Below are 144,179 nucleotides of genomic sequence, written 5' to 3'. Positions count from 1 at the left end.
CCCGTTTCTTCCAAATTATTTTTCATATTGACAGGCATAAAGTGACTGTTCTATGTAAATGATTCTAAAAATCTTAGCTCCTTGACAGGAAATTCTTTCTTTCTTTGAGGTAAGATGACTAGGAGATGAAAAAAAAAGAGTGAGAAGTTTAATTAACTAATTTAAAATACTCTCAAATCAATATAAAAATTATAGCTAAGAACACCAGAATAAACCCTTTGCCTGAAAATGTATCATGTATCCATGTGCATAAATAAGGATTATCAAAGTTGGGATAAACATGGCTAGTTATGTATAATAAAAAAAATTGGGAAAATGTAGGGTGGGGTAAAGTCTACTTAAAGACAATCAACCAAAAAGCTTAAGCTCAAAAGCTTAGACATAAAATTGTATCAGACTATATCATAGTGTAGTACAGTGTGGTATAGTGGAGTAAAATAGAGTATATATTTTACAATATAGTGTATAGTTCCTGGTCAAGGGGCTTTGATTTATTTGGGGAGATGGGATTAATATGTGAAACAATGAGCAAACCATTAATGACTAGTGTAGATGATTGCTAAACACTACAGACACACTGTAGACCTGAGGAAGTTCACAGGAAGGGGGTTCTGAGCTAGTCAGTGAAGACGCTGTGGAGGAGATGACATTATACTCTAAGTGACAGTTACATGATCTACTTAGGCACGAGGAAGAATAGGCTGCCAGGCTGAGGAGGAAAAGTATGAACATACATGGAATGAGCTCTGTGCGTTTGAGGGACATTAAGAGACTTACCTGACTAAGAGCAGAGAGTATGTGTAGAGGAAAATGGAAAAAGCTGTTGGTAATGTAGAGGGAAGTCAGGCCATGGAGGGCCTTGGAAACCTGGCAAAGGATTTATGTTTGATAGGAGGGAGTGGTAAGATGAAAGCAACGTGCAAGGAACATGCATCTGGTGTCCACGTGCAGGGTAGATTAGAGCAGGGGAAGCTGAAGTCAGGGAGGTTCCTTGGGAAGTTGATGTACTGATCCAAGAATGAGCTGGAAAGGAGCTGGGGGTGGGGGTGCAGGGCAGTTACAACAGGAAGACAGAAACAGACATAAGGAACAAGATGAAAGAAGTCATATAGCTGACTGAGGATCAGAGATATCAGAAGTGACTAAAGACAAGTTTTCAAATGTAGAAAATTAGAGGAAAATTGTGTTGATAACAGAGATATCAAAACCAGGATGGATAGATGGTTGTGGAGAAACCAGTTCATTTGTGAAGATCCCAATTGTTCATGTGGACATCCAAGAAGTATTATTAAACTGTATATAAATCAGGGTGTTAAAACACCTACCTTTGGCATTCAGAGGTCAAGGGTGAAAGTTGAGGCTATGATAGTCAAGCATGGAGGTTCTCCAATGGTTATAAGATTGGAGGAAGACAAAGAGCCATAGAATCCCGGAAATCATATTTTTGTTCTTCGCAGTCATGGTAGGTGTGAGAAGAAAAGTGAGTGGTTGCATTTGACTCTTAGTATCCCTTAAAATGCCATCAAAGAGACTGTCAGGCAACTAAGAAGATATTCATAAAACTTTAGATCCTTTTACAATCCATACAGACTAGCCATCTATTGCATAAATGGAACATGTGAGCACAAGATATTTTTTTCTTGATCTGTTCATTCATGTATCCTAAGCACTATAACAATGTCAGTACACAGTAGATCCTCAATAAATATTTATTGAGAAATGAGTAAATGAATAAATGAAGAAGTCAGGAAGATGATATATGACAGAACTGATGTTTTGTCGCTTGGACCACACAGGACCTTTGACAGAGCAAACCATGCAAATCACATTTCCACTGCACAGAAACAAGAGGTAAATCCTTCCTGCATCCGAGGCCAGTGTCCTGTGGGCAGGGGGCCAGCAGGGCTTGAGAAAGAGCTTCATTCTGCAGGGCAGGGGAAAGGCTCCCAGAGATATTTAAAATCATTGCTTTTTCTAACTCCCCTGTTATAGATAACAGGCTGTGTGAAGAAAGCCCAGCACAGCCGGGGTGATCTCATACTCAGTAAAATTCCCTAAAGCATGCATAGTCATTGTTTCATTTGAGGCCAATATCTGCAGCCAACATCGCTCCTCCCAGCACTAAGCTTCAGATTGGATCCACTGGGACGCCGCCATCCCACAAAACACGGGTTTGCAGCTTTCCGCATGTGTGATGCAGGGGTCTCCCTGAAAGGGTGAGATTTAGCTTCAAGGGGGCTTTCATTTCAAAGCCTAAAGGGGTTAAGCCCTCTTGATCTTGCTGGGTGGCTGTCTACGAGTTAAATTTAATAAGCTGATGCTGTCTTTAGTCAGACTTTGGCCTCTCTGGGTTAAGATGACTAAACTTTTGTAATTTTTCACTCCTCTCTGATTTGATGGGTGGTATTTCTGCCAGAAAGAAACAAAGTCAGTCCAAAGGATTCTCTTTTCCCATCAGAAATCCTGTCTGCTGTCTGAAGTGTAAGGGGAGAAGACTCGGGATCAGACCAGGTTAGGAGGGATCTTAGAGATCATGTGGTCCAGGGTCTTAAACGCATGAAAACAAGGGGCAGGCAGATGACAGAAAATAGTGAAGGGGAGCCACAGGGTATGTGTCAAACTGGAGATGTGATAACCCACCCCAAGGACTCACACTGAAGGACTTACAACCCCATGCTGGCCAGACCAAGCACATCTATGCACTGGTTAGGCCCCTGACCTAACTCAATTCCTTGTTTTACAGGTGAGGTTCCTAAGGCCCAGAGAGGGAGCAAGAACATTTTGTGATAGAAACACTGACCCGGGAATCATGAGATCTGAGGTTCTAGACCTGACGGCACACACCAAATGACCTTGAGTTAAGGTTGACCTCTTGGAATCTCATTTTCTTATCTGTAAAATGAAGAATTTCCCTATGATCTTGTGCTCTAAAATTCTAGAAGTCCCCAAGGGTACCCAATTAGTTAGTGCTCATTGCTTGTGCAGGTTGTGAAAACCAAGAGGGAGGGGAGACCCAGAACACCTTGGAGCCACATGCGGCTTCTCATGCCTACTGAAACATCTTTGAAAGTCCACCTGTCCTGAGCAGGCCTTCTGAAGATGGGGTGTCAGAAGATCTGAATGTATCTGTTCCTTCCCATTGATTGTGGTTCAGCAAAGACCAAAAGGATGGATCCAACTGGGAAGAGACATGAATCTCCTTTTTTTGTTTCAGTTTGAGAGAATTTCCTACCCGGTTGGGAGGTGGAGAAGCAAAGAACTATTTGTGAGCCTCTGCTAAAGCCCAAGGCAAATCCTCTCTCACTTCCACTGTCTGTTCTTATCCCTTTTATTTTTCTATGTAAGGAGGTCCTTATTAGGAGAAATTATCTTATTTATATGTCTATTTTTGTTAGCACCCTTTTAAATGTGAGTTTGATGAGAGCAGGGATTCTGTCTACCTTGTTTGCCATCATATTCTCAGTGCACCTAACAGTGCCTGGTCCATAGTGAGCTATAATAAATACGTGATGGATAAATAAATGACTGCTCCAGTTTTCATAGCTAATTAGTGGAGGAGTCAGGTTTTGTACCAAAGTCACCCAATTTTCAGTTCTTTTCTCTAAACTACTGGGCTTCAGAGAAGTAAGTTTGTCAGTGAATTATCTGAAAGGGGGACTTTCAGATCTGGGCACCAAGATAGCATGAGAGAAGGATGAGCCAGTTTACCCAAATTCTAGTCCAAGCTCTGCCACCAGTCATACAATGTTAACTTTAGGTAAGATCTTAGAGATCACCTGATCCAAAGACTTCAAACACGGTTAAGGCATCAGAAACCTTTTTTCAAACACAACCTTACACTGAATCCCAATACATAAATCAGATATATCTGGTAAAAGCAGAGGAGGGCCCAGGCCTCTACTTAACCCCTTTCAGGTCACCTCTGAAGCAACTTTGTAAAACACAATTTGAAAACCACTGAGTTAGCCCCGCCAGTGTGGCTCAGTGGTTGAACATACAGGCTGCTTGAGGAGATGGCTCAGTATCAAGTAAGATACAGTTCATCACGGTCAGTTCTATTATGGAGGTCTGCACCAAAATTTTTTTTAACTATTAGCCTATAGCATCAAGGATACTAACTCAGCAAACATAATGCCCACTTATTTTCCACTATGCCTTGAAACAGTCTCATTTTTTCCTGACTTCATTATTTGGAATCTTTCATGCCCTATAAGATCTCACCACACATCGCAGCATCAGTATCATCTGGAAACTCGTTAGACATGCTAAAGTTCAGGCTCCACTCTGAACCTATCATAGCAGAATCTCCATGTCAATGAAAGCTCCAGTTGTTTTATAGGTACATTAAAATTTGAGAGGTACCACAAGGTTCAATTTCTTCATCTGTGAGATGGAGAGACAACTATTTGCTCTGCCTACCTCACTAGGGCTCATGAGAGAACTGAATGAGATGCATAAAAACACCTTAGAACAAATCAACTGTGAATTCCTCAGAGCCTACCAGATTCCCTTACATATAGAACTTGTCCAACACTAATTGACTTATGGAAGGACTATCTCAGCAGGCCATTCTATTTGACCTCTACATCAATTATTAAATATCTGAACCTCCATACTATTTTTATCTTGTAAACTACATATGTTCTCTGTGAACCTCAGGAAATTCCATTAAAATGATTTCTGTCTCAGACTATATCCATGTTCTTGAGCCTTCTTGGTCCCTGTGTGGTCATCTTTCAGAATTCAATTTGACCTACAGTTATTACTCCCACTCTATTTTATGGAAAACTTTCAGCCAGCAACATGATTTAATGGTTTTAAACACATCATTATTGCCATTATTTCATAGCTCACATGCCTAAAATAATACATGACACATTTTTAAATGCATCTGAAGACATTTTAAAATTTTATTATCTAGGAATTAATCAAATCTACTTATTAAATTTTGCCACCCAGGATTTCTAAGTCTTGGTTCTAGCTGGCAATTGGGTGGTCAAAAAAAAATTTAAGGGGGATTTATTCTGAGGTATCATGAGAAGACTTGAAGCCAGACTCCACAGGGGAAAGCGAAAACTTAGACATCAGTATAGCCAATGCCCTCTTAGGTGGCCCAACATAAAAACAAATGATTCAACAGTGCAAAACCCCCAACTGATTTCACAGAAGTGACCAATGAAGGCATTTAGTATAAAATGTTCCTCAAATTCTCTAGAGGTCCAATTATGAGTCGTGTATTAATAGGGAAATATGAGGAAGTGGGAAGGATCCAAGGCAAAGTCTCATAAAGTCAGAGTAAGAGGCCATCCCTGCAGGCACTTAGACTGGCTCTCACCACCCCATCCAGCCTTCCCTTCATTATAAAGTGCTGCAGAAATAAAAGCAATTACATAAATACCAGAAAACCATGGGGAAATGTGCCATGTTAGGGTCACCACAAAGATCATCTTCCCATGGTCTAAGGATACTCTGATCTATTACAACATACCCCACTGCCTCTGATCACTTCCTAGTATGGATCATTCCACCTGCAGTTTCCCAGCTAGCCTTGTCCTGGGGGCCTTTGGCCACCCTATTGGAGGCATGGTGGGGTTGTTGTCAGTAGTGGATTATCTCTGTGGAGACACTGTAAATATTCTGGCTCTGTTGTGACCAGAGTGGTGCCTAGCTCTCTGTGGCCTGGTACTCAGGAGATGGAAAGCAAAACTTGGACTGAGGAGTTGCTGGCCTACAGTCTCCTTCTCTTGAGCTGTTCTATCTATTATCTTACAGTCCCCATAGTTGGACAGGATATAGCGTTCATTTAGTTCAAACTCTCATTCACATATAGCTTATTCTCTGGGGTCCACAAATGTGCCATGTCTGCAATCTTACACTTCTGAAATCTTTGTAACTTCACAGAAAGCTCAGAATTCTCGTTATCATCAGCCATTATGCATATTCTGAACAAGCAAAGTAATCCTACCTTTACATAAAAGTTTCCTTTGCCTCTGGGTTTGCTGTAACTCTAATAAGAAACTTCTACATTATTTTTAATATTATGGTGTATCAGGAAACCAATGATGTGATGGGAATATAACACAAATTATCCTGTTAGACAAGAATATGACAATGATTTTGATGCAAATTATAAATCCTATATCCCTGTGGAAACCATAATAAAGGCTCTTGTCAACAATGCCTCCCTTTCCCTCTGCCTCTTAAACGACCCTGGTGCTTCCACATGTGTCCCCCCACCCCACCCCTGCGGTGACGTGGTTCACCCCCTCCTCTTGGGAATATGAGTAATAAACTCTCTTCTCAATGGTAATCACTTTCAATGTGTTGGTCTTTTATATCCCAAATTTTTTATTAGTATGTTATATTTTTAAAAAATATTTTTATTGATTTCAGAGAGAAAGAGAGAGGGAGGGAGAGATAGAAACATCAATGATGAGAGAGAATCATTGATCAGCTGCCTCCTGCACTCCTCTCACTAGGGATCAAGCCCGCAAACCAGGCAAGCGCCCTGACCAGAAATCAAACCTTAACCTCCTGGTTCATAGGTCTATGCTCAACCACTGAGCTACACCAGCCAGGCTAGTATGCTATATTTTTAAATATCGATCAAATTCGAGCCCAAGTTTGATTGCCAATCAATGGACTTACCTAAGGAAAGGAGGTGGTTAGCCCTGCCTACAGCTTTCCTGGCAGGGTGCTGAGAAGGGTGCAGATACGAAGAAGGTCCATAATGTCCATCAGGTCACCTGCTGCTGTGCTGCCATCTCACTGGTCCCTGTATTGGGCCCAGGCTCCAGCACAGGTGTTCCCTCCTGGGCCCTGGCTGACTCATGCTCCTAAATGAAATTTCCCTCAGAGTATAAGGACCTGGGCCATGTTGGGTGGAATCTTCCAGAACCAAAAACCATTCCTAAAAGAGACGTGTGGCGGGGGTGAGGGAGACTAGGAGGAAAAGTGAGTACTGGGATTCTGGTCCAGGAGAACGAGCCTGGGCCTGTTGTGGAAAAATGGTTCAGACCACACCCCTTCCCAAACACACACACACACACACACACACACACACACACACACACACAACTATTTCTCTCTTCCCTGAAGAAATCTTCACCATGGTTTGAAGTTGGATGGCAAGGGCCCATTTGGCTTTCTCAGGCCTTTCTAGCTGTTATTACCTTCATAAAGTCAGGGTCAGGAAGCCTAGATTATATCCCCCGACTTTTGTGAAAACCAGAGATGTAGTATGGCCTTTAGGCAAGTCACCTTTCTTCTAGGTCACTGACTCCTCCTCCACATGTACGTGGTGCAGCAGCCGAGTCAGAGCTGACAGCAGGAAGTCAGGCAGCACCATCTCTTAGAGTCCTCTGTGCGCAGCATGAAATGTTTGGGAAGATTCTTACATGGAATTTGGGGCATGCTTCTTTTTATTTTTAACTTTCTATTTTGAAATAGTTTTAAACATTCAACAATGTAAGAATAGTAACAAAAATCCCATATACATTAGCTCTAACAATTATTAACATTTTGACCAATCTGCTCTATCATTTTCTCCCCATCCCCCCTCCAATATAGAAGAGTCCTATCAAAAAAGAGTCAGGAGCAAACCCAGAGATAATGAAAACTTTCTGTAAAGGTAGGATGACTATGACCACTCACAACCTGCATATCAGCCCCTCCCCTGTCCTTCCTCTCCCAGTTAAGTTAGAACGGCTCTAAACTCAGCAAACAGCCAGACAGGTAGGTTATAACCTGTTAGAAGCAAGAACATAATGGCGGAAGGTAGGGTTGTCCTCCTCTGTGTTGAGTTTAAAATATTTAACTTAGAATTTTTGAGGTTTGGCCAGACCATAAGCTATGTGTAATATCAGCTTTCAAGGAAGAAGAAAGAGGTTGCAGACTTGACTAGGACAAATATTTATATGTGTTGAGGGAAATTGTGTTTCTGCATTGTATTTTCAAGTTAATGTGCTTTAGCCACTTTTATATGGAAGGTAAATTTTGTAAGAAGGAGAGCCCTTTAGATTAGGGGTATAGTCCTTTTATACTAGTGGAGTTAATTTATACAGTAAACCAGTCAAAGCATGAAATTAGCCTCATAAGACATGGCTATCATTGTAACTGAACCATTTTCCACATATACATTTTAACAAATGTGGCTTCCTATAACAAGCATTCATAGTCATAATTCAACAGTCCTAGAGCATTACTTTTCAAACAGATTTAAATAGAAATTCGACCTTATAACAAGATGTAGATTTAAATTAAATTTTAAGGTAATTAATATATAAATATTTGCTATCTTTTCTCTTTAAAAAAATCTAATGACTAACCTAGTGCTTTGATTATTTTTTTATTACAACTTTTTAAAAGAGAAGTTTTAGGTTCACAGCGAGTTGAGGAAAAAGTAAAGAGATTTCCCAATACCCCTGCTGGCTCATGCATAGCCTCCCCACTATTAGCCGACCCCTCCGCCCCCCATGGTACATTTATTTTTATATCACAGTTCACTCTTGGTGTTGTATGTTCTGTGGGTTTGAACAAATGTATACTGAATATATAGCCATTATTATGATGTCATACAAAGTATTTTCACTGCCCTAAAAACCCTCTGTGCTCCACTTATTTGTCACCTGTCCCACTGTCAACCACCAACCTTTTAACTGTCTCCATAGTTTCCCTTTTTCCAGAATGTCATGCTTTGAGTTTTTTAAACATGTTGCTTCTTAGTCTTAAATTTTCTTCCTTGAAATAATTTATGGGCCTCGCTTTAATTTTAATCAAAGCTGAATTGAAGACATTTGGAGCTTTTAAAAATGCATTTGTGTAAGAGGTTTCTATATGCAAAATTCTAATTTAGACATCTTATATATTCTGAAGACACATCCCTGCATTCACCAGATAAACAGTCCATGAGTCCTAAGGCAGTGTGATCAGTGTGATTTGTTCCACACGAACCTACAGAAGTGTACAACAGCAACTTGGGTTACCACAGTCAGCTTGTTTTGGAGGCATACTCCAAGAGAAATGTATTCTTCTGCGGTAACCACTTGTGGGCTCTCTCTGGCCACCTCCATTCTTCTCAGCAAGGAGTCTGCATCAACTGCCAAGGATGTGTCTCTTCCTCTTGAGGCTAAGATAATAGGGTCCCATAAACTGCCAATACCTAGGAAGGCACCTTAATAGTTTGGAGCAAGAGTGGCTGCTACTGCTTCAATTCTGGATGTTCTCTTTACAGACCCAGCGTCTCTGATCTGTATACAGTGATGTCATTTATTTTCTTCCTTTCACATCCCCTTGACGGATTTCCAACTTTCAAGTTCTTCATCAAGAATCTCCATCTCCTCCTGCCCCCAGCTTCCTACTCTGAGTATTTGATCTCTCCTAAGAATCTCTTCATCTCTTCTAATAAGCCAGAATATTGGTTGTATCCTAAAACTTACCATATTATCTTCTAGTTCAATCCCTACATAATTAGTAGTTGCCTCAGGCACAAAAACAAACACAACACAAATGGATTACTAAGGAAGTGTTTTGTGTGTGTCCAGACTTCTTGAATTGTAATGTATCATCATGGTTTCCCTTGAAAATGTCTACTAAAAACTAACAAAAAAACTGCCTGTTTACTGCTAAATTAACCATGCAGGGATTTCTAGGGAGTGTCCTATTAAACACTGCCCAAGTATGTAACACACTTTCATAAATTTATTATGAATATTAGTAGTCATACTCTTTTAAAGTTATCTTAGACAACTGATTCTCACAGCCAGTTGGCCTGGAGGTCAAATCCCCCCCCCCTGTTACCTAAAACAATCAAGGCTTAACTACAACAAGACTGCACACAAAGACCATAAGGGGGTGCACCAAGAAAGCATAAAAAATGCGGAGACAAAGAAACAGGACACAACTGATAGAAATGGAGGATATAGAGTTCAAAACCACAGTTTTAAGGTCTCTCAAGAACTGTCTAGAAGCCGCCGATAAACTTAGTAAGGCCCTCGAAAAGACTGGTGAGACCGCCGATAAATATAGTGAGATCCTCAAGAAATCTAATGAGACCCTCGATGTTGTGATAAAGAACCAACTAGAAATTAAGCATACACTGACTGAAATAAAGAATATTATATAGACTCCCAACAGCAGACCAGAGGAGCGCAAGAATCAAGTCAAAGATTTGAAATGCGAAGAAACAAAAAACACCCAACCAGAAAAGCAAAATGAAAAAAGAATCCAAAAAATACAAAGCTAGTGCAAGGAGCCTCTGGGACAACTTCAAGCGTACCAACATCAGAATTATAGGGGTGCCAGAAGAAGAGAGAGAGCAAGATATTGAAAACCTATTTGAAGAAATAATGACAGAAAACTTCCCCACCTGGTGAAAGAAATGGACTTACAAGTCCAGGAAGTGCAGAGAACCCCAAACAAAAGGAATCCAAAGAGGACCACACCAAGACACATCATAATTAAAATGCCAAGAGCAAAAGACAAAGAGAAAATCTTAAAAGCAGCAAGAGAAAGAAACTCAGTTACCTACAAGGGAATACCCATACGACTGTCAGCTGATTTCTCAACAGAAACTTTGCAAGCCAGAAGAGAGTGGCAAGAAATATTCAAAGTGATGAATACCAAGAACCTACAACCAAGATTACTTTATCCAGCAAAGCTATCATTCAGAATTGAAGGTCAGATAAAGAGCTTCACAGATAAGGAAAAGCTAAAGGAGCTCATCACCACCAAACCAGTATTATATGAAATGCTGAAAGGTATCCTTTAAGAAGAGGAAGAAGAAGAAAAAGGTAAAGATACAAATTATGAACAACAAATACGCATCTATCAACAAGTGAATCTAAGAATCAAGTGAATAAATAATCTGATGAACAGGAAAAAAAATAGAGTTATCTTAATACAATTTCTCAAAAATATTTTTGTAAGAAATTTTGTGGCAAACTATTAATATCCATGGAATGTCAATTTAGGAAATGTTACTCTAATTGTATGAAAGCATCTCAGTACATTAAAATGTGGGAAATATTTTAAATGTCCTCCTGGGAATTTGAAGTTATCATATTTTACAATGATAATTTACAAGGATAAACATGTGATGGACCTTTGAAGGCAAATGAACTAACCAGTCTTTGTTGAGTGGAAAATAAAGGCACATCTTATTTTTTTGCCTAACAGGCATTCTTGGAATCCCTAGGAAAATCGGAACAGTGTAAATGGGAACTTCTGTCACTCAGGAATGTTGTAACCCTAAGCCAGTGATGGCAAACCTATGACACGTGTGTCAGAGGTGACACGCGAGCTCATTTTTTTGGTTGATTTTTCTTTGTTAAATGGAATTTAAATATATAAAATACATATCAAAAATATAAATCTTTGTTTTATTATGGTTGAATATATCAAAAAATTTCTATATGTGACATGGCACCAGAGTTAAGTTAGGATTTTTCAAAATGCTGACACGCCGAGCTCAAAAGGTTCACCATCACTGCCCTAAGCAATCATCTCTCAGTACTAGAAAGCACAGTGACTGTGATCAAGTTAAATGCTAATTCTATATAGGGCATGCACAATGGATCTAATTTGGTGACAAATAAATCTGAGAGTGCATCACGTGCATATTTCTAATGTGACAAAATAAGCATATGTTAATTTTACAGTAAAAGTTGATTGAGAATTTTAATAGAGAAAGATGGGGTGAAAAGGCATCAGAGGAGCGTATGCCTGATGAGAAAAAGCATGGAGATCTTTCTGAAGGTGAGAGTCCCTTTACTTCTTCTATATGAATCCCATTACATCAATTGACTGTGTTTATCCAATGACTACTTATTAGATCGATATCAGCCCTTAAAGCTTTATGGTATGTGCCTTATAGCAAACTTAGATTTGATCAATGCACCTGGAAATTAGACTATTCCAGTGAGGAAGGCAGGGAGCCAGAAGTCGCTTATTATTCTCATGAGTTAATGGTGTCATGGAATTCCAGAATATAAATCATTTCCCCAAGGGCCTATTGTCATTGCTACATATATTAGCTTCTCAGATAATTGAGTGAGACATCTTTCCTGAGGGCTCTGTGAGGAAAAGGCAGGAGCAGAAGAGTCAGCACAGGCTTCTTCTGGCAGAAAAAACTCTTCCCCAAAAGTGGTCCAAGGTTTTCCTCTAGTCTAACATGCCATGGCTTCCTTTCAAGTCATTTGCACAAAGAAGGCAATGGAGAAAGAGGCCCATGAATAGGCAAAAGAACCCAAACTGAGGGCACTATCTCTTCACATGTCCTACAAATGCAGCAGGTGCCCTCACACCTGACCTGTTTGCTTTGAGAGCTGGATGATAATAAAAAATTCCATTAAAACACGCAATGGCGAGTCCTAAACATTTTACTTTAAACAAAGATATAGAATATAAACTTAGCATGTTTAAACTGTTTTCTATTTATTGTATTTGTTCTTTGTTTCTTCTTTCTCCTTTTTCCTGTCTTCTCTGGTATTCATTGAACATTTTGTGTAATTCCATTTTATCTCTTCTCTTTATATATCAACTAGGGGCCCAATGCATGAATTCATGCACCTTGAAAGGAACTGTGAGCCGTGATGCTGCGGTGGGCACAGGGGCAGGTCTCGGCCCATCCTCCGCGCCCCTGCCTGCTGTGGCCCCTGGTTCCCTGTCTGCTGGAAGCCCTGCTCCCGCCGCCACTGCTTCCACATCCTGATGGCCCCACTCGCACCTGCTTACAGCACAGAGCAATTGGGGCTGGCAACAGCAGTGGGTACAAGTGGGGCCAGTGCCATCAGTGGGTGCGAGCAGCTGCGGCGGCTGCCCCAATCACCCATCAGGAGCAGTGGGAGGTGGAGAAGACCTCAGGGGCGATCGGGGCTGGCAGCCAGTGCTCACACGCATTGACAGCACTGAGTGATCAGGACCAGCACCAGGCGCTGGCAGCAGGTGCAAGCGAGACCGGCGCCTGCAGCAGGTATGAGTGCCGGGTGGGACTGTGGTGCGTGATAGCAAAGAATTTTCAGTAACCACCAGAGGCTCGCCCTGATGACAGCGACTGGCGCCCCGCCTTGGTCTGGCACCCCCACTCACCTGCTCCACCATCCCACCACAACTGATGCCACCATGTTCCACGCTCTGCCGCTTGCTGCCGATGCCCGCCATGTTCCATGCACGCCCCATGGTGGTCAGCACACATCATAGCGACTGGTTGTTCAGTTGTTCAGTTGTTTCGTCGTTCAGTCTATTTGCATATTAGGATTTTATATATATAGATTATATTTCTTTCAAAAGAAATTTATTCCTTCTCTGATGCTTTTCCTTTCTTTATATAGATCTAAGTTTCTGACAATATCAATTTTCTCTCCCTAAAGAACTTCCTTTGGCCCTAACTGTTTGGCCCAGTGAATAGAGCATTGGCCTGCAGACTGAAGGGTCCTGCGTTCGATTCCAGTCAAGGGCACATGCCTGGGTTGCAGGCTCGATCCCCAGTAGTGGGCATTCAGGAGGCAGCCAATCAATGATCCTCTGTCATTATTGATGTTTCTATCTCTCTCTCTCTCTCCCTCTCCCTTCCTCTCTGAAATCAATAAAAAAAATATTTTTTAAAAAAAGAACTTCCTTTGCATTTTTTACAGGTCAGATCTTTTGGCAATGAATTCCATCAGTTTTGTATTCTTGATAAAGCCTTATTTCTCCTTCACTTTATAAGGATAATTTCACTGGATATAGAATCTAGATTGGTGGGTATTTTTTTCTTTCTATCATCTTGCATGTTTGCTATAGCTATAGGTGCCAAGGGCTTCAAATTTGTTTAGTGTCTTTGCTTATGTCTTCTCTGGGTTTGCCAAAGAACTTCCATTCAGATAGACTGAATCTTAAAGCTCTCTCAGCTATAATCCATGGAGCCCCATGGGTGTGGTGGCCTGGGGATTAAATCTGTCATTTACCAGGCCCATGTCTTTGGACTAGAACCTTCTCCTTCTCCAGGTTCTATCTCCCCCATCTTGCTTAGGTGATACAGGGAGGATAGCAGGGGCTATCCTTGAAGAAATGCCCTTCCTCCAGAAGTGTTAGGACTCTGGTAGTATTTCCTCCCCTGGAGACTAGGCTTTTGAGATGGATATTGCTTGGTTGTATTTCTCAATAGCTGCTCTTTCCTTTTCCCTGTCAGAACTATAAGGGGATCTTTCTTGGCTCTTCACCATGGGAAATGGTAAGGTTCCATGAAATGTAGAGACTCCCCTCTTAAGATTACACCCCTAGGAGGTTTTAACTCTCAAGCTAGACCACATCAGCCTCCATCTAATAAATCAAAATAACCACTTAAGTGTGTTATATCCATCTATCATCCCAGGAGTTCCCCCAAGTAAGCAGATCTCAGCTATGACTCTCTGGATTTGCCTCTCCTAAGATTTTAAGGTGGTGATTTGTCTTACAACCTCAGTTTTCTGAGGGGCGGGGGGAGTCCAAAAAATGATGCTAATTTTCAGTTTCTTCAGCTTTTCTTTGTTGTAAAGGCAGGAGTGACAACTTCTAAGCCCTTTACATTCACAGCTAAAACTGGAAGTGGAAGCTGCATTTTGACAGGTACATCAGACAGCCAACAGATACCATCTGAAGAAATACCAGACTTTTTCAAGAATCTTCCTCACTTTGAGACCAATTAACAAACACTTCAGAAGTTGATTATAAATAACTTACCTTGGTTAGTCTGTAAAACAAAATCCCTGAAGAGCATTTCTAAGCAGGCTTGATTCAATGTCTCTGAAACAAGTTTGGGTTTTTTTATCCTCACATTTTTAGAGAGGAAGAGAGAGAGAGAGAGAGAGAGAGAGAGAGAGAGAGAGAGAGAGAGAAGAAGAAGAAGAAGAAGAAGAAGAAGAAGAAGAAGAAGAAGAAGAAGAAGAAGAAGAAGAAGAAGGAGGAGGAGGAGGAGGAGGAGGAGGAGGAGGAGGAGGAGGAGGAGGAGGAGGAGGAGGAGAAGAAGAAGAAGAAGGAGAAGGAGAAGGAGAAGGAGAAGGAGAAGGAGAAGGAGAAGGAGAAGGAGAAGGAGAAGGAGAAGGAGAAGGGGAAGGGGAAGGGGAAGGGGAAGGGGAAGGGGAAGGGGAAGGGGAAGGGGAAGGGGAAGGGGAAGGGGAAGGGGAAGGGGAAGGGGAAGGGGAAGGGGAAGGGGAAGGGGAAGGGGAAGGGGAAGGGGAAGAAGAGAGAAGAGAGAGAAACATGAAAAACATCAATGTGTGAGAGAAACATCGATCTCTTGCCCCTGCCCATGCCTGACCTGGGATTGAACCCACACCTTTTGGTGTATGGGATGACACTCCAACCAACTGAGCCACACTGGACAGGACACAAGTTTCTTAAATGTTTTGCAATTTAAACATTTTACTCTTTCAGAATTGTCTTTTCCACCATTTGTTTTCACTTAGTGATGACAGTGCAGATTTAATTGGAAAGATGTATGTGTCTGCTAACATTTGCCTGGACAAATATTCGAAGGGAATTCAGAGAAATGAAACATTTAGTGCTTTAGTTATTCTTTTTATAGTTCAAAAAAATGTGTACAGATGGTAGTAGAAATCACACACACACAAAAAAAATCAAGAGTTAGATGGTCAAGCCAAATGAAAGAATTATTAATTTAACACTATCTTCATAAAACATTCAGTTCTAACTATAGATAGCCCTGAGGTGGTGTTATGCAAACCTGATTTCATTATTTGTCCACTAAGCTATTGATGGAAAGAAAAATCTGCCATTTCAACCTTGCTTATATTAGGAAAAACATCAAACCAAACCACAAAGACAGTAAAAATTTTTACATCATATTTAAACCTAGAAGTGTACAAGGGTAAGAGGAAGTTCAGTTTGGAAACCCCAATATTAGAATAAGGGGGGGTACTCAGAAGAACTACTCAAGGAAGTATCTGCCTTAAATTGTACAAGAAAGTAGCATTCTCACACTGGAAAATGAAAGTAGATGTTCAAATGAAGAAGACTCAATGCGGGGGCGGGCACAGTCTTTCAGTGGACTGGACACACATTTCACATTTCCTGGGTGTAGAGAATGCAGCTGAATCTTGAAAACCTGTACTTGGCTCTATGCCCCAGTAGATTAAGCAACAGCTAAATCAGAAACAAACCATGCCATTAACAAAAACCAGTGGATCCTATGCCGACCCAATGAGGTTGTTGAAAAATTGCTAGATTTCTAGACAACTTCATTGGTTTTCAATTAAATATGGTTTTTAAATGCTTTGTTTAAAAAAAAAAAAAAGACAATGTGAAGGATCTCCTAAAGAAGCCCTGTTTGAAATGATCTGGAAGCTTGCAATCAGTGTAGTCAAGAATGCCAGTAGTCACATTTAGGAAATCAGTAAGTAAACACTGACCAGCTAAATATCTGATTCTAGAAATAAGAAGGCTTTTCTTTTATAAAGAAAAACACCTTTTTATGACCAGAAAAGGAGCAAGGGGATTTCTTTCTTTAGATATATCTTTAAATTTTACTTGAAATCTATATTGCCTCATTATTTGTTCAGACTACATGAGAAGTGATAGCTGGAAATAGATATGATTAGAAGAGTGGAAAAGTTTATGGCCATGAAAAATCTCTCAGGTGAAACACAAGTTGAATAACTGACCTAAGAATGTAAAGTTTAGCTACCGATGAGCCTAGGAACCCTAATCTAACTAAGGATAATTGGGGGGGGGGGCGGATTTCTGTTCAAGCTTAAGGAAAGAACCAAATTATAAATGGACCATAATTGTTAACAGATATAGGTACTACAAAGGTAGAGTTTTTAAAATAGCAACTATTGTTTGTTTTAGCTTCTACTTTCAAGAGTAGTACATGCTCAATTTAAAACCTTGAAAATCAGAGACAGCCTCTTTCACAAAGAGGAAAAATATATCTTCTATAATGCCATCAATCACTGCTATATTTCTGTCCAGTATTTTTTATGCAACTAGACCTATGTTGTTTACCAAAATTCTCATAATATACCTACTGATTTTCTCTTAGTAATGTGTGGTAAATATATCCTACACCAAAAATATATTTTTCCATATAGTATTTTAATGTCTGTAAAATATTCCATTGTATAAATATTCCATCATACTGTATACAAATATTTTTTTTACAGTTTTTTATTGATTTGAGAAAGAGAGAGGAAGAGAGAGTGAAACATCGATGTGAGAGAGAAACATCAATCAGTTGCCTCCTGAACGTACCCCAATCTGGAACTGAACTCACAACCTAGGCATGAGCCCTCACAGGGAATCAAACCTGCGACTCTTTGGTTCATGAGATGAAGCTCAACTAACTGAGCCACACCAGCCAGGGCCATAATACTGTATAGGTAATCAATATATGGGATTAGTTATTTTTATTTATTTTTATATTTTTTGGAGTATTCTGTAGATGTCAGTTAATTTATGTTGGTTGATATTGTTTCTCTGAACTATATAATTGCTGATTTTCTGTCTTCGTTTTAGCAATTATTGAGACAACTCTAACTAATGTTGAGTTGTCTGTTTCTCCCTTTATTTCTGTCCATTTTTGCTTCATCTGTTTTAGAACACTTATTAGATACATGCATATTTATAACATATCTTCTTACTTACATTAACTTTTTAACAATATAAAATGTCTATTTTTTCCATAGTAACTTTATTTCTCTTGAAATCTGTTTTGATGGATATTGATATAGCTATTCTACTTCTCTTTTCTTTTAATTCTTTATTGTTGAAGTATTACATATGTCCCCTTTTCCCTTCATTGACCTCTCCCAGCCCTATCCCACCCCTGAGCACAGGCCTTCACCCCACCCCACCCCCCGCCATTGTCTGTGTCCATTGGTTATGCTTACATGCATGCATACAAGTCCTTTGGTTGACCTCTTATCCACCCGTCCTCCCACTCTACTGCCTTCCCTCTGAGGTTTGACAGTCTGTTTGATGGGGATTAGCTATTCTTAAAGTCCAATAGGCTTTCCCAAATTTTCTTATTATAATTAATTATGTGATAAGCAGTATGAACATACATCTTAGTATACATCTCTAATTATCTTAAATATAGAATTCTTGGGCCCAAAGGAAGTCCTCATGTTTTTAAATTATTTTAATAAAAATTCTTTTTGAAAAAAAGACTCAGTAATACAATCATATTATATTCATGCTCTTTTAACATATTATTTTTACTAATATAATATTTTATAAAATAACAGTTTTAATAATCAAATAGTAGGTTATCTTCAGCCAAGGAATGCCTGACTACTTCCCACATTATGGGCCATTGTTCAAGAACCACCAGATTGCAATTTAGACAAGTATGAACCATTACCAATAATTGGGTCATTTTATAATCTAAGTCTCCAGCATTCTATACTCTGACCACCACATTCCCATATCTATGCTGCCTCTCTTTAGAACCTCAATTCTGCTAGTTCTTTGACACCACCAGGACATCCAACTTACTAACCACGTCACCAATTTACTGTCCATCACTCCTGTTGACTTATTTCCTTCTTACCCAGCTTAGACACCATGAAAAATTACTATTCTACACTCTCACATTCACCCAATTCCCTTCCCCTTTGGTCCCTCTGTAAGTTCTCTGCCTAGAAAACTTTTCTGTGCTTACCTGACTAACCACAATCCTGGCAAATCCAACTCTTCATCTATTCTCCCAGGCCAGCACCCAAGCAGCTGAGTATAAGTGGAGAAAATCAAACCACTATATTGACTTGTCTTAGTTTGAGTTCATGGGCCCTCTATACTGCCTGGAACTCCTACATTTTCCCGTTCAGTTCAATTCCCGCACTGTCTCCTCTCTTTTCAAACCTGCTATGCTTTCCCTCCTCCTTAAGTCTTTTTTGCTAACCTTGGTCATTATTTTACTAAGAAAATAAAAGCTATCCAAAGGGTAAATCCACATGCCCCCTCCACTATCAGTTACCTGCATTTATGACCATGGACATTGCCTTCCCTCCCATTTCAAAGGTGGACAAACCAACTCTTATATCTAAGGCTAACTTCTCTCTGCTGGGTCATTCCTATTAACAAACAGGCATGCTGTCATTTTTTCTATCATTAAAAAACAAATTTAAACATTTCTTTATCAATATCCTTCTCCAGCCCACTTTTCTGCAAAACTTCAAGAAAGAGCTACCTCTACCTGCTATTTCCAGGACTTCTTTTTTCATTTATTAAATGCCACCACTCCCCTAAACAGCTCTTACCAAAAGTGTCAACATTTTCAACAGCGTCAAATCTATTGGTTAATCCTCAGTCATCCAGCCCATCCTGTTCAGTCTCTAGCAGTATTTGATGTAGTTGACCTCTCACTCCTTTCTGAAACACTTTCTTCACTCGGCTCTGGCCAAGACGCCACACTTTTTGGTTTTCCTGGTCCATCACCGTTCACTCCTTCTCAGCTGTTTTGGCTGGCTCCACTTCACCTCTACAAACTGTAATCGTTGTGGTGTCCCAGTGTTCAACTCTAGGACCTCTGCTACCCTCTATCTACATTCCCCCTTCAGACGTCTCATTCAGTCCCAGCTCTATGTGACAACTGCCCTTAAATATCTCCAGTTCTGTCTACTCACCTGAGCTCTACAGCCGTTAGACTTATCTTCACACTATATCCAGGATCCCACCTCTTTTCTCCAGATCCACCATCACCATGCTAATCTAATCCATATCACACCGAGTGGGCTGCCATAGCCTCCTCTTTGGTCTGGCTTCCATGTTTGTTCCCTTTATTATAGCCTTCATCCAGCAACTGGAGTCATCCTTCTAAAAAGTAAAGCAGCCCTAGCCAGTTTGGCTCAGTGGATAGAGCATTGGCCTGCAGACCGAAGGGTCCCAGGTTCAATTCAGGTTAAGGGCGTGTATCTCAGTTGCAGGCTCCTCCCTGTCCTGGGCCCTGGATGGGTCACATGCAGGAGGCAACCAATCCATGTGTTTCTCTCATATCGGTATTTCTCTGTCTTTCCCTCTCTCTTCCACTCTCTCTAAAAATCAATAAGAAAATATCCTCAGATGGGGATTTAAAATAATAAATAAACTTTATAAAAAGTAAATCAGATCATATAACTCCTTTGATAAGTGCTCTATAATGTCTCACTTTGAATAAAGTCCTTAACAGAGCCTATAAGGCCCTGTAGCTTCTTGCCCTTCTCTTTACCATTTTCCCCTCACTCACTTTATTTCACATACATGGAACTCCTTACTGTTTCTCAAAGAAGCCAAGTGCACTTCTACTTCAGAGCCTTTACACCTGCTGGTCGTCAATCTGAAAACTGCTACCCCGCATTCCCACAAGACTCTCTCTCTTATTTTTATGTCCTTGCTCAAATGTCATCCTATCATAAAAGTTTTTCCTGACCACCCTAGAGAAAATAAGTTACACACTCACATACATATGCAGCTGTCACTATCTCCCATTATCATTTTATTATTGTACTTATTGTACTTACTTCCAGTTTTCATATTTCATGTTACTTCCAGTTGACATATTATATATGTCAAATATAAATTGAATTGTTTATCTCCTCTAATGAGAAGGGACTTGGTTAATATTCCCAATGTCTAGAATTCTGTGTGATACATAGCAAGTACTAAACAATTTTTAAAATAAATGAACAAGCAGGAATACTTATGCATTCCAGCCATAAATGAGAGCTTAGGGAATAAGGCAAATGTTTCCAAGCAATTGCAATCTGAAGGGGAAGTTTTTCTTGGCCATCCACATAGGTTTTTTGCAATTATGGTATATGAACATAGACCATCAACCACAGGAAAAACTGAAATAAAGCTCAGGCCACAAAGAAGCAGAAAGCAATAATTAAGGGCAAGGGGAAGGATTAGACAATTAGTCACCACTTGCCTTGCCAGGGTGGTTAAGAGCCTGGGCTTAGGAGTGAGACAGATCTGGGTTTGATTCCACACTTGCTCTACCACCTTGAGCAAGATAGTTACTCTCTCTGAGTCTGACTTTTCTGATCTATAAAATGCAGTTAAAACTTTGCAGAGTTGTTGTAAGAATTATATGACATAATGTTCTTAGCCCAGTCCCTGCTACATAAGAACCATTTAATATATGCCAGTTTTATTCATTTATTTTATTTTTTAATCTATCTTTATTGGTGAAAGTATTACAAATGTCCCCATTTCTCTCCATTGACTACCCTCTACCCCATACCTGCCACCACCTTACTATTGTCTGTTCCCATGGATTATGCATATATGCATATAAGTTCATTGGTTAATCTCTTCCCAGCAATCCCCACCCACCTTCCCTCAGAGATTCGTCAGCCTATTCCATGCATCTATGTCTCTGGATCTATTATGTTCATCAGTTTACGTTGTTCACTAGATTCCACATCGTGATGCTTGTCTTTCTCTGACTGGTTCATTCCTCTTAGCCTAATATTCTCCAGGTCGCTCCATGCTGTTTCAAAGGGTAAGAGAGCCTTCTTTTTTACAGCTGCATAGTTATTTCATGGTATAAATGTACCAACTGCCCTCCTCTGCAGGGCTATTTGCCCCCAACTGCCCTCCCTTGCCGGCCATCTTGTGGTGGCCATCTTGTGACCACATGGGAGTGGACATCTTGTGACCACATGGGGGCGGCCATCTTTGTGCGAGGGCATGATGATCAATTTGCATATTCCTTCTTTATTATATAGGATTGCTGGATCAAATTTGCTAATATTTTGTAGAGGATTTTAGCATCTACTTCATCAGAGATACTGGCCTGTAATTCTTTTTCTTTGTAATGTCTTTATCTGATTTTGGATTTAGGATAATGCTGGTCTTGTAAACAAATCTTGGATGTGTTCCTTCCTCTTGGGTTTTTGGAAAAGTTTGAGAAAGAGAGGTGTTAGTTCTTCTTTAAATGTTTGATAAAACTCCCCTGTGAAGCCATCCAGATCAGGGTTTTTGTTTGCTGGGAGTTTTTTTTATTACTGCTTCAATTTCATCATTGTTGTTGGCTTATTCAGGTTTTCTAATTCCTCCTGATTCAGTTTTGGATGATTGTATGCTTCTAGGAATTTATCCATTTTGTCCAGATTGTCCAATTTGTCGGCATATAGTTGTTTGTTATATTTTCTTAAAATTCTATGTACTTTTTGGTGTCAATTGTTACTTCTCCTCATTCATTTCTGATTTTATTTATTTGGGACCTCTGTCTTTTTTCTTCATGAGTCTGGTTAAAGGTTTGTCAGTCTTTTTATGTTTCCAAAGAATCGGCTGTTAGTTTCATTGATCTTTTGTATTCTTTTAAACTCTATCTTGTTTATTTCTGCTCTGATCTTTATTACTTCCTTTCTTCTACCCACTTTGGGCTTTGTTTGTTTTTCTTCTCCAAGTCCCTCTAAGTGGAAAGTTAGATTGTTTATTTGAGATTTTTCTTGTTTCTTGAGGTAGCCTGTAATGAATTTCCCTCTTAGGACTGTGTTCGCTGTGTCACTTAGGTTTTAGATTGTTGTGCTCTCATTTTCACTTGTTTCAAGGTAACTTTTGATTTCTTCCTTGATCTCATTGTTAACTTATTTGTTTCGTAACATGTTATTTAGCCACTATGTCTTTGTGTGTTTTTTAGGTTTTTTCCTTGTGACTGACTGATTTCTAGTTTTATACCATCATGGTCAGAAAAGATGCTTGATATGATTTCAATCTTCTTAAATTTATTGAGACTTGTTCTGTGTCCTAACATACAGTCCTAGAAAATGTTCCATGTGTACTTGAAAAGAATGTATATTTTTTCACTTTGGGGCAAATGCTCTGAAGAGATCAATGAAATTTATCTGATCCAGTGTGTCATTTAAAGCCACTGTTTCTGTCTGGAAGATCATCCATTGATATAAATGGGGTGTTAAAATCCCCTACAATTCCAACTTTCTAATGATGATACTGCAGCTAACTTGCATAACCTATTTCAAATGTAAAAGCTCAGCTATAAGGAAGTTTGGGAAATGTAGTTTTTACTTTCTGATCTTGGCAAAACAGGAAGGCACCCAAAAGGTATTTGCAAATAGATCATAAGCACAACAGAAGGGTGAGAACAATGAATTAACATGCATTCATTCCAGGACTTTGTGCATTGTGCTTTGGAATATGTGCCTGTTACTCTTAGTTCCTACTCTAGTAGGCATTTACCAGCAAAGAAAACAACGTATAAAAAAATAAATGTTGTTTTATTAAATATATGTTTTGATTTTGTATGTGTACGTATGATGTATTGTACTCTAAATTGTATTTCTTAGTGTAGGTTATAGTAAAAATGGTTGGAAAATGTTTCCTTACATGTAACTCCCTCAATTCCCTGGTATTTTAAGTCTGGCTATGGTACATCTGTGTATTGCAGAGAACTCTGTAATTCACTCCCTATAGTTCCATTTGCATACATGTGCCCACGCGCACACATACACATGCGCACACGCACGTCCAATATCTGTGCTCCTCATTAGACTCTGGCTCCCAGAGAAGAGCTTAGATACTGTGTTGGTCTTGCTTTCTGTTACCTTGTCATGAGGTCTGTCACGTAGTGGCTTTTTTTTCACATTTGCTGAATGAATAAAGGAGAAAGGGTTGTTATGAACTTTTGTGTCACTGAGCTATTCCTAGGACTAATGAGTAGACTAGAGACTTTGAAAAAGTGCATAAACTCAAAATAATATTTGCAGCAGGAGAAACTGAAGCAAAGAAAAGATATCCTAGCACAATCAACCATAAGAGAACAAGAGCATCATGGAACCTGAAGAGAAACTTTGACTAGATCAGCATAGAGACTCCTTCCTTGGCCTTTGTGCAAAGACTTGTCACCAGCTCCTTAGTGCAGCAGAATAGGAAGCATATAAGAAACACATTCCAAGTAAACATGCGTAGTTCATTGAAATGAGATATCTTCTAAGTGTAGGTTCAATTATTTTACATGCTCCTCAGTAAGTGTGAATTAAGAACCTCTTAATGGCATTGTATGTAGATTTCTGTGCTGGGTGTACCTACATAATCATAGAGTGACAAATCTTGTGAGTAAAGCTAAACTGTCCCTTATTTCTAGGAATAAATTTAACCAAAGATATAAAAGACCTGTACTCAGAAAATCATAAGACACTGCAGGAAGAAATTGAAGAAGATGCAAATAAATGGAAGCATATACCATGTTCATAGATAGAAAGAATTAACATCATTAAAATGTCCATATTACCCAAAGCAATTTATAGATTTAATGCAAGTCCTATCAAGATACCAATGGCATATTTCACATAACTAGAGCGAATATTTCAAAAATGTATATAGGATCACAAAAAAAACCCAAATAGCCACAACAATCTTGAGAAAGAAGAACAAAGTTGGAGAAGTCATACTAACTCATATTAAACTATATTATAAGGCCATAGTAATCCAAACTGCATAGTACTGGCATAAAACCTGACATTTAGATTAGTGGAACAGAATAGAGAGGCCAGAAATAAACTCATGCCTTTATGGTCAATTAATATTTGACAAAATGAGACAAAAACATACAATAAGGTAAAGATAGTCTATTCAATAAATGGTATCTGGAAAGTTGGACAGATACATTCAAAAAAATGAAACTAGACCACCTTTTATACTATATACAAGAATAAACTCAAAATGGATTAAAGGTTTAGATTGTTATACTTGAAACCATAAAAATACTAGAAGAAAACATAGGCAGTAAAATATTGGACATTTCTTATAGCAATATTTATTTCTGACATATCTCCTCAGGCAAGGGAAACAAAAGAAAAAATAAACAAATGGGACTACATCAAACTAAAAATGCTTTTGCACAGCCAAAGAAACCATCAACAAAATGAAAAGACAACCCTTTGAATGGGAGAACATATTCACCAATGCTACATCTGATAAGGGGTTAACATGTAAAATTTATAAAGAATTTACAAAACTCAACACCAAAAAAACCCACAAAACAATCTAATTAAAAAGTGGGCAAAGGATCTGAACAGATACTTCTCCAAAGAAGGTATACAGATGCCTATATACATATGAAAAGATGCTCAATACCACTAATCATCAGAGAAATGCAAATTAAAACCACAATGAGATATTGCCTCACACCTGTCAGAATGGTTACCATCAATAAATCAACAAACAACAAGTGCTGGGGTAGATGTGAAGAAAAGGGAACCCTCCTGCACTGTTGGTGGGAATGCAGATTAGTGCAGCCACCTTGGGAAGCAGTTGGAGGTTCCTCAAAAAGTTAAAAATGAAGCTCCCGTTTGATCCAGCAATTCTAGTTATGGAAATATATCCAAAGAAACCCAAAACATTAGTTCAAAATAATATATGCACCCCTATGCTCATTGCACTGTTATTTACAATAACCAAGATTTGGAAGCGGCCCAAATGTCCATCAGTAGACATTTGGAAGCAGCCCAAATGTCTATCAGTAGACAAAAAAGAAGTGGTACATTTACACAACGGAATAATACTTGGTCTTTAAAAAGAAGAAAATCTTACTTTCTCTGACATGGATGGACCTGGAGAGCATTATGCTAAATGAAATAAGCCAGTCAGAGAAAGACGATTACCATATGATTTCACTCATATGTGGAATCTAATGAACAAAATAAGCTAACAAACAAAATAGACATAGACTCATATGTACAGAGAACAGACTGACAGCTGTCAGAGGGTAGAAGTGATGGGGAACTGGGTGGAAAAGGTGAAGGGATTAAGGAAAAAAAATCATAGACACGGACAACAGTGTGTGATTACCACGGGGAAAGGGGAGCTGTGGGAGGTAGAAGAGAGCAAAGGGGGGATAAATGGTTTTGGAAGGAGACTTGATTTGGGTGGTGAACACACACAATACAATATACAGATGATGTATTACAGAACTATACACCTGAATCAATATACTTTTATTAACCAATATCACCCCAATAAATTTAATAAAAATTATAATAAAGAAATTGGAATTGAGTCAGATACCACTTGCTCTAGATTTTGGAAGGGCCCAGCTAGAAGCAAGGTCTTAAACACACATGTCTCCCTGATATTGGCCAGGCAGGGTGTGCTGCTGTCTGGCCACCAGCTTTGACTGTGGCGAGGCAGTTGTGCTCCCTGGGATTGTGACTGTGGCAGTACATCCTTAAACTCAATTATGGCCTCTGATTCCTGCTTCCTTTCAGTAATTCTGAAAGCACCTGGTTCCCTGTGTTAAATCTATTTCTTCTTAAAATACTCAGCAATGCCTTGAGTCATATTTACCTGAAGCAGACACTAATATGAGGATTTACGTGCAAGTGACTTATTAAGGCCGTGGTTCCCAGAGAAACCATGAAGGGGGTGATGGAAGTGGAACTGGGAAAAGGAAGAAGTCAAGTGAGGGTACAATTTTAGTCATAGTTCCAGCCCCATCCAGATCCCACAGAAGTGCTTACCCCAGGAAATATTAAATTACCCCAGGAAGCTAGTTACACCACAGAGGTTGACCTAGGTTGAGACAAGAGAGCTGGGCCTTCAAAACCTCACACCATCTTCCACTAGCTATAGGCCACACCTTCAGGGAATGGGGATCTGCTGTGCTCACAGACAAAGTGGCTCAAAAATCCCAGGGCGGTTTTCTGGAGAGAAGCAGGTGATTAAAAGCAAAAGCCTATACAAACTTGGGGGAGGGCACACCGAAATATTAAAAGAGATCCTCAGAGGAACAAGGAGGACTGGGTCCTCTACAGGGTGATGTAACTTATGCCGAATCCTGACAGATATGACCAGCAACAAAGTTCACAATGTGCTAGTTGCTCGCTGGCAGGTAGTTGTAATTATCCACACTAACAATGCTATTCAAGTTGAACCTGCAACTAAAATGGGTTTCCAGAATTGCCATCCTATATGTAACTGTTATTAACCGTAGGCCTAGATTCAGCCCTTTAGACTTCAGGTTTTCTACCTCAGATATAGAATTTTTTTTGAAGTGGATTGGATTTTTTCCCCTCTCATTTTCATAGACATGTAGCAAGGAAAAAAAAGAAAGAAAGAAAGTGGCATCTGCAGTTGAACAGGATCTTGGCATCCCACCAAGTGGTAGAAGGGATGCAGCCATATTAACCTCAACTCCAATTACCTAGCCTGCACACCACGAGGCCCCCTGGTGGCTTCCTCTATGAATGTGCAAAGAACTAATTCTCAGAGAGAGGTGGAAGGGGGAGGAATAAGGAGAGGGAGAGGGAGAAGGAGAGGAGGAGGGAGAGGGAGAGGAGAAGAGGGGGAGGGAGGGAGAGAGGGAGAGAGGGAGAGAGAGAGATCTGAATAATTTTACTTTCTGTTCATCTATTTCAGGGTCTAGTGAAGATTTATTTACTGTTCCACAATACTTATTTCTCTCAAAGCACTTTTCCTTCTTAAAATCATCAATTTGAAAAGCATGGTTTGCCACAGGCCATTACTAAGCCATTACTAATTCCCTTTCCTTCTCCAAACCTTTCATTTTAAAATCCAGAAATATTGGATAAAGTGTGTTTTGAAATATCAGTGGTAACAAAAAGAAAGTGATTGTATTATTGATAGTGAGAAGGACTGAAGTTCTTTTTTATTTTCTGATAAAAATTTCACATCCGGTCTTTAGCTGACAAAGATGTGACTGGCAGCAAAAATATCAACTGGGACCATAACAGCATACATCAAGAATGTAACTTGAGTGCTAGCTTCGGCAGCACATATACTAAAACTGGAATGATGCAGAGAAGATAAGCATGGCCCCTGCACAAGGATGACACGCAAATTTGTGAAGCATTCCATATTTTTAAATTTACAAAGTGATGCAAAGCAAGGGACTGAATCCAAGAATACTCAATCCAGAAAGGCTATCATTCAAAATTGAAGGGGAAATAAGGAGCTTCACAGACAAAAAAAAAAAAAAAAAAAAAAGGCTAAGGGAGTTTATCACTACCAAGCCAGCAATGCAAGGAATGCTAAAGGGACTGGTATAAAAAGAAGAAATAAAAAGGGAAAAAGGAACACAGACACACAAAAATAAAAATGGCTACAAACAAGTACCTATCAATAATAACTTCAAATGTAAATGGGCTAAATGCTCCAATCAAAAGACATCGAGTGGCTGAATGGATAAAAAGACATGACCCATATATATGCTGTCTACAAGAGACCCACCTCACAACAAGGAACTCACACAGACTGAAAGTGAAGGGATGGAAAAATATTTTTCAGGCAAATGGAAATGAAAAAAAGCTGGGGTAGCAATACATATACCTGACAAAATAGATCTCAAAGTGAAGGCCATAACAAGAGATAAGGAAGGCCACTTCATAATACTAAAGGGATCAATACAACAAGAGGATATAACCCTGATAAACATATATGCACCCAATGCAGGAGCACCCAAATACATAAAAAAAAAAACTCCTGGAAGATATCAAGGGAGAGATCGACAACAATACAATCGTAGTAGGGGATTTTAATACACCACTGACATCACTGGACAAATCCTCTAGACAAAAAATCAGCAAAGAAACAGAAATCCTAAATGACTCACTAGATCAGATGGACTTAATTGACATCTTCAGAGCATTTCACCCCAAAGCCACGAAATATACGTTCTTCTCAAGTGCACATGGGACATTTTCAAAATAGACCACATATTGGCTCACAAGCAAAGTCTCTCCAAATTCAAGAAGATTGAAATCATATCAAGCATCTTCTCAAACCACAATAGCATAATATTAGAAATAAAGTACAATAAAAACAATCAAAAAAATTCAAAAACTTGGAAGCTGAATAGCATGCTATTAAACAATGATTGGGTTACCAAAGAGATCAAAGAAGAAATTAAAAACATCCTGAAAATGAATGAAAATGAAAACACAACAATCCAAAATCTATGGGACACAATGAAAGCAGTCCTGAGAGGGAAGTTTATAGCTCTATAGGCCTACCTCAAAAAAACAAGAAAAAATGGTAGTAAATCATCTAACTCTACAACTTAAAGAATTAGAAAGAGAGCAACAAGAAAAGCCCAGAGTGCACAGAAGGAAGGGGATAATAAAAATCAGAGTAGAAATAAATGACATAGAGAACAAAAAAAAATACAAAAGATCAATGAAACCAAGAGCTGGTTCTTTGAAAGTATAAACAAGATTGATGAACTTCTAGCCAGGCTCACCAAGAAGCAAAGAGAAAGGACCCAAATAAACAAAATCAGAAATGAAAGAGGTGAAATAGCAACAGACCCCATAGAAATACAAAGGAATGTTTAAAAAAAACACTATGAACAACTCTATTCCAACAAACTAGACAACCTGGAGGAAATGGACATATTCCTAGAAAAATGCAACCTTCCAAAACTCAATCAGGAAGAATCTAAAAATCTCAATAGGCTGATAACTGTGGAAGAAATTGAAGCAGTCAGCAAAAAGCTTCCAACAAACCAAAGCCCGGGGCCAGTCCACTTCACAGGAGAGTTTTACAAAACATTCAAGGAAGAACTAAAACCTATCCTCCTCAGACTATTCCAAAAAATTCAAGAGGAAGGAAATCTTCCAAGCTCATTCTATGAAGCCATCATTACCCTAATACCAAAACCAGATAAAGACAGCACAATGAAAGAGAATTACAGGCCAATATTCCTCATGAACATCGATGCCAAAATCCTCAACAGAATTCTAGCAAATCGGACCCAGCATTACACTAGAAAGAACATACACTATGACCAAGTAGAATTTATCCTGGGGATGCAAGGATGGTACAATATCCACGAATCAATAAACGTGATACATCTCATAAACAAATTGAGAGATAAAAGTCACATAGGCATATCAATTGATGCAGAAAAAGCATTTGACAAAATCCAACACCCTTTCTTGATAAAAACTCTCAACAAAGTGGGAATAGAAGGATCATACCTCAACATAATAAAAGCCTTATATGACAAACCCACAGCCAACATCTTACTCAATGGGAAAAAACTAAAACCATTTCCCCTAAGAACAGGAACAAGACAGGGATGCCCACTCTCACCACTGCTGTTCGACATAGTACTGGAAGTACTAGCCATTGCAATCAGACAAGAAGAAATGAAATGCATCTAAATTGGAAAAGAAGTAAAACTGTCCTTATTCACAGATGACATGATACTGTACATAGAATACCCTAAAGACTACATCAAAAAATTAATGACTTATGAATTTGGCAATGTAGCAGGATACAAAATTAACACCAAGAAATATATGGCATTTCTATACACCAATAGTGAACTTACAGAAAGAGAGACTAAAAAAGCAATCCCATTTACCATCACACCAAAAAAATTAAGATACCTAGGAATAAAATTAACTAAGGATGTAAAAGACCTGTACTCAGAAAACCACAGGACATTGAAAAAAGAGATAGAGGAAGACATAAACAAATGGAAGAACATACCATGTTCATGGATTGGTAGAATCAACATCATTAAAATGTCCATACTACCCAAAGCAAGCTATAGATTCAATGCACTCCCCATTAAAATACCAATGGCATATTTCACAGACCTAGAATGAACTCTCCAAAAATTCATCTGGAATAAAAAAAAAAGACCCCAAATAGCTGCAACAATCCTGAGAAAGAAGAACAAAATAGGTGGGATCTCAATACCAGATATCATGCTGTATCACAAAGCCACTGTTCTCAAAACTGCCTGGTACTGGCACAAGAACAGACATATAGATCAATGGGATAGAATAGAGAACCCAGAAATTGACCCAAACCACTAAGCTCAATTAATATTTGACAAAGGAGGCAAGAACATACAATGGAATCAAGACAGTATCTTCAATAAATGGTGTTGGGAAAATTGGACAGATACATGCAAAAAATGAAACTAGACCACCAACTTACACCATACACAAAAATAAACTCAAATTTGCAACAGCATGGATGGAATTGGAGAGCATTATGCTGAGCGAAATAAACCAGTCAGAGAAAGATAAATATCACATGATCTCACTCATTTATGGAATATAATGAACAACATAAACTGATGAACAAAAACAGATCCAGAGATAGAGAAGCATCGATTAGACCAGCCGTGGGCAAACTACGGCCCACGGGCCAGATCCGGCCCATTCGGCTGTTCTATCTGGCCCACGGAGCCGAAAGAGCGGAGGGTTCTCTTGCTCTCCCCTCAGCTCCTTCACCAGCAGCAGTGTTAACATGTATTAGTTCACACAAACACTCCATCCATGCTTTTGTTCCGGCTCTCTGGTCCAGTTTAAGAACCCATTGTGGCCCTCGAGTCAAAAAGTTTGCCCACCCCTGGATTAGACCATCAAACCTCAGAGGGAAGGTAAGGGAGGGTGGGGGTGAGGGGGAGAGATCAACCAAAGGACTTGTATGCATGCATATAAGCCTAACCAATAGACACAGACAACAGGGGGGTGAGGGCATGATTGGGGGGCAAAGGGGGCAATGGGGCGATAAGGACATATGTGTAATACCTTAATCAATAAAGAGAAAAAAATTAAAGAAAGAATGTAACTTGAATATAATGCAGTAGTTTGAATTAAGGCGTGGGTATCTTGTTTACTATTGGTTATATCATTAGAAAGGGTTTTGGGGTTTTTCGTACCCAGGCATCTCATGAGAAACCATGACTTCCCAGTTAGCCACTTAATAGGGGAACTGCTTAGCTTTCTCCCCAGCACAGCCTCGGTTTAGAACATAGGCAGGTCCACACATGACTGTTATAACTATTGATACCTGATGGTAAAATTGCTGTCTTTCCCCAAGTGATAAATATTATATTCCTTATATTCCCATGGACTAGGGATGAAGGGATGAGTAGGGGTGGGGACTGGCACAACATTCAAGGTGTCTTTTGGTTTATACAATTCTGAGTTTTTGTTCTCTGTGTAAAAGCCCATTCAGAAAGAAAAAAAAAAGAAAAGAGCCTGCTCTGCTCTCTTCTTTAACTAAACTAAAACATTAAGGCAATGTTATCAACCAAGACTGAGGCTCCCCCGGCCTTCTTTTCCCTTTCTGCTTATCCTGGCAATTCCATCAGCATTTCTTGAACTGATTTCCCATTATCCCTTTCTAGTTTTATAATTCTCTTCTATAATATTATATTAAGTACTCAAAGTATTACTGAAACCCAACCTATAAAAATTCTCACATTTTACTAATCCATAAGGTTAATATGCTTTTGATGGAAAGTCAAGGGGTTTATTTTCAGAAAGTAATACTATCCCAGGCCGCAAAAAATAAAAATCTCAAGTTCTCAAAGTTGTAAAGACCATATTCTCTAACCACAGTGCCATAAAATTGGAAGTTTACAACTAAAGGACAAGTGGAAAAAGTCAAAGACACTTAAAAACTAAGAATTCATTTTGCCCTGACCAGTGTACTCAGTGGTTAGAGGGTTGACTCAAGCACTGAAGAATCACAGATTTGATTCCCAGTCAAGGGCATGTACTGGGTTGCAGGTTCGATCCCCAGCCCTCGTCGAAGCCGGCTCCAGAGACAACCAATCGATATGTCTCTTCTCTTCTCTTCTCTTCTCTTCTCTTCTCTTCTCTTCTCTTCTCTTCTCTTCTCTTCTCTTCTCTTCTCTTCTCTTCTCTTCTCTTCTCTTCTCTTCTCTTCTCTCTCTCTCTCTCTCTCTCTCTCTCTCTCTCTCTCTCTCTTTCTCTCCCTCCCTCCCTCCCTCCCTCCCTCCTTTCCATTCTCTCTAAAAATCAATGGAAAAATCCTCAAGCGAGGATTAACCAAAAAAATTAAAAATTAAAATAAAAACTAAGAACTCATTTTTATGTAAAGTTTAATGAAAAAAAGAAGGAAAAGTGGCTAAAACTACCAAGATGCAACAAAATGACCATGTTATACCTTATAATGCGAGTCTCTGGCAAAGCTGAACCGAGGGTAAAGGTAAAATCTTAACGCATTTTTTTAAAAATATATTTTCTTGATTTTTTACAGAGAGGAAGGGAGAGGGATAGAGAGTCAGAAACATCAATGAGAGAGAAACATCGATCAGCTGCCTCCTGCACACCTCCTACTGGGGATGTGCCCGCAACCAAGGTACATGCCCTTGACCGGAATCGAACCTGGGACCCTTCAGTCTGTAGGCTGATGCTCTAACCACTGGGTCAAACCAGTTAGGGCTTAACGCATTTTTAAAAATGTTTTTATTGATTTGAGAGAGAAAGAGAGAGAGAAGAGATAGAAATATCGATGAGAGAGAAACATTGATTGGCTGCCTCCTGCACACTGCCTACTGGGGATGGAGCCAGCAACCCGGTCATGTGCTCTGACTGGGAATCGAACTGGTGACTTCTTAGTGCATGGGTCAATGCTTAACCACTAAGCCACACCAGCCAGGCTTAATACATTTTTTTATTAAATTAAAAAAAACACAAATAAAAAAGAAGGAAATATATATTTTAATATAAATTTATATATATGTAAAGTATTTAGGAGGGGATTATTTGAGAGTACCAATAAAAGAGACAAAACTAACTAAAACACACACTCATACATAAGGCAACAAGTAAACACCTTAAAATTAATAAAGGAGGTAATGCTACAGATAAGAAGAAAACAGAAAATTCATGAGAGAATATCACATAAAACTATCGCAATAAATTTTAAAATCTCCCTCTAAAGGATGATTTTCTAAAGAAATACAACTGCATTAGTTAATATTGCTATATAGCAAACCCAGAAGTTTAAAACAGTAGCACTTATTACTGTTCATGAGTCTGCATTAGTTGGGTGTTTCTTCTGGTCTTCCTGGGCTCGCTCATAAGTTGGCAGTCAGCTGCAGGTTAATGGGACAGCTCATCTTGTCTGGGCTAACCTTGTCTCAGATCTTGCACCTTTTAGGAGGTGACTGGCTATACGCTGGTCTAGGACGGTCTTGGGTGGGACGCTGTGGTTTCTTCCATGTGCTCTCTCATTCTCCAGCAGGCTAACTTTCGCTTATTCACAGGGTTCCAAGAGTAAGGGCAGAATGCACAAGGCCCTGCGAGGCACAAGCTAGGAAATGACACACTGTCACTTCAATCAGAATCTATTGGCCAAAGCAAGTTATAAGATCAGCCCAGATTCAAGATGCAAAGAAAGAGAATCCACACCTTGATGGGAAGAGTTGCAAAGCCACTGGAAAGCGCATGGATACAAGGTGGGCATTAATTGGATTCATCCATGCAATCAACCCACCGCAAAAACTAAGAGAAAAATCTGTATATACCATGTATATACCATGAATGGCACTGAAAAGGCTGTCAGAGAACTACTCCCAAAATATGTGTCAGACCCAATGTGTTCAAGCCATTACTAATTCCCAGAAAGTTCATTCAGATACTTGGGGAACAGAGAATTTCTGTGCTATAAGACTGGTCCAGGGCATAGAGAAAATAGGAAAGACTTGAATTCATTCTGTGAACCTGGTATAATGCTGATACTGACATATCAAAGAAAACTAGAGGCCAATATCATTTGTGACTATATATCTAAAATATTATATAAAATATTAGCAACTAAGATACAGAATAATATAAAAGATATAAAGCCCAATGGTCATGGAATGGTTTCTTTTAGAAATTCAAAAACAGTTTAATATATTTTTTTAAAAAACTATTAGTATTATTTATCATGTCAATCAATATAAATATATATGTATTTTATCATCTTAAATACTAAAAAAATATATTTGGCAAGATTTATCATTTAATTACTAGCAATACAGGTTTCAAAGGAACTTATGTAAAGTAGTCTTAAAAATTGTTTCAAGTCACCCAGCCGGGTGAGGCTCAGCAGTTGAGCATCGACCCAGGAACCAAGAGGTCGCCAGTTTGATTCCTGGTCAGGGCATATGCCCAGGTTGCGGGCTCGATCCCCAGTCGGGGGCATGCAGGAGGCAGCCAATCAATGATTCTCTCTCATCATTGATGTTTCTATCTCTCTTTCCCTCTCCCTTCCTCTCTGACATCAATAAAAATGTATTTTTTAAAAAAATTGTTTCAAGTCAGCATCTTACAGCATGCTTGAGTAGGTAGAGCACTGGTTGAGTAAGATTATAGTTATTGTGTTAAAAAAAAGAGAAGGGACAACGAATTATTAATTAAAAATGGTAATCATATTTAAAGAAATTTAAACAAGTGCATTTACAACAGATATTTGAAGGCCTTTAATGTATTAATATAAGGTTTCAAAACATACTTGACTACTGAACTCTTTTTAAAGGATATAAAAGGGGACTTTGAAAAACACTGCTACAAAGACACTCTCTTTTCAATCAGATATAAGGCAAAAATGAGTCTAGAATGGTTTAAGATCATTCTAGAAGTGCTAGTCAGTACAATCTGAGAAGATAACAAAACAAGGAATAAATACTGTGGAATGAAAAAGGCAAAATCATTATTACTTACTAGCTGAAATACCAAGAAAAACAACTGGAACACTACAAAACTAATAAGAAATCAATCTTTTACTGATTAAAACACAAACTCAATAGGTTCCTTATATTCCAATATTAGTCCATTAGAAATCTACACTAATAAAAGAGAAACATGGTAATTGGCGTACGACCGCTACCCTTTTCATTGGCTAATCAGCGAGATATGCAAATTAACTGTCAGCCAAGATGGCGGCCAGCAGCCAGGCAGCTTGAAACTAACATGAGGCTTGCTTGCCTCAGTGACAGAGGAAACCAACGTTCCCCGCCTGCGGCTGCAGGCCTCTGAGCGGGCAGTTTAAGAAACATTGTAACAAATAACGCCGGACTTCAGCCAGCAGATTCGCAAAATTGTAAGCAAAGGCCAGAAACCTACTTTCAGCTGCGCGGAGGCCTAAGAGCTGGAGCCAAGCCTCAAGGTAAAGCTGGCCCAGAATAAAAAAGAAAAAAGAAAAAAAAGGAGCGGTTGGGAACTTCAGTCACTCCCAGCCTAAAAACAGCCCTCAGCCCCTCACCCAGACTGGCCAGGCACCCCAGTGAGGACCCCCACCCTGATCCAGGACACCCTTCAGGACAAACCAGCCGGCCCCACCCATGCACCAGGCCCCTACCCTATATAGTAAAAGGGTAATATGCCTCCCGGCACCGGGATCAGCGTGACAGGGGTCAGCGCCCAAACCCCCTGATCGCCCTGCAGCTCTGTGTGTGACAGGGGGCAGGGCCCCAACCCCCTGAGCAGCCCTGCTCTGTGCCTGATAGGGGGGAGCTCCCCAACCCCCCACCCCCCACGGGCCCTGCTCTGTGTGTGAAGGGGTAGAGCCATAACCTCCCCATCGGCCCTGCCCTGAGTGTGAGAGTGGCGGCGCCCCAACCCCCTGATGGGCCCTGCTCTGTGTGTAACGGGGGCAGCGCCCCAACCCCCTTATCGGCCCTGCTCTGTGCGTGACAGGGGGTGGCGCCGCAACCTCCCCATCGACCCTGCCTTGAGTGTGACAGGGAACGGTGCCCCAACCCCCCAGTCGGCCCTACCCTGATCGTGACTGAGGGTGGCATCACAACCTCCCAATCTGCCCTGCTCTGTGCATGACGGGGCAGCGCCCCAACTCCCCAATCGGCCCTGCTCTGAGCCCGACCAGAGGCTGTGCCTAGGGATTGGGCCTGCCCTCTGCCACCCAGGAGCAGGCCTAAGCCAGCAGGTCGTTATCTCCCGAGGGGTCCCAGACTGCGAGAGGGCACAGGCCGGGCTGAGGGACCTCCCCCTGCCCCCCGAGTGCACAAATTTTTGTGCACCGGGCCTCTAGTTATAATATAGAACAACAAAAACTATAAAATATCTAGGAAAAACTTAAGAAATATATAGGAGCTACATAAAGAAAACAAGCAATACAAGAAATTTTTTCTGAAAAACATTAAAAATTAAAAGGGTAGAAATGGTATATCTCAAATTTAAAAATTAAACACCATAAAAATGTCAATTTTAACTAAGCTAATCATAAATACTAAAGAATTACAGTGCCATCTAAAATTTAACCAAATAATTACAATTTTTATCTGAAAAAATGTGAACTATTTCTGCGGAAACCATAAAAGAAAAGAACATGTTTATATGTCAAAACAGAAAAGCCACCATAAATATTAAAAAGGTACACAGCACATTCAGGAAAATATTTGCAATATTTATGACACAAGGATAATACCTGAGAAATTTTTTAAAAATACAAATAAAATAATTCAAACCTGCATCTTAGGTAATTTTAAGAAATCCAGTCTCCTATTTGATATTTCTTGAAATTTTTAGAAAATATTTTCTCTTTTCTACCTACCAACTCCACTCCAAACTCTCACTTGTGTTTTCTCCTAGATGACATCTTCCATTTCAGAACAACCATCTGATGTCCTCAAGTTGATAGAAAATTCTATTTTTCACATATATTATCTCCTCTCTCAGCCCCACCCCAGCCCAGGATAATAACCTCTAGGCCTCAATAATCTCCAGAAGTACTTTCCCCCTACACGGAACAGTTAGGGAAAACAGTACAACATGGGTATCATTGTTTTAAATCGCATCTCCTCCGGAGTTATACACCAGTGTGAGTTGAAGATATGCTCCTTCCTCCTCATTCTTCCTGATGCCCTCAAGTCTCAACTCTCACAGAGACATATACAATTGGCAAATCTACACGAATAAAAGAGAAACATGCAAATTGGTGTCACTCTGCTACACCCACCAGCCAATCAAAGTGGGTATGCAAATTAACCCAGCAAAGATGTCAGTTAATTTGCATATGCAGGCATGGAGCAAAGCGGTGGAGAAGGGAGGGAGCAGAGGCAGCAGACACGGGAGTGGAGCCAAGGCAGCGGAGAAGGAAGCAAAGCCCGCCTTGGACGGTTTCACTCCCTTCTCTGCTGCTTAGCTCCAGCTGCAGGAAGCCCTATTCTTGCAGGAATAGGCCCGAAGACGCCCTATTCTTGCAGGAATCTTTCCGCAACAGGCCTCAAGTATTAATATAATGCCCAGAATTAGGAAGGATGCCCTCATACAATAATAGAGGGAATGTTAAACAGTCTATTCTAGAGGGTCAGTAGGCATTAGGTGCCGGGGTCCAACCCCAGCGGGTCCAGGGGTCCCCAAAGGTGTGGACAGAGTCGGCGAAGAAGGAATGACACGGAGACAGCGTTCAGTTGATCAGCAGCCTAGCCAGTATCTCCAGCCAAGTTCTGGTCTCGATCTCCAGAGAGGTTCTGCTTAGGGTCTCCAGCCAGGTTCTGTGTCCATGTTCTCTTGCTAGGTTCTCCAGGTTCTCCAACCAGGTTCTGTAGCCATGTTCCCTCGCTAGGTTCTCCAGCCAGGTTCTGTCCAGGTTCTCCAGCCAGGTTCAGTCACCAGGTTCTAGTCAGGTTCTCTTGCCAATTTCTGTAGTCAGGTTCAGTCCAGGATCTTTTGCCATGTTCTCTCGCTAGGTTCTGTCTCTAGGTTCTGAGGCCAGTTTCTGTCCAGGATCTTTTGCCATGTTCTCTCCAGCGAAGTTCTTCTGACTCTAGAGAACGTTCTGTGTAGGTTCTGTGCCAATTTCTGTCTCTCTTGGTTCTGTCTTCTTACATCTGTATTTATACCAGTTGATTCAATCCTATCAATCTCTATTCCAAAGGTTAGGGCGTTTCTTATCTCCATTCCAGGGAGTAAAGATTATGTAGCTTAAGCATGATTGTTCATAGTTAAAGTGATTAATTACCCACCTGGCACTTAGTTAAGAGGTTTTATTCCCTCCCTAACTTCAGGGGAAAATCCCTACCTGGGGAAACAACCTTTCTCAGAGACCTTGGTTAAAACACATAGTGCCAAGAAGGTGAGCAAACATATTAAGAACAGTATGCCATATATGCCAGGTCCCTTGAAACAGCAAGGATGGACTGGCTCCCGGCAATTAGGCATCAAAATGCATAAAAATATGAATGCCCTTTGGCTCAGGAAATTTATTTTTAGAGCCTGGCCATTGTTGCTCAGTTGGTTGAGCATTGTCCCATGCACCAGGAGGTTGCCGGTTTGATTCCACATCTGGGCACATGCTCAGGTTGTGGGCTCTATCCCAAGTAGGGGGCGTGCAGGAGGCAGCCAATCAATGTTTCTTTCTCATCATTTATGTTTCTCTCTTTCTCCCTCTCCCTTCTTCTCTCTGAAATCAATAAAAACATATTTTAAATTTTTTTATTTTTAGAAATTTATTCCAAATAAATAGTTGGAAAAGTGTCTATGGATCAAGAATGTCTGTTACAATATTGTTTACTATTGGCCTGGTGCATGAAATTCATGCACGGAGGGGGGGTTCCCTCAGCCCAGCCTGCACCCTCTCCAGTCAGTGACCCCTTGGGAGATGTCCGACTCCCGGGTTAGGCCCGATCAGGCAGGCAACCCAGTGCTGGCTGCAGGACTGACTTCCGATTGATGGAGCCTTGGTAGTTACTGGTCCTTCGACCCAGGGTTTATATATATCAGGATAATAGCAATAACACGCATACACATATCATGGACTATTATACAGCCATTAAACATCAGGATGTAGCTCTATATTAACCGGCTGCACATCAGAAACATCAGGGGAGGCTTCCAAAAATATGCATCTTGGACTCATTTCTTGAGAGTCCCACTGATTCAATAAGTCTGGTGTATGCCTGGGAATCAGAACTTTTCAAAACTTTCTAGGTCATTCTGACACAGAGTTCCCCTATTAGGTACAAAAGTTTACTTTGAAGTTACCTAAAGTATAATAGTGCATGGTATTGGTACCAGAACTATAGACACTAATGGAACAGAATAAACTGTCCTGAAACACTTACATTTAAGAAATTACTCTGGGAATTGGGTAGGGTTTTATACCTTTGGAAAAATGATGGTTTATTCAATATAAACCATTATGACCACTGCCTGACTACTTGGAAATATTTCCAAGGACCAAATATTAAATGTGAAAATAAAACCTTACAAGTGCTAAAAGGACACACACACACACACACACACACACAGGAAAATAGTTACATAAACTTGGAGGAAGATCACTGCTTAGGACCTCTTCCTAATGAAAAAAATCATCCTATGCACATCTGAATTCTCAGAAAATGTATATTCATAATTTTTAAACTATAAAATAATGTATTTAAAATATTATACAATTTCTTCATCTGTTCAAAATGCATTTTTGAGTCAAAATGCGAGTGAGCAAACTTCTTGGGTTAGAGGGTTGGAAAGGCCTCCTTTTTCCAACTTAAAGTATTCAACCTAAAAGACTACCGTAGTAGATAATAATTTATAACGTACTTTCCTTGTACCTTCTGAGGGAAAGAAAGCTGATTAATTCCAGTATGCCTGTCTGTTCAACATACATTTTGCATTTCTTCACAATCATTCCAAAGAAGCAGAAGATACCTGAAATAAACACTGTTTAATAGTAAAAATGTAAAGATGGCTTTAAACCGTGCTCTGATGACAGAATACCTTCCAGGTTCCCAGAATAAAAACATCTCTTTATACTCTGAATAAATGGTCTTTTATCCAAAGAATGGAACTTTCAGATATAGGTAAAACAAAAGCAACCAGTGTAGTCGCCTCCATCCTTCTGAGGCTAGTGGTAAAGAAAAAAGGGGAAATGTTAGCCAAATGGGGGCCAGTTCCTAGCACTTCGTACAGAGGGGGGCATATGCTGGTGGGATATAGAGGTGGAGTTGGTTGATAGTCTGTGGGTCCTCAAGGAAACCAACTCCCTCCAAGTTGGTCAATGGCATGAAATGGGTTTAAAAATGTAAAGCACTTACAATGTTCCTGACACATCCATAGAAATCGCTAGGCACATGAGAGGAAGTATCATGGGCCAGATTCATGTCTTGTGGCTTCCTTTTTTTTTTAAATTATTTATTTATCTAAGATGCACCTACACTGAATTTATCTGAAAAATAATAAAGTCGATATTAAGAAAAAAATTGTAAATAGAAGATTATAGAGAGGGTTTCGCATGCCAGCAAAAGTTACTGGCACGCGTGCCAGGGGTTGCCCACCCCTGGCTTATACATTATATAGCAAATATTTTCCAAATTATTTATTCTTAAAATATATAAAGAAGTTTGTGTTTTTTGATTTTTCTTCTTCCACTTTTATTCTTTAAAAGTCTGGTGTACTTGTTAGCCATTCAAAGAAAGTATAGAAATAATCATCTTAATTTGTTTTTTAAAGAAAAATAGGATTTCTATATTTTTAGCTTACCAATCCCCTGTGATTCCAGGGGACTGACTTTATACTCATGTATAGGTTAATTATAATATAACACAAGTCATTATTGTCTTGATGTAGCCAATTACTAGAATATGAAATTTAGTTGTTCTACTACACAAAGCATCATTCTTTACTTTTGCATTTTGAGAATAAAAAAAGGTCAGCTTATGCCGGGGTCCAACCCCAGCAGGTCCAGGGGTCCCCAAAGGTGTGGACAGAGTCAGCGAAGAAGGAATGACACAGAGGCAGCGTTCAGTTGATCAGCATGATTGGGTTCTCTTGCCTGGTTCTACTGTCAGGTTCTGTAGGTTCTCTAGCCAGGTTCTGTCTCTAGGTTCTTCAGCCAGGTTCTCTCGCTAGGTTCTGTCTCCAGGTTCTGTGGCCAGTTTCTGTCCAGGATCTTTTGCCATGTTCTCTCGCTAGGTTCTGTCTCTAGGTTCTGTCTCCAGTTTCTGTCCAGGATCTTTTGCCATGTTCTCTCGCTAGGTTCTGTCTCTAGGTTCTGTCTCCAGTTTCTGTCCAGGATCTTTTGCCATGTTCTCTCCAGCAAAGTTCTTCTGTCTCTAGGTTCTGTGTAGGTTCTGTGTCTAGGTTCTGTCGCTTCCTCTATCTAATGGACCGGCTGGGTACAACCTTGACCCTTCTCAAGAGTAGCCAGGATTTTACAATATTTACAGATGAAATACTATGCTATTATGTCAGGAATTTGCTTTAAAATACTCCAGAAAGTAAAGGTGTGTGTTGGGGAGGGAAAAATAGATAAAACAGCATACTAGTATATAGTTACACACTAATCATACTTGAACATTTCAAACATACTCAAAGTCAAACTAGTGTTTTTACAATCAAGTTGCATCAGCCAGCTTTCTAGTCACAAACCAAAGGCCTTGTTTAGCGGACGGGAAGATTACTAATTCCTCCTGGTGAAACCCCAAAAGGAGTTGTCTGGGGGTCCCCACCAAAATGTAACTTAGAACTTGTAGGTTAGCTTTGTCACTTTATTCCAGCCTCAATTTAGGATTTTCCATAGAGTGGGACGTCTTTACAGATGTACAGCTAACAATCCCCCAAAACTCTGATCTTATTCCCCTTGAGCCCATTTAGAGTATCTTTCCATCCCAGTGAGTAAGCAATCCCTCTCAGAGAGGCAAATCCGATCACCACAGCCTGTTTTCTATCAGCCAAGACAACAATAAGAGTATTTTAAACTGGGGGGAGGGGGGGGGGAATCTCAGTTTTCTTCACATGGCATATTTCCCAATGTTGCTAACCAACAAGTGGTGAGCCCACCTAACGGGGTTCTCAAGATTATTAAGGCCAAGTCATTACTATTCTGAGAATTCCATGAGTTTCATTTTCTAGGACAGTGGCTACTAGGTGGAAAATATGCTAAGACCCAAATTACTATCTTTATTTCCCCTTCACTCTAATTTTAACCAGAGGTCATTCTCATTAAAAAGCCTCTGGGGTCTTTGATAAATGTAACTTGTACACTCGCTGAGAGCTCCTTGGCCCCGTCCTGAGGCTGCAGGCATGCCAGTCACCCAGCTGCTCCCAATTAACATTCCATCCGCTTCCCTGTCAGTGCGGGTTAGGCTTGATTGAGTCACAGGTACGGTCTGCTTGGCAGCATTTTTATCTCACGGCGTGCTTACCTTAGGCGCGTTAGAATCCTTATTGAAGTTGCACTCAAAAACAAAAACATTTATTGAGCACTCATTATATGAAAGGCACTATAAGTTTGACCTCATTCCAATGACATAGACTCCTTGTTCTAATCAGTGTTGGCTCAACTAATTTTTATAAAAGAGATTATTAAACAATTTTTCTAGGTGAGACCAAGAATAATCTTTTGGCCCTTCATGAACGAGAGAAAGAAAAGGGGAAGGAAAGGAACGGAGGGGAAAGAAATAAAACAAAGAAAGAAAAGAAACATAACAATAAAGAGGCAAGAATGTAAAAAGAAATAAAAAGGCCAAGGACAAGTGAGAAAAAAAATAGAATGACAAAAAATGGAATAGTGAAAATGAGTAAAAACAAGAAGGTCAACAGAGTAGACAGAGAGGGACAGAGAGGGGAAAAGTAAAAAGAAAAAAATCAATAATGAAAGGAAGCAAACTATTTCTATTTCTTTCAATATGCTGAATTAAATAGCCAGCAATTTTCTCCTAGTACAGTACACTTCAAAATATCAGATAAAAGGCATATGTTATGTATGTTTTATATACAGTAGGAGGTCTTTACAGATGTACAGCCAACTAATGACCCACAAAAACTCTGATCTTATTCCCTCAAACCCAGTTAGAGTATCTTTCAATTCCAGTGAGTAAGCAATCCCTCGAGTCATTAAATAAATAGTTTATGTGGCAAGAAAGTTAGGAAAATCCTCAGAGGCCCCAAATCACAAGAAAGCATGAATTGAGAGGGTGAGCCAGCACTGAAGTCAAAGGTTGCAGTAAAAATATTTGTCAATCCCTGGCGGCCTATGGGAAAAAGGGGCACAGGAGAAGAAGCACAGCGCCCACGCAGGGAGAGTCAGGTCAGATCCCCCACATAAAGCAAGACCCCTGCAGGGTAACGCTCTTAGTGGGCAAAATGGAAAACAAAGAAACAAAAGCCCCATTGAAAGAAATTTGCCTATCTCAGACTTGCCTCAGAGAGAGGAAATAAAATTTCTCTCCTGAAATTTCTAAAATCATAGCATGGAGTTAAATTTCTATTGGGTTCAAAAAACTTTTTTCTTTTTTGGTTAATCCTCGCCCGAGGATATTTTCCCATTGATTTTTAGAGAGAGTGAAAAAGAGAGGAAGAGACAGAGAGAAACATCCATGTGACAGAGACACATCGACTGGCTGCCTCCTGCACAGCACCCTGACCAGGTTCATGCCCTTGACCCAATTAAACCCAGAACGCTTCAATCCATGGGTTGACGCTCTATCCACTGAGCCAAATCGGCTAAGGCCAAAATCTTTTTTCTTTTTCTTTTTTTTTTTTCATTTAAAGGGTTCTCAGGTTGTAAAGGCCCTATACATGCTGCAGAAGCAAGCACAGTTCTTTGCTGGTAGCACGCTTTAATTAAACCAGGATTCAGTGAATTTCAAGAATAAAGTTTCAAAGCACTTGAGTTCCCCTTAAAAAAATGTCACCAATCTTGACAAAAGAATATACTTTAGAATTATACCTACAAAAACTGGATATGTTAGAATAATTTTTAAAAATAAATATACAGTATCTTTGCTTAAAATTCTTTAAAACTATCAAAAATATGTCAAAGAATGAGTTTATCAAAAATAGCAAGAAATCATTTCTTGAAAAGCACATAAAATGTTTAGAAATTAAAATTAGAAATTCAATGACAGATTAAACAGCAGATCAGATGCAGCTGAAAAGAGACTTTGCAAAGTGAATAATAGAGCTAAAGAAATAACTACAATGCAAGTCAACAGATACAGACATAAAAATTGTGAAATAGAACATGGATTGAGAAGTTTGAACTACAGTTAATCAGAGTCCTAGTGAAAGAGGTAATAGGGAGAGGCAATATTTTGAAGAGATTATAGCTGAGATTTCCAGAATCTATTAAACTCATGAATCTTCAGATCCAGGAACTATAGTGAACCCAAGCAAAATAGATACAAACAAATCTTCACTAGACATATTGTAATGAGACAGTAAAACATCAAGTTAAAAAGATGATGATCTTAAAAGTACACTACACTTCCCCACAAGCACCCCCCTAAAAAGAGCAGCCAAGGAATAAACCAACAGATTATTTTCAAGGAAACATCAATTAGACAAAAGCTGATTTCTCATGAACAAGAAAAGCACGACAATGGGATAATGTCTCAAAGCACTGAATGAAATTGTCAATTTATAAATCTGTACCAGCAATGTTGTCTATTAACATTGAAGTAAAAAATAAATTTTTTAAAAATTTTCAGACAAACTAAAAGAATTACTTCCAATATTTACCAAAGGAACTTCTACAGCAAAAAAGAAAATAGTCTCAAAAGGAAAGTCTGAAATATAAGAGGAAATACTAGTGAGAAAAATAGTAAGAATTTGGATAAATCTCAACAAACAATAACTGCATAAAACAAAAATGATATATAACTTGTGGGATTACTTTTTAAGTGAACTAAAATTCTGCACAACAAAAGCATAAAATATAAATGCTGAAAGTAGAAGGATAAAAATGATATACCAGTCAAATACTAATGAAAAAAAATCTGGCATTGTTATAGTAACTTTAAATGGAAGGTGAACACTTTACCAAAGATAATGAAGGCCACTAGGTAGATTTTTTTTTTTTACGTTTTAGTAAACCAAGAAGGAATATTAATTCTAAATGTATGTGAACATAAGACAGCTTCAAAAATATATAAAGAAATTTTGAGACCACCACAAGGACATATTGATGAATTCACTGTCTTTGTGAGAGATTTCACATACCTCTTAAAATAACTGACTGATTGAGTGAACAAGAAATTGTAAGGACATAGAAAATTTAAACAAACACATTTGTCAATCTTAATCAAATGACCACATATAAAACAGAGGCCTCCAAAATAGATAACATACATTATTTTAAAACACACAAGGAACATTTGAAAGGAAATGGGAAGATACTGAGTATAACTCAACGCTGACAGAAAAAGTAAAGAAATCATTGATTCCTCTTCCTGGGTCCTAATCCTTACTTAAATAGTAACCTGTAGCCATTCTCAGAAAGAATAAAACTCCTTCATAGACTCTCAGGCACTTCAGAGTTGCGTACACCAACCCTTATGCCTAATTGAAAAGTCTCAACAACCTTCTCTAAAGCCTTAACCTAGCTTCTGTTTAAATATATCCATGATGCCCGGCCAGCATGGCTCAGTGGCTGAGAGTCGACTGACCTATAACCAGGAGGTCAAGGTTTAATTCTTGGTCAGGGCACAAGCCTGGGTTGCAGGCTCAATCCTCAGTGTGGGGTGTGCAGGAGGCAGCTGATCAATGATTCTCTCTCATCATTAATGTTTCTGTCTATCTCTCCTCTCTTGCTTCCTCTCTAAAATCAATAAAAAAAAAAATATTTAAAAAATAAAATAAAATGAATAAATAAATGTATCCATGATGGGGAACTGTGGTGTGCCTGGGCAGCAATGCCATGCCCAGCCCCTCCCAGCCTTTAACCAGTTACCATGCCTGCAAGCAAGTCATTTTTTCACAGCAGCAATTCAACTATACCTCTGAGATAATTAGTAATTATCTTAGAGTCTGTCATAAGATGAGTCTGGTAATGATGTAAAAAATTCTACCCAGAATCCAAATGTTATACCTAGCGGACAGGGCTTACTGAAAGCAGTTTTATAACCAGGCAAGGCAATTATGTGGAGTGTCAGAACAATGTGGTTAGGCTTTGTAAGCCCTATTCACAGCTTCCTACAACCTGGACTAGCAAAATACATACACATCTCCCATTAAGAGTTTTAAAATTTGTAATAAAAAAATATATATAATAAAATCCTGCCCCATCTTTCCCTACTTCCAATTCTTGTCCTCCAGTGGCAATAACTTTCAATTTCTTTGTCTGTGTTTTCTAGAATTTATTTCAAAATTCTTAATAATGTGTTATGTTAATTTTTCTTAAATTTTTTAATTTTATGTTTTATTTCCACTATCTATATATAGAAAAGCCTAAGCGACTGAACGACCGGTGGACTGGTCACTACGATGTGCACTGACCACCAGGGAGCAGAAGCTGCCCCCTGGTGGTCAGTGCGCTCCCCCAGCCAACCTCCTGCAGCTGTTCAACCTCCCACGGTCCCTCCCCAGCTGGCCAGCTCCGATTGGCCCCAATCGCCAGCCTGGCCGAGGGACCCCACCCGTGCACAAATTCATGCACCTGGCCTCTAGTATAAAATAAAAATTTAACTCTTACATATCCTGCTTGGATGTATGTGTGTGTGTATAGCTATATATATAGATATAAATATAGATATAGATATAGATATAGATATAGATAGCCCTGATAATCTCAATATAGCTTTTTGCTCTTTTTGTTTAAATCAGTATAAAGTACTTACATTATTATAATAAAATTAATATTATTCAGGAATGAGCCTATAGTATACAATGATAAGGTTTCTTTCCATGTGCAACTTTTTTTTCCTAGAGGAAATACTGCCTTTTTATTTCCTCAACTTTTTATATACTTGTCTCTTATTATTTTATCCACAATTCTTCAACTGAACTAAAAATATTCTCTCAAGTTCAAACTCTATAAGGTATTCTATAAGTTTCCTTTTTCTTTAAGAACTCACTCTCTTGGGTATCTCCATCCTTCTGATTGCACTGTAGATCTGTTGTACTGTTAGGACTTCTCTTCACAGTCATCCTGGGAATTTCCTTCCTTTTCCACTGTGTTCTATTGGATCCTTGTTCCCTGGATCCTATGTTTTCCACATTTCTTTGTTTGTCACCTTGTTTTGGCAATGCACATCCCATAATTGTCTCCTAAAAAATGAGTAAATTTTAAAAGATATTGCAATGTACATCTTATTGACAGGGTGAGTTTTGAATTATGAACTGAAAATCTTTCCCATCAGAATTTTAAAGGCACTGACTTCTAATTTTGTCAATTTCCATAAAGAAGTCTCATGCTCTCTGATGATTGATTCTTACTCTGTGACCTCTTTTTCAAAAATATGTTTTTATTGTTTTTTAGATAGAGAGGAAGGGAGAGGCAGAGAGAGAGAAACTTTGATCGGCTGCCTCCTGCATACCCACCACTGGGATTGAGCCCACAACCTGGGCATGTGTCCTGACTGGGAATTAAATAGGGGACCTCTTGGTCTATGGGACAGTGCTCAATCTACTGAGCCACATGGGCCAGGTCCTATGACCTCTTTTTATGTGAGCATTTATGTGAAAATTCAAAAACAATGTATGTCAAATAATAGATGTTATTAATTTTTGTATCTTCATATAATTTAGCCATTAGAAATTATATTTTAGAAAAATATTTAATGTCTTAATAAAATAACCAAAATAGAAAAGATAGCATATTAATGTTTTAAAATACTGAAAGATAACTCCCAAAGTATTAAAAGTGGCACTGCTGGATAATACAATCTTGAGTTCCCTTTTTTAGTAACTTCTTGTTATAGGCTAATGTATGCTTGTGTCCCCTGACCCGAATACAAAATTGAAGCCCTAAGCTACAATGTGATTATATTTGTAGCTGGGGTCTCAGGAGGTAATTAGGTATAGATGAGGTTTTGGGGGTGCAGCTCCCATGACGGACTTAGTGTCCTTAGAAGAAGAGGTAAAGACACTAGAGCACTCTTTCTCTCCCAAGGCCATGAGAACATGAGAGAAGGCAGCTAGCTGTCTGCAAACCAAGAAAAGGATTCTCACCAGGATCCAAATATGCCAGCACCTTAATCTTGACTTCTCAGTCTCCAGAACTGTGAGAAATAAATGTCTCTTGTTTAAGCCACCTTGATATAGCAACTGAAGCTGACTAAGACACTTCTATACTAAATAAGTGTATGGGACCTCTTTTTTACTATGTATATATTTGGGTTTAAAAAAGTGTCCTAATGCCATGTTAAAAATCCTCTTTCAACCAGTAATAAATATCATTATTACTCTGGGAAAATCAGTAAAGGAGCATATTAACATAAATATTTACAATTATAATTTTAATCTCCTATTTCCAACATCTTATAATAAACATTTTCAACACATAGCAAAGTTAAAAAAAATTTGTCAGTAAACAACTGTATTTCTACTGCCTGGATTATAGCAATAACATTTTGCTATATGTGTTTTATCACATATCTATCCATCTATCCATTCCTCTAGCCATACATTAATCTCTCTTACTTTTTATGTATTTCAAAATGAATGTTTCAGTATGCATATTATTAACTCGAGTTCAATATTATTTGTAGTAATTTTCTTTAGAGGTAATTTTTATATAAAGTAAAATGTACAAATATGAGATATAAATTCACTGAGTTTTAGTAAATGCATATATCTGTGTAACTCAAACTGCTATCAAGATATATAACTGGCCGAAACCGGTTTGGCTCAGTGGATAGAGCGTCGGCCTGCAGATTCAAGGGTCCCAGGTTCGATTCCGGTCAAGGGCATGTACCTTGGTTGCGGGCACATCCCCAGTGGGAGGTGTGCAGGAGGCAGCTGATCGATGTTTCTAGCTCTCTATCTCTCTCCCTTCCTCTCTGTAAACAATCAATAAAATATATTTAAAAAAAAAAAAGATATATAACTGCATGACTCCATGTAAAATATAACACTCTTTCAACCATATAGGTCCACTTATCAGCCACCTCCAGCCTTTATGCTATAATTGTCATATGTATTACATCTATATACATTATAAACTCATGAGACAATGTTACAAGCGTTCCTTTAAACTGTCACATATTTTAAAGAAATTAAGAGAAAAGTAATATTTTATTTTTACTAGTTCAGATGCTCTTTCTTCCTTTTTCCCTACTTCTCTCCCTCCCTCCCTCCCTCTCTCTTCCTTCTTTCTAAAGAACCAAGTTTCCATCTGGCCTTATTTTCCATCAGCCTGAACTTCATTTAACATATCTTTAGTGTAGTTCTGTTTAAGACCAGTTCTCTGAATTTTCTTTTATCTGAAAATATCTTTATTTGCCTCCATTTCTTAAACAATATTTTTGCTGATATAAAAATTTTAATATAGTTTTGGGCAAACAGGTTTTTTTCTCTCTTTCTTATAGTTCTTTAAAGATGTTGGGTAGCTGTCTTTTCATTGTTTCTGAGAATTTTTAATACTGAAGTATTAAAAGTGGCACTGCTGTATAAAATTTGAACTCATTCAAATTACTGTACCCTTATATGTAATGCATTGCTTTTTTTTTCCTGGCTGCTATCTAGATTTACTCTTTATTCTTAATTTTAAGCAGTTGGACTATACTCTGATTTTGGTTTTGCTAAGCTTTTATAAACTGTAAACGTATAATTTACACAAAATTGGGGTATTTTGGCCATTATTTCTTAAAATGTTTCTTTGTGTTGCATTTGCTTTTTCTTCTTACTTCTGAGCCTCCAATTATACATATGTTAAGTGTTTTGATATTGTACCACAAATCCATGAGGTACTATTTCTTTATTTTTAAAGTGTTTTTGCTCATGTACTTTGGATTAGATAATTCTGTTGATTTATCTTCAAGTTCAGTGGTTCTTTCTCTGTCATCTCCTTTCGGCTCTTAAATGGTTTTTCCTCTGTCTCCTCCTTTCTGTTGTTAAATGTTATATTTCATGTAATTTAATTTTTAGTTCAAGAATTTGTTTGGTTCTTTTCATGGTTTATTTTCTTGCTGAAATTTCCTGTCTTTTCATTTATTTTAAGCATATTTTCCTTTACATAATTGTGCATAGTTATAATAACTGCTTTAAAATACTTTGACTGATAATTACAAAAGCTGGGTCATATCAGGTTTCACCTTTTTTTATTGTCATTCTTCTCAAGAATAGATCATATTTTTTTTGTTTCTATTATGTTAAATAAATTTGGATTGTATCCTTGATATTGTGAACCTTATCTAGGGAGACTCTGGAATACGTTACATTCCTCTGAAGAATATTACTTTTTGTTTTGTTTTTTGTTGTTGTTTTGGTTTGGTTTAGCAGATAACTTAGCTGAATTTAAACTGCAAGTTTTTGTCTCTTGGGCACTAGCCCAAATCTGTTATTTTATCCTGAGCTAAGCTACTTAAAATCTGACCCACCCATAAGGAGTTCAGGGATCAGTACAAGTTTTAGCAAAAATTTGTACACAGAATTTTTGGTTCCTCTCTTAGGATTTGTCATTGCCAGAATTACTCCCTCACTTCCCAGGGGCCATGATTGCCTTAAGCTCTGTTCTCTGATCCTTCAGACCAGAAAGACTATTGGTTTTCTACAGGTATTTTAGCTGCCCCATGTATTCAACTGTAAAAAAAAAAAAAAAGAAAACTCACCCTTGACCATTTCCCTCTTCCAAACCAATCCTCTCCATAATCTGTTTAACTTTGTTCAGCCTCCTTGCTTCCAGGAAGTCTTTGTTTGTTCGTTTTCCTGTTGTTTATAGTTGTTATCTCTGGGATGACCATTCTAAAAGTAATCAGAGTTACTTTTATAATTAAGAAAATTATTTTTTATTAATATCCTATATAATAAAACCTTATTATGCAAATTGACCAAATGGTGGAATGACCAGCTGAATGACCAGTCACTATGACATGCACTGACCACCAGGGGGCAGATGCTCAATGTAGGAGCTTCCCCCTGGTGGTCAGTGTGCTCCCACAGGGGGAGCACTGCTCAGCCAGAAGCCAGGCTCACAGCTGGTGAGCGCAGTGGCAGTAAGGAGCAAGGGGTCCTGGACTGAGAAAGCCCCAACTGCAAGAGGGATGTCTGACTGACGGCTTAGGCCCAATACCCCTGGAGGGATCGGGCCTAAGCCAGCAGACGGACATCCCCCAAGGGGTCTCCAACTGTGAGAGGGTGCAGGCTAGGCTGAGAGACCTCCCCAGTCCTCGATTTTCATGCACCAGGCCTCTAGTTGTATCATAAGCAAAAACTTTCCATTCCAAAAAAAGAAAAAAACTTTACATTTATATAGAGAACAATGGGAAGTAGACTTTGGAGGATGATAGTAAAAGTTTTGGAGAATGAAACAGAGCTAAAAATTACACAGCAATAATTCAGATTGTAAAATAGGAAAGTCTCTAAGACAAAGGGCACCTCTGAGCAGGTACTGCACCCATCAACATTAGCAAGGAGAAAGGCAAACCAGAGCTTACCTGGTCAGTATTTTCATCTCTAGGTATTCTTATTAACAGTTACTCTTCCCTTCCTGGCGTAAGCCCCTCTGGTCCCAGAGTACCCATAATCCATGATACACTTACTGGGTTTGATTTCCAACTTCCTCCAAAGCATAAGTCTCTCCTCAGCTGATGAGCATCTGAGTGGACATCTGTAAGCTTCCTAGTTCCATGGAAACCATAAATTTAGATGGACAATGTCATCATTTGTGGTGAGAAGATATGATTGAAACCAGCTATGTGATATTGAGTAAGTCATTTCCCCTTTCTGCCTTAATTTCTTCACTTACAAAATGAGCAGTAAACTAACAGAACTTCAAGTTCAATTTTTTTTATCTTTAAATTCAGCAGAATTAGACAGAAGTTCTGTAAAACATAAATATGCTTTAAATATATTTTAAAATTATTTTTTCCTCTAAAATCTGCTATCCTATATAAAAAGCCACTAGAGGGGAGTAAAACATTAGATGAGGACATACCACAATTCAACTTGGGTATCTTGTATAAACTGTATTTGCAACTGTTGCCTAATGTGTGTTTCAAATCAATCATATTTGATTGCTTTAAAATACAAAGATGTGAGGGCATCACCATTTCCGTGTGGAAATCTTCCACTTTGTGGAATACAGCCTTAAGCCTTATACTCTTTAAAGTCACTGGCTAATGGAACAAGACCAGTTCCTTATAACAAGCATGCCCATCCCATTTCTAGTTTTCTATTTATTTACAACTGAGTTACAGCAACCAAAAAGATTCCCTAATCCTTAGTTCAGAAGAGATGTTTCATCCTGACAACTAATTCTTACTGAAAGGCAGGAGCAACGCCAGTGTGCCCAGCCCTTGAGTAGTTCCATGTTTAAAGAGACCTCAGAACCTTGTCTGCGTTCCAAGTTCTTTGCACCCAAAGGCTGAAAGAAAGATTCCTTAGATGGGATTTCTCTCATGTTAAGATGATTAGAGACCCCTGGCCCAGTAGTTTAATACTTTTACTTCAAAGAAATACAATCTTAATATAATTTTCCCATCTTCTTCTCTTTCAAAGTTAGGTTTTAAAAGGAGGTCTGAGTCTCTGGTTCTTATTCACAGGGAACCAGCCTCAGAGGAAAGGAAGGAGGAACAGAAGCAAAAACAGCAAGATGGTGCCCTAGTGGGGCTCCACTGGAAAATCAGGCAGAGGACCAGGGATTTACATTCTTCTTCTTTGAATTCTACTTCAGGGGTGGGAGGTGTCTTAATTTCTTAGTTTCCCAGTAGTTGTAGAGAGAGCATTAATTTTGGAGTCAGTTGGACAGATCCTAGATTGATAAACTGACTTCTGTGTGACCTGGAGCTCTTTACATAACCTTTCTGCGCAATATGTGAAGCAGGACTCTTGGTTACAATGAACATTAATCAAATTCAAATTAGGCTTTCTATATAGACAATGTCATCAGGTCTCTCTCTCTCTCTCTCTCCCTCCCTCCCTCTCTCTCTCTCTCCTTTTTCTCTCCCTCTGTTTTTCTCTATATTTTGATTCTAGAGTCCCTGAATTTCATTCTAATAGCATACTGCCTACTTTATTTGGCCAATGGAAGAGGATCTAAAAAAATGACATCCACCCCTGAAAGAGTTTTTCTTTCGACAGCTATATATACAATCCTAGAGACAGGCTGATTGCCTAGCTTGAGTCTTGTGCCCATCTCTGTGCTAACTCATGTCCCTAAGATTAATCAATACATTAATCATGTAGCCACTAAGATTAATAACTAGGGTTGCCAGATAAAATAAAGGATTCCTTACTAAATCTGAATATTAGATGAACAAATAATTTTTTTAACATAAGTCCCATGTAATTTCGGACATCCTATCTAATAAAGATGAAATATGCTAATTGACCCTCACACCATTGCAAAAATGGAGGAGCCCACAGCCAATAAGGAGGGAATATGCTAATTGACTGCCCTGCCCTCAAAGATGGTAGCGCCCATAGCCAATAAGGAGGGAATAGGCTAATTGACTACCATGCCCTCAAAGATGGCGACGCCCTCAGCCACAAGATGGCCAGCAGGGGAGGGCAGTTGTGGGTGACCAGGCCAGCAGGGGAGGGCAGTTTGGGGCAACCGGGCTGGCAGGGTAGGGCAGTTGGGGGCGACCGGGCCTGCAGGGGAGGGCAGTTGTGGGTGACTGGGCTGGCAGGGGAGGGCAGTTGGGGGTGACTGGGCTGGCAGGGGAGTGGTTAGGGGGTGATCAGGCTGGCAGGCAGAAGCGGTTAGGGGCAATCAAGCAGGCAGGCAGGCAAGCGGTTGGGAGCCAGCAGTCCTGGATTGTGAGAGGGATGTCCCCCAAGGGGTCCCAGATTGGAGAGGGTGCAGGCTGGGCTGAGGGACAACCCCTCAGCAGTGCACAAATTTCATGCACTGGGCCTCTAGTACTTATACTAAAGGGGTATTTGCTGTTTACCAGAAATGCACATTTAAATTCTAAGAGTCCCATGTGTTATTTAGGGCATTCTTATCTGACCTGCATGTGAGCTAATGTAGGACTGTTTAGGAGCTCACATGCATGTCAAATAAGTTTCTACTTGACATTCTGATGCCTACATGGTTTGTACCCCATCCACAGAACACCGCCAACATCCTGGGACCTACACTCCTTTGCATATTGTTCGAGAGAGCAGTTGAGTGTGCTATCTTGTACTGCTGATGCTTGAAGAGGCTTCTGTGAACCAGTTTTCAGTGATTACATATATTTACACACTTCAGTTATAAATATCTGTAGAGGACCACCCCATGCTTGAAAGTGACTGATCTTTTTTATCCAGTTTTCACTATTTTCAGGTTCTCATTATTTTGTAGCATTAGAAAAGTATGACAATCTGTTGTTCATATGCTTGCTTTAATTTGTTTATGTAACAGTAAGGTACAGAACAGTAGCTATAACCAGCTACCACTTAGAATAGAGGCTATTTGCATACACATCCCTGTGTACATAGACTCGGAGTAATCGATTCTGCTTCAAAGATGGAGAACGAGGGGCCTGGGAATCAGAGCTGGGAAGGAGGCTTTTCACTGTACATCTTCTTGCAATGTTAAACTTAACATCTATAAGTCTAGCTTACCATTCATGTGTAACTTACCAATAGTTTTTAAAACAATATAAACTCAGTTATGAACAATTTTCACATATAGATCGATCATTCTGTCTGCTGCACCTACAACACAACTCTGCACAGAGCAAGCAGTCAGCCACTGCTGTCCTCATCTCCTTCCTAAGCCTCTCCAGAGCCCAGCCCGCTGGGACCTCAGTGAGATACTCCACTTGCCCCTATTCCTCCTCAGCAAGCACGTAACTGTGCCTGTTAACTGCATGGGCTGTAGTGACCACGCTCACCATTGGTACAACCACCTATGCATTGTGGGAAAAGAAGAAAACCCAATAAGACATAGAACCAACATTTCCCAACTAACATTAATGAAAACTCCAGAGCAAAACGAATACATTTGGACCCATTTATATGCTTAAGATGTGAATCTTGATTAAGAAAACAAAACCACACCCACCACGAGGAAGCAGTACACATGAGATACAGCATGGAGGGGGCTGTCTTTCTCTTTTTTCACCAATAGAAACTCGCATATAGGTTTGGCCTTAAACAATGATCTGTGGTCTCTAGAATTGTGGCAACAAAGGGGAACCCACATCCACATCAACTTAGTGTTTTAAAAAACCCACAGCGAAGCTTTGGGTGATGACAAAGCCACGAATACAAATGAGAGATTTGCCAGCTGGAGCCACGGGAAAGGGCTCCTCATGGTGAAGCTACAACGTGTCTTGAGAAAACAACCAGCATGTGTTGCAGGCCCAGTGGAATGTGTTTAATAAGTTGCACATTTGTCATTGTAGGTCAGTTCTTTGGATGCCAGAAGACATAACTTCTCGTTACATAATCAAATATCTGTCCCTGCCGGAAAATGAGCGCTCAAGAACGTCCATCACTTGGCTGTTCCCAAAAGCCTTTCTCTGGCCAGTTGGGTGTTCCGCGTTCTGCGCGGAGCCCATCATAGGGGAGGTTTTGAAAGCTATGTCTGGCCTTGGGCTTTGGCTCCTCTGCCACTCATTTTTGCACCTACTCGGGGAGACTGGCCTGGCCTCTCTATATAGGCTGATGGGAAGGGGGAGGAGAGCAGCAAGGTGGAAAGTCAGAGGATTCCAGATTTTCAAGTTGCAGGTTTCTATATATTTGGCCATAGATTTTGTCAGCTACGGCAACATCTTATTACTCTGAAGGACTTAGGAGACAAAACATTTCATTTTTTGAGATCTTTTTTTCATCTTATAGTGCCCATACCCATATGTGTTTGGCTCTAAAATCTGAGCCCTAGCCGGTAGCTCAGTTGGATAGAGCGTATCCCCCATATGCCAAGATTGCGAGTCCGATCTCCGGTAAGGGCACATACAAGAATCAATCAATGAATGCATAAATAAGTGGAACAACAAATTGATGTTTCTCTTACTCTTTCTAAAAATTCAATTAAAAAATAAATAGCATAAAATGTTTGAAGAATTCTTCCCAGAGCAACAAGACTTTCCATTTCTCCTAAGGAAACTTCTGGTTAATCTTACATATCTTGATTTTGAGCCAGTTCAGAATATCTTCTTTTGTCTGTTTTTGCTTCCGTTTGGGCAAATACACGTAAATAATTAGATTTGCTCCAGAGAAAAGACCTTTGTGAGTAAACTTCCTACAGTATTTATTCAGGTGACTTGAAGAAGATAATTTGCTTCCAATAGGTAAGACATCGAGGAAGTGGGTCTCACCACCAATCTAGAAGTTACAGATTTGTCATTATAGGTCAGTTCTCCCTCCCAGTGAGGAAGGACACACAGTTAGGAAGGAACATTTTCCAGAAGCCCTCCAGCCCTTTCCTTGTATCAGTGTCCCACAAAACTGAGTCCTATGCCCACCCCTAAACCAATCCTGGCAGCTGGAATTGGGGCCAGGACACTGTGATTAGCTCATGCCAACCAGGAGTCAGCTCTGGAGGCGGGACTGAGTCATGAGGGAAGGAACAGACACCCCCACCTCCTTGTTCTGCCAACAAGAAGTAGGTAATCATGTTGGGTACACAACCAACAGTGTCAGTCACAGAACCCCAACCTTTCAGTTGTGGGGTGTAGGTTCACTGGTAAGTGATGGAAGAAAAATCTGAACCTTATTTGATTCCAAAGTTCTGATCCTAGTCACTGCCTCAGTGTCTAACCAGAGAAAAGCCTGCTTTGTACTAACTGGATATGAGCTATTCAGCACACACCTAATTTAATTTTAGGAAGGTTTTTTGTTTTTGATTTTTGAGGACAGTGCAGCAACTCTTAACCGTCTTTAGTATGAAGATTAATGATACAGTAGCATCCACATATATTGTTCTTGAGGGGGAAGCAATAGCAATGCTAGAAATGTATGGCTTTGGTTTAAAGACAATGTTTGCTGAGCATATGGGCTCATCTCCACCTTCACATTTGTGGCCACTGTGGTTACCTGCTCAGCCACAGAGAGTCCCTATGCAAGCCCCTTCACCTTGTAAGCCTTCCTCATCGGTCAAATGAGGATAAGAAGACACACTTTGAAAGGCTGTTGAAAGGATTAGGACAAAGTGTATGTATGAAGCTTAATATGATGACTGCTCCATTACAGGTATCCAAAAGGCATATATAATTATTTGTGTTTATACCTAGGCCAAACCTTAAGAAACCAAACAGGTAAGAATTTTGGTTTGGGTGGTGGGCACATGGTGCAATGTACAGATCTTGTAACATAGAAAGCCACACCTGAAACCTATATGTTCATGTTGACCAATGTCATCCCAATAAATTTAATTTAAAAAAATTTTTTGGAAAATTTTTAACTAATTAAAACAGAAACCTGAATTCATGGGAAAGTCAGAAACAACTTAGAATCACAGAATCAAAGTAACTAACAATAATCTACGTCTTGTAGACTTTGCAGAGTAAATTGTGAAACTGAACCATTAACACCTACAGGGCCATTGTGATCACGCATAAAGTGGGTTCACTCTATGTCCTTATACAAATGAACTCCGACTCTAGGGCGAATGAGGTCGGGAAGCACCAGGAGGAGAATTTGGTCAGTATACTATGTACACAACATGATTAATAAAATTGTGAAATCAAACTTCTTGTGAGAAAACAGAATCTTTCCGACAAGGACTGTGCCTGAACCCAAACAAGATAATTTTAAAAACCACGTGTTTTTTGTTGGTTCTATTCAATTTACTCATCAGACATTTCTAAGAGCACAAGATTTAACTCAATCTCTGAGTTTTCATATTATTGCTGAACTTTATGAAAGAAGTCCTTCAGTTTATGTCACTTTTGTAAATAAAGTTTCTCTTTAATGCTATTACTATTTTGATTTCCAATTAATTTCCTGTTCCGGTCCTTAAGGAAAAATGTTGTCATAATAATATCAAGAAGCTTCAGAATGGCTTATTTACTGCTAGGAAATTTCTAAATGTCTTCTATTTTTTATTTTTAGATGAACTATTATTGGTTGAATTTTAAAATTACAAAAGATGACTCTATTGTGTTATAGATTTTCCAATAGTGTTGGTAAATTCTGAGTTGTAACACCACCTCCACATAATGTCATATTCCATAAATCTCCACTAAAGAGTAAGACCTTCCCCACCACCCACCCCTATATTCTACCAAGAAAGCAAGTTAAAAGGATTTCACATGTGGAAAAGCCTGCTGAACTCATTTTCCTTCTCAGGAGCACGGGGGAGAAGTGGAAGGAGAGGAAAAAGGAAAGAACTCCCCTTTTAAAGTGAATTCCAGCTCACCTATAAGCCAAGCCAAATAGACAGGATAGGGATTAAGACTATGGGCTCTGGAGGAAAAAGAAAAAAAGGCGTTGGTGAAATTGGTTCTTTATAGTAGTTGTGGCAAATACATCATAGTGATGTAAGATGCTAACAATAGGGGAGTCTGGGTGAGATACATTTGGAGACTCTCTGTAATATCTTTCTAACTTTTTTTGTAAATCTAAAACTATTTTAAGTGAAAAGTTTATTTAAAAAAAAAAAAAAGGGAGACCTGGGTGTGATTTCTGGCTCTGCCCATGTGTTAGCTGTGTCAGCTTTGAGCAAATTATTTAACCCCTCTAAGCCTCAGTTTCATTCATCTAAGAAGTGTCATATGGAGCCTACTTCAAAGGCTGTTGTGAGGATTGAAGGAGCTAATGAACTACTTGGCACAATGCTCCGCATGCAGTTAAGTGTCTGTAAATTAGTTTTAACATTAGTGTGTGGCCACCAGAGCACAGGCGTTGTAGTATTGAAGGGAAGGTACGTCCAGTTCAATTCACCGTGTCCCGTTTTCTTCCTGATTTCCCAATACCTGTTGATGAACAGCACAATAATCTTCACAATCATTCCGGCTCTAATCCTCTTTTGGTGTTTCTTTTGCTCTTGACCTTGTATTCAGTCAGGCGGCAGGTCCTGTTCGGCCCAGTGCTGGGATATTCTCCTTCTTTTCTACCATTTCTACCCTGGCTCTGGCCTCATTCCTGCCTAACTGTACCAGGACACTGTCCTCCTGGCTTCCCTGCCTGCTTCCTCTGAACAGCATGGAAAGACCCCCTACAGCATGGTCTCACTTGAAAGGAAAAATAGACACTTTAACAGTTATTGTTGGAAATGACAATATCACATTTTTTTTTTATAATTAACAAAACAAATAGGCACAAATCAGCAAGGCTATCACAGTCTTGAGCACTACTATCAACCAACGACTTGATCTGACATTTTTTTTTTTAATCCTCACCCAAGGATATTTTTCCATTGATTTTTAGAGGGTGTGGAAGAGAAAGGGAAGACAGAAACACTGATGTGAGAGAACCACATCGATTGGTTGCCTCCTGCACAGGCCAGGGCCAGGGCCTGGGCCAGGGGGGAGTTTGCAACCGAGGTACATGCCCTTGACCACAATCAAACACGGGACCCTTCAGTCTGCAGGCGGATGCTCTACCCACTGAGCCAAACCAGCTAGGACCTAACTGACAGTTTTTAATACTCCATTAAACAAGAGAATACTGTACACATTCTTTTCAGGTGTAACCATTCTCCATGATAAACTATACACCAGGCCATAAAACAAGTCTCAAGAAATCTAAAAGGAATTTAAATCATTCAAAGTATACTCTCCAATGACAAAAAATTAAAAATAAACAACAAGAAATTTGGAAAATCCTTAATACTTAGAAATGAAGTTACATAATTCTATATAACCTATGGGTAAAAAAAAAAAATCACAAGGGAAATTAGAAAATATTTTGAACTACCTGGTAAATAAAAAAAAAGCACAACATATCAACATTTACAAGATATGACTTAAATAGTACTTAGAGGTTTAAATATCTATAGAAGAAAAGGTTTCACATCAATAATCTAAGCTTCCACTTTAAGAACAGACAAATAAGAGTGAGTTAAACCTAAAGCAAGTATTAGAAAGAAAATAAAGATCAGAGGGGAGAAAAATCAATTTAATAGGGAACAGAAAAATAGGGGGGAGGGGGTCAAAGAAACCAAAATTTCACATAGTGACCTATCCAGTATTTAAATAATAATGTCAGTTCTATACAGATTCTTCCAGAAAACAGAGGGAGGGAACCACTTTCCAACCCATTCTATGAGACCTTTTTATCACAGCAAGACGAAGTTATCGCAAGAAAACTGACATCCTTTGTGAGAGAGCATACACATGAAAATCCCTAACACAATATTAGCAAACAGAACCCAGCAGCACATAAAAAAGATTAAACACCATGATGAAGTGAAATTTATGTGACTGTATCGTCCATGGAGCTCCTGCTTCCATTCTGTTCTGACATCATCCTTCACATGCAAATCGCTGTGCTGGTTTGGCTGTGCAGTCCCTTCGTTTGCACAGTTGTCTGTGTATACCTTCCTTGGTGGTGGTGTGTAAGGTGTTTGAAATAAGGTAACTTAATCCTACTGAACAGAATGAAATATGGATATCAAAAAAAATTAGGTTGAAATTATGATATCAATGGAGATCAGAGACACCATAAGAGGAGCAGAAAGCATGATCTCCAATGTCGACCTTGGTTCTGAGGATGTCAATACCTGACACGGTTTTAAAACAAACAAAAGATGAAACGGTAGGTGAGCAATGAGCTAGATTCTCAGTTCAGTTACACCCCGGGCTTCAACGGATCAATCACTAATCAGAACCATAAATTCAGCTGGTTTAGGAGTTTTCCTAGAGTCAGAAATTCCAGCTAAACTATTAGACAAGGGGCACTGATCCGTGGGAACAGAAGTGAGACTTTGAAGAGATGCCGTGTCCCTTTCCCCAACTGCATGTCAACTCAAGCACTGAAATCCGGGCTAGTTTTCAGGCTTCTCTCTCTACATCCGGTCACCAGATGAGTTGACACAGCTTTCCAAGCTCCAGAAGGTTCCGTTCCAGGTTCTCGCTTTTAGAGAGGATTCACAGCAGGAGGAGGATGCATTTGCCACCCATCCCACCAGCACCCATGTTAGCCTGGTTCTGGGTGGAAACTATATTGAATCAAACCACATATACTGTCCATACACGTTTGAGGGTGAGAGGTTTGAGAGAAGCACCTGCATACACCAACACTTTCAGACGCACCTCTAAGAATCTGCAAAAGATTCCTCTAAAAACAACAGTATTCAGGTGGTCATTCATTTCTGCGTGGTTTAAAGTTATGACCTTTGGCACACAGCATTAATAACTTAGCCAATTTCTATTCTATAAATGAACATAAAAATCTAACAGCTAAAAATTGTTTGCTACACGATAGGGCCTATCGTTTCCATTTTTTAAAAAGTGGTATTTTAACTAAAAGAAAGACTATGAAACCATAAAGGAGACAAAGAAAGTCTTTCTCTGGATGTCCCAGGAGACATGAAATAATGCAAATGCCAACTAAAAAATGTATACTATTATTCTAAACAGTACAACTAGGACACCGTTACATATTTTGTGGCAATCCTTACAAAACCTCCTTTCTACAAATTGAAAGCAAGAATAAAAATTTTGAGAAGATACTTCCAGGAAAGGTGTGTGTAGAGTGAGTATATAGCTTCATTAAATATTGCCAATTTAAAAAATTTAATTTGGCTGATCATATACACAAATCATCAAAGTTTACATTTTTTTTTCCTGGATGAATTTTAAACGTAATGTCAGTATAACATTGCTATATCATGAGTTACAAAATAATTCATAACAACTCTATAGACCATATGCAAGTTTATTTAAATAATTTAACAGGGCACAGAGAGCTAATTTGTAAGTATAAAAAATAGAGGGTTTAGCAACCAAATGTAAACACCACACGGAAACAGATTACACAGACACTATCAGGCCTTTGGGAGATTAAGGCGACATGAATATCTCAAGTAGTTTTATGGGAATACTTTACTCATAGAATAGATGTTATTAAAACATCTCAAAACATTTTTCAGTATGAAGTCTTCCCTTCCAGTTTTCTTGCCAATATATTCTTCTTAAATACTGTACAACGATTAGTCAAGATTGACAAAGGGGCTGTCGAAGCCGCTGTCCTGCTGGCTGGACAGTGGGGCCATCGGCCTTCGCGAAGGTTGCCGATGCGCTGAAGACGGCTGTGCGCTGCTCAGCTGTTTGCAATCTGCCGCCAATAGATCCGCCTTGGGACGAGCTGGGTGTCCAGGGGTCATGCTGGTCTTCCCCGGCTGGGCATACATGGCTTCTTCGGACAGGTCTGGAGTGCGACCAGCCCGGCACTGCATCGGTGGAGAATTCTTATGATTTCTCTCTTTCTCTGAAAGGCAACCGGCTGCTAAGAACTGTTTGAAATGACCAGCACCGGCGAGCGCCTCCAGGGTGCCGTGCGGCCCTGCGCGGAGAAAGGACGCCTCGGGGCTGCCGCAGGGCAAGGTGGCGCTGCTGGAAGGCCAGCCCAGCGAGGCGCCGGGGTCCCCGCCGTCCTTGACCGGAGCGTCCTCGACACCCAGACCCTCACTTCCGTCCGATTCCCTTTCAGTGAGTGGAACACACTTGTAGACTTTGAAGCCGAGTCTTTCATTAGGACTCAGACAAGTTATGTGTGCGGATCCCGATTCGGAAAGAGCGGGGCCATTTCTCGGCGAGGACTTGCTTCCGAAGGGTCCGAGGAAGGGGGGTTCGGCTGCCTGCAGACGCGAGCCCCAGCCGGCGTCACCGAGGAGGTCTTTCTTCCTGTGCAAACCATAGCCCCCTTCGCCTTCCCACGGGACACACTCGGGAGAGGCAGCCCCTGGCGACGCGTGCAGATGTTTGTGACTGCAGTCCCCGCCCTGAAAGTCTGCACGCGACCCTTTGGGACTCACGTGCTTTGGGTCCCCAAGCTCCGCCGCCTCCAGCCGCCTCCGAAGGTCGCAAGCAGCCCGCCTCTTGGGAACCTGGTCACACGTACTTTGGGGGAGAGTTTTCATACTGTTTGATTTGCTTTCACTGTGACCCGGTAGAGTCTGGTCCACGTCATTACTTTTTGATTTTTCAACACCAATTATCTCTGCAGTCAGGGGCAGTACTACAATATACAAGGGAACACAAAATTAGGGGAGCGTAAAAGTAGGAGAAAGTTAACATTGAAAGAGAAGGACAAAAACTACATTTTTATGTATTCCCAAAGAAGGCATATTTATTTGAATCACTCTCAGAAATACATCAATGTCAACATGTTAAAATCCTCTTTTACATATATCCATTAGAACAAGGTAGGTAATTTTATTACTGAAATCTGATACAGTATTATTGCTATCCACCGGGTCTATTATTTTCTGCAACAGATGTTATAGCGTTTTAAGAACCAACTGTGACATTTCCAGTCCTATTCTGATATGGAGTTTCTGATAAAGAGAGTTGACTGGAAGAACCCCAGTGCCCAACACTATGCCCACACACACAGCACAAACTAATTGGAGTTTCTCATTTAATCAGCTAAGGCAGTGGTCGGCATACTCATTAGTCAACAGAGACAAATGTCAACAGTACAACGATTGAAATTTCTTTTGAGAGCCAAATTTTTTAAACTTAAACTATATAGGTAGGTACATTGTTATTAACTTAATTAGGGTACTCCTAAGGCTTAGGAAGAGCCACACTCAAGGGGCCAAAGAGCCACATGTGGCTCACGAGCCGCAGTTTGCCAACCACGGAGCTAAGGCATTAAATCTGACCAGAGGCACAGTAGCCACACGGCACAGAATCAGAGGCAACTGCCTCAGAAGAGTACAGCTTGGTCCCCACAGTCCATGAAAAGGGCTTCGACTGGGAACATTATTTGCACATTATTGCTCCAAATCCAGAAAAACCTTTTTCTTATTATATGCGACTGCCCTTTTCTACCCAAGGTTCACATTACCATTCCAAAATTTACACAAATAATCACATTTACCAATATCAGGCTCAGTTTCCTGAACAATTTCTGCCTGAAGCTTCCCAGAGTCCAAATCCCACCCCGCCCCCCCATGTGGAATTTACCAATGCTTTCATGTATTTTCACCAACTGTTGCTTTACATATTTTAAAGCTTTTTTCTTTTCTTTTTTTAGAAAAAGAAACCATTTACATAGCTTCTTGGGAGGCAAGTCCTTTATCATGAACTTTGGTCCCTTTTAATGCTAAAACTCTGTAATTTTCCTAATATTGCATTTTTCTACTATCAGCACTGCACTTACTAGGCATGTCACCCTCCATCCTTTTATTTTGAATTTTAAATGTTCTTCCTGTGGAAGTAACATATGTCTGGATTTTTAAAAAACCGTTTGCAAGTTGTGGTCTCTTAATAAGTGAGTTTAAGCTACTCACATTTGGTGTGAATGCTGATATTTCAACCAATCATTGTTTCCTACTTACCCATGCTTTCTAGTTGTATTTTTCCTCTTTCTTGATTTTGTTAGATTAAAAACATCATCTTCCAAGTTTTTCCCCTACCAATTTGAAAGTTACATACTCTATTTCTATTTCTCTATTGGTTATCCTTAAATTTCAATACACATACTTAAACCTATATTTTTCTAGCAATGGCTAGAATTACCAGTATCTATATCCTCTCCTTGAAAATAATAAAAATCTTAGCATATTGTTAATTTCCACTACAATATTCTCTTACATTTTTCTGAGCATACTATACTTTTCTAACATTCTCAGGTCCTGCTGTTTGTTCTACGAATTCTATTTCCTTAGGTATAAGTTCTGTTTATTTGTTTTGTTTTGTTTTATTTTGAGTTTGATGCCTTTTTTCATGGTACTGGCTTTCTATAAACATGTGATGATTCTTGGTTGAATGCTTACCTTTCAGATGTCCTCAATGAGCTGTTTTGCTGTTGGTTTAAAGAAGTTGGGAATGGAATGGGAAGAAATGAGCTGCAGGGTAGAAACCTGGTACTCTGGCCCTGGCCAGGTGGCTCAGTTGGTTGGAGCATTGTTCCATACACCTAAAGGTTGCAGGTTTGATTCCTCGTCAGGGCACATACCTAGGTCATGGGTTTGATCCCCAATAGGAGTGCATTTGGGAGGCAACTGATCGATGTTTCTCTCTCACATCAATGTTTCTCTCTTTCTTTCTCAATCAAATCAATAAACATATCCGCAGGTGAGGATAAAAAACATTAAATTAAAAAAATACAAAAGCTGGTCCTCTGAGCATGTGGGCTCCCACTCCGCGCCCCCTTGGTGTGGCTGGCCACCCAGAGCACTGCCCTGCTTCCAGGCCCTTCTTCCTGTTGCTCTGACCCAGCCCAGTATTGGGGTTGGGGAAGGGAGAGGAGGAGAAATGAAGAGGTGACCCCACCTGGATCCTGCTGTTCTAGAACCCCAACTAGTTTTCCTGGTGGGATGGCCCAGGCTTACTTCTCCTGCAACATCACCACCTTCTTCTGTGGGACAGTTCTGATATTGCTCCTGCTGTGGCTGTCACCTCTGGCAGTTCTGAACGGAGGCTCCCCTCCTCAATCTTCTACTTTCTTTCTTTCAAGATTTCTCATGGCTTCTGGCCCACCAATCACACTTTTCTAAGCCCAGTTATAATTTCTTCTTTTATAGTTGTTGTTTACCATCTTTTCTACCATTTCTAGGGTTGGAAGCAGCAAAAGGAAGCTGATGGGTTTGCTGAGTCTGCCTACTTGAGCTGGAAAAAACATTGTTTTGCACATTTCCAGTTTAAGTAAAAAACACACAGAAGTTAATAAATTACTTCTCACTCCCTACATTTCCTGTGGGTTTTTTTTTTTTTCATTTGAAAAATATTAAGTATCAAAAAAAGAGAGAGAGAGAGAAAACCCCTCAAGTGACTCATGTTGACATACCTGACGCTGTGGTTTTGCTCTGGGATCTGTTTGCAATAGGTGTTTCCAGCAGCTTTGCCATTGTAGCAAGTTTGCTAGCAGCATTCATAATCTTTTTCTCAGCTCTGTGGGAATTCCAGAACATTAAATTAATATAGTTTAAGGGGAAAAATGAGTTTCCTTCACTCCAGGACTTCTGTTTTCCTATTAGCTCTGCCAACATGAGGGCAGCACAGCCTTTGAGCCTCTCTTAACCCCAATGGCTGATCATGTAGGAACAGTTAATAGCGTGATTGAGCAAAATGCTTAAAAAACAACATGCGTCATGGTACTCTAAGGACACGATGCTTGTTTAAGCTTACCCCTCCTGTTTCCCATTATCCTGCAAGATCTGTTGGAGGCAGGTCAAATAGTACGTGCGCATCTTACGGATGGTTTCTTGACGTTCTCGCAACACCTCTGCCTTGACCATTTCCGCAGCTCTCTCCTTACTCTCCCGAATGTACCGCAGCATGTCACCTGCGGGCAAGGGGATGGGGTGAGGGGGTGGGGTGCAGAGAAATCCCCACAGAGGCACGTTTGTTACCAGTTCTTTAAAAACAAGAGAAGCAGACTTCAGACCAATTTTCTAAGAGATGAACTGATTACAGGTATAATTTAGACACTGCACCTTTCCACAGTCATTAAAAGGGAATATTTCCGATCACTATTTTGGTACACTCAAAGGCAAAGGAATCTAAAAGTCTTCCCAGAATGATGACAGCCACATATGGTAAGGACACAGAGCACATTCCCCAGGGAGATTCTGTCCTCTTCTAAAACATTGAGATAAGAAAAAGACCATAAACACAGGGTGGGGCAAAAGTAGGCTTACAGTTGTTCATATGGAAAATACAATAATTCAGCCGAAACCGGTTTGGCTCAGTGGATAGAGCGTTGGCCTGCGGACTGAAAGGTCCCGGGTTCAATTCCGGTCAAGGGCATGTACCTTGGTTGCGGGCACATCCCCAGTGGGGAGTGTGCAGGAGGCAGCTGGTCGATGTTTCTCTCTCATCGATGTTTCTAACTCTCTATCTCTCTCCTTTCCTCACTGTAAAAACTCAATAAAATATATTAAAAAAAAAAAAAGAAAATACAATAATTCAGAAATAATGGCACAAGGATAAAGTTTCACATACAACTCTAAACCTACTTTTGCCCTACCCTGTATGCATTTTACTTGTCTATTAGGTCTGATTAAAAGAGAAAAAGAGAAATAAACAGGAAAGGGGAGCCAGAAAGGAGGAGATAGCAGACACAGAAGGAGGCAAAAGGAGCTGAAGAGACGCAGAGTCTCCTGTTTCCTTGTGCTCTGAAAATCCGTGTTTCATCATGTATTCAATCCTTTCAGCACCAGTGAGCATCCAACAACATGGAATCTCACCATCACGAGAGAGAGGTGCACAGTGCTACTGCAGGGAAAGGAATGGGACTCACGTTGCCTTCTGAATTCACATTTAAAATAGTCCACAAGCTTTCAAAATCTCTTTTTATCTGTAACTCGACATGCTTTGATTGGGAGTACCTTTAGCTAAGGTTGACTTTTGTTACCAAGCCCAGGCCTGCATCCTCCATCTAGAATATCAACACCCCTGTTATATTTAGGATTCCAATTCACAGAGGACAGTAAGCTTGTCCTAAAAATCACATGTTCTCTGCAAAAATACTGATAGACTACTTTTCACTACCTGAAGTGGAAAAAATGAAAACAAAGTACATGTCAACACAAAATTTCCAACCAACTTCTCAAATGTAAACACGCACACACACAAGTTATATTAGGGTGAGAAAAATACTAAAAATGTCACTTCCCAATTAATATGATTGGTAACAAAAATCGCCTTGTTTGTAGTAATAGAGCCTCTATTAATATAAGCGGCAACTGAGAAGCAAATCCTCTTAAACTGATACTAAATGGGCTCTTCAAACATCTACACATGATTCCCATGATCTACCAATTATATTCGGAACTTGAAACCTGCTCCACTCCTTTGTTAAAAATGAATGCAATATTAGGACGTAAGTATACATTTCTTCTATATAAGTGTTGGCTATTGTTCTGGGACACACACATTCTATGCAATATTTATTATAATTAAAAACCAGGAGGTATCCGTGCTACTAGGAAAACATAACTGAAGAAATGCTCTGCGGGGGGTGCTGAACCACCTAGGACTGTAAAGGACTTGGCAAACAAATACATCTACAACTTAGTCCATTGTCAAAATAATGAGAAACCAGAGAACGACTCCTAACTAGATCCATTTTCCCTGGTCCTTAAAAGTTGATGGTAGTAAAAAGTAATTTAACACTCAGGTGACAGTTTCTTTGCTATCAGTTAAAAGTTATAAGATTAGAACATTTTTAGTTTAATATCAGTGTCCAAAAAAGAAACAGGATAATCAACAATATAAAACAACTCTATCCTCTATGTCACTTCCAAAAGAAATTACTTGGGCAAAATGATCCATTACTGTTTAATTAAGAAAGGTATTGCCCTAACCGGTTTGGCTAAGTGGATAGAGCATCAGCCTGCGGACTCAAGGGTCCCAGGTTCGATTCCGGTCAAGGGCATGTACCTTGGTTGTGGGCACATCCCCAGTGGGGAGTATGCAGGAGGCAGCTGATCGATGTTTCTCTCTCATCAATGTTTCTAACTCTCTATCCCTCTCCCTTCCTCTCTGTAAAAAATCAACAAAATATATATTTTTTTAAAAAAAAGAAAGGTATCCATGTTCTCTTATGCAAGCTGGTAAGAGTCTAGGACAGGGGTGGGCAAACTTTTTGACTCGAGGGCCACAGTGGGTTCTTAAACTGGACCGGAGGGCCGGAACAAAAGCATGAATGGAGTGTTTGTGTGAACTAATATAAATTCAAAGTAAACATCATTACATAAAAGGGTACGGTCTTTTTTTTTTTTTTAGTTTTATTCATTTCAAACAGGCCAGATCCGGCCCGCGGGCCGTAGTTTGCCCACGGCTGGTCTAGGACAAAGTAGCTTGAAAAATTCCCAAAAATTACTTTTGTCAGTAACAAAAAGGCCCAAACCACTTGAAAATCATGGGACTCTCTCTAGGGACTTACGCTTGATTTTTTTCACTGCTTTAATGTACTGCTCACGAAGCTCTTCCAAGGCCCCCTGATTGCACGGCAGGCAAGCATGTTCAATGGCCCCTTCTGACAATGACCTAAACAGAAACAGCACAGATTGTAAGTGAAAAACTTCTATCTATAAATTCCAATAAGATAAACTGAAACGTGCTTAAAAGTTCACATAGGAGAATCTTTATTATATAGTTATTTAAAACAGGAGAAAAATGAAAACAATTGAAATGTTATGGTTACTTAAGTAAGTCGTGGTAAATCCACATGGTGAAAATCAATGCAGCATATTACAGAGTAGTATATAATGAGGTGGGGAAATGTTAATAAGGATTACAAAATAGCTTTTACAGTGTTCTCAACTTTTAAAACATGTGCACATGGTATGTGTATATGAAAGAGCCTAAATGATATAAAACAATAGGTTAAAAGAGGGTATCCTAGGGATAGGATTTGGGAAGATTTTCCTCTCTTTTATACTTTGTGCTACACAGTTATGCACCACGTAATGACCAGGGCATGTTCTGGAAAATGTGTCAGTAGGCAATGTTATCATTGTGCAAGCAGAGTGGCCTTCCACAAACCTGGATGGATAGCCTACTACACACCTAGCCTATATGGTGTAGCCTATTGCTCCTAGGCTACAAGCCTGTACACCTGTCACTGTACGGAGCAGCATGAGATTAAATCAAGCAGAAGAAATAATGATGCAACCAAGAAACATAATAAACGTAAACCAGTAACATAGTTATTACCATTACCAAGTATTATGCACTGTACATAATTGTATGTATTATATGTTTGTATGACTCAGCAGGTTTGTTTACACCAGCATCTCCACAAACACGTGAATAAAGTGTTGCATTTCAACAGCTATGAGGTCACTAGGAAGAGGAATTTTTCAGCTCCATTATAATCTAACTAGAGGCCCGGTGCACAAAATTCACACATGGGGGGGAGGGTCCCCTCAGCCCAGCCTGCACCCTCTCCAATCCGGGACCCCTCAGGGGATGTCTGACTGCCGGTTTATGCCCGATCCCCAGCAGTCAGACATCCTTCTCACAATCTGGTACTGCTGGCTCCTAACTGCTCACCTGCCTGCCTACCTGATTGCCCCTAACTGCCCCCCCTGGCAGCCTGATCACCCCTAATTGCCTCTGCCTGCTGGCCTGATCGCCCCTAACTGCTCCCCCTGCTGGCCTGGTCGCCCAACTGCCCCCCTCCCAACAGCCTGGTCACCCCTAACTACCCCCTCCATTACCAGCCTGGTCGCTCCTTACTGCCCCCCCGCCCAGCTTGGTTGCCCCACACAGCCTGCTGTTCAGTCATTTGGTCATCCCTCATTAAACCCCCTGCTGGCCTTGTAGCCCCACGCAGCCTGCTGTTCTGTTCAGTCATTACTGTTACTGTGAGAGCATCTCGGACAATTTGCATATTCCTCTATTATTAGTATAGACTAGAGGCCTGGTGCACAAAAATTTGTGCACTTGGGGGGATCCCTCAGCCCGGTCTGTGCCCTCTCACAGTCCGGGACCCCTCGGGAGATGTCCACCTGCTGGCATAGGCCCACTCCCCGGGGGTAACGGGCCTAAGCTGGCAGTCAGACATCCCTCTGGCAGCCCGGCAGCCCTCGGGGGATGTCCATTTGCCAGCGGGGAGCAGGCCTAAGCTGCAGTCGGACATCCTTAGTGCTGCTGAGGAGGCGGGAGAGGCTCCCACCACCACCGCTGTGCTGGCAGCCGTCAGCCTGGCTTGTGGCTGAGCAGAGCTCCCTCTGTGGGAGCGCACTGACCACTAGGGGGCATCTCCTGCATTGAGCGTCTGCCCCCTGGTGGTCAGTGTGTGTCATAGTGACCAGTCATTCCCAGTTGTTCTGCTGTTAGGGTCAATTTGCATATTACCCTTTTATTATATAGCAGTGGTTCTCAACCTTCTGGCCCTTTAAATACAGTTCCTCATGCTATGACCCAACCATAAAATTATTTTCGTTGCTACTTCATAACTATAATGTTGCTACTATTATGAATCATAATGTAAATATCTGATATGCAGGATGGTCTTAGGTGACCCCTGTGAAAGGGTCGTTCGACCGCCAAAGGGGTTGCGACCCACAGGCTGACAACCACTGTTATATAGGATAGAGGCCTGGTGCATGGGTGGGGGCCGACTGGTTTGCTCTGAAGGGTGTCCGAGATCAGGGTGGGGGTCCCGCTAGGGTGCCTGCTCAGCCTGGGTGAGGAGCTGATGGCTATTTTCAGGCTGGTCAAGCCCCCCAGTGGGGACCCTCACCCCATGGGGGTGTGGCCAGCCTGGGCAAGGGGCTGAGGGCTGTTTTCAGGCTGGCCACACCCCCTTCAGGGTAGGGGTCCCGTTGGGGTGCCTAGCCAGTCTGGGTGAGGGGCTGATGGCTGTTTGCAGGCTGGCCACAGCCCCTTCAGGGTTTGGGGGCCCTACTGGGGTGCCTGGCCAGCCTGGGTGAGGGGCTTATGGCCGTGTTCAGGCTGGCCACGGCCGCGGGCTGGAAGCAGGTATCTGGGATTTATTTAACTTCTATCATTGAAACTTTGTAGCCTTGGTCCCACTCGAAGCCTGGGTTGCCCCTGGCAACCCATGTTCCCAGCCCCTCCTTGAGCAGAGGCCACAGCGGCTGAAAGCAGGTATGTGGGATTTATTTATCTTCTATAATTGAAATTTTGTAGCCTTGAGCGGAGCTCAGGGCTGGCCAGGGCAGGCTGGAAGCTTGGCTTCCTCCATCACCATGGGCAACCCAAGCCTCCTGCTCACTCCAGCTCCGTAGCCGCCGCCATCTTTGTGACGGACTGGCGGAGTGAGGGAGTGATGGTTAATTTGCATAATACTCTTTTATTAGATAGGATAGGACTACTGTCATATATGAAGTCCATCATTAAGCAAAATGTTGTTACATGGCATAGGGCTATATAACAATGACAATAATTGATTTTCCTGGTATATTATCGACACAATTGATATAGTTTAAAGATACTTAGAAATAAGCAATTTCTTTAAAATAGTAAAAGTATACCTTGGTGGTAAGTTACAAAGTGTTCTCAGTTCTTCCAATTTACTCTTCATGTCATTGTTTTCTTCTATTAATTCTTCAACAACTTTACTATTCTCTTCTAAAAAAGAAGTTTATAGAATATTGATCAATTAATCTCTTTTTTTCTCAGCCTCCTGTTCCCTTATGTTCACAACCCAAATGTTTATGGAGGAAACTACAGGAGTTCCAGTTGCTCCCTGCGCCATTCATTCCCTGATGAGCCCTAACCTGACCACTCCTGTTCTGTTTTCTTAGCACTTAAAAATCTGTGCTGCTTGTTCATCTTGCTTTGGGTTACACACTGCTCTGCAAGGGTTTCCAATTGTTTCAGAGGCATCTCTTTTGTTTTCCAGCTAGACTGAAGCTCTGCAGAAAATACTAGGTTTTCTAATTCCTGGTTCCCATGGATCCTGGTGTACAGTCTATGATCATATCAATGATCACTGAACAAGCACCTCAAAACAACATTTTTTTAAAAATCAAGCTTAAGAAGCTGCTGTTTTCAGAACAAAGGTCAGATTTTTTAATTCCTTGAACTTTAAAAAAGATGAGGAGACTGCTGGAGTCCATGAATTTCAGTCAGTGACACGGGTTTAAATGCTAACTCTACTTCTTACCAGTTGGATGAGCTTGGGCAAATTTCTTAAACTATCTGAACCTGAGTTTTTTCATTGGAAAAATGGGGATAGTATTACCTACTTTGAAGATTATAACAGAGATAAAACAATAAGTGCACAGCACTGTACATGGGCTTGGCAATACCACTGTTCAGGAAGTACAAACCTGGCACCGCATGTATCCTACTCTTAACCCTCTCGTTACACCCCATACACTGGGAACGATTCACTCTATTCCCCCTAGTGATTGATGTTAACTTGTATATTTTTAAACCATTCATTATTACTCTATCACTTTCCAATAAATGCTACCAAGACAGTGGAAAGGGAATTTAAGAAACAAAAAGGAAGCAACCATAATAGCAAAAACATTATCAACAGATTTACATTAAGACAAACACTAAAATGAAACTATTGAATGACTTAAATTCTGACCCTGACCCCCTTTTTCAGCCATTGTTTTGAGCTAATCACCAACTTCCTTGGATTATTTCTAAGTGCACAAATTACAAAAGAGATCTACCTCAAAAAGCAATGGGTAGCCCTAGCTGGTTTGGCTCAGTGGATAGAGTGTCCACCTGTGGACTGAAGGGTCCTGAGTTCCATTCCAGTCAAGGGCACATACCCAGGTTGCAGGCTCGATCTCCAGTAGGGGGGTGTGCAGGAAGCAGCCAATCAATGACTCTCTCTCATCACTGATGTTTCTTTCTCTCCCTCTCCCTTCCTCTGTGAAATCAATAAAAATATATATTTTTTTAAAAAGCACTATGTAGAATAATGATTTTATGATCACAATGAATGGTGCTAAATATTATTTATAAATAACACATTGTATGCGGGAAACGTATTTATACGTTTTACATATTTATATGTTCTACCAGTGTAGTAGAGCACGGATCACATATTAATACGTTTTTTATAGACTAGCGGTAGAATGCGGGTAACGTATAAATATGTAAACTAAAGTTATCGTAATTTTACTGAACGTTGCCATTTGCGCAAAAAATTAGCAAAAATGGCCCGCGCCACCTGTTAGCGCGCGGTAAAAACTACCCGCAAACAATGTGCTAATAATCACACCCAACTGCCCCTGTCATTTTACTCTATAAAACAGATATTGCTGGTTTTCACCTAATTTTACAGTAGCTACATTGTATCTACATCTACAGTTGAACAGTTAAACTAAATAAGTAAGCAATCACTATATAGGAGTTATAACTGTTAAAGTTTTTTTCTCAAGATTCTTAAAACGCTTTTTGCCTTAGAGTAATTATCACCTACTAGAGGCCCAGTGCACGAATTCGTGCATAGGTAGGATCTCTCAGCCTGGCCAGCCCAGCAGGGTGGGCAAGTGGTAGGGACCAAGGGAAGTTCACCAGCCGGTCCCACCCCTATTCGGGGACCATCAGGGCCAGGCCAGCTGGGGGAGAGACCCCAGGAGGTTGGTTGGCCTGGGCAGGGACCGCGGGAAGCTGGCTGAGGGGGGAGGGACCACAGGAGATTGGCTGGCCAGGGGGAGGGACTACGGTTGGTTGGCTGTGGGAGCACACTGACCACCGGGGGGCTCCTGCATTGAGCGTTTGCCCCCTGGTGGTCAGTGCACATCATAGCGACCAGTCATTTGGTCATCTGGTCGTAACTGTCACTTAGGCTTTTCTATATATAGATCTTTAACAGACTTAGCAAGCAGTAGGAGGATGTAGACGGCTTCTCTTAGGCAACGGTGTTCACAGTGTGTGCTGATGCCAGACACTGTGCTAAATGCTGATCCAGGACTTGGTCCTTTGTCACCATGAAGTCTCTACTCCTTTGGAGAATATAAACATCCAATAACTCCAAGGATGATGACTGTTATAAAAATCACAGGTGGTGGGAAGACGTCTATCAGAAGAACCTAATCAAGTCTGGTGGCTGGGATTACCTCCCTGAGGAAGGCATGCACTGAGAGAGAGATGCGGAGGAGCAAGCCAGGCAACATGGTCAGGATGGTAGGACAGATGTTCTGGGAAAAGGAGGGAATGCAAAGAGGTCCTGAGGAAAGAGACAATGAAATCCATGCTATGGCTCTATGAATGGGTATGTGGGCTGGGGAAAGAGGAAGCTGGAGGGGCTAGCAGATGCTCGGTCATGAAGGGCTTTTTAGACTCTTTAATTAAGTATTTGTATGTCTCACTGAGGACCACATCCAGCCCCTGCTGGGCTTTAAGAGAATGGTGACCCAATTTACTTTGTAAAAGGTTGCTCTAGCTCAGTGATGGCGAACCTATGACACACGTGTCAGAGGTGACTTGCACACTCATTTTTTTGGTTGATTTTTGTTAAATGGCATTTAAATATATAAAATAAATATCAAAAATATAAATCTTCGTTTTACTATGGTTGCAAAGATCAAAAAAATTTCTATATGTGACACGGCACCAGAGTTAAGTTAGGGTTTTTCAAAATGCTGACATGCCGAGCTCAAAAGGTTCGCCACCACTGCTCTAGCTACCTGAAGGAGAACAGATGAGAGGGGCAAGAGTGGAAGCAGACTCAGGAAGTGACTGAGGTTGCCCAGGCAAGCAAGAGGTGAATGTAGAAAAAACAAAGTAAATCTATCCGCCTGGTCTTTTATGGATGATGCAATTATTTGGAGTCCATGGATTCAGGCTTTCATTCATTCAGACATTTACTATTGTCTGGTATGTAGTGGGCACCATGACAACAAGGGTGAATAAGACAAAACATTCCTTATCCTCAGGGTACTTACAGGAGTAAAAGAAAATTCCTGACCCGTTCAAGAATCTGAACTATTTCAAATGTAAAGAATATACAGAGCACAGAATATAAGTGAAGAGTGAAAGGTACGAGGGTGCACCCTCATAAGCTCAATAGCTTCCTTTCTTATAAGGGCAATAGAAAATGGCAGAAATGCCCGTTTAAATAATTTCCCTGAAAACACTGAAAAATGGACTGGAAGGCAAACAGGTCAGACCCAGGCACCTTTGTTCACACCTTTGCCCTCTGCCTAGAATGCTGTTCTCTCTGGCAAAGACCTTTGCCTTTCGCGGCTCAGTCAAGCCTCCCTTAACTCTAAACAGGAGGAAGAGTTAATGAACATCTTTTCTTCCAAGTTTACACGAACATACTGCCAGTAGCACTCAATGCTGCAATTATTAACTTGTTTTCAATTCTCCTCCCTTGATAAGAAGTTTCTTGAAGGAAAAAAGCAGTCTTGCATATCTCCATCTAAGCTGGAATTCTGCCTGATGCACTGACCGCGATATCGCCAGTGCCGACAACACTGCCTGGCACGTCATGGGCACTCAGTGTCTCTTCAATCAAACAGGACGAAAGGAGTGTGACCTTTCACCAGAGCTCCAATTTTCCTCTTTCGAGCTCAGTAGTAATTTGGTGAGTAAAAATAAGGTCCAAATTAGTCTACATTAACTCCCAAAGAGAACCAGTGCCTGTTAAGTAAAAGTTCACATCTGAACATGTCAACAAGGATCAGAGAGATTCCTGCTGGTAGCAATGCCGCCTTAAATGCTAACCTCCGATTTTTTCCACTACGGCTTTGTGCTTCCTTTCTAAATGCTGAAGGTGCCGACAGCATTTCTCCAGTTTTCTTCTCAGATCTTGACATTCCTGCTTTGCCTTTTCAAGTTCTTGGAAGCTGTGTCCACAGCATGAACCTTTAATCTCAGGGACCTTTTTCTTATCTGCAAAAATTAAATGACAGCAAACCTTTATATCAATTTAGACTAAGAACTACAAGGAAGGGAAGGAGGAAGGGTACGAGGGCGGGAGGGAGAGAGGGATGGAAGGAGGGAAAAAGGAGACCAAATGACATAACTAGAGGCTACAGTATAACTGGAAAAAGTATGATGCTTAAGAGAAAGACTTGGGTTTAAATCCTGTTTCCACTATTTACTGGCTGTGTGACTCGGAGAATATTACTTAACCTCTCTGAGACTTGGTATTTTAATGTGCAAAACTGAATAAAACCATGTATTTTAAATTGTTATGAAAAATAATGCTCAGACTTTAGTATTGAATACCATTCCCCACTAAAAAGGACCTCAAATCAAGAAATGACTGACTCTAGTACCGGGAAAGGGTATGTACAAGATGAGGCTAGAGTATTTTGCTATACCAGAAAGTAAGAAATTACTCAAATATATAGCATGTCCCAAGGACATGGGAGCCAGTTTGAAGAAGCTCCACTAGCTAAATCTGGGACAATTTGAACACTTAGTATAGTAATGAATTATAAAACATATTTTAGTCTGGCTGGTGTGGCTCAGCAGTTGAGCATCGACCCAGGAATCAAGAAGGCACCAGGCACATGCCCAGGTGTGGGTCCATCCCTAATAGGGGCATGCAGGAGGCAGCTGATTGATGATGGTCCTCTCTCATCAATATTTCTCTCTCTCTCCCTTCCTCTCTCTCTAAAAAGTCAATAAAACGTATATTTAAAATATATGTTTTTTTAAAAATATGAATTCATGGTTCATACCAATAATCCTACCAAAAATGGGATAGAGGGATAGATGGATGGATGGATGGATGGATGGACGGATAGATGGATATGTAGGCAAGTTGTAAGTAGATAGGCAGATGGATGGGTGGACAAACAGATAAATAAATAACTACGCAAACTGGAGGGACGCAGTCTTTAACAGTATTGGTAATGTTCTATTTCTTAAGTCTTAAAGTGGGTTCCTGGTCGTCAGCCCTCGTAACTTATGTGATCATTACATGTATTTTTTGTATGTGTCAAGTATTTAATAATGTTTAAATTACTTTTAAAAATAATGAGATATTGGAAGACTATAACCAAATAGTCAACAGTGGCACTCTGGGAGTAAGACTGTAAAGGACTTTATCTCTTACTATATGTTTTGCATTATTTAATCCTTTCTAATGAATTTGTTAATGTGTTGTTTTTAGGGGGAAAGACTAAAGAAAGAAAAACAAATTTGTTTATAGTCTGATTTGACTTAGTCCAATTTCTTTCATAGTGACAGGATTTCTCAAAGCCAAACTACTCATTTCACACACACAAATATGATTCTCTGGCCATTCCAAATATGATAACAGACATAAAATGACACTGAAAAGTAAGAAGCAAGATATAAATTAAGGTGGTATTACCACGCACCGAATGAGCAATTAGATATTCTCAACCATCTAGAACCTAGAAGTAAGGGAAAAAGATCTATGAACAATGAGAAAAATACTGTTGACTGATTTCTCAGGCAAGGCAGGGTTCTCTGAGGATCCTGGTAATACTGCCTATGAATTAGAAACGTGTGAAAACTAAGGTTATTGGTTTAGGACGTATGATTTGCTCTGGCAAGTCTTAGTTCTTCGCAGGTTACAGAGAGAGTGTGCATGTGCTGGTATGTGGGGGGAAGCAGGCTGCAAGGGGCCCCCTATTAGGGATGAAAGCTACTAAAAGACATGCCAAGCCTCGCTCAAAAGCTCAGTGAATAGAAGCCCTATGGTCCTCTGTGACCTCTGAAAACTTCAGGGGGCTGCAGTACAGCACACCACCTCTTCTTCATAATGACAACTCTAAGTATTAAGGAAAAGTTAAACTGTCAATTCATCAAATGCTCAAGGACCGCAAATTCTGTGTCATTCACTCTGCCGTATGTTAGGAAGGAAGAGATAAAAACACTGCCCCTGCCCACAAGAAACTCACAAATAAATCAGAAAACACCTAATACACTTCAGGAACATTTCCATTAAAAAAATGGTTGAGCCCTAGCCGGTATGGCTCAGTGGATAGAGTGTTGGCCTGTGGACTGAAGGGTCCCGGGGTCGATTCCAGTCAAGGGCACATGCCTGGGTCACGGGCTCGATCCCCAACGGGGGGCCTGCAGGAAGCAGCCAATCAGTGATTCTCTCTCATCACTGATGTTTCTACCTCTCCCTCTCTCTTCCTCTCTGAAATCAATAAAAATATATTTTAAAAAAAGAAAAATATGGTTGAAATAAACCAGTAATGTGAATGAAAAAGTGTCCGCTATTTGTCAATTTTCTTATGTGAAGCCCTTGATTTCTCAATAAAGCCAGGGAATAAAAATATGACTGTGCCATTAAAATTCTCATTGTTCTCCTTCTAAACAGAATCACTTCCGAATGGAGGGAAGGCCATGAAAAATAGACATAAGAGGGCCTAGGGCAACTTTGTCTTCTAAATGCAAAATGAAATCTAGGGGGAGGACACACATCAAGTAGGAGTAACATTACGCATTTGTTCACTGAAAAACTAGATACATCTTTGCTCTCCTTTTATTTTCAAAGCAACCCTCTGGAACTGTGGTTATGGATGTTACAAAGATCAGCAGGAATCAAACCCCATTACCAGCTTCTGCTTCTGTTTGTTTTGAGGCCGAGGTCTGAGCATGGTGTCCGGACGTGGGTGTAGGAAGGACGACCAAGGTTCCAGGGTCTCCTCGGCCGGTGACACCCATGTTTCTCTGAAACAAATTAGCTTTATAGTTATTGCCTAGTAAAAGTCTTCACACAATTCTCTATTTAACATGCTAATATTAAACACACACACACACACACACACACACACACACAACACACACACAAAAACCCATCACCCTGAAACAAATCCTGCCTAAACTATCACCAATATTTTTCTATGGTGTTAATGTGAATACTGTCATTACGACGAACTAGTCTCTCTAATTTTCCTAATTAGAACATTATCTGGCAGAGGACTGGCGGCCAACTATGAGACAGGAGATACATATGAATTTGAAGTATTTTAATAGTTTATGTGATCAAACCATTGGACTAGGTGAAATCAAAATTGCTCTTGAAAATCCAGAACATTTTCACTGCAGCAGGAATCAAATTCATTAGAAATTGCAATACCGATCTTTTGCCTTCCATGAATTGAAAGTAAAATAACAGTAAAAATATTTTTTTAACTTAGATAAGTATGCTATATATTTCTAAATATTTTAATATATGCTACCATTTTGAAAGAAAGGCCAGTTAAATTCCAATGTTAAAAAGAGAAACTGAGGCTCACCTAAACGAAGCACCTTGCACAAGACCATTTCTTCACTAACACGTATTGAACACTTTCTGCATTCTAGTCCTGTTACAGGCAATACAGCCACTATACTAATTTGTGGTGAGACATTCTTTTAAAGTAGTATTTTCAGATTTTGGACAACTACTAAATCCCAAAAAATGATCTTGAGAGGGCTATCTTGTTTAATTACTTAAAACACATTATATATGCTTGATTCTAGAAGCCTCTATTTTGATTATGAGAAACTCATTTAACTGTCAGGAAACCTACCTACAATGCCCACCACAAGCAGAGATCAGCAAGTAAAGAGAAGAGGCAAATTCTGAGTATTCAAGAGGACACAGATGGGGGGGAGCCAAAAGGAGTAACAAAGGTGGAGCCCCCAAACAGTCAATGTTTCCAGTTTCTACTCAAAACTGGAGAAAAGCTAAGATAACACAAAAAATTTAGCAAGCACTTTTTGGTCTTAGCTTTGACTTGACTGTGGTGGTAAGAAAAGATAGAATGCACATCCTTTAGTCTGTTTGAAATTTTTATTCCAATTGATATTTCTCTTTTATCAACTATGAAATGTTGTGTTAATATATTTTGATAAGGCATTATTTTCCTTGGACACTTGATTTTTAATTCATTTCATCCTTTCCATTTTATTTATTTATTTATTTGTTTGTTTTTTAAATATTCTTATTGATTTCAGAGAGGAAGGGAGATGGAGGAGAGATAGAAACATCAATAATAAGAATCACTGATCGGCTGCCTTCTGCATGCCCCTTACTGGGGATCAAGCCTGCAACCTGGGCATTTGCCCCTGATTGGAATCAAACCTGGGACCCTTCAGTCTGCAGGCCATGCTCTATCCACTGATCCAAACCAGCTAGGGCCATCCTTTCCATTTAAAAAAAAAACCCTTTGATCATCTAAATTATTTTAACGAGACTTATTTTATATGTACCTGTAGATCAGTGTTTCTGTTTTAATTTTCATGAACAGCTCTAAAAACTATAAATTTAATAAATCATCAATTACAGCTCTTCACATTTATGGCACCTATATTGCAAATTTATAATCACTGCTTTACCTCAAGGTTCTGAAATGAGTTAGCTTTAAAAGAGCAAAATTCAAGTATTACTCTGTGACAAATGCCAGATTAGGCATTTCAAAGCCACCCTTTTTCAGGAATGGAATCTGATCCCACCCAACTAAAGCCGCAAAAGTCTAAGTTCTTAGCCAAATTACGTGATTCTGTCTCCAGAGACATGTAAGCCACATTGAGTCATACAAATGATCTTACACTGTTTGCACAATTATGAGTCCTATAAAAAGACCCCGGGTTTGATTACATATTAATGGTAGAAGAAAGGTGTTACATTTTCTTGATTTTTTATAGCAGAAATCGCCTTTTCAGGAAAGTAAACTTGAAAGCATACATAATATGATTTTCCCATCACTTATCATTAAAACCTCCTATGGATAATTCTTCTTATTTTAATTATCTATTTTTTCCCAAAATTCTCAATAGAATATTATAAGCATTATTCATGGGAAAGAGTCTCACCCAATTATTCTTAAATTGAAAGCAACTAGTAAGTAATATCTTTTGAAATCAATAATTTAAAATATCAGATTTGAGCTGTAGAGAAGATGGCGGCATAAGTAAACGTGGTACTCACCACCTCCCACAACCCATCAAAATTACAACTAAAATACAGAACAACCATCATTCAGAACCGCTTAAAATCTGACTGAATAAAAGCCCTCCAACTAGAAAATTTAAAGAAACCACACTGAGACTGGTAGGTGGGGCAGAGGCGCAGAATGGGCTGGTCCAATACGTGTTTTCAATTGGGATGGATATCTTGGCTGAGAAGGCCTCCTCTGAGGAGCAAGGGTCCCAGCTCCACATCAAAACTGTCAGCCAAGGGTTCCAGTGCTGGGAAGAGAAGTCCCCTTAACTTTGGGCTGGAAAAACCAGCAGGAATTGTGGCTAAGTGACACAGAGGCTGCCTGAGATCCAGGCAGTTCCTCTTAAAGGGCCCTTGCACAGACTTACTCCCTCTGAGCTCCAGTGCTGGGCAGCAGCTTGAAAGGATCCAGGGACATATGGGGAGGAACTAAATTGTCTAGCATCAGGGCAAGAACTTGGCGGGCAGCTATCTCCTAAACAAAAGTGCTGGCAGAGGTCATTGTTTTCCTGCTGAGATCTCCCCCCACACAGAGCTGACTGGCAGGTGCTCCATTATTCTGGCCAACATTGTTCAACTTAGTGATTCCCTGAGATCCCACCCCACCCAATTTGCAGCCCCACCCAACCTGTTTGCAGTGGCTTTTTTTATATTAATGGTCTGTTCTGGCTCAGGCTTCAGATTTTCCTAAAATCTCTCAAATAAGCAGCAGCTGGACTTGGTGTGCCCCATACCTCTCAATAAGTGGCCACAGGCCTGGCACTAGCAGCAACTTGCCAAGGTTCACAGCTTGGCCTCTCCTGGACACCTCCTAGCACAACACAAGTAGCAGCCATCTGCAGATTGCTCTGTAGTTCATGCCAGGTGGCCCCAGGCAAGGGACAAGCAGTGGCTGACTTTGCACCTCCCAGGAGGCCCCAGAGCCATTGCACCTGGTGGAAAGCTTCAGACCACACCAAGTTACAACTCTACCACATCTAAAGCGACACACTCAAAGGGAGGACTCAGTGAGCACCAAAGCCCCACTGAAGCAAGTCCTGCTCCATAGGGGTGTCTCCTGCACAGCAGCTCTTCCACTGTAGTCACAGCTAGTCCTCACAGCCAATTGGCCTGGGGGTCAATTCCTTCCAGTGATTCCAAGAGTAATCAAGGCTCAACTACAACAGTACACAGCCCACACAGGAGCACACCTAGAGTGCCCAGCTCAGGTGACTGGGTATGCTGAGCAACTAGGCCCTACAGGACACCTACTACACAAGGCCACTCTACCAATTCCAGGAGACATAGCAGCTCTACCTAATACACAGAAACAAACACAGGGAAGCAGCCAAAATGCAGAGACAAAGAAACATGTCACAAATGAAAGAACAGGAGAAATCTCCAGAAAAAAGAACTAAATGAAAAGGAAGCAAACTACTAGAGCAGGGGTTCTCAACCTGTGGGTCGCGACACCTCTGGCGGTCGAACGACCCTTTCACAGGGGTCGCCTAAGACCATCCTGCATATCAGATATTTACATTACGATTCATAACAGTAGCAACATTACAGTTATGAAGTAGCAACGAAAATGATTTTATGGTTGGGTCACAACATGAGGAACTGTATTTAAAGGGCCAGAAGGTTGAGAACCACTGTATTAGATACAGAGTTCAAAACATTGGTTATAAGGATGCTCAAGGAATGTAGTGAGAATTCCAAGGAAATTAGTGAGAACATCAATAACTAAAAAAGGACCAGTCAGAAATGAAGGATACACTAACTCAGCGGTTCTCAACCTGTGGGTCGCGACCCCTTTGGGGGTCTAACGACCCTTTCATAGTGGTGGCTTAAGACCATCGGAAAACACATATATAATTACATATTGTTTTTGTGATTAATCATTATGCTTTAATTATGTTCAATTTGTAACAATGAAATTGGGGGTCACCACAACATGAGGAACTGTATTAAAGGGTTGCGGCATTAGGAAGGTTGAGAACCACTGCACTAACTGAAATGAAGATTTACAGGGAATTAACAGTAGAGTAGAGGATGCCAAGAATCAAATCAGCAACCTGAAATATAAGGAAGCAAAAAACATCCAATCAAAAAAGCAAAAGGAGAAAAGAACCCAAAATTATGAAGATAGTATAAAGAGCTTCTGGGACAATTTTAAGTGTACCATAATGTGCATCCTATGGGTGCCAGAAGGCGAAGAGAGAGTGCAAGAAATTAAAAACCTATTTGAAGCAATAATGACAGAAAACTTCCCCTACCTGGTAAAAGAAATAGACTTACTAGTCCAGGAAGCACAGAAAGTCCCAAACAAGAGGCCCACACCAAGATACATCATAATTAAAATAACAAAAGTTAAAGACAAACAGAGAATCTCAAGAATAGCAAGAGAAAAGCAGTTAGTTACATATAAGGGAGCTCCCATAAGACTGTTTACAGATTTCTCAACAAAAACTTTGCAGGCCAGAAGTAAGTGGCAAGAAATATTCAGTGATGAAAAGCAAGGACCTAAAACCAAGATTACCCAGCAAAGCTATCATTTAGAATTGAAGGTCAGATAAAGAGCTTCACAGAGAAGAAAAAGCTAGAGTTCATCACCACCAAACCAGTATTACATGAATTGTTGAAGGGTCTTTTTTAAGAAGAAAAAATAATAATAATAATATGAACAGTAAAATGGCAATAAATACATACCTATTAACAATAGAATCTAAAAATCAAAATAAATAAACAAGGACTCTAATGCACAACAACAACAAAACTGATGAAAATAGAACCAGAGGCATGGAAACATGGAACAGACTGATGAATCTTGGATGGAATAGTGAGGGAGGGGGGAGGGGAGGAAAGAGCAGGAAAAGCTTAACCAAAGAACTTATATTTATATATGCATTACCCATTGACACAGACAATAGGGTGGGGCAGGATCCAGTGCAGGAGGGCAATGAAGGGAAAAAGGGGGGAAAAAACATCTGTAATGCTCTTAACAATAAAGACTTAAAAAATAATAACAATAAAAGAATTAAAAATATCACCTGGCGCCGGGCTGGTGTGACTCAGTGGTTTAGTAGGGACCTATGCACCAGTAAGTCATTGGTTTAATTCCTGGTCAGGACACATCCCCGAGTTGCAGGCTCAATTCCCAGTGGGGGGCATGCAGGAGATAGCTGATCAATGTTGATGTTTATCTCTCATCAATGTTTTAAACTCTCCCTCCCTTTCCCTTCCACTCTAAAATCAATAAAAACACATTTAAATGAGGAAAGAAAAAAAAAACATGACAAGAGTGAAATGGGATGGAGTGGACTGATCTTTCAGGTTTCTTCAGCTCTAAAATTCTGGGATGCAAAAAGGCCGAGCTGCATCATGGGTATCCTACCAAAACCCAAGGGATTTGCACTTTCTTTTTCAGATGACAAACAATACTATATGATTACCCAAGATAATAAGTTAATTACCCCCACGTATGGGACTGGAATTCAGATTTTTTTCCTAGCTTATGACTCTTTCCAGGAGGTATTAATACCAAATACTTAATTCTTGCCTTGAAAACATTTAATCATGCTATCTGGCTGAATTAACTCATATCTCAACTCTTCTATCAGACAAACCTTATAATACTGGTTTGTTTTTCTTCCTCTAATTACAAATGTTGAAACTGGCTGATCACAATGCCTAGAACAGCCGTGGGCAAACTCCGGCCCGTGGGCCGTATCCGGCCCGTGTGCAATGAATAAAACTATTGAAAAAAAAGACCGTACCCTTTTATGTAATGATGTTTACTTTGAATTTATATTAGTTCACACAAACACTGCATCCATGCTTTTGTTCCGGCCCTCCGGTCCAGTTTAAGAACCCATTATGGCCCTAGAGTCAAAAAGTTTGCCCACCCCTGGCCTAGAATATCATTCTGGATTTTTCACTCATACAAAATTTCTTCAATCATAAGGAGCAAGACTTTATCAAGTGTTCCACAAACTCAAAGCTGGTGTCAGAAAGTACTTATACAATGAGAAGGATACAATAATTTCATTACACATGCATGTACACAGAACACCAGCCAAACTGGGCTTCCGAGTTTGTGTGAGCAAGCCATACCTCTACTTGCTTGTTTCTACATCAATATTCTTTATACTTGGTTGGCACTTTTTTGCCTACATGAGATATAAATTCCTTGAGGGCAACAAATAGGTTTCTAAACTCTTTAGAAGCTCTTAAGAAACCCTACTTTAATATGATGCGTATTTCTTGGAGCGGCAATGCCGAAGAAACAAAACAGGAATGAGAGTTACTCCGTTTCTGAAATATATGAAAGAATATCATATATTTTTTTAGGGAAAAAAGATGTCTGGAGGTTAAAAGCGCTGCCTCATATTTATGAAGAAGTAATGTTATTTTGACAAAAAAAAAAAATGCAATGCTTTGGATTTGTTACAAAAAGTTTTTTAAACCACTGGTTAAAAAACACACAAGTATTACATCTGTAAAATGAAAGGAAAAAATACTGTATGCAACGTCTACAATCACCCTTGATGTTTAACAGCTCTTTTCACTTCCTGGGCACATACCTTTTCCCATTCTGAGTTGGTGTTTTCCGTAAGTAGGGAGAGTAGATCTTGAAGTGCTTTCTGAATGCAGGCCTTTAGTTTTTCAAAATATCGCACAGACGCCCACTTTGAAGAACACGTCGACATGAGTTCTGAGAGTTGCCTGTTCTCTGAACCAGGGGCTTGCTCCTTCGGGGTACCCTTTAGGAGAAGTTCAAGGACAGTCAGAATGTCCTCCTCGTACTGACAGATTTCCAGTTGGACCCGCCTGGCTTCCTGCACAGTCCACTCCCTGCGACTCTGGTCTAGACAGGTTTGCAATTCTGTCTCCTTCTGGAGGAGCAGTTCAGCTTTCTGTTTCAGAAAGTCTTCTTTAGCTGCTGCAAGCACCTCATTAATTTTATTTCGATGATCATCTAAAAACTGTCTATAATCTTGCTCATTTTGTTCTTGAATTCTGTGGATTTCTTCTTGCTTTTCTTTGTTCCATTCACTCCGGGCCTTTGCCAACTCGGCCCTGATAACCACAGGGACTTCCTCGTCCTTCAGTTCCAGCTCTCTCTGAAGAGAATGAATCTTCTCCTCCAATTTTTCCAGGTGTTGCATTTTTCCAGGCGTTGCATTTTTCTTCGTATTTTCAAGCTCGCTTTTCCATTTCTCTTTAGCTTCAGAAACAGCAAACGATATCTAAAGGACATAATGAACATTTTAAAATCTTTAAGATTCTCTCATTAATAAAAAAAAAAAATTAAAGTAATTATTTGGGTTAACCTCTGAACTTAGTAAGAGATTTAGAATCAGAATTAGGGGGAAACAGTGAATTTAGATATTATTCCTAAAATATTCTTACACTATACTTAAGGATCTTTTCCTTCATTTTAAGTCACCTAACATTTTATCTTATGTTATTTAAAAAACAAAATATCTGCCCTGGCTAGCATGGCTCAAAGGTTAGATTGTCGGCCTGCACACCACAGGGTGAGGGGTTTGATTCCTGGTGTAGAGCATGAAACTGGGTTTCAGGTTCGGTTTCTGGCCCTGGTCTGGGTGCTTGCAGGAGGCAGCCAATTGATTTGTCTCTCTTATATCATGTTTCTCTCTCTCTCCCTCCCTCTCCTCCCTTACCTATCATGCTCTCTAAATAATCAATGGAGATCTCCTCCCTCTCTCCTCCCCCCTCCTAAAAAAAAAAAAAGAGAGAAAATAAATAAATAAATAAATAATCAATGGAGCCCAGTGGTTGAGTTCAGTGGTTGAGCATCACTATGAACCAGGAGGTCATGGTTCAATTCCCAGTCGGGGCACAAGCCCAGAATTACGGGCTCAACCCCAGTGTGGGGCATGCAGGAGGAGGCCAATCAATGATTCTCTCTCATCATTGATGTTTCTATCTCTCCCTCTCTCTTCTTCTCTGAAATCAATGTTTTATATACATATAAAATAATCAATGGAAAAAGTGTCCTCCGGTGAGGATTAACAAAAAACAAAAACAAAACAAAACTCGTTTTCTTGATGAAGAATTAGAACTTTAAACTGACCAAAAATATGTATTTGTGATTATTTACTCAAAACTAATTTTAGGAAAAATTCCAAATCACTTGTTTTATACATTTGCAGTTTCAAATTTTATCTAAACCCCCAAAACAAATTAAGCATCATGTACATTAAAGCAAAAGCACCCCCATTAGGAAATCTTATTGTTACTTAGGAATATAACACATACCTGCATAATTACTTGCTGACAAACATAATTGTATTTTAATGCAATTTTAGTGGTAATGCAGTTCATGAAATGACAATAGCAAACAGAAAAGGTTATTGTTTTCCCCTTTGGTTAATTTTCTTTTATAACAGAACAGAAATAGTAGATCATAGAAAATAAGAGTATGTAACCAAAAAGTGACAGGGAATCAAAACACCTGGGCTCTAGCTCTAATCCTGCCTAGTACAGTACAGTGCTTATCAGAGGGGGCTCTAGAGACCAACGGCTGCAGGATCTCAGGAAATAGCTTTGGAACCTCAGGCCCATTCCTCAACTTCTTGGAGCCTCAGTTTCCTCAGCAATAAAATTGGGATAGCCTCGGCCAGGTTGCTCAGTTGGTTGGAGTGTCGTCCCATATACCAAACGGTTGTGGCTTCGATTCCCGGTCAGGGCATATACAGGAGGCAACCAGTCGATGTTACTTGAGGGAGGATTACAAAACAAATAAATACACAGACAAACAAATAAAATGGGGATAATTAGCAAATAATAAGGACTCGATAATTGCCGGGAGCCGGCCCAAAGGACCTGGCATATATGGCATACTGTTCTTAATATGTTTGCTCACCTTCTTGGCACTATGTGTTTTAACCAAGGTCTCCTCTCTGAGAAAGATTGTTTCCCCAGGTAGGGATTTTCCCCTGAAGTTAGGGAGGGAATAAAACCCCTCAACTAAGTGCCAGGTGGGTAATTAATCACTTTAACTATGAACAATCATGCTTAAGCTACATAATCTTGACTCCCTGGAATGGAGATAAGAAACGCCCTAACCTTTGGAATAGAGATTGATAGGATTGGAATCAACTGGTATAAATACAGATGCAACAAGACAGCGAGAGACAGAAATTGGCACAGAACCTACACAGAACGTTCTCTAGAGACAGAAGAACTTCGCTGGAGAGAACATGGCAAAAGATCCTGGACAGAAACTGGCCTCAGAACCTAGAGACAGAACCTAGCGAGAGAACATGGCAAAAGATCCTGGACTGAACCTGACTACAGAAATTGGCAAGAGAACCTGACTAGAACCTGGTGACTGAACCTGACTGGAGAACCTGGACTGAACCTGACTAGAACCTGGCTACAGAACCTGGCTGAAGAACCTGGAGAACCTAGCAAGAGAACATGGACACAGAACTTTGCTGGAGATCCAGACCAGAACTTGGCTGGAGATCCAGACCAGAACTTGGCTGGAGATCCTGGCTAGAGATCCTGGATAGGCTGCTGATCAACTGAACGCTGTCTTCGTGTCATTCCTTCTTCGCCGACTCCGTCCACACCTTTGGGGACCCCTGGACCTGCTGGGGTTGGACCCCAGCAGATAATGTTATGTAGTTATTGTTGCTTTTGGCTTCTTGAACTTGGAAAAGTCAATCTCTTTAGCATTTGGTGTCTTCATCTATATAATGAGCAAACTGGATAATGACCTTGAATCCCTTTTACTTCTAATATCCCCTGAGTGACTCCAAAACATCATTAGAATACAAAGTGTTAAAAGAACTGGGCATCTCCAAAGGCTTGGCCTAGATTAATTAATACTACATTTTTGCTCTGAATGCTAAGATAGGCTATCTGCTTACTAAATTTTCTATTATGTAATTATAGCAAACATCTTCACCTATACAGATTTACACACACACGCCCTATACCTTTATTCACTTGTATGTGCTCTTAAATAGTTGCATATAATAATTTAAAAATTGGAAGTAATTGCACTTGAATTACTTTACTAAAGGAACCCACTAAGAATTCACAGTAAAATTCTTGTGCTCCCAGCAGAATGGTTCGGTTGTGCATGAAACATGTTTAAAGAATGCTTCAGAGAAAACAGGTCATGTCGCAATGGCTGCCTGGAAATCACTGCCAGGAGGCAGGCGGAGGTAGTGGATCCTACGGAATGTGGATGGCCGGCCCAAGCTCACTGAAAGCACACATCCTCTCACAGGAAAGTTTACAAGGAGCATCGGACAGCATTTGTTGACTCAGTGGTTCCCAACTTTGCTGCATATTTGAACCACCTGAGCACCTTCTAAAAATCCCGATGCCCAAGCCACACCCCATACCAAGTAGAACATAAAGTGTGGGAGTGGGAGCCAGGCACCAATATTGTTTTGGTTTTTTTTTTAAATCCTCAAGGGTTTCCACTGTGCAGCAAAGTGTGGGGACCGCCAAACCAACCTGACTACTTCTCAACTCCGGGAAATGGATTTAAGTTTCCACACACTTGATGAGCACTCTAATCCTGAAAGAACTTGCCTCTCTAGCCAGTGCTAGGAAACTGGACCTTGCCCACCTCCTGTGGTTTGAGGATGGATGCCCAACATGTTAACATTGTTCTGTGGCTGAATAATGATCTCAATTGTGCCAACTCCCACCCACGTGTGGTCCAGAGACCAGCAGTGTCATGTCAGCGGGAAGCCTGTCTAAAAGGCAAATTCTCAGGACTCACTCGAGACCCTCCAAATCAGATTTCCAGAAGAGCCCAGAAATCTGCTTTAACAAACCCTCCTGGTGACTCGTGTGCCTGCTCAAGTATGAGAAGCAACACACTGTCCTCTCGTCTCTATATTTCTGCATTCACAAATGTGCAGGGCTCTCTGTTCTTTTTTATTTTTTTAATTAAATCTTTATTGTTCAGATTATTACAGTTGTTCCTTTTCCCCCATAGCTCCCCTCCACCCGGTTCCCACCCCACCCTCTGCCCTTACCCCCCTCCCCCACTGTCCTCATGCATAGGTGTACGATTTTTGTTCAGTCTCTTCCCGCATCCCCCACACCCCTTCCCCCCAAGAATAGTCAGTCCACTCCCTTTCTATGCCCCTGATTCTATTATATTCACCAGTTTATTCTGTTCATCAGATTATTTGTTCACTTGATTTTTAGATTCACTTGTTGATAGATGTGTATTTGTTGTTCATAATTTGTATCTTTACCTTTTGCTTCTTCTTCCTCTTCTTAAAGAATACCTTTCAGCATTTCATATAATACTGGTTTGGTGGTGATGAAGTCCTTTAGCTTTTTCTTATCTGTGAAGCTCTTTATCTGACCTTCAATTCTGAATGATAGCTTTGCTGGGTAGAATAATCTTGGTTTTAGGTTCTTGCTATTCATCACTTTCAATATTTCTTGCCACTCCCTTCTGGCCTGCATAGTTTCTGTTGAGAAATCAGCTGACAGTCGTATGGGTACACCCTTGTAGGTAACTGACTGTCTTTCTCTTGCTGCTTTTAAGATTCCCTCTTTGTCTTTTGCCCTTGGCATTTTAATTTGATGTGTCTTGGTGTGGTCCTCTTTGGATTCCTCGTTTGGGGTTCTCTGTGCTTCCTGGACTTGTAAGTCTATTTCTTTCACCAGGTAGGGGAAGTTTTCTGTCATTATTTCTTCAAATAGGTTTTCAGAATCTTGCTTTTTCTCTTCTTCTGGCACCCCCATAATTCGGATGTTGGTACACTTGAAGTTGTCCCAGAGGCTCCTTACACTATCTTCGTATTTTTGGGTTCTTTTTTCTTTTTGCTTTTCCGGTTGGGTGTTTTTTTGCTTCTTCGTATTTCAAATCTTTGACTTGATTCTTGCAATCCTCTAGTCTGCTGTTGGAACTTTGTATAATATTCTTTATTTCAGTCAGTGTATGCTTAATTTCTAGTTGGTCCTTTTTCATAACCTCGAGGGTCTCACTAGATTTCTTGAGGGTCTCACTAAATTTATCGGCGGTTTCACTAGACTTATTGAGGGTCTTACTAAATTTATCAGCGGTTTCTAGAAAATTCTTGAAAAACCTTATAAGTGTGATTTTGAACTCTATATCCAGTAGTTTGTTTTCCTCCATTTCTGTCATTTGTGACTTGTTTCTTTGTCTCTGCATTTTTTATGCTTCCCTGTGTTGAGAGAGTGGCTTTCTGTGCTAGGTGTCCTATAGGGCCCAGTAGCTCAGCCTCCCCAGTTACCTGAGGTGGACATTCTTGGTGCACCCCTTTGTGGGCTGTGTTGTAGTTAAGCCTTGATTTTTGTAGGTATCACTGGGAGGAGTTGACCTCCAGGCCAATTGGCTGTGAGAATCAGCTGTGTCTGTAGTGGGAGAACTTCTGTGCTGGAGGCACCCTTCTGGGGCAAGACTTGCTTCAGTGGGGCTTTGGTGCTCACTGAGTCTGCCCCCTGAGTGTGTCCCTTATGGATCTGAGGAGTTGTAATCTGGATGGTCCCACTCTGACCACTGGGTACACTGGCTCTTGGATCTCTAAGGAGATGCTAATTTAGCCTCTGCCTGATGCTACCCAGCCGGAACTATGGAGAGATCTGCAGATTCCTCTTCTTTGTTTGGGGTTTGGAGGTGCCCAGATGAGGCCCAGCTGTGAAGCAATGCAAGCTGCTGTGGGGCCTTGGGCCTTCTTTTGGAAGTTCTGGGTCTCTCTGAACCAGCTGCATTTTGTTAGGTAATTTTCAGATTGCAAAGGGCCAGGCCTTTCATATGCAAAAGCCTCTGCGCACACCTTGGGTGGGGCGGGGTCTCAGGGGATCAACAGGGCGGAGCAAGCAGCTATGGCTGCTCCTCAGTCCTGCCCTAAGAGGCCCCACGTCTCAGTGTCCCAGTAATCACTGTAAGCACCTCTGAGAGAAAGCCACCCTAGAGTTCCGACCGATGCCAGGTAGTCCAGTTTCTCCCCGTATGAGTCTGGGTCCCCAGAGACTCACCCTGAACTGTAGTTCAGAGTTGTCAGGAGCTAGTGCCTCCCTCCCGATTGAAAAAGACAACTGTGTCCTCAGTTGCCAGCCCTTTCCACGTGTGCCTCCATACCTCTGCACTTTACTTCCACACTGCACCTCCTCTGAGTCTCAGTGTGCTTTTCTCTTTCCTTCTAGTTGTAGAATTTCCACTCAGCCAGCCTTCCTGTGGTTTAGGATGATGTTCGTTTTGTCTTTTAGTTGTATTTTTGAAGTGGTTGTGCGAGGCAGCAATTTCTGGTGTTTACCTATGCCGCCATCTTGGTTTCTCTCTCCAGGGCTCTGTGTTCTTAAGGAATGATCTCTTTTCTATTTTCTATATTCTACCCAATTTTATTACACTTCAGCTTTGAGACACATATGCATAACACCTATTATTTCCTCTTTCTCTCTCCCTCCTAAATTTCCTTTTGAACTATTTCAACAAACTAAAAAGTATAGAGAATAATAAACACCCAAGTACTGCCACATGACTTAAAACTAGATTAAAACACTTTTACTTATGTTGGATTATTTCCCTAAGTAATTTGTGGAATAAGATTATGAATACAATGTGTGAATCATTTATAATGTCTGTCATGCGCATTATTATCCAAAGTGGCTGTGACATTGGGACAGTAGCGCATGCTTGATATTATAATCCATGACGTTTTGTGTATTACAGCTAAGAAGAGAGGATCTATACATTTGGCACAAAATGGCACCTGAAGTTTGGCTTAGTTTGTATGTCTCCAACCTGGTAGGTATGAACATTTTTCCATTGGTTTTTGCTGTTTGGAATTCTCATGAAGATTATTTGTTCATGTCTCTGGCATACTTATTCATGGATGCTTGTTTTGTTAACATATACTAGTAATAATGCTCTTCCTGTTTGATTCATTTATTTTCCTTATTTTTATCATCTTCTTTTGTTATTTTTTATTACAAGTAAAAATGTTTTAAACATTTATACACATTTTATCCTATTTGTCTTTGCTACTGAGTCTGTTGCCTCAAATTTTATTATGATACATATCTGAAATATCTGAATTAATGTAAAAAAATAACTCCTTACCCCTGGCTGATGTTCAGTGGTTAGAGTGTTGGCCCGAAAACCAAAGGGTCACAGGTTCCATTCCCAGTAAAGGGAACATACCTGGGTTGTAGGTTTCATACTTGCTCCCAGTCGGGGTGTGTACAGGAAGCAACCAATCTATGTGTCTCTCTCACATCGATGTTCCTCTCTCCTTTTCTCTCTCTCCTCTCTCTCTCTCTCTCTCTCTCTCTCTCTCTCCCTCCCTCCCTCTCGTCTACTCTCTCTAAAAATCCATGGAAGGCCTGGGGGGGTAACAGGTGCAGAGTGGAGGGGTCAGTGGGGAAAATAGGAGACATCTATAATACTTGCAACAATAAATATAGAATTTTAAAAATCAATGGAAAATAAAAAAACAAAACTCTTTAATCAACCTAGATTTTATGGCAATGCTGGGTGAGGGTAAACTTAATATTTCCCAAGTGTTATCTGGCTGTCAGAAGAGTGTTTATTATAATATTATTTATTATTCTGTTGTTTTGAAATAATTTACTAATGTTTTATTCACAGTTGGGCCTAACTCTGAAGTCTGTATTTTACTGAATAAAAAAGAATGTTATATTCGTGACTCTATACTATCAGAATTATTGCTTTTCCAATAATTCTGTGTTGGAGTTGGAGTACTACTTCTTTTCTAGAACATTAAAAAAAAATCTCCAGTCCTTTTAGTTTTCCAATAAATTTTAAAATCATAGGGTCAAATTTTAAGACTATGTTCAGTTTGATGGCATTTTGATTAGAATTGATTTACACTAGCAAACTAAGCCGGGAGAATACAAATGATTACAGTGAAGGAACATAAGATCTCTGGAAAGGAGAGTTGGATTGATTATTTACCAAGGAGAATCCTATATAATAAAAGGGTAATATGAAAATCGACCGAATGGCAGAACGACCGTTCGCTATGGTGTGCACTGACCACCAGGAGGTAGATGCTCAACGCAGGAGCTGCCCTCTGGTGGTCAGTGGCTCCCACCCACAAGCTGGACTGATGGCTGGGAAGCGCAGCAGCAGTGCTAAGGATGTCTGACTGCAGCTTAGGCCTGCTCCCCGCAGCATTAGGGTATAAAGCCTTCATTCGGACATCCCCCGAGGGCTCTCAGACCGCAAGAGGGTGCAGGCCAGGCTGAGGGACCCCCGCCTCCCCCAGTGCATGAATCTCGTGTAATAAGCCTCTAGTATGTTATAAGCTGACACAGAGCAAAAGACAATCTTTAAGCAGGTGAAAGGACACTGAATAGCTAGTAAATCGATAAACACCTGTCCTCAAATTTCTCCTAAAGATCTGGCAAGACAGAGTGCAACTGAGTTTCACAGGTAAGGTTATCTTCCTGATTCTGTGAGTTTCAAGATTTCCTAAATATATTCTCTCTCCCTGAGCAACTTGATGACAATGAGAACAGGGACCACCGGCCAGGTGCTGAGCTAATACTTAACATGCATCATCACATTTAACCCTCCAACAACCCTGTGAATCGGCACCAATTCCCAGGACTGAGATGAGAGAAGAGGGCAGGAGGGGCCCTTCCCGGGAGAGTTCTTACCCGTTTGGCCACAGAGACCTCTTGCTGTTCTTCCCATCTCTTCTGTTCCGCTCTGACACGTGCTTTATACTCTGCAAGCTCAGGCAGTTCTTCCAGCCATCGATGGCGAGCATTTTGCACAGCTGTTTCTACCTGCAGGATATTTCGAGAGAAAGAGGTAAAAGGAGGTATAAAATTTCAAAAGGATCCCATTTGCAAATGGCAACTATGATGGCATGTGTATGTTACACTGCACTGTACTACATCACAGTTATAACTGACTTCAAGTACCTCCCCTGACCCCAAACAGTGGAGTCTAATCCATCTGTTCCCATACCGACCCATGCAAATGCCACAATAGGAAGTGAGGGCCTAGAAATGTCTGATGGCCAGTACTACTTTAGAAAGCTCTATACAAAGTACCAACTGCCATTTCCCTATGTATCTTGGGAAAAGGAGAAGGCAGGCAGGAGGGCTGCTTGGTGCCAGCTGCTGTCCAATCAGTACACCTACCCCCTCTCAGTCCTCACGCCCTACACACAAACACACACACACACACACACACACACACGCATTCACACACATGTATGCAAGCACCAATGCAGTCAAGAATGTGTTTGTGACTAAAGAATAAGGGTAATACATCAATTCAGGCAAAAATCTAAGACTTGATGAATTATAAGGCTAATCTGCTTATAAATCTATTACAGGATCATTTATTAAATAATCATTCCTTATTCTCTTGTTTTGAAATACACAGATACACACATACATACTATATCCACACATACACACCAAAGTGCAGCTGATATAAGAGGCTATATTCCTCACTAAAATGTCAAATACAGTTACAGGTAAATTCCAAAGAGTTAAAAATATGGGGAAAAGATAAAGTACCTGTAGAAATTTATATTCCTTACAAAGTTAGTATGAACAATTCCCTTGCTACTATACTATGCTATTTGCTTTTCCTCACAAGAGCTATACTTGAGCTTGATCTATCACTGAACCCTTCCTTAAACATGTCTCTTTGTTGACAGAATATTTTCTTGCTCTGTTCAAGTCTTACGGCAAACATTTCAGAAAATTATAACTGAGGAAGATATACTTGATACCATTACGTACATTTTCCTATGTTTCCAGACTTTAAGGATGCCCTGCAACATCATGTAGAACAATTTAACAAGTAGGCAGAATTTTCAAGTGTTTAGCAAAAGCTGAGTATATTTTTCAAAATGTTACTTCAGGTTATTCTTAAGATTTTTAATAATAGTTTTAAATAATAAATACACAATAAATAATCCTATCTAATAAAAGAGAAACATGGTAATTGGTGTACGACCGCTACCCTTCCCATTGGCTAATCAGCAAGATATGCAAATTAACTACCAGCCAAGATGGCGGCCGGCAGCCAGGCAGCTTGAAGCTAACATGAGGCTTGCTTGCTTCAGTGACCGAGGAAACCAACGTTCCCGCCTGCCTTGCCGGCCTCTGAGCCTGCAGTCTGTAACATTGTAACAAATATAGAAGATAAACAAAACCCCGGAAACCAGCTTTCAGTGAGCCAGGATCTCAGAGCTGGAGTTGATACAGTGTCTCGACTATAGAACCCAGCAGAGGCCTCAAAGCTGGAGCCAGAGCTAAAGCTGGCCTAGAATAAAAAAAAAAAAAAAAAAAAAAAAAGAGCAGTTGGGAGCTTCAGTCACCCACGAGCCTGAAAACAGCCCTCAGCCCCTCACCCAGACTGGCCAGGCACCCCAGTGGGGACCCCCACCCTGGTCCAGGACACCCTTCAGGGCAAACCAGCCAGCCCCACCCATGCACCAGGTCTCTATTCTATATAGTAAAAGGGTAATATGCCTCCCAGCACCGGGATCAGCGTGACAGGGGGCAGCGCCCAAACCCCCTGATCGCTCTGCGGCTCTGTGTGTGACAGGGTGTGGCGCCCCCCCCTCCCCCCCCCCACGGGCCCTGCTCTGTGTGTGACAGGGTAGAGCCATAACCTCCCATCGGCCCTGCCCTGAGTGTGAGAGTGGCGGCGCCCCAACCCCCTGATCGGCCCTGCTCTGTGGGTGATAGAGCACGGCGCCTCAACCCCCACTCCCCCCACGGGCCCTGCTCTGGGTGTGATGGGGTAGAACCATAACCTCCCCATCGGCCCTGCCCTGAATGTGACAGTGGCGGCGCCCCAACCCCCTGATCGGCCCTGCCCTGAGTGTGACAGTGGCGGCGCCCCAACCCCCTGATCGGCCCTGCTCTGTGGGTGATAGAGGGCAGCGCCTCAACCCCCCTATCGGCCCTGCTCTGTGAGTGACAGGGGGGAGATCCTCAACCCCCTGATGGGCCCTGCTCTGAGAGTGACAGGGGGGAGATCCTCAACCCCCTGATGGGCCCTGCTCTGTGAGTGACAGGGGGGAGCTCCTCAACCCCCGATCAGCCCTGCTCTGTGCGTGACAGGGGGGAGCTCCCCAACCCCCTAATGGGCCCTGTTCTGTGCATGACAGGGGGGAGCTCCCCAACCCCCCTGATGGGCCCTGCTCTGTGCGTGACAGGGGGGAGCTCCCCAACCCCCTGATCAACCCTGCTCTGTGCGTGACAGGGTAAGGAGCCCCAACCCCAAAGATGGGCCCTGCTCTGTGCGTGACAGGGGGGAGCTCCCCAACCCCCTGATCGGCCCTGCTCTGTGCATGACAGGCGGTGGCGCCGCAACCTCCCCATCAACCCTGCCTTGAGTGTGACAGGGGGCGGTGCCCCAACCCCCCAATCGGCCCTACCCTGAGCGTGACTGCGGGTGGCATTGCAACCTCCCAATCCACCCTGTTCTGTGCATGACAAGGGGTGGCGCCCCAACTCCCCAATCGGCCCTGCTCTGAGCCCAACCAGGGGCTGCACCTAGGGATTGGGCCTGCCCTCTGCCACCCGGGAGCAGGCCTAAGCCAGCAGGTCGTTACCTCCCGAGGGGTCCCAGACTGTGAGAGGGCACAGGCCAGGCTGAGCAACCCCCCTCCCCCCCCGCCCCCCGCCCCAGTGCACAAATTTTTGTGCACCGGGCCTCTAGTATTATATAAAGGTTCCAGGAACTTCTAAGGTCTAGAAACCCTATCATATGGTACGTGAGGTCAAAACCACTCTGAAAACAATTGAATTCAGACATTCTCCATCTTTTTTACTCTTGTTCTCTCGCGTTGAAACAGTATCGTTCTCTGGGCAACACGCTATGTGGTGGTGTCGCTGCTCTCACGGCCGATGGAATATGTGCTAGAGTAGATGTTTTTGAAAAATTTCTTATGTAAAGGTAGCCCGAGACCAAAAAATTCAAGAAGTGCTGTTATTGATAAAACACACAGCTATCTTTATTCTGTGCACACAGAGCTGTACTTTTCTCGGTGGGACAGTTCTTGGAAATGAAGTGACAAGCCCATTAAAAGTGAAACAGCTTTCTGGGTGTGTCCCAGGGGAGGTAAGGGCACCACTTTGGGGCAGAGGATGGGATTTACAGACCACGTCCCTGCTCAACTCCACAAGTCTCAACACAAACACTGTCGCTTTAAGTTTGCTTATCTACAGCTACGTTGGTGGAATGTTTTCTATACAGGTAGACAGGAAAGGTTCGTAATTAAATTGTGTTTAATTCAGCTGTAAAACCACCGTCTTTAACCTCAACTATCTGAATGCTCAGAGTAACCTCAGAGGAGCAAACATTTTGTCAATGGAAAGAACATACAGAAACGTTGAGGGGCAATAGTTTTTATAACAGAAACATAATGAAGATAATTTTAGGAACCACATAGGATTCCTCTACCCTAGAATGCACAAACATTTTAAAGTATAAAGTTCTGAACCAGTGCAATGATAGCATTTTATAGGCTTTTGCTAATAGACAAGCAGTTCCAGTAATTTACCTGTTTGGCAATGTTTTCACAATATTTGAGTTCCAATTCAACCTCGAGTTTCTTCAAGGCTGCTTTGATAGCTCTTTCCTTTTCCTGCTCTAGATCCTGCTGGGCCCCCTGCTCCTGTCCTTCTGCCACCATTGCCATCTCTTTCTGGGAAACAGCATCTCTGGCGGCTACCTGGTCCGTCTGGCTGTAACAGTCAGAGGTTGTCTTTTTCACTGCCTTTGCAGTTTGAGCCAGCTTAGCCTGCCACTCCTTTTCAATCTGTTGAAAAAGTTCTTCTTTCATCTGTTTTCAAAAGAAAAATCGTATGAGAAGGAAAATATTCAAATCATTATTAGTGAAAACTAGGATAGCCAAAAAGACAGCCACAGCTGTGTTTGAAAACCATCTAGACATTGTTGTGATAATTACATGAGGTTTGGAAATAAAGTCTGTGGAAATATGTTCTCAAGTAATTCCTGAAAATTACTCTTTGACCTTATCTACGTGACATAAATCACATGGAAAATTTAAGTATGTCGTGTAAGGTCAGGCTTTCTTGCTCTCAAGATGCAACCTGCTGGAGGCTTCGGCATTGCCGATACCAAGATGACATGATAGGAAGAAAGGAACGGGGAGAAATGGAGAGAGGAAGAGGGAGAGAAGGAGAGAGGAAGATATGGAGAGAGAGAGGGAGAAGGGGAGGAGATGGGAGGGGGGAGAAGGGAGGGAAGGAGAGGGAAGGAGAAAGGAAGGGAAAAACTTTTGCTATTAATATGTGTTTCCCATAAACATAAGGCTTTCCACAAAGCAGGCACTCTGCTCGTCTAATTAATGAACCTAATTTCAGTCAGTTGAACGGTGTCCACCTGGCCAGCAGCCACAAGGACCAGAGCAGCACAGACTCAGGTGCCTTGTCCTTGACAGCCTACAAGTCTCACCAGACTGTTTGTCAGCCTGCACGCAAGCTGTTCCAAGCATGGCACCTGCCCCCTCTCCTCTCCTAGGTAAGCCCCGGCCTAACCCTGGCCGAAGGCGGGAACATTCCTGCCGTGGGGTCTTCTCCACGTGTAAGTAATAAAGGCTACATCCTTCCTCTCTGGTCCCCCATGTGGTTTTTTTTGGACTATCAAAGGACGGTGTGGCACTCCTGGGATTGGAGCTCTTCTGTCACACTGGTTGTCTGGGTCTTTTCTGGTTCACAGCTGACCTAGACTAGTTCTGTCTTAAATGCCATCTGATTCCTCCCCACCACTGGCACATGCCAACTAGATGACCTCTATGTCTGTTCAGTGCTCTGTGATTTTGGAAAATCTCCAGTGACCAAGGGACCCATTTCTTCACAATCAGGTCATGGGGACTTGCAGCTGCACCACATAGGTGAGTAAGTTGTCTGGTGCTGCATCACAAAACACTGGTATTATTGTTTTGTCTGACTGTTTGACTATAGAAGAAATCCTCAAATTTTCCTCTCTGTGTATGTCTATCCCTCAGGAGATTTTCCCATTTGTACCTGCATTTCCTTTTGAACCACAGCAGAAAATTGCTACCAATTTTCTCTGTTTGTGGGTATATAAGTTAACTTTGCTACCTCATAAACCAGCTAAAATTTAGTGATTTAAAACAACAAGCCTCTCTTATTTTTCATGATTCTGTGGGTCAGCCAGGGCTTGATTCTGGTCTAAGCCAATACAGCTGGTCTCTGCAGGCAACTGGGGCTACATGGTCTAAGCTGGCCTCACTCACATGTCTGGTAGTTAGTGTCATGTCTGCAAGGGCAATGGCGATGACTTGATCACATGTGTCATCATCCAACAGGTTATCCCAGATCATTCACATGGTGGTGGCCACAGGGTTCCTAAGAGCACCAAGCTTCCAAAAGCCTCAATGCATCAATGCTTCCCAATGGCCAGTCAGTCATTCAAGGTCAAATTCAAGGATGAGAAAGAGTCTCTGCCTCTGATTGAGAAGAGCCACAATATCACTCTGCAACGGGGCATGCATTCAGGGGTAGGAAGAAGGTCTGGCCATTTCTGCAATTCACCACCGTGAGGAAGACCTTGTTCCCTCTCTTCATAGAGGAAAAATAATAGATTTATTGGGTATAGGGATCCGCCATCTGAAGATATTAAGAAATATCTATTCCGAAAGTTGTACCACTAAAGGGAAAGAAATATTTGGATAGTTTTAAAGCACTTCAACTTGTTTTGCATGGCTCAAACTGCAAAAAATCCCTCTAACTTGTAAGGACTGACTTAACATGTATTATAACTAAACTAGAGGCCCAGTGCGCGATTGAAATTGAGCAAAGAGGTGCCCCCACCTCCCGCCGTGCGAGGAGGCACCTCGCGGGTGGCCGGGACCCGCGCCTGACTTCTGCCCCAGGCCCCCCAACCCCCCTGCCTGTGTCCGCTCAGGCCCCCCAACCCCCCTGCCTGTGTCCGCTCAGGGCCACCGGAGCCGCCACCCTGGCTCGGGCAGGCTCCCCTGTCTCTGTCTCCATCTCCGTCTCTGCTCCGGGCCTCACCTGCACACGCAACCTCCTCCTGTCCAGTGTGACCCGTTACGGCGTCCCGGCCTAATTTGCATATTACCTCTTTATAGATAGATACCGATATAGATTTAGATATAGATTCAGATATATGAGCCTTAATGTGTACAGGTATGGCATTATGAATGGGACTACTGAACATCTCTGCCTTGTCTATGAGTCTGAAGGGTTCTGTGTGCATGACTTTTTTCCCCTTTCTCTGAACAAGCCAGGTTAACAGGAGGAAAGTTCTGTGTCAATGAAAGCTTTAGAACTTGGAATTCAGCTCCTACTTAACCCCCAGCTGGACTCAATAACTGTTTCAGAACACAGCACATATGAAACATATGAAACTTTGGACTACTGGTTTTGACTATCTTATAGATTCTGTATCCAGACTAAGTCCCTGACCTGAAGCTCAGCCATAGGAAATATGGCTTATGCCCAGCAGAGAAGGGCTACCCAAAAAGTTACTTACTTTTTTCCAGAGTCTAATATCATTCTTCCATTGTATGAGTGTGAACTATATCATAGGCCCTAGCTGGTTTGGCTCAGTGGATAGAGCGTCAGCCCGTGGACTGAAGGGTCCCAGGTTCAATTCCAGTCAAGGGCACATGCCCAAGTTGTGGGCTCGATCCCCAGTAGGGGGTGTGCAGGAGGCAGCCGATCAATGATTCTCTCTCATCATTGATGTTTCTATCTCTCTCTCTCCCTCTCCCTTCCTCTCTGAAATCAATAAAAATATATTAAAGTATATGTATATACACACATATATATGAATATATATAATAGAAAAACAGTTTGGTATAGCTTTACCTACCTCTGGAGGATACGAAATAATTAAAGTCTCTTAAATTTCAAGAAATGCTGTTCTGACTGGCTTAGAAAGACTCCTAAGCCATATAAAGGATATATAAAGAGAGAAGGAAGGAATTAAACTTTTCATGCTCTAAGTACAGTGGCCCTTTAAGTGTGTGTGCGGTTGTAACTACAAAGGGCCAGATAGCACAAGGGACTTTTTTAGGATGATTAAACTGCTCTGTATCCTGATCAATCTACATGTGTTAAAATGTGTAGAACGGTATACCAAATTTAAAAATGAGTCAATTATACTGTAGGACAATTATTCAATTTTAAAGATAAAAAATTAACCTGTAAGTGTCTTCAGAAGGGCCAAATAACAGTTTTGACTTTTCTTCCTGCCCCAGTGCAAGCACTCAAGAGCCAAAGTACCAATCTGCAGCAGCTATAAATTGCAACTGGCCAATTATATGAGGTCCAATTTTACAGCCAAATTGATTCCTTTTTTTTAAATCCTCACCTGAGGGTATGTCTTCATTGATTTTAGAGAGAAAAGGAGAGAGAGAGAGAGAGAGAGAGAGAGAGAGAGAGAGAGAGAGAGAGATATCAATTAGTTGCCTCCTGCACTCACCCTGACTGGGGTTCAAACCTGCAACCTAAACATGTGCCCTGACCAGGGATGGAACCCGCAACCTTTTGTTGTATGGAACAACACTCCAACCAACTGAGCCACCTGGCCAGGGCCAAATTGATTCTTTTTAAAGTACCAGAAAATATATTCCTGAAAAGAATTACTTCTTTGAGAGAATTGATCTTATGCTCTTGCCATTGATCATATATATGTGTGTGTGTGTATATATATATATATATGTATATATAGAAAGAATAAAAAAAGAATCACACTAGAGATCTATTTTAATTTTTATAACATTACTAAAAGCTAAGTTTTTAACTCCTAGGTAATTTAAGATCCCTTCTAACTTTTACACTTCCAGTACTAACTTAAACAGCTTCCTTTAGAATTACACATGACACGCTTTTTATGTTTTTATTAATCTACTCAAAAGTAACCAAAATATTTGAGTTCCTCACCTGCTGTTTACTATTCTTTTTAAGTCTGTGGTAGCAAGGCCTTGCTTTAATGTGACTTATTCAAAAGCTTCTGTTTAGAACATTTACTCAGGCTTTTAAAAATATTTTCTAATCTAGATGCAGGTGGCTTTCAAACTGTGGTCTGTACCTGATCCAAAGTGGGAGTGAGAATTGTGTCTGGATGGGACTCTGAGGACAGGGAAGAAAAGAAGAGGTGCCCCTCTTTCCACGCGATCGGACTCTGGACACTCAGCAATGGCCGCTTGGAAGAGCCAGGGAGGAGCAGAGCACACGGTAGCCCCTCCCATTTCCCTGAGAGGCCACACTGGCACTGACCTTTCTCTCCACAGCCTCCATGCCACACCCTTCCCTGTCATGAAACCCAAATTCAAGTGACCACTGTGCCCCCTCCAGAAGGCAACAATGCTCCGACACTGGCGGAGAAATGGGCCGGAGCAAAATGCCCCTGAAGGAATACTCTGTACCGGGCTCAGAGGACTGGGTAGGTTCGCCTGAGCAGCCCACAAGCAAATGCAAAATGAGGATCCCGGGTTGCAGACTCAAAGTGACTCAGGTCCACTCCTATTTTCAGAACTCTTTTTGTCTCTTAGGAAAAGATCGATACAGAAGAATGACTTTCTCCTAAATGTAGGCCAGTTTCTACTAAGGTCTTAAAAATCATCTCAACACTTAAAAGTATGATGTGACCTATATTAGTGTGAAATCGCCAAAAGAGACATCCACGTATGCCTTCCCCCCTGCACAGGAGAACAAGTGTACTGGTTTCAATGAAACAGTGAGGCCGGGGAAATCAACTGAAGGAAACATGGTATTAACTTGTGCTGTACCTTCTCCTGCATCTGCTGCTCCTTTTCGATGGTCTTCCTGAGAGTTGATTCTAGGTCATCCTTCTCTCTGCACACTTCCAGGTAACACTCCTGCACAGCAGCCATCTCCTTATTCATCTTATCCAGTTCAGACCTTGGATACACAAAACCAGCAGCTAAATGACCACAAAAAAAAATACAAGGGCTGCAGCACAATGTTCTCTAAAATAGGAAATAGGAGAGTGTTGTCTTCCAGCTTCGAAGGCAGCTAAACTGTTTTATTCTCACCTAAGTTGCAAGCGAGTCCCCTCATAGACCTCAAAGAGCTGCTGCTTCTCCACAGCATGCTTCGCTAACAGGCTCTCGCGAATCTGGGCTTTCACGGCTTCATGGTGCTGCTGGTAAGTCCTCTCACACCTGCGAACAAGGCAGCCAGGGGAACCTAAGGCAGTGCCCCGCTTCACAAGAAACCCCAAGTCCACTGGTCTCCCTTCCTCCCTTTCCCCGACTCCTCTCTAATGCACATGATAACTAAGGTCAGATTGGTTGTCCCCAACCAAAAATAGTAATGATTAACTTCACTGTATCACAAGAATCTTCAAATTTTCTTTCCTCCAATGTTTCTAGAAAAAGAATTAGTAAGTTGGATTGCGGATGTCCTTCACACAGAGAGAACAGTCTGTGTTGAGGACTTGTTTATAAAAAGTGAATTGAAATAACAGGGTATGTGTGGTTCCTAAATTGCAAGTCATCTACATTAAACACAAATACTTAGTAGAACCAAACTCACAAGTAAGTTATGTTCCAAAAGTCCGTTTCCAAGTTTACGATTTGGTATTTGGAAGACATACCCTTTCACAGATCTCTTCCTTATATAGAGTAGCCTTTAAAACATCATTACGCTATCCCATTTCAATGAACCACCATTTGACGGTGCTATAGAACCCAACACACCACCTAACATCACTTCTATGGAAAATGGGTTCCAAATTCTAATTTGAGAAACCAGGGACTCGTCTTCTCCAAGCTAAGGTCTCAATAGGGAGGGATCACTCATTTCTCTCGAATCTTTTTTTTTTTTTTTGGGGGGGGGAGGGTTGGGAGGGGAGGAAGATGAGGGGAAAGCAAATGGGGAGGGTGTCCAGGAGGCAGGCATTATATAGACTTTATAGACTTTACCTATCAATAGTTTCTTGTTTATCACGGTCAAAATCTTGTACCATTTGTCTCATTTGATTACATAACTCCTGATTTGTATTTCTCAGTTTTTCTTCCATTTCTTTTAGTGCCTACATATTAAAGAATAAAGTGTTTGTTGAAAATAAACATCATTTTCAATGATTAATCTCATTTTTAAACATCCTCTGTATTTTATCTCTACCCTGTAACATTATCTGACATAGCATATTCATAATTCCACAAAAGTCTCTTTATGGTTTGATAAGAGTACAGAATCATTTCTTTGACAAGAAGCTTTCTCTAAGGAGTAAAAATTAAATTTTGTATTTTATTTGAAATATATGAAATGAAAACACTTAACCAGAGAAGTACTGGCTAATTGATGCCTTAAAATAAGTCTTAAAATTAACAGTCTTCAGTAGCCTTTTAAATAAACAAAGTTTTACTTTGTGGTCAAGGGCTGGCTAAGGAGGAAAGAACACCTCTATTAGCCAAGCTACTGTACAGACAGAAAACTGGATTTACACTAACTTACTTTCTAATGAAACTACTACCCTGTGACCAACACTAATGGGAAATAACTGGAATCCTCAATCACCTACTAATATCCTTGTCTACTAACCCACATTGCCTCCATATTTTTGCATTTAATGAGGCCATGGAAATTCTCACAAAATATTTTTTAAATTTTTAATTACCTGATTTTGTTGTTGCAAAACTTGAATTTCGTTTTCAAGTCGCAGAATATCATCTTTGACAATCAATTCAGAAGTAGAAGAGGGATCTGTTTTAGTCTAAATGTTTAAAAAAAAAGTCAAACGTTTTTCAGGTTCTTAAAAAAGTCTAAGTACTTATCTATATATATAAAAAGCTAATATGCAAAGTGTCCCCTCAGGAGTTCGACCGGGAGACTGGGAGTTAAATCACTCAGTATGATGTGCGCTGACCACCAGGGGGCGATGAGGAACATGGCAGGCAACCGGCAGCGGCGGGGGGGGTGCTGAGGGAGCAAGGGAAGGAGGAGGCGGGTAGGTGAGGAGGTGGGGGGGGGGGCATAGAACCACGCAGGATGGCGCTCGGGTGTCGAGGGAAGGAGGAGGCGGGTAGGTGGGGAGGCGGGGACCTGATCAGCCCTGATTGCTGGCCAGGCCTAGGGACCCTACCTGTGCAAGAATTTCGTGCACCGGGTCTCTAGTTTTGAAATAATGTCATACAAAGAAATTGCAGAAACAGTACAAATGATTTCCATATACCTTTTACCATGTCCCCAAATATAACCACAGTACAATGATCAAAACCAGGATATTGACTAGGGCACAATACTATTAACTAATCTACAAAATTTTCTGATTTTCCTCTAATGTCCTTTTCTGGCCCAGGATCCAATCTATGATCCCCCACTGCACTTACGTAGTTGTCACATCTCATCGGTCTCCTCCAGTCTAGGACAGCTCCTCAGTCTCTGACCTTCAAACTCCTGATATTTTTGAGTACTAACCAATTATTTTGTAGCATGGCCCTCCATTTTTGTTTTTTTCTGATGTTACTTCATTAGTAAATTCAGGTTATGCATTTTTGGCATGAATGCCACAGCAATGATGCGCATGCTTTTCAGGGGAGACACGATACCAATACGTCTCGTCACTGGTGATGATCAATTGATCAAGGGAGTGTCTGCAAGTACCTTCACTGAAAAGTTACTATTTTTCCACTTACAATTAATAATAAGTGCTTTATAAGGAGATACTTCGAGACTGTGCAAATATTTTATTTTTCATCATACTTTCATCCATTAAATTTAGCATTTATTTATTTATATAACCAGTTTTAACTCATAGATACATATTTTACTCAATAGGTACAATTTTAAGGCTTATGATAGGCTTTAGCAAATTTTTTCCAGAAAGTTTGTACAAATGTATACTCTCATGACTTTGTCCAACTCTCTTTACCTCCAATGGCAGTGACTATCTTTAAATAATGGTTGTTTTGATGGGGGAAAGGGTATCTAACAATGGCTTCCATTGGCATTCCTTGTATTGCCATTAGAGTGGAACCTCTTACATCCCTTCATTGTTCATTTGTTTTACATCTTCCCAAGTTTGTCTCTTTACATGACTGCATGTTTTCCTCTCACCATCTAAATGTCTTCCGTATTTATTTTTATGAGTTTTTTTTCTAATATTTTTTAAATGATTTCAGAAAAGAAGGGAGAGGGAGAAACAGAACATCGATGAGAAAGAAACATCGATTGGCTGCTCCTGCACTGGCAATCGAGCCTGCAACCCAGGTGTGTGCCCTGACCGGGAATGGAACTGGCGACCTCCTGGTGCATGGAATGACGCTCAACCAACTGAGCCACACCAGCCAGGCTATTTATGACTTTTTTATTCACTGAGGGGTAGAAGGTTGGGAAAAAAAATAAAACCTACATTATTAGGCTTGTTGGTTTATGTATTTACCTGAACTCTGAGCTCTCTTACACAATGCTTAAAAAATATCATGTACCCATCTACACAATGGAATACTATGCTGCTATAAAAAAAGAACGAATTCTTACCATTTACAACAGCATGGAAGGAACTGGAGAGCATTATGCTAAGTGAAATAAGCCAGTCAATGAAAGAAAAATAAGACATGATCTCACTCATTTATGGATAATAAAGACCATTATAAACTGATGAACAAAAATAGATACAGAGGCAGAGCAACATCAAACAGACTGTCAAACTACATCAGGAAGGCCGGGGAGGGTTGGGGAAGGGGGCGTAAGAGATCAACCGAAGGACTTGTATGCATGCATATAAGCATAACCAATGGACACAAGACACTGGGGGGGAGGGGAGACCAGGGGAAGGTCAGGGGAGAAAAAAAAAAGGAGACATATATAATACTCTTTGTAATACTTTAAGCAATAAAACAAAATTTTTAAAAAAAATATCATGTACCAAGGTTCATTCTACTCATTGGGGAGGGGAAGGTATGTATATCTCATTCCCAGGTGGGGTGACAAAACGCCAAGGCTTTGGTTCAGTCTTCCAATTCACAGAGCCTTCACTTTCAGAGGGAAGCTGCTCAGTTGCTGACTTTCCCCTTTTCACTTGCCATCATTTCCCAGAAGCCATTTCTCTACCCCAGTTGGCAGAGAAAGTAGCTAAAACTGCTTATTCTGTTAACTTCTCTCCAGATTTGGGGATACTAATGACACTTAAAAAGATCTCTGACTCAGGAGAATGGCTTTCAATTTTTTAACCTGGCCTCCACTTTTTTTTTTACCCTCACCCAAGATACGTTTATTTTTTTATTGATTTGAGAGAGAGAAACATTGACATGAGAAAGAAACATCGATCTGTTGCCTCCTGAATGTACCCAAACCAGGGAATGAACCCACAACCTGAGTTATGTGCCCTGACCAGGAATCGAACCCACATCCTTTTGTTGTATGGGGAGGATGCTCAACCAACCAAGCTACCCAGCCAAGGCTGGCCCCTACTTTTTAAAGTTTTGATATTCATTTGTGCTTCCTTCCCCACTGGTAAGTTTTTATTACTAGAAATAGAATATGCAGATATACTAAAAAAAAAAATTCTTTCATAGCTATTACTCAGTTTTGACCTATTTTCACACTGCAGGCACACAGGGCCTAGATACCTATACTTGTCATCACAAAACCCTTACAAACATCTTGAAAAAGAGAAGGACCACATATTATCCTAGGAATGCCAGAAAACAGCACCACTTTAGATAGTCATATGATTGGAAAGCAAAATACTGATTCTCTATCATAATATTAATTTGTTCTGCATGAGGGATATAAACTAACATAAAATGTACTACAAGGTATGTATAATGCAATAAATATATCAATACCTTTATAATGTTCATTTAAAAAATGCCAAATAAGACTGCATACGTAGCTCTGGCCAGGTAGGCTCAGTTGGTTAGAGCACTGTCCTGATACACCAAGGTTGTGGGTTCAATCCTCGCATGTGGGGTATTTTGTCACCCTGCACATACAAAAATCAACCAATAAATGCATAAGTAAGTGGAACAACAAATTAATATCTCTCTCTCTCTCTCTCTCTCTCTCTCTCTCTCTCGCTCTCTCTCTCTCAAATCAAGAAATTTTTTAAAAAAAATTTAAAGACTACATACATAAATATTTTTGCTGGCTTTCTTAATTCTTACAAAAGCTTTAAGGAGAGAATTTTGATGGCCCAGTTATCTTTAAAAACACATCCACACAAGTTTAAATTGATGTGTTATTTCTCGTAACATCCCTACAGCAAGCAAAGGAGTCCAACATTATATCCCAGCTATAACCATTCTTTCTGGAAATCTATGAGACACCTAAATGGTTTTGGCCTCATTAAAGATTTCAGAAAGACTGAGCTTACACAATATGGATTCTATTCTCATGCCCTCCTCGCTCCAGTTACACCAGCTTATTTGCTACATTCTTTTATTTACTTCTGTTCCAGGCTGAAATGTCCCTTCCCACCTGGCTCTCCTCGATCTATCCTTCAGGACAGACCCAGCATGGCCTCCTCAAAGACTTGGCTAGGCTGCCTCACCACCCCCCACCCCTCCAAGCCCCCGCCAAGCCCAGGAAGTCATTCCTTCTCCTGGCACTTTGTGACCAGTACCACCCTTATTACACAGAGTTATAGGTGCCCATCCACTGCAGAGCTGCACTGCTGAATGTGCAGCCACTAACCCACGTGTGCTTATGGACACTGGTGCTTATGGACCCTGGCCAGGTGGCTGGTCCCCAGACTGAAATGTGCAGTTAAGTTAAAAATACAGTTTTCAGGGACTTAGCACAGACACCAAAAAATGCAGACCACCTTATAACAATTTTATGCTGACCAATATTGAGAATATTTTGTATATGTTGGGTTAAATAAAATATATTGATAAAATTAACTTCACTTATTACTTTTACTTTAAGGGCAGTACTAGATTTTGAGTTACATGTATTTCTCTTGGACAGTGCTGTTCTAGATTCAAAGTTCCTTTAGGAAATGGCCATTGTTTCTTTTATCATTGAATCCCACAAGACCTTGCACAAAGCACCTTTAAAAAATAAGTTTACTGCCGAAACCGGTTTGGCTCAGTGGATAGAGCGTCGGCCTGTGGACTGAAAGGTCCCAGGTTCGATTCCGGTCAAGGGCATATACCTGGGTTGTGGGCACATCCCCAGTAGGAGATGTGCAGGAGGCAGCTGATCGATGTTTCTAACTCTCTATCCCTCTCCCTTCCTCTCTGTAAAAAATCAATAAAATATATTTTAAAAAAATAATAGTAAGTTTACACTGAATGATTTGTCCTTTTCCATGTGCCTCCCAACCCTGCTTTCTGACTTTAAAGACTAAACAGAAAACTCTGTTAGAAAAGATGTGGGAAATGAGTGACAAAGGCAAGACTTGAAGGTGTCCATGGGCTAATTAGATGACTAACTTGAGAGTTTACTTAAAAAAACCACCCACTGGTTAAATTACTGTGTCCTCTCCCACTCCACCATGTAGGAAGTAGATCCTGGATGTTGTATGAATTCAACAAATATTTATTGAGAAAATATGCAGAGAATTATCAACTCATAAGAATTTCCTATATAGTAAGTTGAGGCAGAACAGACATAGCAGCAAGGGCTAAAGTCACACTTAAACACACACACACACACACACACACACACACACACACACACAAACACACAAAATGCAGCCCTGACTGGGTGGCTCTGTTAGTTGGAATACCACCCACACACCAAAAGGTTTTGGGTTCAATCCCCAGTCAGGGCACATACGGGAGGCAACTGATTGATGTTTCTCTTTCACGTTGATGTTTCTCTTCCTTCCTTCCTTCCTTCCTTCCTTCCTTCCTTCCTTCCTTCCTTTCCTTCCTTTCTCTCTCTCTCTCTCTCTCTCTCTCTCTCTCTCTCTCTCTCTCTCTCTCTCTCTCTCTCTCTTCTCTCTCTCTCTCTCTCTTTCTCTCTCTCTCTCTCTCTCTCTCTCTCAAAAATCAAAACATATCCTTGGGTGAGGAAAAAAAAAAGAAAGAAAAACCGAATGCAGACTGTTAGGAAATGACTATGGCAAAAGAGAAGCTGGACAAAAGGAGTATTCAAAGAGGAGGTAGCCCCCTTCAACTTATTGATCAACTAGACTACAGAGGCAAAGGGAAAGGCTAAAACAGAAAAACGACATAGGCCATGACCACTATCACTGCCACACATGTGAAAGTGTACCAATGCCACCAGTAATTTCAATATAAAACAAAAAAAGCATCAAGATACCTGAGCTCAGGTTCAGACTCAAAAACAGGTTCCTACTCTCCTAAATGTTAGGATACTCTCACCAGAAAGTGTAAACTAATTCGCTCGGATCTAACACAATTTGAGACACCAACTTTCACTCCCATCCTCTTTAAGGAACATATGGAAACAGTTCAAACAGCTTGCTCTACAGACACTGGATGTGCTGCGGAGAAGGGGGTCTTTCACATCTGGTCGTTAACACTGAAATCAATGTTGTCCTCATCAAATATAGTTACTCAGAAGAGGGAACCAGACTGGGCAGGCCTTTAACAGGAAGAACACTATTATTTCTAGAAAATAAATTAGAACCAATTAAATTTCCACAATAATTTAGAACCATAGAACATCCTGCAAACTGTGTGTTAATAGGACCGTTTTAATGAACACAATTCCTAGTTTAATGGATCAGGAGACAAAACAGTACTAACATAGGAAGTAAAAAAAGTTTTCCATCCAGGAGGAAAAGGAACACACCATCTACATTAATCTTCCTCCTTCCCTTTCCTGTTAGTTGCTAAGTCTCTCCGCCTGGTTTTCTGTTGGGAGTGCACATCGGCTTGAACTTGTAAAATGTGAAAAAGGCAGCTGTCCATGGAGGGCAACCCTAAAGATCTCCGTGAGAGCACGACCTTGGGGAAGTAACCTTCACCTATCTGTCATTCAAGTGTTTTAATTTCATTGTGCTTCAAGGTTGACTCTGTCACCTCAGAAGGGTCACAAACTGCTCCAGCTTCCTTCCCTCATCTATAAAGTAAGGAGAGTAACTGAAGATATAAAGGCAGATCAGTGACGCCGACAAAACCTGATTCTGTGCCTCTCCCCCGTAACACCATCACTGCATAATTCATTTCCTTATATGGAATGACTTTCATTACAGAAATATGGGTCAGAGAAATGTGATGGACACCATGCTAAGTGGGGAACTTAGCTAGATGTTAGAGCATGGTGGTATGAGCCAATCTTGAGGAAATGCAGATACCGAGTTACATAGGATGGATGCTTCCTTGGATTTGTGATTTAAAGAAAATTATCTAATTGGCATCTCAGGTGCCAAGAGTAACCAGAAATGTATTCCTTTAAGTGGCATTCCCTTCTCTAAATTTTACTTCTAAGAAAGTCAAATGAACCCCTGAAAGACAAAGGTTTAACTTAACTATGAAAATTGTAAGCATTTTCTTTACTGAGCTCTTTAAAAATGGCGTTTTAGCTCCACAAACTCTACGAACCTCGACCGCGATGCTTTCTACATCCTTCTGCCCTTGCTGCAGGTCTTCGATTTTCTTCCGACAGCCTTTGAGGTCACTCTGCAGCTGAGACACCAGGCGGCGCTTCACGGAGTTGCTGCCCAGCAAACGCTGCACTTCTGCTTTCAGCCTCAGGATCACCTCATCGTTGGGAAGCTCTTTATCTGGGTCTGCTTGCCGGACCATGCTAATGGAGAAATTGCCATGTTTAAAATTAAATCAAGTAACAGATCAAGCATGGTTATTCCTTAAAAGCTACAACCTGAAGGGGAACCCTGAAATACTTTCTAAATAATGTATCAATTATTTGACTATTCTGATGACTAGATGGTTGTTATATTAAATTTTATTAATTTTTTTTTTAAAAAAAGCTACAAACTGCAATGGCGGCCATGTGTTGTGACCTATACAATCCTATGCCAGTATTTCAAAAGCAATTTTAACCTTAGTCAGACACAAGGCCACTCTGGCTACGTCCCCATATACAGGAATACATTTATTCCTAGGAGGACCGTTCCTAAGCTTAGTCCTGCTGCCCCATTGCAAGGTCAGCCACAGGAACTTCAGTAGGGCACGTGCTTTCGTTTTTGATAAGCTGCACACGGTATATGCAGATACGTGTGTCCTTTAGGACTTCGGGAGAAATACAACAAAACAACGGAGGAAAAAACAGTAAACACAAGTCATCCTAATCTACAATTTCTGTATCCCGTTTACTAAAACACAAGTCTAAGTGGATATCTGAACAACTGGAAAAAAATAAGAAAAATAAAAGAATTTTAATCCCAATTTTAGTTTCAATAAATTTCAAAACTGCAATGAGAATTTCTGCTCCTTCTCGTAATGGGTTAAAAGAACCAGATTTATCTTCCCACCTTAAAAAACTGGAAAACCAAATAAAATATATGAAGCAATGAGGGTTAAAAGAACCAGATTTATCTTCCCACCTTAAAAAACTAGAAAACCAAATAAAATATATGAAGCAATGATTTCCGGTTGTTAGGCAATGGCAGCGTAGCACGGTGATCCCTGGGAAAAGAAGAGCAGATAAGGGGAGTCCTCGGCTGCCACGGCTTCCTGCCTGCGTCCTCCAGGGTGGAGCACAGGGAGAGTGAACCCAGACAGGACCCAGCAATCTCACTGAGTTGCAAAGACCACAGATTGGGGAGGACAAAATGGCTAGAATTTGAGGAGGAAAAGAAAGCCACACAGAAAGAGAGCTCTAGAGCTCTCTGTAGGAATGTCAGGAAGTTACCTCAAGACCAGGAAAAGAACAGAGAGGGAAGTATTGGCATTCCAATGAGCCACAGTGGGAAGACCTCCGAATTTAGAGCATCAAATATTGCCTGAGTAATGGGGCCAAATAAGCCCCAGATTAAAGGCTGCTCTAAACCTAATCTCACAAAACCTATAAAATAGCCTCTAAAGGATAAAGTGAATTCCAGGTAACTTAACTGTGTCACAGGAAAAAAATGACAGTATTTTAAAATATACAGTAAAATCTAACTTCTAAAATAAAAATTTTAAGTGTCCAGCACCCAATCAAAATTTACCAGGCACGCAGATAAGCGGGAAAGAAAATAACCAGGAGATAAATCAATCAATAGAAAATGAACCAGAAATGACACAGGCAATAAAATTAATTAAATATACCGTATGTTTAAGAAGGTAGAAAAAAATCAAACATGATGAGGATAGAAATGGAAAACATAAAAAATATCCAAATTGGACTTACAGAGACAAAAAAAAAAAATGATAATATGGTTGCCTAGAGCTGTGTGGGCAGGAAAGGGTAATGGAGAATAACTGGCAATGGGTATGGGGTTTGGGGGAGGGGGGGGAATATTAAAATGTTCTAAAATTCGGTTATGGTCATGGTTGCACAACTCTGTGACTATACTAAAAGCCACTGACTGTACTCTTAAAATTGGTAAATTTTATGGTTTGTGAAATATATAAACAAAACTGTACAAGAAAACAAACAAGCACAAACACTATATGAGTTCCATTCGTATGAAGGCAAACCCAATCTATAGTGTTTAGGTATGAATATTAGGTCTTGAAAGGATAACAACAATAAACAAAAACAGAAAATGATTGCCATAAGAGTCAAAATAGCAGTTACTCTCCAGGCTGTGACTGGAAAGAGGACTGTGGGCAGTTTCTAGACCTGGGCAGTGATTCCATGGGTATTCACTTTAAAATCATTCATTAAGTTTATGCTTCACACACTCTTCTTTATGTGTTGTACTTCACAATTTTAAAAGGTTTAAAAAGTAAACTAGACTATAAAAACACTAGAAAAATACCACCAACAAGATTTTACACAGGAAAAATGATAACTTTCAACACTGGCTAGGTACATAGAAATAGGTGCTGTCAGGATGTGGGAAACAATGCAAACTACAGGGCTACTTGGCAACATGTATCAAAGGCCTCACATAATGTGCAAATCCTTTAGCAAGAATATTCCTCCACATCTTAAGGAAATTATCAAAGATGTGAATAAAGACTTGGCTATAAGGATGCTTGTAATAATAATGTATTATTTACAATTTCAAATTTTTTAAACAGTGTGTCACTAACTAAAATATATTAGACTCATCCACATATCCATTAGTAAATATCCTATATAATAAAAGCCTAATATGCAAATCGACCAACCGGTGGCTATGAAGTGCACTGACCACCAGCGGGGCAGACGCTCAATGCAGGAGCTGCCCCCAGCCCTCAGGCCCCAGGCCAGCCAAGGCAGGTGCCAGTGAGGCCTCCCCCCCCCCTCCATCACCCCACAGAGGGAGGCGACCAGCGGCGGTGGCAGGGGGCAGGGCTGGGGAGTAGGCAGCACCAGGCCGGCCACGGTGGGTGCCAGTGGGGGCCCCCCCAATCACCCCACCGGTCACCCCACAGATCAGCCCTGATTGTTGGCCAGGCCTAGGGACATACCCTTGCATGAATTTCGTGCACCAGGCCTCTAGTATATAACAATATCTACTGACTAAAGATTTCAGAATGTACTAAGGCACATTATAAAACTATATTCTACATTATTTTATCTCTTAGAAACATCAAAACCGATGTGGAAATTATATACCAAAATGTGCCTTGGCCAGTATGGCTCAGTTGGTTGAACATCGTCCCAGGCACTGAAAGGTCACCAGTTGGATTCTCAGTCAGGGCACATGCCCAGGTTTCAGGTTTGATCCCAAGTTGGAGTGCATGTGGGAGGCAATCGATTTAGGTTTCTCTCTCACATCAATGTTTTTCTCTCTCTCCCTCTCCCTTCCTCTCATTCTCTAAAATCAATAAAAACAGATTTTTTTTTAAAGACATTATATACTAAAATGTTAATAAAGGTTTTCTTCATGGGAGTTGAAGTAAGATTATAAGTGCTTTTAATTTTCTTGTTTTCTCACTCTGTATTTTCTATTTTTTTCCCATAATAAAGGAGAAAGGTACTTTAAAAAATAAATATTGATAGCATGTCCCCTTAAAATGATGTTAAGAAAATGGAACCTTGTTGCTGTGGTCTTCCTCCACAAAACCCAAAGGAAAAACATAATTGTGAGATAAACAGCAAATTCCAATAGAGGGGCTTCCTAGAAAATAGTTGACCAGTATTTCTCAGAATGGTCACGGTCATCAAAAAGAAGGAAATTCAATAACCAATGGACACAAGACACTGGGGGGTAAGGGAGGCCAGGGGAAGGTCAAGGGGGGAAAAAAAACGGAGACATATGTAATACTCTTTGTAATACTTTAAGCAGTAAAACAAAATTTTTTTTAAAAAAACCATTAAGTTTACTCTGAGCATCTTAGAACTGAACAAAAAATGTAATGGCTCCCTATTTAGATAATAAAGTTTTTTCCATGAAAATTAAAAAAAGCCTTAACCGGTTTGGCTCAGTGGATAGAGCATCGGCCTGCGGACTGAAGGGTCCCAGGTTCGATTCCGGTCAAGGGCATGTAGCTTGGTTGTGGGCACATCCCCAGGAGTGGGTGTGCAGGAGGCAGCTGATCGATGTTTCTCTCTCATTGATGTTTCTAACTCTCTATTCCCTCTCCCTTCTTCTCTGTAAAAAAATCAATAAAATATATATTTTAAAAAAAAAAGAAGGAAATTCAAGAGGAACTAAGGAAATATGACTCCTAAATACAATGTGGTACCCTGTCATGTGATCCTGGGACAGAAAAGGGACATCAAGTAAAAACAAAGACCATCTAAATCAGTGATGGCGAACCTTTTGAGCTCGGCGTGTCAGCATTTTGAAAAACCCTAACTTAACTCTGGTGCCGTGTCACATATAGAAATTTTTTGATATTTGCAACCATAGTAAAACAAAGACTTATATTTTTGATATTTATTTTATATATTTAAATGCCATTTAACAAAGAAAAATCAACCAAAAAAATGAGTTCACGTGTCACCTCTGACACGCATGCCATCACTGATCTAAATCAACCATGGATATATCAGTCAATGATACTATATCAATATTATTTCATTAATTGTAACAAAGTACTGTGCTGATGTAGGATGTTAATAGGGGAAAATGGGTGCAGAGTATACAAAAACTATATTATTCTAATTTTGTTTAAATCTAAAACTGTTCTAAAATATTAACATCTATTTCTTAAAAAATAAATAAATAAATAGTATCTGAGTCAAAATTTTTACTGTTTTCAGCTTCAAATGATTCCAAATGAAACATTAGTATATATGCTACATGTACACATACTCACGCATACAGAGAAAGAATTAAGAACATATATAGTTTTAACATAATAAAAGGAGCTCCTTCCAATATGCTATATACTTATCGATATGCTGTTCATATATGTGATATATATGTATCACAGTGTATATATAGATCTCAGTGTATGTAAATATATGCTGCATATATATATAGATCTCACCTATTTTAACCACTTCTATCTATACAGAAACAAAATATGTAAATATAATAGAAATAGACTTATATAAGAAATAGAATATAAAACATATTGAATGCATCTACCCATGCTGTGAGACATGGTGAACTGACTTTAAGCAGAACACTTATTTTGCTCAGTTAACAAATTATGCATCCCTCATTTCTTTCTTTACTGACTGCTGACCACTGAAACAGCACATCGTGTACTCCTGGAGGGAGCCAAGTCAGAGAGCAGAGAAAGTACTTGCTAAAATAATTTTCTCTTCTTTTCCAAAAGGGAAAAGTCAACGGGGGTGACCAGCCCTGCATAAGGCTCACTACTGAGCCCTGTGGAAGTTGGTTCCCCTGAATCCAAATAAACTGTAGTCCCTTGTGAAGCCTGCTGAGAAGACCAAAGGGAAAAGGCATTCCACTTGTTAAATGTTTATTATTTGAGCTTCGCAGCCAACTATAATAAGGGAGAGGAGAAGCTGTCTGCAAGCCACATGCAGATTTAGTTACTCAAATTCCACGAATGTGAAACAGAACGCTGAGACCAAGCCCTTCACATTTACCAGGCGGCAGCTTGAGCGATGTAGTAGCTGGGGATAAAAGCTTGGAGCCGCTAATAATTGGGGCTGTGATTTGAAAGCAGCTCAAGTCAACAAAGAACTAAAATCCTCTACAATGGGAAAACCATTGCTTCCTCTTTTCTAAGAATCACAGGCCAGCAGAGGAAAGGTACAAATCTTCTCTCCTATTACAACTCTCGCGTTGATCTAAGAAGGAACAGTTCTACTTTCTCCTCTAAACTGAATTCTTATCTATTAGACTGCGGGTAGGTGGGATGACTGTAGCTGAACCTTTCTTCAGATATCCCGTGTTTCACTGACTTCTTCTCAATGACTGAGCCTCAGTGACTACCCACTAGGTGTTAAGTTACTCTCCACTTTCCCAGTTGTACATGGCTGGTATTCCTTTTCCCATGACAGAGATGTGATGGCTCGGATTTATTATCTATGGGAATGGGTTTTAGATTACTATAAGATTCTGGCTATGAGTATTATACTTAAGTAGAAAGAGAAAAAGTAGAATACATTTTAGTAGACATTATGATGAAGTCAGTCTACTTGAAAATATATATATTATATACACTTATATAATATAAATACATATTATTATTTACCCAATTTCCAAGCTAATTATGGCATAAATTAAAGCAATAACATACAGTACTGAAAAGAAAGCTTTTCTGGAGTGAACTAAATATTTAAAACAGAAGACATAAAGAATGACGTTTAAGGCCAAATGGTTTGACTGTCATGTAAACACAGAACAGCAGGTTTACATGACAGTGAAGTTTGGGGTTCAAGTACTGGCTCTGCTGATAATGGTCCACTTTCTTTGGCAGAAGAGTTTAGCTCTTTGAGCTCTGATTTTCCCAATTCTAATGTGATGACTGATAACGGATCTGACACTTTTCTCAAGGTTGAGATGTGGACCAAGGACCTTTTATAAAGAATGTGTTGCCCTAACTGGTTTGGCTCAGTGGATAGAGCGTCGGCCTGGGGACTCAAGGGTCCCAGGTTCGATTCCGGTCAAGGGCATGTACCTTGGGTTGCGGGCACATCCCCAGTAGGGAGTGTGCAGGAGGCAGCTGATCGATGTTTCTCTCTCATCGATGTTTCTAACTCTCTATCGCTCTCCCTTCCTCTCTGTAAAAAGTCAATAAAAATATATTTAAAAAAAAAAAAAAAAAAAAGAATGTGTTGAGTAAGAAGTGGATTGATATAAGATCTGATCAATGTTGTATTTTAACCAATCACCTACCGTTGATGAAGTGCCTCACGTACTGGAACATATTACATAAGGTCCTTCTTATTCATTATCTGTTTTAATCCTCACTTGAACCCCCAAGATATACCCTATAATCCACTTATAGAAAAAGCCTGATAAGAAAACAGGCTTAGAAAAGTTAAGAAAATTGCCCAAGGTCATAAAGCTACTAATAAATGGCAAAACTATTATTCAAAACAAAATCTGAATCATCTGGCATCAACAGGAAATGAGGCATTCACCACAGTAAATTTTCCAGATGACATTTTTAACTTTAAATTTTTATGTAAATCTGTCTAAAAAATGTAACACATACATCCTCTTGCACTTTAATTAACTAACCACGCTGACAGCTTTCTTGGACAACCTGGGATCATGTGGATCAGCAGCTCCATCCAACCCATTGTGCTCCCATAGACCTCTCCTTGCTGCGCTGTCTGGCTAACCCATGGCAGTACCTCTCCCAAGCCCTAGCCCCAGCTACTCTTCCATCAGATAACTCATGGGTACAAACAAATCCAAGTCCGTAATGGCCCTAGGCTAAGAGCCTGACAATGACTCCAATGAAACACACCACATGATTTAGTTCTATGATTTTCTTCTTTGCTTTCTCGCTGATTGTAGCTGTGGTCTTTAGAGATGACAGTCGCTAAAGGCTGACCTCCAGGTAAATGGGGCCTTACTAAACTAAACAACATATTGTTTCACAGTATTTCCTGATCACTTGAGATTTCAATTTACTGAATCTCATCTTACAGGTCTAAAAACAAAAGCCAGTACTAAAATATGTAAGTTCTACAAGCTATTGCAGAGCAAACCCTTCAGGATACTTACATACTTGCATTTAGCTGCCTGATGCCTGAAGCACAACAGATAATGGACACTCCCACTAAACAATAATGATGGTAAACGTGGTCTTGAACTGGAAACCGGATGGTGCTGGTGTGGCCAATGCATTCAAGGCTTTCCTTAGCCTGAACGCAGGCTCTTCCAGACAGGCACCTCTCATCTTATCCCAGATCACCAGAGAGAAGGGGAAATACCCCTTTGTACACTAAGCATGCAGCACTTGGCTGCTTACAAGTATGTCTCCCCCTCCCCACCAGACAGAAGGTGAACCCCTGTGGGAAGGGACTGTCTATAGCTCATCTTCTGTACTCCACTCCCAGAGCCTTCATCACACCTTCCAGAAAGCAAGTGCTTCACAAATGTGCATCCTCTCCTCCATTCATCTTTTAAGTGTTTAATGATTCCTAAATATACTTCCTCCTCTAACATTACCATGTCCTCCCCCGTCAGTCCCAGGGAGGGACGATAAAACAGTCCCTTCCATAGAACTGCTAAAATAGCTGTGTTAAAAATCCCTATTTTAAGACGAAATCCCTATTTTAAAAGGCCACAGTAAGGTTCCTAGAGAAAATTAATGCTTATTTTCTCATATACTACTGATAAATGCCAGACGCCTGCCTTCAACAGTGTTAATATAATAAAAATAATATGCTTCGCATTAATAGTAAAACAGATCCATAACCTCAATTGTAGAATTTACTTTGTATATTTTAGCTAGATTAGTCATTTTTTTACCTTACTAAAACTGATGTGCCTATTGGTGAAGATAGCGCAATATCAGTTCTTGAGGTTTCTGTTCATTTTGATATCAGATGTTTGCACTTCATCAGATATTACTAAAACATACTGGGACCCCTGGTCAGCTCATCATCTCATGCCTGGTGCCAGTTGTTTACCAAGCCTCATCAGCAATAATAATGTAGACTCTTCTACAGTAAACTATTTTCTCCATACCTCTTAACTTCGGATTTCTTCCAGTTGGCTTTTTTAATACCCAAATCCACGTATGAGTCCATGAGTTCTGCGTTTAATTCTCCTTCTGAGTCACTTGGAAGTATTCCTAGTCTTGCAGCAGATTCATAGAGAGAAATTTCATCTTTTAGTTCTGTTAATTCTTCCTACAACACAAAATTATTAAAAGTTATTTTCATGATTTTCCTATAAGAAGAAATCAGGCATATTGTCTATGCTTCAAGAGAAGGCAGAAACGCTTCTTCAAATACACGTTAGCACACGTTAACTATAACTTTACAAAGGCCAGGGCGGATCAGGTTTTCTGCAAACTGAATGGAGGAACGAATACATGAGGAAGAACATGCAAGTTGGTTCTCTCACACCTCCCTCACATTCTGTTCTCTTCCATGAAAAGTACCCCTGGAGCTGAGGTACCGGTGGCAGCACTTTTGGGCTCGCTAGAGCAGGAGACAGAGTAGACTGGTTTCCCAGCAACAGCTGTCCTTCATGGTCTGCCAGCAGCAAAAAGGCAAACCACCTCTCTCCAGTGGAGGGTCCCCGGGACCGCTACCTCCAGCAGGATATGTCAGCGGCGCCGGAGGAGGAGGTGATAGCATCCCAGCTGTGCTGTAGGTTTTCATGCCTGTAGACAACCTTTTCTCTGGGGCACACACAGAGACAGGCCCTTGGGCTTGACTCCCCAGCCATAGGGGTGAGCCTGTGAACAACTCTGACGGGCTGCTCTGGAGATGGTCCACTGCCTTTTTGATGTAGAGAAATCCAAGGTTCAGAAAGGTGATGTAATCCAGTCACCCACCGTCTCTTCCAAGGGGCCATGCTCACCTGCAAAGCCCTGTTCATGCTTTCACTCATTGCATGTGCCTTCTGAGCTTGCTGCAGCTGGAGCCGGAGCTGAGCCACCTCCTGGACTGAGCCTAGCAGGGAAGGGTCACAGAATACACCAAACGTAAATGGCCAAAGCACCTATGGGGTACAGAAGACATGAATCCACTGAGACTACAGAAGGTGGGATTCTGCTTTATTACGTTTTAATATCTATTCAGGTGCACATAAGAATAGTCAGGGGACCCAGAAGGCACAGGTCCAAGATTTAATATGGCTCCCCATATGTCTTTGGGAAGTTAAAAACATGGGCTACTGTGATCTTGCTGTAAATCAAATCACGTCTCCAGACCTGAACACTCTAGAAGTCCTTTAATAGGAGCATAACATTCCAACTCATAGAAAGCCAAAGTGAAAATTCTTTGGAACCCATTTCTATCCTCTAATAAGAAAACTACATCTGGTTGCCTTTAGCTTCTTTCTAAATGTTTTTATTTCCGCCACCCTGACCTCCACAAGTGAAAGAAGCCTATTAGAATTATGCCTCTGAAACTTTAGTAACCTAGTATTATAAATGTAACAAGGGAGGGTCCCATTTAATTTTTTTCTTGTTTCTTTTATTCTTTTTTTAATGTTTTTATTAATTTGAGAGAGAGAGGAAGGGAGAGGGATAGAAAGATAGACGCATTGATGAGAGAGAGACATCAACCGCACACCCCCCCACCGGGGATCGAGCCCACAACCCAGACACATGCCCTGACTGGGAATGGAACCCAGACCCCCTGGTTCAACCACTGAGCCACACCCACATGGGAGTCAAATGAGGTGGGGGGAGGGGAGAGGATTCCATTTACAAGGGACTTTATTGGGTTTCCTCAAAAGAAAATGAGCATCTGGGAAATGTTTAAGCAAAGTAATGATGACATATTATGCAACTAAGAAAATCATATTTTCAAATCCTTTAATGGCAAGGAAAAAGTCTCATAGTTTATGACATGGGAAACAAAAGAATACTAAACTAAACCAGGAGGGGAGACCTAAATAGAGCATGGTCCAAATTTTGATCAAAACACACACATTTAGACAATCTTTGACATTAGTACTTTTGACTTGTTTTGTTTTGTTTTTTAGAGAGTGGGAAAGGGAGAGAAAAACATCGATGTGAGAGCAAAACATCAATTGGTTGCCCTTGCACGTGCCCCAAATAGGGCTGGGGATAGAACCTGTAACCTCACTTTTTGGTGTGTGTTTTTATAAGCGAAAGCTTCTTTAGAAAGTTACAGAGGTAGATGATGTGAGCTTTAGAAGAACTGGGCTCAGGAAACAAGGCAGAGAAGCAAAAGAAGGGCCCTTGAAAATCAAGAGAAAGCAAGCAAAGTACACTTAAAAAAAGACTCCAGTGGGCATGCTCTAGGGAGCAAAAGAATGAGCTAGGTGCTCTGTCTTGAGGGTTTTAAAGGTGGAGATCTGAGGGGAGGTCTTAGCAACAGATCTCAATAGAATATTCATCAGCTCTCCAGGTGTGTCCTTTCAGGGCTGTGGTCTCCACTGATTGGCGGGCGCCAGGGAAGGGGACCATTAATCCTTGCAACTGGTCCTGATGTCAGCCCTGGCATGCAACTGAGGCCTAGACATTATCGCTAAGGAGTTAGTGCTTAAGGGAGTGGTTGTGCAAGGCCCTGCATGGGAGTCGAATGAGGCCACTCTTCAGCCCTTTGTCCCTCCTCTAAGGGGGTCTATCATATGACTTGCAGCATGCCAGGGGAGGAAAGGTCAGGGGAGGGTCCGAACCGCATGACCATCAATGTGAAGGGTCAGGGAGTCTAAACCCATGACCAGAGACTCCAGGGGAGGAAAGGTCACCCTGAGGCAGGTCCTTGTTTTCCTAGTTTTGCCCACTGCCAGGTACCTGGGGATTTCTGCCCAGGGGAACTTCTATACCTGGCCCCTCATCCTTGCTCTGCTCATGTCTACCACATTCCCCACTCCAGGGTAAGGGCTCTGATTGACTTTTGAATAACCCACTCATACCCCTTGTACCAATAGTCAGAATTGACTTAACATGCCAAAGTGTAACTTTCATGTATATGTTAATTAATAACCCCTGAGCTATTTCCACAGCACGGAAAATAAAAATTTGGTTATTTTATTGCCTTTTACTCTAATAGCTACACTAATAAAAGGCAAACATGCAAACTGACCATACCTTTGCTACACCTTAAGCCATGCCCACCCGCCAATCAGAGTGACTATATGCAAATTAACCCAACCAAGATGACGGCCGGCAGCCATGGAGCTGGAGCGAGCAGGAGACTTGGTTGCCCAGTATAAGAGGAAGCCAACCTGCTGCAGCCAGCTCTGAGCTCCACTCAAGGCAACAAAGTTTCAATTATAGAAGATAAATAGACCCCAGATACCTGCTTTCAGCCAGCAGTGGCCACGGAGCTGGAGCGAGCAGGAGGCTTGGGTTGCCCCTGGCGATGGAGGAAGCCAAGCTTCCCACCTGCCCTGGCTGGCTCTGCGCTCCACTCAAGGCTACAAAGTTTCAATTACAGAAGGTAAATAAATCCCAGAATAAAAAAAGTTTAAAAAAAGGAGAGGCTGGGAGCTTCCGTCACCAGGGGGCTTGGCCAGCCTGAAAACGGCCCTCAGCCCATCACCCAAACTGGCCAGGCACCCCAGTGGGGACCCCCTATCCTAAAGGGGGTGTGGCCAGCCTGCAAACAGCCATCAGCCCCTCACCCAGGCTGGCCAAACCTCCATGGGGTGAGGGTACCCACTGGGGGGGGCTTGCCCAGCCTGAAAACAGCAATCAGCCCCTCACCCAGGCTGGACAGGCACCCTAGTGGGGACCCCCACCTTGAAGGGGGTGTGACCAGCCTGAAAACAGCCATCAGCTCCTCATCCAGGCTGGCCAGGCACCCCAGTAGGAACCCCCACCCTGATCCAGGACACCCTTCAGGGCAAACCAGCCGCCCCCACCTGTGCACCAGGCCTCTATCCTATATAACAAAAGGGTAATATGCAAATTGACCCTAACAGCAGAACGACTGGGAATGACTGGTCAATATGACACACACTGACCACCAGAGGGCAGATGCTTAATGCAGGAGCTGTCCCCTGGTGGTCAGTGCGCTCCCACAAGGGGAGCTCTGCTCAGCCACAAGCCAGGATGATGGCTGCCAGTACAGCGGTGGTGGCGGGAGCCTCTCCTACCTCCTCAGCAGCACTAAGGATGTCCGACTGCAGCTTAGGTCTGCTCCCTGCTTGTAAGTGGACATCCCCCGAGGGCTGCCGGGCTGCCAGAGGGATGTCTGACTGCCAGCTTGGGCCCGATCCCCCAGGGAGCAGGCCTACACCAGCAGGTGGACATTCTCCGAGAGGTCCCAGACTGCAAGAGGGCATAGGCTGAGGGACCACCCCCCCCCCTCGAGTGCACAAATTTTTATACACCGGGCCTCTAGACATTTTATAAAAATGAATAGGAAATCAAAACACTGCTGAAACTAATGATAAGAAGCATATTCTCAAACTTAATACCATGGAGACCATAGGAGAAATCTTAAGAATGACAGCCCTGGATGGTGTGCTCAGTGGCTATAGTGTCTGCCCCTGGAACAAAGGGACATGAGTTCGAAATCGGATCAAGGGCACATAATGGGTTGCAGGTTCGATCCCCGGTCCCCCTCCTAGCTCCCCCCTCCTCCACCGCCTCCAGGAACGTGCAGGAGGCAACCAATCGATGCGTTTCTCTCACATCGATGTTTCTCTCTGTCTTTCTCTCTCTCTTCCACTCTCTCTAAAAATCAATGGAAAAATATCCTTCAGTGAGGATTGATTTTTAAAAAAATTATAAAAACTATAACTCACTAACTTCAATTGATTAGGTAAGTGGCTATATTCCATTGTGAGAGGGAAAATAATTAAAGAAGTTACACAAAATGACAGTACTACATGATCAGTGATCAATTCTAAACAGCAAAATATAACAGGATTTTACATCGTTTTTAGCTTTCAGAGATAGACTCTACATTATAACATGTCATTTATTATTCAATTTTTGAACATTCAGCTTTGGCACATTTTCAAAAACAGGTTATTATCTATGCGTGTGGCCTTCATTTCACTTGAAGGAAATACATTCAAATGTCTACTGCAGTTACCTCTGTGCAGTAGAATTATTGGTTATTGTTATTTACTACCTTATATTGTCTGTGTTTTCCAAGTTATCTAATAAATATGCACTAGCTCTGACACATGTATAGTAACGATGTTTAAAAAATTGTTACCAATGATCTTGATTGTCTTTTCTGGGTCTTTATAATTCAAGGCTCCTATGTTCTCTCTGCATAGTATACTAGCCTTCCGGGAGACCACAGAGCCTCAGACACCCACCTGAGTGCAGCAAGTTGGCACACTGCTGTTGACTCTCCTCTAGACTTCTGGACAATCTGTTAATCATCTCCGTCTTTTCTAATTTGGTTGCTTCTTGATTCCTTTCCAGTTGTTTCACCTTGTCTTTCAAATGACAGCAAATGTCTTCCTAAATAGAAAGTGTTCAAGAAGTCATTTTTATGATCCGTTATTAAGTATTAAACTATCAATTATCATTCATGATTGGGTTTTAAGTCAACTATAAAATCATCACATGGCAACATCACCTCCTCTACAAGGATAAGTGCACGGGACTGGGAGTCAGGCGAACCAAGTCATGCGATCTTAGGTGAGTCATCAACTTCTCAGTCTGTTTTTTTTCTTTTGGAATTACACTAACAAAAGGTTGAATTCCATGATTTCTAAAGTGCCTTCTGCTCTACATTCACAAGACACTGCTGTTCTAGAACTAGGTCCTATTCAGGCCAAAGGAAAGGCAGTACATTCCTACTAGTATTTGCACTTTACACTGCCAGTGAAGTGTGTGTAGACACATTCAGGCATGCCACTCTGACTCTGAAGCATGGAGTTTCTACCCAGGACAGCAAGGACACAGACAAACACACGCGACTCTGAGCATCCAAAAGCTCATTAAGTTCTGAGCAGCTAAAAATTATCTTTCCCTCTTCTGAACTCCTTTTAAACTTGATCTGTTTCTCTCGTGTTTTTCCTTCTACCTTTTACATGTCTTATTTGTCTTCATAGTTTCCTTGCAGGTGCCTATGCAGTGCCTTACACATAGTATGTACTACAAAACAAACAAACAAACAAAAAACTTAAAAATAAATGACAAAGAACAACAAATAGAATGAATGTGTGCACACACGTATGTGTGTTACTGTATGGGGATGTATAAATACAGAGCATGTATACAATGTATTCAAGTTTCTTTTTAAAAAAAAAATGCGTTTGTGTGTTTGGGAGTAGTGAGTCACGGGAGTGCCGAGCCCCTGTAGGAGAAATCATCACCTCTCATTCAAAAAGGACTTCACAGGCTGAATTCCAGGCCAAAGGAGCATGAGAAAGGCAGAGAGGTAAATTGGCTAAAGTTCCCTGGAAAAAACCTGAAGAAATTAATAGAAAGAGGAAAATCAAGAAAGGGCTTTAAAGCAGAATGCACTGGGGGCCTGATCCATAGGAAAACCTCAAGCCTAATAATGCCCTAAGGATACCACCCCAAAGCACACCTCAAAAGGATACGGACAGTGCCCCTGAGCAGAGGAAAGGGACTCTGAAGCCTCCTGTTTTGGCTTAACAATTCATGTGAACTTTGTGTTCTAGTTCATGATGTAGCCATGTTTGCTTTAAATTTTTTCGTCTGAATTTGTGGGCAAAATGGAGCTCCTGGAAACTGCCAGTGTTTATCCAACCCTGCCAGCCTCTTGGCCACGCTGCTGATCCCCAGGCCAGCTCGGAAAGCAGGGCTCTCACGCACCGGAGTACCACGCAAGCACAGTGAGTGCCCTAAAGTCAATGACAGCGGGAACGTGTGTGCAAGAAGGGGTGGGGAGACAACTAACGTTTATGAGCTGGGGAAGTCATAGAGATTTTACAAGAGACTGCAAACTGGTTAAAAAAAAAAAAGTAGATATGAAAAACATTGTAAACAAAAGGCAGACTGTGACGATGATTTACCTACATGCATTAATCAATTAAATCATGCAGTTTCCTGTTGACAAGTTCAGGAAAACAGGTTACACTCATAAACTGTGCAACTTAAACACCAAAAACAAACAAAACAAAATGAATGGCTCCATCTTTTCCATGATTAGCATGAGTGATGAGAACACTCAATTCAAGACAAAGACAGACATCTTTTAAGACTGAATGAGACAAGTGGAAGCAAATAAAATTGAACAGATTTCTATGGCACAGCCAAAATGAAGATTAGGACACACACACACACACACACACACACACACAGGTCTGAGAGAGTCCCTCAGCCAATAGAATGAGTTTAAATTAAATATAACGTTAAAGAAAGGTAAGAAAGGGATCACGTGAAAATCATGACACAGAAACCAAAGTCCCTGACTTCACTGAAAGCTGAAGATTTCAAGACCGGAATGAAAAAAACGTTTTAGACCCTCAAGGAGACAGAGATCCTCCCATGACACTTCCATGCCTTAGAGGCACAGAGGCAGGGTAGAGAGAATGTGGGAGACAGTTGGCCAGGAGCGAGTTCTGTCGCTGAAGAACACTCCGAGCTCCGAGCAGCTCGTCGCTCTCATCTTCTCTGTCACACGGGAGGACCTAGAGAAACTCAGCCAAAGTAACGAGAACTGTTACAATGTGTTGTGAGTGTGTACAATCCTTCCTACCCAGAAAAGCTGGTGGCTAAAAGACAACACTAAAGTAATATTATAATTTCACAAGCCATATATTTCTCAAAATATACTAGTTACAGAGACATTTTTAAAAAGCCCAGCTGTACCATGGATAGCTAAGTTAGGCAATCGCCGTGTTGAATTTTGTCTTTCAAAATATACTTAAATATACATCAAGCTAATTTACATCCTGATGTTTAGCTGTTGTTCAATAAAGGTTTGCTGAACAGGTGAAATAATGCAATTAATCTACAACTGCAGTCGCTTCCCAGCAAGAATGTGTTTTACATAAAGCAGTGATTTTCAACCTTTCAATCTGAAGAAGCTCCCTGGTCTTCTAAAAAAAAACACTGCATATGCTCACACCCAAAGGAAACTCCTCCGCTGTTTCAGAGGATTCATCCATCTCGTGGGGCCTAGTCCCGACTGCCTTAGAGGATGCCAGGGTAAGAATCGCTTTAACCAGGAACACTTACACTGTGTGAGCATCTACTCTGTCAACACTGTGCACATCAAACACATAGTACAGGGCACACAGTCCTAACTACATGAGAGCCGCTCAGAACCCAGACACCGGCGAACGTATTCATTTACTGAATTACCCAGTTATTTGTTCCTTGCTACTTACTTTCTAAGACTTGTTTTACTTTTCTTTGCAATCTGCTGAACAGAGTGTAGCAGATAAGTGTTCACCCAAAAGGGAAATAACGTGCAGCTCCCTCTGTAATAACCCTTATGAAGAAAAAGCAGGTAAGGGGTAAAATGCAGTGTGTATGTATGGCTACCGGTTATGTGAGAAAATCTACATCGACCCTCTCCATGTGGAAGAGACTCAATGCATTTTCAGATGACAGGCGGGCATCTCCCTCACTCCTGGTAGATTTTTACAGCACCTCTACAGTCAGGAGTCTCAATTTCGATTCTGAAATTATATAGACTGACCTTTCATTAAAAACACTACTGAGGCAACTGAGAGCAAAGGGAGAGCACAAAAGGGCACCATAATGAAACACTCCCAGAAAGAAACAACGATAAGCACTTTGGCATCGGCACTTTGCAAAGCAGTTGTGCAATTATACACAGAGGCCTATATCCGTGCTGTGCTATGCGATGCTATTTAAGAACAACAACAAAACAGTCACAGAATGTAACGGCAGAAAAAAGACCTTAATCAGCACCTTCAGTGTCTGGTTCAGGGGTCCGAAGCCCATTCAGCGCAGAGTCAAGACTTTGTTCTCTGCTCCAGACGGGGGCAGAGAATCGAGAATGGACGGGGCTCAGGAGCTGAACACTCAGGAGTTCTCCCAGCCCTCCCCGTAACTGTGTCTAAAGCAGCAGAGAATGGAGACACCTCAAGTAACCCAGGATGCAAAAGCTGCCAGACTCCACTCCTCTCATCATCCAAGGAGGACCATTCTCCACGTCTAACTTTAATGCTATTCCCCACACACAACCAAAGTTAATAAAACTGTATTTCAAATTCCATTTGTCTATATATTATATAAAGTAAATTCTCAATAATTGTACCTAACCTTTGTCTTTCCCCACCCCTATATATGCTCCACACTGGTCAAATTCATAATAAGTTTCTCTATAAAAAGAATAAAAACATATTTAGGAAAATGAACATAAATAAAAACTCATATAAATGTACATTAAAATAAAATAAAATGGTATACAAACAATTATTATTGCCAATAATGCACCTTCTATAGCTCTATCTAAATAATGGAAAATTTTAGAGTCAGCTGTATAAATAAGAAATTAAGAACCCAAATCAGAATAAATTTTTAGTGTAATTTTCCATACACTCACATCTTATTTTTCTTCTTCTCTTCCTTTGGGTTAGATTAGTTCTGAAACTGCCTTAAGGAAAATGCGCTTTGAAATTTTATTCACTGAAACGATTTACCTGGAGTTTTGGAGCACAAGCAAACCCCCACCTGACTCACCATCAGCTTACAACATCCTATTCCCTTTGGGGCAAAAGTAATAAAAACTGTGAAATGTGCTCAAGTCTCAAACCTCAATAATTTTAGATCAGACTACCTTCCCTCGTTTACTATGCTAGTCTCAAAATGAACTCTTCTCTCAAGAACCATTTCTAGACAGTCTTAATGATGGGCTTCTTACCAAATGCTGGGAGACCCAAGAAAAGTGTTCTAGTGGTTAAGCTCCCAGGACCAGCCCTCAAGCCATCTCCCAGAACACTCATTCCTTCCAGTCTGGATTTATTCCAGGACAGTATGTATAAACTAGAGGCTCAGTGTACGAATTCGTGCACCAGTGGGGTCCCTCAGCCTGGCCTGCGGGATTGGGCCGAAACTGGCTCTATGACACCCCCCGAGGGGTCCCAGATTGTGAGATGGCACAGGCCAGGCTGAGGGACCCCACTGGTGCACGATCAGGGCCGGGGAGGGACACTGGAGGTTGGCTAGCCAGGGAGGGACTGCGGGAGGGCTCCAGGGTGTGTCCGGCTCGGTCCCGATCAGGAGACCCCAGCAACAAGCTAACCTACCAGTCGGAGCATCTGCCCCCTGGTGGTCGGTAAACATCATAGTGAGTGGTTGAGCAGCCTTAGCATATCATTAGCATATTACACTTTGATTGCCTGAACAGCTGACCTGATAACCGGACAATTAGCATATTAGGCTTTTATTATATAGGATACCCTACAGGTAAACAACTAGCACTGTGAGAATCCATCCTACCACAGGAAGGGTTTCCAAAATCATGCCTGCCTTAGGGAGTATGCATAAATAAAAAAATCTTTGTCTTTAAATTTTTACTTACAATAAAAAACCTACTGCAAACATCCAAAATTTCTATATGAAGAACCACAAAATGTCAGTTATAAGACAGAACGGCTTTGCTTATTGACAACAGTGGCTCATCTGAAATCATCCCAACCTGTTCCTTAAGGGCAGCCACCGTAGCATCCAACTTGTTTTGTAAGGACAGCACTTGCTCCTCGTACTTGCTGGTGAGGCCTGCCACGACGGTCTCGTGCTGCTCCCGGGCGCGCTGCAGGGACTCGGAGTGATGCAGGTCCAGCAGCTGCTGCTTCAGGCTTTCCAGGGCCATTTCCGTCGTCCTGGACTTCTTAATCATCTAGCAGACACACGACAGCCCCCTTTATTGTATGTGACTCTGTGCTCTCTATTTATAAACATTAACCCCCAAAATCAACATGCTTTAATGACAGTAGAGAAGGGTCTCCCCATGGTGGCTCTGGTTCCTTAAGGCTTCCCTGTCTGGGACCCACCAGGCCCATAGGGGTTGCAAACATTATTCACTGAGAAGAAAGAAAAAAAACTGGAATTACCCAAGATGACAATGTGGGTACCAGACAAGGAACCTGTGGCAACTATACGGTCCCAGCGCTGTTTGCAATGCTCTGTGAGCCAAGTGTGGGGGGCAATCCAATCGTCAGGTCACAGAAAAATGACAACTGTTTCTTGAAAGACTGATGAAACTTGTCAATGGTCACTTACTAAAAACACGGTTTTGAAGCTATAATTGTACAGTTACAAAACACTGGTGTAGTTACTACACACCATTATAGCTTTCAATACTGGCTCCCAAAATATGTGCATGTCCTAATTCCTGAAACTTGTGAATACCTTAGGTTACATGGCAAGAGAAAATTGAGGTTGCGGACTGAACTCAAGTTGTTAAACTGATGAGTTTAACATAAGGAGATTATCCCGGATTATCTGGGTGGGCCTAATGTATCCACAATGGTCCTTACATGAGAAAAACTGAGGCAGAAAGGTCAGAACCAGGGACCGCTGGCTCTGAGGATGGAAAAGGGCCACACACCCTTTGCATGCAGCCTCTCAAGGCTAGAAAACACAAGAAAATGGACTATCCCACTAATACCGTTTTAATTAGCTAGTTATTAAGAATACCAAAGAAGGAAAGGGGAGGCCAGAACATTATAGGCATGTCACTTGGGCAGCTTCACCAGGAAGCTGCAACTTCACACTCCCCAGGGAGCTGCTGGCCCACTCCCTGCAGATTACTAGGGGAAGGGACTGAACAAAGGGAAGATGGGCACATGGGCAGTGAAGTTGGGGTGACCTAGGGAAGGTGCCCAGAAGTAAAACCTGGGAACCGAAATCACTGGACAAAGGAGGCAGGGCTCCTGCAAGCCCGCAAAAATTTGGGAATACATAATCCCCTAGACTAGTGGTCGGAAAACTGCAGCTCGGCAAACCGCGGCTCGCGAGCCACACGCGGCTCTTTGGCCCCTTCAGTGTGGCTCTTCCACAAAATACCGACTTCTGCGCACGGGCCACGAAGTTTCAACCGCACTGTATGTGTGCGCCCGCACGTGGTATTTTGTGGAAGAGCCACACTCAAGGGGCCAAAGAGCCGCATGTGGCTCGCGAGCCACGGTTTGCCAACCACGGCCCTAGACAAAGGCGCTCTCTCTCTTGGCTCTTGGCTCTCTGGTCTCTTTGGCTTTGCTCCTGCGCGTGTTCCCTCCATAGCCATGTGGCCCTCGGGACCCCACACGCAGTGGACTGCTGGACTGCAGCTGGGAACACAAACTAAGCTGGTTTAATGCTGGACTGGACACTGTTCCAACATGGGATGAAAACTCTGGGCAACGGCTTTCATTCTAGCCCTACTGACATCACAGCTACACTTCTTCTATGATGGGACAGAGGGAAATGTGACCTTGGAAACTCAGGGGGGTAACCCCACAGAAATAAAGCTTTCTACAATGTCTCAGCTTCCCATGAGGACCTCCGGAAATTCTTATTCCAGTGGCACCCCAAGAAGCCCACTTCCCCCAGCAACTGGCGGGGATGAGGGGATCTCCCTACCGCTAACACCACAGAGCTTCCAAAAAGCAACACAGCCCTATTCACACCTTAATTTTAGCCCAGTGAGACCCATGCCAGACATCGAACGTCTGGAACTCTAAGATAATAATTTGTGTTGTTTTAAACCACTAAGTTTTTGGTATTCTGTTATAGCAGCAATAGAAAACCAAAACATTGGTGATTCTGTTAGTTTTTTTAAATTTTATTCTTTTATTTATGCTACTTTATTTCTGATAAATGCAATTTCTAATTCAGAAGATTACAAAGTTATAACCTTTTACTACATAAAAAGAAATTCAACTTTTTAATCTAATAACTTTATCAGTTTTCAAAACTTTTTAAATACAAATAATGTACTGCAATATTGTGATTTCTAAGAAATATATATTTGGTCATTCAAATGACCAATGTATTTGGTCCTCATCTGCAATCCCTGGCTCACAGCTCCCAAAACCTTGGCATTTCCTAAGTATTGAGAGTGATAAAATGTCTGTCTCTTGTTGCGTGAATGAGGTTGACTTTTCACCTGAGGATGGGGGCTGGTTGTGTTGGAACTTTCAGTCCCATCCTCTGACCTCCAAAGTGGGTAGAGGGGCTAGAGGTTGAATTAATCGTAGATGTCTGATTTTAATCAACCACGCGAGGCAATAAAGTCTCCATAAAAACCCAATCAGACAAGGTTCTCAGAGCTTCTGAGGTGGTGAACATGTGGAGATGCAGGGAGAGGGTGTACTCAAGGGGGCACGAAAGCTCCACGTCCTTTTCCCATACCCTACTCCATGCCTCTCTTCCCCTGGCTGTTCCTGAGTTATATCCTTTTATAACAAACCAACTAGAGGCCCGGTGCACAAAAATTCGTGCACTCAAAAGGGGGTGGGGGGAAGAGTCCCTCAGCCTGACCTGCACCCTCTTGCAGTCTGGGAGCCTTCGGGGGATATCCAACTGATGGCTTAGGCCCGCTCCCCAGAGGCCACAGTCTGGCCTTCCTCTGTGGGAAGCAACCGGCAGGCCGATTGGGCAGCCGGTGAGTGGCCGGCCCCACCCCCCAATCGCCGTCCCCTCTCTCTGCCTGCTGGCACCTGCCTTGGCTGCTCTAGCGCCACCCGCTCACCAGCCCCGCCCCCTGCTGACCAGTCATTCCGTAGTTTGGTCGATTTGCATATTAGGCTTTTATTACATAGGATAATCTAGTAAGTAAAATGTTTCTCTGAGTTCTGTGAGCCTCTCTAGAAAATTAATGGGACCCAACGAGGGGGTCGAGGGAACCACTGATTTACAGCCAGTCAGTCAGAAGTACAGGTAACAACCTCGGATTACAACTGGTGTCTAAAGTTGGTGCAGACAGTGTCAGAACTGATGAATTCCTGGACCTTCAGCTTGTGTCTGAGAATTGCTTGGTGTTGGTTTGGGGAGGAAAGCAGGGGAGACTTGGGAAAAGAAAACCTGTGAGCAGGGGCTTGGTAATCAAATAGCAGCGTGCCGTGGGAAGTTTTGTCCATGTACAGGCATCGAAAACAACAAACAGACTTGAGTGTGAGAGTAAGAGAAGAGACAGGGAAGGGAAAAACATAATCAGAACTGTACTTTAGAAAGATTAAGCAGATGGCCATAAGAGAGAAGTTGGAGAGGGGATAAAAGAATAGAGACTAGTAAGAGAATTTTGCAATAGATAAAATCCCAAATTGAGGACTTGTAAACAGAAATGAGGAGACTCAACAGAATGTAGCAGATGAAGGGGAACAGAGAAGCTGGGGTTTCTTCCTGATGTCTGATGTACAGATGGCTGGGTGGATGGGAGCACCATGCCTCCGAAGTAAGGAAAAGAATAGCAGGCTTGTGGTGGAAGAAAGCATGAACTTCAAAGTTCTAAATTTAGTCCTACCATACCAAAAGTTAAGTAACTAAATTTTTTATAAATAGTTAAAATATTTACCTGTTCTTCCTTGACTTTTAATGCTTGTATTTGGGTCTCCAGCGCTTTGATTTGTGCTTCAAGCTGTATCTCTCTTTCTTTTCCATTCTGAAAGAGTTTCTGTGATTCTCGAAGGCTGAGGGCCAAACCATCCTTTTCATCTAGGACATTAAAAGTGTTTATAGGAATAATATGTTACTGTAAAGGGACCCCAATTGTCACAATCTCTATCAAATATCAGATCTACATCATATATAAAAGTTGTTGCATTCAATTTAATTCAGATAACGAACTTTAGCTGATTTAGAGAAAAACAGAAAAGTTCCAAAAATGAATGCCTGAGTGACACCAAAAAAATTTAGAGAACCAGAACCTCTTCCTTCAAAAATCTGATTGTATCCCTTTGGGGACCAAAAGATTTCCTAACAATGACTTCAGCATCTATTTATTTGAGAAGCTACACAGATATGACAAAACAGTTAATCAGAAAAGAAATCTGAGGGCCCAGCCAGCATGGCTCAGTGGTTGAGCTTCGACCTATAAACCAGGAGGTCATGGTTCGATTCCCGGTCAGGTTTTGGGCTCGATCCCCAGTGTGGGGCATACACGAGGCAGCCTATCAATGATTCTCTCTCATCACTGATATTCCTCTCTCTCTCTCTCTCTCTCTCTCTCTCTCTCTCTCCCCCTTCCTCTCTGAAATTAATAAAAATATATTTTAAAAAAGGAATCTGCAGACTAATTACGTTCTATACATACTTGCAATGAACTCTTAAATTCACCTAACCTTAAATTCTTCCCACATACTTTATATGATAGCCTACAAATTCTTCTCTCAACATAAAATGTATGATCACTACAGAAAGATGCCTTTATCACTATCAATTAAGTTTGAAATGAGCTGGAGTGCAGTCACAAAATTATTCTATAAGTGAAACGTTCAACATGGACCGAAACTACAGAAAGCACGAAGAGTAAGCAATTAGAGTTTGAATCTGCATTTACTCTGTGTGCTTTTCCCAGGTGTGGCTCCACGTTCTCCTTGGCACACCTGCAGGAGTTCAGGTCACTGTCTCTTCCTTGGATTAAAACAGTGGTTCTCAACCTTGGCTGCACATTAGAATCACCTGGGAGTCTTTTTAAAATCCTGATTTCTGGGCCTCATCCTCCAGAAATTCTGTTTCTTTGTTATGGGGTGAGGCCACAACATTAGTAACAAAGAAACAGAATTTCCGGAGGATGGGGCCCAGAAATCAGGATTTTAAAAAGATTCCCAGGTGATTCTAATGTGCAGCCAAGGTTGAGAACCACTGGATTAAATCATGATGCTAATTTGTAGGCTCAGAAAATATCTTGCAAACTAATCCCAAGTCTCACTGGGTATTGTAACACTTCATCCAAGATAAATTCCTCAACCAATTTTCAGGACAGGATGCCATCAGCATAGTTAAATAATGTTCACTTATTCTAACAGCCTAACAGGTAGAAGAGGAGGAAGAAGCGGGGGGAAATGAGGACCTCAAAGCAGTTTGCTCTGGAGAGAAGTCATCCGAAGAAAGGTGTCACAGGCCTTGGGTTCTGTTTCCTTCAGACCGACTCACTATGATCCCTCTGACCAAATACGTCAGCTCACTGAGCTTCATATTTAAAATGAGGATCTTGGAAACAAGACATCTAAGCTCCAGCACACCTCATAAATGACAGCTGTCATCTTACCTTTGATTATCAGAAGCTGGTGATTCAGATACCTGATCTGACGCTCACTTTCATTTAACTTTTCAACTAAATTGTCCAGTTGCCTCTCTTTTGCTTTGTTAAGAACCTGAAGTTGAATGATCTGCATATTTTCTGCAGAACCTGATTTGGAATGAAAGACAATTTATTAGATAAAAGCATACCAAAATATAAATCTGTGGTCATTTAGGGCAGTGTTTCCCCAAACTGTAGGTACTATTCATCAGAGTATCATGAAAACAATTCGGTGAACTGTGGCTAGCATTTCTTAAAGAAACAAAAAATATAGACTATAATAGAACATATCAGAGTCCATCATGTAGTACAAATGAGTACTATTTTGTGATTCTGTGGAACGTATGTTTTCGTTACATACACTTATTTACCTAGATAAGTATTGTAGACCCCATCACAATGTACAAAATGTACTTCATACTGTGCTCACTGCCAGAAAAGTTTGAAATGTCACTAATTTATAGAGTTTAACCCTTCATCACTACCCTTTTGGCTAATTAAAAATAAATATATACGAATGTGAATGAAAATGTGTCAGGATATGCAATAAACCTGACAAGCTCAGAGGAACACGTGGCAGGCTGACAAGCTCTGTGACCAAAAGTAACCACACAGATGATCTGGTCACATCCTAACTGGGCAGGTCACAGTGGGCAGTCACGTCCCAGGCCTACGGCATCATTGGTAGAGGTCAATCTTTACCTTAAGGAAACCCTGTCCATTGTTCTGATATATCCAGGACAACATGGCTTTGAAATAACAAAGTAATTTTCTTTTCCTACCCCTCGAAGGCACAACTGCAGGCACCAGAGCACAAGACCATAGAACCCTACTGCTATCTTGTTCTCCATAGGCCATCTCTATGTGCTGCAAATTTAATTAACTACTCCGTACCCACCAGGTAAAAGTATGTGTTTCTCCATTTTGCCTCTTATCCAATGCTAGAGTTTTTCCTGCTATGCTTTCTCGCAGCCCCTTAACCTACCGGCATTGGATTTCATCCTCCTTCCTTACGTCTTCTCCTTTGATTCTAATGCATAAAATAAGCTGCAAAGCCACCATTCTCGGAGCATATGTTCCCCACAGTGCCATCAGTTGGCTCAAATAAACTCATAAAAATTCTCTACAGGTTTGGACATTTCTTACATTGACACCATTACAATGGAATAGAGTTCTATGACCTCATAAAATTGAAAAATAAGTACATCAGCTTCTATAAAACCATTTTTAAAAACATTTCTAGATATCCTCCTCAAAATATCTATTATAAGCAGGAGTGGGGATTACATAGTATTCATGTTTATGCTGGCACATAACTGCTGACTTAATAAAGTAATGAATAGATTAATAAAGGATTTCGAGGACTTCTCTCACAAATAATTAAAGTCACATTAGGGAGCACTTTAAATGATTGGGGGGTCGGGGGGACTTACAGGAAAATAATGCTTAAACTACATAATGACAAATGCATTTTCTACTAGATCACTGCTCCTACTTGCTAGCAAACAAAGCAGGCCTCTTTTTAAAAAGAGATATGGTTAAACCTCGCCCCCCCCCCCCCCACAAAAAACAAAACAAAACAAAAAAACTGAAGACTGAAAACTTTGTTAGAAGTTAACTTTCTCTCCGGCCTTAGAGGAGGGCTAGCCCAGGGGTAAACCCAGTGTACAAGCCACACCTCTCTCCAAGGTCATCTTTTTAAACTACTGTTTCTAAGAAGGCGCAGTCACTAAATCTGGCACTGCCATTAAGTTACTCAGTTAACCTCCAAACGTCAAATTTAGGCACATGTGTAACTGATGTAAACAAAAAATAAATCAACTTGACAAAATGCAGATTAAGAAAATGATAAAAGGTTATATATGCAGAACGACCAACTGACCATGGGAACTGAAGGCGTCTACACCTCAGGCCCCTGTGGTGGTGCTAATGGACACATCCCCAAACCAGTTCTGCCACTCACTGTCCACTTCCGCATCTCTTCAGGCCACGCCACAGTGGCATAAACAAAGAGGGGCCACCCCCATGTTTGCTTTGACTCCCCGAGAGCCTGTGAGTCTGGAGCCTGAGCCTATGTGGAGTTAGAGCCTGAAGGCTAGCTTTCTCTTTGGCCGTAGCCCAGGAAACCTACAATATCCAATATGACTCCCTCCCCCTACCAGCCCATTTCTTAAATGTAAGACAAACAAACAAAAAACTTGCTGTCACACCCTAGAATCACTATGGTTCTTCAACATGCACAACAATTAGCTTTTTCACATGCCCGAGAGTAGACAATGCAAGTTGAATGTATGACAACACTAATTCAGGTCAGTCTAAGTAAACGTTTTGATTTTTGGTTTTGGGTATTTTATCTCCTCAAAATGCTCTCATAGCTACTTTTCTCATTTTCATATTTATACATATACAATCCAAAAACAAAAATGTTGGTAAGTGCCACAGGACTAAACCTGAGATAGGAGTCCAGTTTCAATTCTGAACATAAAGTAATTTATATCAGAGTTGTCTAATTATTACATTAAAATTCTAAAAATCAAAAGGAAAAATTAAGATGATAATAGCTGATTTACTAAATTACATTTCTATATAACAAAAAATCTAGAATAAAGGGAAAACTATATTTCTTTTTCCAAATTAGACTTCAGTTAGAAAACTATAAAACTAATGAAAAATCTGAACCAATTACAATGACTCAAATGTAAAATTGAGAAAATTTTATTTTTGTTTTTATTATGGAAAATTTCAAATATATAAGAAGGTAGAAAAAAGAGCACAAAGAATCCCATCACCATATTATTTGAAGTAAATACTAGACTTCATATCAGTTTATTCATAAATACTTCAGCTATATCACCAACAATAGGGTTCTTTTTAAAAACCAACCACAATTCAATCACCATATTTAAAAAAAGAAATAATTCTTGAACATGCATAACGTGTTTAACATTCTCCAATCATAAAAAAATATAAACCTGATACATACTTTCATTAGCTCCTAAGAATTGTTGTTGCAGGCCTTCAAATGTGTCACCTCCTGCTATCTCCTGGGCTGGCGAGTCACTGTGCTGAGCAGGAGGCTGGTAAGGTTTATATACCACTGTATACGGTTCCAACACTTGACAGCTGGGAGCTTGTGATGTACCGAATTGCTATTATAAGATGATAAATGAAATTGACAATTAGGATTTGGCCTTTTCCTCAAAAATTACCTGAATCACCTTAATTTTGTTACAAAACTTAATGGTGGTACAATTAAAATTTTATACAGACATCTTTGCTTTAAAATAACTTATTGTTAGTTAACACTGAAAGTCTATGAAATATAATTTCTCACGTCTTAATTGGACTTTTGAGCTTATAACAGGCCAATCCCATAAATAACACAGGAGAATTCTAATAAGACTGCATAGAAATATTTAAGAATGATTTAGATGATGCCGACATCCTGGGAACACAAAAATACACATATCCAAGAACATATAATACAATGCTTCATATGTAATAAATGTTCAACAACTTTTGTGGAATGAATACTATTCTACAGAGACAGAAGAGAAAATGACACTTTAAAAGAAAAAAAATCATCCTGCCATTGGGGGACACAGAATAGACACTGGCAAAATGAGGCATTCATTATCATTAATAAAGTCTGAGAAACAGCTAACTATATCCTAAGGTCTTACTTCATTAAACTCTGACAGGGTTAAGTAAAAAAAAATAAAAAAATAATTGTCCTTCACATTCATCCCATCTACTGCCATTATTATCACAAAACAGGTATCAGCTTTGAAGTGTTTGACCTAAAATGTGTTATAAGAGTGGTCACGATAATTAAATAAATAGATTTACTGCTTTAAAACTGTATCAGCTTTGGCCAGCTAGCTCAGTTGTTTAGCACATCATCCCAATATGACAAGGTTGTGGGTTCAATCCCAGGTCAGGGCACACACAAGAATCAACCAATAAATGCATAAATAAGTTGAATAACAAACTGATGTCTTTCTTTCTCTCTCCGTTCCTCTCTCTAAAATCAATATATTAAAAAAAATAAAAAGCTATATCAAGATATCTGAACATAGCTTCTCACTAAAGCATAGTGAAGTGGTAGAAGCCTGAAACAGCAGTAAATGAGGAATATTATTCTTTGACAAGCTTAATTCTTAACGTTTAATTAACTGTCTCCATAAAGCCTCTATGATATTTTAAAATTCTGACTTAGGATCATGATTTCGTTAGATTGTAAACAGAAACCAGCATGACTAATTCAGCATGAGCCTGAATAAATGCACTCTCAAAATTGTTTAGATTTGTAAATCTTATCCTTGTACTTATACACATTCCTTAAACAGACACGTGTGTGGGCACATTTAAGCAAATTCTTAAAAGTCAAGTTCTTATAATACCTGAAAATGATTCCTTTGAGGATCTGAAAATTTAATTACATTGGCTGGCTGATTATTAAATTCCTGCTTCTGACCATTGGTAAATGGCCTAAAGTCTTCAGGAAGATGATATAAATCAGTCTGTTCATATTTACTCGGAGGACTGTAACCCCTTCCGCCTTCATCTCCACCTTCTTCGGGATGGTACCCAGGATGCTGCTCTTCACTCTTACTTGGATTCTCTTCCCAGCCATTGCCGATTTTCTGTCCCACATATATATCCCGAATCTCATTATAGTCCTATTAGGTAACAAGAGTAAGACAAAACCACTAAGATCTAGTCCCACCCTCATCAAAATCATTATCACACCAGATACTCACGTTTGCACTTCTAGATTTAGGCAGCACCTGATGGTCATTCCAGTTCACCTCCGATTGCTCAGAAGGATGAGGTCTTGAGAAAAATCGACACTTTAGATTTAGAGCTTATCCTTTATTTGGACGCAGCTATCACAAAGAACCCCAAGATTTTAACATGTTTTCCCTCCAACCTTTACCTACAAGCTTAAGAATTAGTCCACAATTTTATAATCACATACACTGTTATAACCTGCAGAGAATCAAAAGACGGGCACTTACAGAATGCAATACACATATGAAGATGATTCACACCCTTACCGTCCCTCTGTGTCGTCCTCACTGCAGTCCGAGGAGTGGAGCTCGGGGGAGGACAGGTCGTCATCCAGCATATCATGGGGCAGGTCTGTGAGTAACTGCTGCAACTGAGACGTGAGAGTCGGCGTCAATAGCACACTGACTTAGATCAAGATGCCAAACCAAAGCTGCCCTGGACCGAGTAATCAACTGCAGAAGTCAAAGAAGTTCCTAATGTCTACATTTAATAATGTCACCAATTACTTTCACCATTTCACTTGGGGAAAGGGGAATAGATCAGTTCAGGATTTATATTAGAAGGCTTTATTTTTTTCTACACAGGTTTTGGATTTTAACACACATAACATTGCATTAGAACTTTAAAACTTCTCTCTGGAAGCACAGCACGTCGTGATAAGGGTACAACCACTATTATGTTATCGCAGGGTAGATGTGAGTCTCAGAATCCTATTCTACCAGAAACCAGGCCTTGGGGACTTGATTACCAGACTTCCTGCAGGAAATCTGAACTGCCAGACTGGCTTTGCCCAGGTGGTGAGAACAGCAGAAAAAGAAGCAGGTGGCCTAGAAGCCCTATTAAAAGCTCTAAAAACGTGACAAAAACCTCCTAGGGAGTGATTAATTAGTAGACAGCCATCTAATACCAATGATGAAAAGATATGCAATATTCAGCTGTTGTAAAACATTTGAGTAAAAAGAGATGTAAGATTCAGGTTTCTACAGGTTGCACTCTCAAAAGCATAACTCGAAAACTAACAATAAAAGCATCTGACTTTGATCTCCAATTTTTTTTTCTAGAAAACTCTTATCTTGAGCATTCTCACTATAAAAACTAGATATAGAATAAATTCATTTAAGTTTCCAGATAAACTGTGATAAAGAGATGAATGGTAATCTGTTGAATTTTAATATCTATCAGTAAATGTTTTTCCTCAAATCCCAATACATTATCAAATCCCAAAGTAACTGTAACAGATTCAAATACTGTATTACTAAATAGTTAAAAGACTGTTTATAATGCCTTCTC

General features: G+C 40.9%; 1 protein-coding gene across 1 annotated transcript; it reads right to left on the bottom strand.

Annotated features, from left to right (window-relative positions):
• Positions 1-62,338: 62,338 nt before the first annotated feature.
• On the bottom strand, positions 62,339-143,142 carry CEP152 (centrosomal protein 152). The gene is made up of 23 exons (XM_081110861.1): positions 142,499-143,142; positions 141,079-141,244; positions 138,063-138,203; positions 136,368-136,507; positions 132,510-132,710; positions 127,234-127,381; positions 122,839-122,930; positions 121,996-122,159; positions 113,426-113,630; positions 106,582-106,677; positions 105,884-105,993; positions 104,993-105,121; positions 104,726-104,858; positions 99,479-99,760; positions 95,598-95,729; positions 86,522-87,187; positions 79,588-79,702; positions 76,766-76,933; positions 72,598-72,694; positions 69,537-69,640; positions 66,776-66,932; positions 66,435-66,538; positions 62,339-63,656 (listed from the first exon to the last, which is right to left on the bottom strand). The coding sequence occupies exons 3-23, from the start codon at positions 138,187-138,189 to the stop codon at positions 62,629-62,631; spliced, it is 4,398 nt and encodes a 1,465-aa protein (XP_080966987.1). The 5' UTR covers positions 138,190-138,203; positions 141,079-141,244; positions 142,499-143,142; the 3' UTR covers positions 62,339-62,628.
• Between the last annotated feature and the right edge of the window lie 1,037 nt (positions 143,143-144,179).

Source organism: Myotis nattereri (genome assembly GCF_964212035.1).
Source record: "Myotis nattereri genome assembly, chromosome: 1".
Lineage (NCBI taxonomy): Eukaryota > Metazoa > Chordata > Mammalia > Chiroptera > Vespertilionidae > Myotis > Myotis nattereri.
This window is presented reverse-complemented; position numbering and strand designations above follow the sequence as displayed.

What these genes read in the sequence shown, in the direction of transcription:
- CEP152 (XM_081110861.1), bottom strand. Translation starts at nt 138,189, where the DNA reads ATGCAGATCATTCAACTTCAGGTTCTTAACAAAGCAAAAGAGAGGCAA. An exon ending in TAGAAAGCATCGCGGTCGAG is followed by an intron (nt 106,678 to 113,425) that starts GTTCGTAGAGTT and finishes TTAAACATTTAG; the next exon opens with ACTAAAACAGATCCCTCTTC. An exon ending in TTTTGCAACAACAAAATCAG is followed by an intron (nt 105,994 to 106,581) that starts GTAATTAAAAAT and finishes TTTAATATGTAG; the next exon opens with GCACTAAAAGAAATGGAAGA.